The following is a 144179-nucleotide window of genomic DNA, read 5'->3' as shown; positions in this document are numbered from 1 at the left end:
CTTTATATTGAGACAAGGAAAGTGTGAGGAATTTTTCTGGACTGGAGAAGACTGAAAAGACAACTATATGCAGTATGTGATCCTGGACAGAATCAGGAACCAGAAAGGAAAGGAGGTGGCACTAGGAAGGTTAGCAATATTTGAATGGGATCTGTGAGTTGGATGCCAATGAATTGAAGTTAATATCTTGATTAAGAAGGTTGTACAGTGTTTACCTAGAAGAGTGTCTTTGGAGGAAAACACACAGTAATATTTAAGGGTATCAGCAGCTGCCTCACCAATGATTCTAAAAAAAGACTAATGATATAATGATCACAGATAGATAGGAGATATGATGGGGAAAAGGTGGTAAAATTTAAACTATTGTAGGAGATATGGAAAATTTTTATACTGTTAGAACTAGTTTTCTGTATTTCAAAATGGACCATTGAAAAGAAAGTGGAGAGAGGCTGGAAGAGAGTATCCTGATAAAAATAGTATTCCTAGTAATGAGCTTTCTATCAGAATCAGTCGAAAATTTAATTAGCCCTTAGCATGCTCTATTCTGCCAGGTTAATTATAGTGGAAATATCCAACAAATGGAAATTATTAATATAGTTATTCACTTTTAAATCAGGGCTATAAGGACACAGAATTCTATTACCCACAGCAAAGCAGTGTCTATAGTCCAAAAAATTTCCAGGGAGAACTAAAGATTCCCTTTCCTTTTTTATTTTAGTTCTTTATAGGTTTTAAAATAAGATTCTTTCATTTTGAAGATCCCTAAAGAAAATTTCAAAAATATTGAGAATTGGGGGAAAAAGAACAAAGAAAATTTATCGCTTGTGTTAACATTCTGGTTCATTTTCTTCCCCATTTTCTGAAGCAGTCTTTTGTCTTGTTTGAGACAAGTCTAATCATATTTATGCACTCTTTTATCCTCTGGGTCTTTCTCCTAGTATCTCTACTGTTTTTCCATGCTGCCACATGGTCTTTCTCAATTACAACTTTAATGGCTAATAATACTCCATCATGTAGAATTACTGCTGTGGGCTACTTGCCCATCCCTGTGGATGACAGAGCAGGGAAGCAAACAGGGCTTGAACCTTGATGTCCAAACACACTGCTGCTGCACTTCTGGGTCCAGGATGATTCATTTTCAAATGAAATTGACTTTACCTGGAGAACCCCAGGGACGGGGGAGCCTGGTGGGCTGCCGTCTGTGGGGTCGCACAGAGTCGGACACGACTGAAGCGACTTAGCAGCAGTAGTAGCAGCAGCAGCAGGATTTTTCTATTACTATAATCAAAAGTTGATAAGAGAGCTCACAGTTTAGAAGTTTGGAAACAGTTGTCAGTGATGAAGGGACCAATGCCTTGAAGACAAGGAAGTTTATTGTCAGAGACTAGTCTTGTTATAACCTCAGATATGCAGATGACACCACCCTTATGGCAGAAATCGAAGAGCAATTAAAGAGCCTCTGGATGAAGGTGAAAGATGAGAGTGTGAAGAAGCTGGCTTAAAACTCAACATTCAGAAAACTAAGATCATGGCATCTGGTCCCATCATTTCATGGCAACAGATGGGGAAACAATGGAAACAGTGACAGACTTTATTTTCTTGGGTTCCAAGATCACTGTGGATGGTGACTGCAGCCATGAAATTAGAAGACTTCTGCTGTGACAAACCTAGGCAGCATACTGAAAAGCTGAGACATCAGTTTGCTGACAAAGGTCCATATAGTCAAAGCTATGGTTTTTCCAGTAGTCATGTATGAATGTGAGAGCTGAACTATTAAAGAAGACCAAGTGCTGAATAATTGATGCTTTTGAACTATTGTGCTGGAGAAGACTCTTGCAAGTTCCTTGGACTGCAAGGAGATCAAACCAGTCAATCCTAAAGGAAATCAGTCCTGAGTATTCATTGGAAGACTGATGCTGAAGCTGAAGCTCCAAAATTTTGGCTACCTCATGAGAGGAACCGATTCATTGGAAAAGACCCTGATGCTGGCAAAGACTGAAGGCAGGAGGAGAAGAGGATGACAGAAAATGAGATGGTTGGATGGTATCACCTACTCAATGGATATGAGTTTAAGCAAACTCTGGGAGAGAGTGAAGGACAGGGAAGCCTCGCATGCTTCAGTCCATAGGGTTGCAAAGAGTTGGACAGGAGTGAGTGACTGAACAACAATAGAATGTTTTCCCTTCCCCACATTTTACCATCACAATAATGGCTCCAATATAATAGGAGTTCAGTTCAGTTCAGTCGCTCAGTCGTGTCTGACTCTTTGCGACCCCATGAATCACAGCACGCCAGGCCTCCCTGTCCATCACCAACTCCCGGAGTTCACTGAGACTCACGTCCATTGAGTCAGTGATGCCATCCAGCCACCTCATCTTCTGCCGTCCCCTTCTCCTCCTGCCCCCAATCCCTCCCAGCATCAGAGTCTTTTCCAATGAGTCAACTCTTCGCGTGAGGTGGCCAAAGTACTGGAATTTCAGCTTTAGCATCATTCCTTCCAAAGAAATCCCAGGGCTGATCTCCTTCACAATGGACTGGTTGGATCTCCTTGCAGTCCAAGGGACTCTCAAGAGTCTTCTCCAACACCACAGTTCAAAAGCATCAATTCTTAGGCACTCAGCTTTCTTCACAGTCCAACTCTCACATCCATACATGACCACAGGAAAAACCATAGCCTTGACTAGACGGACCTTTGTTGGCAAAGTAATGTCTCTGCTTTTGAATATGCTATCTAGGTTGGTCATAACTTTCCTTCCAAGGAGTAAGCGTCTTTTAATTTCATGGCTGCAATCACCATCTGCAGTGATTTTGGAGCCCAAAAAAATAAAGTCTGACACTGTTTCCACTGTTTCCCCATCTATTTCCCATGAAGTGATGGGACCAGATGCCATGATCTTCATTTTCTGAATGTTGAGTTTTAAGCCAACTTTTTCACTCTCCTCTTTCACTTTCATCAAGAGGCTTTTTAGTTCTTCACTTTCTGCCATAAGGGTGGAGTCATCTGCATATCTGAGGTTATTGATATTCTCCTGGCAATCTTGATTCCAGCTTGTGCTTCTTCCAGCCCAGCGTTTCTCATGATGTACTCTGCATATAAGTTAAATAAGCAGGGTGACAATATACAGCCTTGACGTACTCCTTTTCCTGTTTGGAACCAGTCTGTTGTTCCATGTCCTGTTCTAAATGTTGCTTCCTGACCTGCATACAAATTTCTCAAGAGGCAGGTCAGGTGGTCTGGTATTCCCGTCTCTTTCAGAATTTTCCACAGTTTATTGTGATCCACACAGTCAAAGGCTTTGGCATAGTCAATAAAACAGAAATAGATGCTTTTCTGGAACTCTCTTGCTTTTTCCATGATCCAGCAGATGTTGGCAATTTGATCTCTGGTTCCTCTGCCTTTTCTAAAACCAGCTTGAACATCTGGAATTTCATGGTTCACATATTGCTGAATCCTGACTTGGAGAATTTTGAACATTACTTTACTAGTATGTGAGGTGAGTGCAATTGTGCGATAGTTTGAGCATTCTTTGGCATTGCCTTTCTTTGGGATTGGAATGAAAACTGACCTTTTCCAGTCCTGTGGCCACTGCTGAGTTTTCCAAATTTGCTGGCATATTGAGTGCAGCACTTTCACAGCATCATCTTTCAGGATTTGAAATAGCTCAACTGGAATTCCATCACCTCCACTAGCTTTGTTCGTAGTGATGCTTTCTAAGGCCCACTTGACTTCACATGCCAAGATGTCTGGCTTGAGGTCAGTGATTGCACCATCACGATTATCTGGGTCATGAAGATCTTTCTTGTACAGTTCTGTGTATTCTTGCCATCTCTTCTTAATATCTTCTGCTTCTGTTAGGTCCATACCATTTCTGTCCTTTATCGAGCCCATCTTTGCATGAAATGTTCCCTTGGTATCTCCAATTTTCTTGAAGAGATCTCTAGTCTTTCCCATTCTGTTGTTTTCCTCTATTTCTTTGCATTGATCGCTGAAGAAGGCTTTCTTATCTCTTCTTGCTATTCTTTGGAACTCTGCATTCAGATGCTTATATCTTTCCTTTTCTCCTTTGCTTTTCACTTTTTTTCTTTTCACAGCTATTTGTAAGGCCTCCCCAGACAGCCATTTTGCTTTTTTGCATTTCTTTTCCACGGGAATGGTCTTGATCCCTATCTACTGTACAATATCACAAACTTCAGTCCATAGTTCATCAGGCACTCTATCTATCAGATCTAGTCTTTTAAATCTATTTCTCACTTCCTCTGTATAATCATAAGGAATTTGACTTAGGTCATACCTGAATGGTCTAGTGGTTTTCCCTACTTTCTTCAATTTAAGTCTGAATTTGGCAATAAAGAGTTCATGATCTGAGCCACAGTCAGCTCCTGATCTTGTTTTGTTGACTGTATAGAGCTTGTCCATCTTTGGCTGCAAGGAGTGGGTCACAGTAAAAAGGGCTAAAATCCTGAGACTCTGAGAAGCAGGACTTAGGGAAGCCCAAAGTCAAGAACTAAAATGAAGGCAAGGACATGACAGGAGCTGACTCCTATGGTACCTACAGCTATAAATACTAATCAAAGTTCAACACCTAGCCAGAGTCACATAAATTCTCAAACAGAAGGACTATTTACTTTAGTTCCTTTTACCCAGTAAGGGCATCCCTGATAGCTCAGTTGGTAAAGAATCTGCCTTTAATGCAGGAGACCCTGGTTCGACTCCTGGGTCAGGAAGATCCACTGGAGAAGGGATAGGCTACCCATTCCAGTATGCTTGGGCTTCCCTTGTGATTCAGCTGGTAAAGAATCTGCCTGCAATGTGGGTGGACTCGATCCCTGGGTTGGGAAGATCCCCTAGAGAAAAGAAAGGCTACCTGCTCCAGTTTTCTGGCCTGGAGAATTCTGTGGAGAATTCATAGTCCATGGGGTTGCAAAGAGTCAGACACAACTGAGTGACTTTCACTTTCACCCAGTAAAGCATGTTCATCTTTCACCGTGGAGTGCTAAAAGGCAAAAAGAGCAAGCAAATAATCCCCCAAACTCACAGTCTGTGAAGGCAAAGCAAACATCAGAACTAGACTCATATGACACAGATGTTGGAATTATCAGATAATTTAAAATAAGTGAGATTAATTTGTTAAGCACTCTTATGGAAATAGTTGACAACTTGCAAGCACAGAACAGCATTGAAAGCAGAGAGAGAGAAATTCTAAGAAAGAATCAAAGAAAATGTTAGAAAGCATTAGAAGTTAGAAGCACTGTGATCAGAAATAAAAGTGAAGAATGGTTTTGATCCATATATTAGTGCCTTGAACAGCCAAGGGAAGGACAAGTGAGCCTGAAGATATATACACATCACACACACACACACACACACACACACACATTTACTATACTTAGGGATATTATGTTCAAATTACACAAAATTAACAACAAAGATTGAACTTTGAAATCAAAGTGAGGGATAGGAGGGATGGAAATACCACAACCTATAGAAAATAAGAATGAGAATTTCAGCAGACTTCACATTGGAAATTATGCAAACAAGAGTGGAATGTAATGCTTAAAGCATAAATGAAAAAAATCTACCAACCTAGAATTTTATGTAAAGCAAAATTGATTTTTCAAAAGTGAAGGAGAAATAAAGATTTCCACAAACTAAACCAAGGAAATTATGAGAATTAAGTAAAGTAAAACATTTATTAATCTCATTAATCTGAAATATAACTTTTTTCTTTTCTCTTTTTTTAATTGAAGGAAAATTGCTTTACAGAATTTTGTTGTTTTCTGTCAAACCTCAACATGAATCAGCCATAGGTATACACACATCCTTTCCCTTGTATACCTCCCTCCCATCTCCCCCTACATCCCACCCCTCTAGATTGATACAGAGCCCCTGTTTGAGTTTCCTGAACCATAGAGCAAATTCCCTTTGGCTATCTACTTTACATATGGTAATGCAAGTTTCCCTGTTACTCCTTCTATACATCTCACCCTCTTCTCCCTTTTCCCCATGTCCATGAGTCTATTCTCTATGTCTATTTCTCCATTGCTGCCCTAAAAATAAAATTTTTGGTACCATTTTTCTAGATTCCTTATATATGCATTAGAATACAATATCTATCTTTCTCATTCTGACTCACTTCACTCTGTATAATAGGTTCTAGGTTCATCCACCTCATCAGAACTGACTCAAATGCATTCCTTTTTATGGATGAGTAATATTCCATTGTGTATACATACCACAGCTTCTTTATCCATTCATCTGTGAATGGACATCTAGGTTGCTTCCACGTTCTAGCTATTGTAAATAGTGCTGCAATGAACAATGGGATACATGTGTGTTTTTAAATTTTCGTTTCCTAATGGTATATGCCTGGGAGTACGATTGCTGGGTCATATGGTGATTTTATTCCTAGTTTTTTGAGGAATTTCCATATGGTCTTCTATAGTGGCTGTATCAATTTGCATTCCCACCAACAGTGCAAGAGTGTTCCCCTTTCTCCACATTCTCTGCAGCATTTATTGTTTGTAGACTTTTTATTGATGGCCATTCTGACTGGTGTGAGGTGATATCTCATTGTAATTTTGATTTGGATTTCTCTAATAATGAGTGATGTTGAGCATCTTTTCATGTGTTTGTTAGCCATCTGTATGTCTTCTTTGGAGAAATGTATGTTTAGGTCTTTTTCCCACTTTTTGACTGGGTTGTTTTTCTCACATTGAGTTTGTATGGGTTGCTTGTATACTTTGGAAATTAATCCTTTGTCAGATGTTTCATTTGCTATTATTTTCTCCTACTCTGAGGGTTGTCTTTTCACCTTGCTTATAGCTTCCTTTGCTGTGCAAAAGCTTCTCGGTTAATGAGGTCCCACTTGCTTACTTTTGTTTTCATTTCCATTTCTCTAAGAGGCGGGTCAGAGGATCTTGCTTTGATTTATGTAATCGAGTATTCTGCCTATGTTTTCCTCTAAGAGTTTTATAGTTTCTAGTCTTACATCTAGGTATTTAATCCATTTTGAATTTATCTTTGTGTATGATGTTAGAAAGTGTTCTAATTTCATTCTTTTACACGTAGCTGTCCAGTTTTCCCAGCAACATTTATTGAAGAAGCTGTCTTTGCCACATTGTATATTCTTGCCTCCTTTGTAAAAAATAAGGTACCCATAGGTGCATGGGTTTATTTCTGGGCTTTCTATCTTGTTCCATTGGTCTATATTTCTGTTTTTGTGCTAGTACCACACTGTCTTGATGACCATAGCTTTGTAGTATAATCTGAAGCCAGGAAGGTTGATTCCTCCAGCTCCATTCTTTTTTCTCAAGACTGCTTTGGCTCTTCAGGGTCTTTTGTGTTTCCATATGAATTGTGAAAATTTTTTTCTAGTTCTGTGGAAAATGCCATTGGTAATTTGATAGGAGTCACACTGAATTTGTAGACTGCATTTGGTAGTATAGTCATTTTCACAATATTGATTCTTCCAAGCCAGGAACATGGAATAACTCTCCATCTGTTTATATTGTCTTTGATTTCTTTCATTAGTGTGTTATAATTTTCTGTGTGCAGTTCTTTTGTCTCCTTATATAAGTTTATTCCTAGATACCTAATTCTTTTCATTGCAATGGTGAATGGGATTGATTCCTTAATTTCTCTCTCTGATTTTTCATTGTTAGTATATAGAAATGCAAGTGATTTCTGTGTGTTGATTTTGTATCCTGCAACTTTGTTAAATTCACTAAATTCATTAGCTCTAGTAATTTTCTGATACTATCCTTAGGGTTTTCTATGCACAGTATCATGTCATCTGCCATCTGTCATCTGTAAAGTGAGAGCTTTACTTTCTTTTCCAATTTGGATTCCTTTTATTTCTTTTTATTCCTTAATTGCTGCAACTAGGACTTCCAGAACTATGTTAAATAATAGTGGGGAAAGTGGACACCCTTGTCTTGTTCCTGATCTTAGGGGAATGCTTTCAGTTTTTCACCATTGAGAATAATGTTTGCTGTAGGCTTATCATCTATGGCCTTTACTATGTTGAGGTAGGTTCCTTCTATGCCCATTTTTTGAAGAGATTTAATAATAAATGGGTGCTGAATTTTTGCAAAGGCTTTTTCTGCACCTATTGAGATTATCATATGGTTTTTATCCTTCAATTTGTTAATATAGTGTATCACATTGATTGCCAATTTGCATATATTGAAAAATCCTTGCATCCCTGGAATAAACCCAACTTGATCATGGAGTATGAGCTTTTTGATGTGTTGTTGAAATCTGTTTGCTAAAATTTTGTTAAGGATTTTTGAATCTATGTTCATCAGTGATATTGGCCTGTAGTTTTCTTTTTTTGTGTTGTCTCCTCTGGTTTTGATATCAGGGTTATGGTGACCTCATAGAATGAAGTTGGAAGTGTTTATTCCTCTGCAATTTTTCGAAAGAGTTTTAGAAAGATAGGCATTACCTCTTCTCTAAATGTTTGATAGAATTCTCCTGTGAAGCCATCTGGTCCTGGGCTTTTGTTTTTGGGGAGATTTTTGATCATAGGTTCAATTTCAGTGCTCATAATTAGGTTATTCATAATTTCTATTTCTTCCTGATTCAGTCTTGGAAGATCAAGCTTTTCTAAGAATCTGTCCATTTCTTCCAGATTATACATTTTATTGCCATAGAGCTGTTCGTAATAGTCTCTTATAATCCTTTGCATTTCTACACTGTCTGTTGTAACCTCTCCTTTTTCATTTCTAATTTTGTTGATTTGATTCTTCTCTTTTTTTTTCTTGATGAGTCTGGCTAAAGGCTTGTCAATTTTGTTTATCTTCTCAAAGAACCAGCTTTTAGTTTCATTAATCTTTACTTTTGTTTCTTTCATTTCTTTTTCATTTATTTCTGCTCAGATCTTTATGACTTCTTTCTTTCTACTATTTTGAGGGTTTTTTGGCTCTTCTTTTTCCAGTTGCTTTAGGTGTAAAGTTAGGTTGTCTATTCAATGCTTTTCTTGTTTCTTGAGGTAGGATTGTGTTGCTATAAACTTCTCTCTTAGAACTGCTTTTGCTGCATCCCATAGGCTTTGAGTTGTCACGTTTTCATTGTCATTTGTTTCTAGAAGTTTTTTTTATTTCTTCAGTAACCTGTTGATTATTTAGAAACACGTTGTTTAATCTCCACGTGTTTCTGTTTCTTACAGACTGAAAAAGTTGGCCTAAAAGCTCAACATTCAGAAAACAAAGATCATGGCATCTAGTCCCATCACTTCATGGGAAATAGATGGGGAAACAGTGGAAACAGTGTCAGACTTTATTTTTCTGGGCTCCAAAATCACTGCAGATGGTGACTGCAGCCATGAAATTAAAAGACGCTTGCTCCTTGGAAGGAAAGTTATGACCAACCTAGATAGCATATTGAAAAGCAGAGACATTACTTTGCCAACAAAGGTCCGTCTAGTCAAGGCTATGGTTTTTCCTGTGGTCATGTATGGATGTGAGAGTTGGACTGTGAAGAAGGCTGAGCGCTGAAGAATTGATGCTTTTGAACTGTGGTGTTGGAGAAGACTCTTGAGAGTCCCTTGGACTGCAAGGAGATCCAACCAGTCCATTGTGAAGGAGATCAGCCCTGGGATTTCTTTGGAAGGAATGATGCTAAAGCTAAAACTCCAGTTCTCTGGCCACCTCATGTGAAGAGTTGACTCATTGGAAAAGACTCTGATGTTGGGAGGGATTGGGGGCAGGAGGAGAAGGGGCCGACAGAGGATGAGATGGTTGGATGGCATCACTGACTCGATGGACATGAGTTTGAGTGAACTCTGGGAGTTGGTGATGGACAGGGAGGCCTGGTGTGCTGTGATTCATGGGGTCGCAAAGAGTCGGACACTACTGAGCGACTGAACTGAACTGAACTGACGATTAGTTCTCTGGTTGTCTAGGGTCTTGGGGGTCAGTGTTCACACTCCAAAGGCTTAGGGATTGATCTTTCTCCAAAGACTAGCCTAGGTCCAATCTATCAAGAGGAATTTCAGCCAAAATGAAAAGACCTTTACTTGAGTTCCAAAAGCCAGTGCACAAGAACACAGAGGAGATCTCTGACTCATCAGAAATTCATTGTGTCATCTCAAGGGCCCTCCACCCCTAATTGTTTTTTGTTTACTCTGTCTTCCATTTTTCTGTTCTTTTTTTCCTGCTTTTTTCTTTTTTTGTTTTCTTGGTAACAAAATTCTTGAATAATTTTAGGATTGCAATTTGTATTTTTGAATGTTTTATGCTGCACTGGATATTACAATGACATATGATGTCACATTTACATATCATCATTTTTCCCATACATAAGTTTTTTTCTATATAAATGTTTATTGTAGCTGAATTGTACTCTATAAAATTGTTTTCCTGATTTTTCACCTATCATCATTCTCAGCTTGTAACTGTGTTACATTTTTCATAAAACTTTTTGAACATTATCTCTGATACGTGAGTCTTTCCCTGGGGCCAATGCTGTATCTACATCCCACCTCCCTTGCCTGCCAGTATTTCCAGACTTCTGTTTCTTTATGAGTTCATTTCTGTTGCCTGTGTATGTGTGTGTGTGTGTGTGTGTTTCCTTTTTTTTTTTTTAAACTTTACAATATTGTATTGGTTTTGTCAAATATTGAAATGAATCCGCCACAGGTATACATGTGTTTCCCATCCTGAACCCTCCTCCCTCCTCCCTCCCCATACCATCCCTCTGGGTCGTCCCAGTGCACCAGCCCCAAGCATCCAGTATCGTGCATCGAACCTGGACTGGCGACTCATTCCATATATGATATTATACGTATTTCAATGCCATTCTCCCAAATCATCCCACCCTCTCCCTCTCCTACAGAGTCCAAAAGACTGTTCTATACATCAGTGCCTCTTTTGCTGTCTCATATACAGGGTTATTGTTACCATCTTTCTAAATTCCATATATATGCATTAGTATACTGTATTGGTGTTTTCTTTCTGGTATGTGTGTGTGTGTGTGTGTGTGTGTGTGTATATGTGTGTGAGCATGCTTAGTTGCTCATTTTTGTCTGACTTCTTGTGACTCTTTGCATTGTAGCCTGCCAGGCTCCTCTGTCCATGGGGTTTCCCAGGCAAGTATACTGGAATGGGTTGCCATCTTCTTCCTCCAGGGGATCTTCCTGACCCTTGCTCCTGGTGACCAGTAAAGCACTATAATGTGTTTCTGTCCTCTGGAGTCACAATTGACAAGATGCACTTTGTCCCAAGGGAGTCCTACTCTTCTTGTGGACACCATACACTTATTTAGTGATGTTGAGCCATTCTACTTTGGATTCATCTTGCCAACTATTTTTTCCAGGACCAGATGAAACTAACAACATTATTTTATCATCACACACTGCTTTCTTTTAAAAGTTGAGGTATAGTTGATTTATACTGCTGCTCTGCAAATAAGATTATCAGTACCATCTAAATAGATTCCATATATATGCATTAATATATGGTATTTGTCTTTATGTTTCTGACTTACTTATGTATAATAGGCTCTAAGTTCAAACAGTGCAAGAGAGTTCTCTTTTATCCACATACTCTCTAGCATTTGTCGTTTGCAGACTTTGATGATGGCCGTTCTGATTGGTGTGAGATGATACCTCATTGTAGTTTTGATTTGCATGTCTTTGTTAATGAATGGTGTTGAGCATCTTTTCATGTTTTTATTCACCATCTTTATGTCTTCTAGGGAGAAATGGCTGTTTAGTTTTTCTGCTCACTTTTAGATGGGGTGACCATTGTCTTAAGTATCAGTGTTTTAATTTTTACTTCAATTATCACATATGATTCAGATTACTCAGGAAGCGAAGAATAGTTTATTGTATTTATTCAATTCCCACACTTTATAATGTTCACTTTTCATGATGTTCTAAGATTCCTTCTTTTATCATTGCTTTTCTGTTGGAGAAATACCTTTAATTATTCTCTAAGTGTAACCTCCTAGCAACACATTATTTTAATTTTTCTTTTTCTAAGAATGTCCTTTACTAAATAATCCCTTTGTCTCTGGGAGACATTTTTATGATATACAGAATTCATGATTGATATTCTTTTTTTCAGCACTTAAATAATATTATACCATTTCATTTTGCTCTACAGTTTCAAATGAGAAATCCCCTGTCATTTGACTTGGCATTCCCTTGTGGATAATGTGTCTTTCCTCTGTAGTTATTTTGAAGGTTTTTTTGCTTGTGTCTAGTTTCAGGTGATGCTAGTGGTAAAACCCACCTGCCAACACAGGAGCTGTAAGAGACCCGGGTTCTATATCTGGGTCAGGAAGATCCCCTGGAGAAGGAAATGGCAGCACACTCCAGTATTCTTGCTTGGAAAATCTCAAGGATGGAGGAGCCTGATAGGTTACAGTCATAGGGTCACAAAGAGTCAGACATGACTGAAGTGAGTTAGCACTTTCAGAAGTTAAATTACAATGTGTATTGGGAGTAATTTCTTTGGATTTACCCTATTTGTCGGAGAAGGCGATGGTACCCCACTCCAGTAGTCTTGCCTGGAAAATCCCATGGATGGAGGAGTCTGGTAAGATTTCACTTTTCACTTTCATGCGTTGGAGGAGGAAATGGCAACCCTCTCCAGTGTTCTTGCCTGGAGAATCCCAGGGAAGGGCGAGCCTGGTGGGCTGCCGTCTCTGGGGTCACACAGAGTTGGACACGACTGAAGCAACTTAGCATCCTATTTGTGGTTTGCTCATCTTCTTAAAGCTGTGGATTTCCCAATGTCACCAAATTTAGGAAATTTTTATCTATTATTCCCTCTCTCTTTCCCTTTTCACTCTGCAATTCCCATGACACAAATGTTGGATCTTTTGTTATTATCCCAAATGTTGCTGAGTCTCTGGTTTCTTTTCCTTTTCTTTTAAGTCTATTGTCTCTCAGTTGTTCAGATTAGGTAAATTCTATTGATCTGTCCTCAAATTCACAGTTTCTATCTTAATTTTCATTCTACTATTTGAGCCCATTCAGAAAGTTTTCTATTTGTTACTGTATTTTTCAGTTCTATAATTTCCATTTGGTTTCTTTTTATTCCTACTCTCTTTGATGAGAATTTCTTTTAATTTGTCCAAGAAAATTTTAATTATTTGTCAATCACTATTATGATGATTGCTTTAAAATCCTTGACAGATAATTCATATATCTGATTCTTCTCATTGTTGGCACCAGCTGATGGTCTTTACACATTTAAGTTGCTATTGTCTTGGTTTTGGGCATGCTAGACAATTTTTTAATTATAAGTTGGATATTTAAGCTAAATATCCCACCAAAGGTTTAAATTTCATTAAATGTATTTATTTTTATTTTAACTTATTTAGGTTAATCATACAGGTCCTGTCCTGCTTTTGTGGCAACCTAAATGTCAGAGCCTTGGTGGTGCTGTTTTGGGATGGTGGTATGTCCTGTGTCACTGGGCTCTCACTGGTTGCTGTTAGTGCCCAGGCTGGGCTCTCTGTGGAGAAAGCATACCTCTATCCTGTGGGGCAATGAGGCTCCCCAGTCCAGGTCCTTGTGTGATGGAACCCCTAGCTCATGCCCACAGCTGAGTGGCGAGGAGAGTCTCAATTCAAGTGTCAAAAGAGAGAAGTGTCCCATTGATTGCCTCTTGTCAGCAGCCCCAGTAAATCTCTTGGCAGTTGCTGAGATTTTCTGTTGTTTTTGCAGAACTCATGCTTGATTTGGGGGAAGATGGAACACGCCTGGGCTACAGTGAACTGGAAATCAGGAATTGCTAGCTCAGGGCTTCCTTCTATGAGTAAGACATAAGACAGACTGTCACTGTGCTGTTCCTCCAATTCTGGGCTCACAAACCAGGTAGCCTCCCTCTATCCACCATTTAGAACTCAGCTTCAGTCACATATTACACTACTCTCAGGCTTTATTGTTGTGCTTAGTGAGAAGAAGAGATAAGTCCAGGAAGTTCAGTGGACTTATTTTAAATAATAAATTCTGTAATAATTTTATTCATCTTGAAATTTTTCAAAAATATGTGCTTATAGTACTTTGTGCTATAAATTGGTGGTCTCATTTATCAATTTTCCAAACTTTTCAAGACCCAGAAATTTAAGAAAATTCACCAATCACAGTTTAAATTGATAATCTTCAATGTGTTCAACAAAAAGCAATTAAGATCTATTCACAATCTGTGGTTTGCTTCCATCTGATGAAGTACTACTATGTGAGAAAACTTTTTTCCAAAATAGATAACACTGAGCAACACTGCTGCTGCTGCTGCTGCTAAGTCGCTTCAGTCGTGTCCGACTCTGTGTGACCTCATAGACGGCAGCCCACCAGGCTCCGCCGTCCCTGGGATTCTCCAGGCAAGAACACTGGAGTGGGTTGCCATTTCCTTCTCCAGAGCAACACTGGAGTCCTCCAATGAATATTTCTAAAATTTGGGGGAAAAAATTGGGGGCAGCCTTAATAGGTTTTAGTCTAAGTTTAAAAAGAGGAGTGTCCTTGAATTTTCAAAACTTCTACACTATTCTGGAATTCAAGTTCTTTCATACATGTATCTGTTCTTAGGCTGCTTCCTTCTGGAGGCTTTGCAACGAACCATCACTTTATCCTGGTGATGAAGGAGCTTAGTGCTCACTCCTACCCATTGTGAATCTCCATCACAGGTAACAAAGTCTCCCCACCTTTCCAGGCAGGAGAACCCTATCTTTGAAGCTGTGAGTTAATTCAAAGGGCTGACAGAAGATTCAGTGGTCTTTCTGACTTCTGATTCTTTTTCACAGAAACATCCCCACTATAAAGAGGGTAAATAAATACGTGGTGAGACAGAGAAGTGCTATTTTTTCCTGCTGTGATATGTCTATTCCTTCTAGCTTTAAGCTTTTAAAAGTAAGCAGTATTCTCTTTTTTCATTTTTACAATGCCACTTGTTTACTTTTTATTCCACTTTATTCTAGTTTGGTGATGCAGTTACTCAAGGGATAGAACAGAAGAGGATCAGACGAGGCACTGTGTCTAATGGGAAAAAGGAATGAGCTAATTGATGTACATGGGTACCACCCTACTCCACCCCAGGTAGGGACTTGTCTGCTAGGTCATTATAGAACATGACTTTGTCATATAGACTATCTGTAATAAAAGTGAAAATGATTACATGTGAAAAAAATTATGAATATATAGTCTTTCACTTTTCACCTTCCTGCATTGGAGAAGGAAATGGCAACCCACTCCAGCGTTCTTGCCTGGAGAATCCCAGGGACAGGGGAGCCTGGTGGGCTGCCGTCTATGGGGTCGCACAGAGTCGGACACGACTGAAGCGACTTAGCGGCAGCAGTCTTTGCAAAACTGAAATGCTGTAAATCAAGGGATGAGGAGTGCATATGGTGAGACAGTTAAAAGGGAAAGAGGGAAGGAAGTGGGAGCCTCAGGGAACCCCAATTAATGCATTGGGGATGCTGAGGAGCAGAGGGCATCCTCTCCATAAGCTACTGTCTGAGTAGAAAGATAAGAAGAGTAGCAGGAGCTATTATTATCCAGTAAAGCTCTTAAAATCCTGGGATGAGGGAGGCCTGGGGAATCAGGCAAAGATTAAACAGTAACATAAAAAAGAATTAGATATATGCTCACCAAGAGAAGCATTTAAACAAATTATGTTGGATTTATAGAATGAATTATATGCAATTATAAAAAAACACTTTTGAAAAATATTTTATAAGAAGAGGAAATAGCATACATCAATAAAAACTACAGTTTTTATTATAAAAATAATTGTGAACCTCTAGGGCAGGCAACAAGGTGAACTATATAACCACCACCTAGAAATACAAAATAACAATTATAGTTTTGAATGTGTAATTGAACAGAAAAATGGTGTAAAGCAAGTGTTCAGAAAGAGAGCCATTATGTTTAGAAATGTAATATGTGACAAGTATGGTGTTTCCATGTTGGGAAATGAGAAATCATTAAGGAAACAAACTGGTCCCTTTGGACCATGAGCTAAAAATCACGAAATCCATTTTGAGTACTCCACATGCAGAAAAATAATAGTGTAAAGACCTACAAGTAAATGATGAAGACTATATTATGAACTCAGTGTAGGATCCCCTGGAGAAGGGAATGGCTACCTATTCCAGTATTCTTTCCTGGAGAATCCCATGGACAGAAGAACCTGGTGGGCTACAGTCCATGGGCTCATAAAGAGTTGGACACAACTGAGTGATGAACACAACAGGGTAGGAAAGTATTTCTTGGGTAAGCATCAAAATCAGAAACCATAAAAGGAAAAAGAAAGTAATACATTCGATTAAGTTCAGACTTGTAAATAACAAAGGATAAGAGTTCCACTAGATAGACCTGGGTTTAGGAAAGCTATTGGTAACACTATTACTGATTAGATTACTGGAAAATGAATATTTTCTACCATTAATTAGAAGAAGATAAAGAAATCATATTGGGGCAAAGATTGCCCAGTCATATCCAAACCTCTCCCTATTCACCAGTCTCCCTTCTTAGTCTGGCTACATGACCAAATTTGGCCAATGACATTTGAACAAAGAGATGTCTGTCATTTGTGGCTCTGGCCTCTAAGCTAGCTCATGTGATCTTCTGTATGCTCTGTGTTCTCCATCTCCATGGCTGAGTGTGAAGCCCTCCCCGATGGAGAGCCACATGATGGAACCCTTGAACAACATGGATGTACATTGTTTTGATCCACATACGCATGGATTTTTTTCAATAAATACAGTACCTGTAAATAAATATGAGTTTCTTTTTTTACATTATCTTTTCATTTTTGACATCAGTGTTAGTATTATGAATAGCATCTACAGTGTTTTATATCATATATGAATACTGATACAGGTACAGACAACTCATCTTGTAAACAATGAAAACTTTGGTATCAATAAATACAGTATAGTACTATAAATGTATTTTCTCTTTCTTATGATTTTCTTACCATTATCTTTTCTCTAGTTTACTTTAAGAATACAGTATATAATACACATAATATACAAAATATGTGTTAATTGATTGTTTAGGTTATTCGTAAGACTGCCAGTCAGTGGTAGGCTGTAAAGTGTTAGCTGCCCAGTTGTGTCAGACTCTTTTGACCCCATAGACTGTAGCCTGACAAGCTCCTCTGTTCATGGAATTCTCCAAGCAAGAATACTGGAGTGGGTAGCCATTCCCTTCTCCAGGGGATCTTCCCCACCCAGGGATCGAACCCTGGTCTCCTGCATTGCAGGCAGTTTCTTTACCACTTGAGCCACCAGGGAAGCCCCCAACAGTAAGCTGCTGCTGCTGCTGCTGCTAAGTTGCTTCAGTCGTGTCCGATTCTGTGCGATCCCATAGACGGCAGCCCATCAGGCTCCGCTGACCCTGGGATTCTCCCGGCAAGAGTACTGGAGTGGGTTGCCATTTCCTTCTCCAAGGCATGAAAGTGAAAAGTGAAAGTGAAGTCACTCAGTCGTGTCCGACTCTCAGCAACCCCATGGACCGCAGCCTACCAGGCTCCTCCATCCATGGGATTTTCCAGGCAAGAGTACTGGAGTGGGTTGCCATTGCCTTCTCCCAACAGTAAGCTGCTGCTGCTGCTAAGTCACTTCAGTCGTGTCGGACTCTGTGCGACCCCATAGACGGCAGCCCGCCAGGCTCCACCATCCCTGGGATTCTCTAGAGAGTCTGAGTTATACCTGGATTTTTGACTGCATAGATTGTTGGGGTCCATATTGTCCAATGTCAACTGTACTAGATCCTTGGATCCACTGAAGAAGAGCCATCATCTAGCTTAGATCTACATCAGACAAGGATGTGAGCAGAAAATAAATGTTTATGGTTTTAAACCACCCATATATTTGAGTTGTTTGTTAGAACAGGGCTGATTATCTTTATCCATTTAGAAATCAGTGCCAGGAGTGGGGCACTTTCATATGAAAACGTGGTATCTATGACACTGCCTTAGTTTGGGGTGGCAATTGATAAGAAAACTAACATTTGAGCCTGGAAATATGGAAATTCATGTTATGATTTGGTCAGTATTTGGTAAAACTGTTGCCTACAATAATTGGGAGGCAGGCTGTGTGCCTAATTAAGCTGACAGCTCATGGAGGAAAAGTAAATTGAAAAAGTTCAAAGTGGTATGGGCCACATTTGGAAAAATGTTCCAAGAATGAGATGAGCTCAGTAGGGCAGTTTACAAGGAGAATGAGAGGAAACAGTGCAAGTTCAGAAATTCCAGTCACTTAGAATTGGAAAAGCCAAGGCCTTCTAGGTCACAGGGAATAAGAGATGAGATGTTTTTGTAAATGCGGCCAACAACTATACAATAAAACTTCTGCAGTGAATAAAGAGAAAGATGAGGCTGTATGTGTGGCCTTCCCACAAAGCCTGAGAGCCCTAAGATAATCTCCAGAAAGTTGAGAGAAAGAGGCACGAGGGTAAGGAAACAGAGTAATAAAGAAGAATTGAAACTACGTTCAGGGAAGAAAAATAAGTACGGGTATAATTATTGGAGTCTGGACCTGAATGGAAGCAAGTAGACCAGAAATCTATCAAATTTTTGAGGAAATTGTGTTGCTAACAAAGCCATTAATGGGAACAGTGGAAACAATGTCACAGTGATGACAATGAGGGCTTCCCTGGTGGCTCAGTGGTAAAGAATCCACCTGCCAATGCAGGAGCTATGGGTTCCGTCTTTGATGCGAGAAGATCTCCCATGCCATGGAGCAACTAAGCCTGTGCACCACAGGTAGTGAGCCTGGACTCTAGAGCCTCGGAGCCAAAATACTGAGTCCATGTGCTGCAGCAACTGAAGCCTGCATACCCTAGAGTCCATGTTTTGCAACAAGAGAAGCCACAGCAGTGAGAAGCCTATGCACAGCAACTAGAGAGTAGCCCCCACTTGCTGCAACTAGAGAAAAGCCCATGCAGCAGTGAGCACTCAGAACAGCCATAAATAAATAAGTAAATAAAATTATATACAAAATGTGGTGACAATGAAATATTCAAAGACTATACTTGGTTCTCTGTAGCAGATTGCATTTTCTAAAGTGGCCACAAACAATGTCCCATTCCACATGGGGTTTTACAGCGTGACCAACACACCTGCCACCAAGGGACAAGGGTCTGTGTGCTCTCTTTTGGACTCTGGGTATGCTCAGAACTATGAGGGAACTGCCGTTACGGGATGTCCATGATTAGGTCATCATGGGTGGTGCATCTTCTAACATCACATATAGTTTTTACGTGATATGTGCTCTTGGAACCCAGTCACCGTGATATGAGAAAGTTCACTGTTTCTGAAGAGGGCCACCTGGGAGAAACCAGCCCCTTAACTCAGGATAAACTTCCAGCCAACCTCCAGCAACAACTTGCCAGTCATGTGAGTGAGCTCTTTGGAAGTGGGTCCTTCAACTCCAGTTGAGTGACCCTAATCAACACCACTGAACCCTGGTCAAATTGAAGATTTGTGAGCTAAATAAAAATTTTTCTTTTTAATCTACTAACCTTTGAGGTGTTTCTTACATAGCAACAGATGACCAAAACAGCCCCAAGAGCAAGATGCAGGCTTCACAGTCTGTACATCCCCAAGGATAAATGTATATTTTCTTCCCCAAGACTTACAACATGTGTGGCCAATAAAGTGGATGAAGAGGAGCTTCCTAGATATTATTATCATAAAAAAGTAATGGAACAGAGAGCTCCTCCTAGATAATTTAATTAAGGCCTAGTCAAGGAATCTACACTTCAAGAGCAAGGTGTCTTCCCAGGGACTGTCTTATAGGAATCCATTACCATTTTGAATCAATAACTGTGGTATGTCTTCTTTTCTCCCTTTTTGTGAACAGCTTTTACTGCAGGTTTCCTGCCCCACTCTCCTGCTGCCATGAGATCTAGCACTGAAACATGTACATTACCATGTGTAAAATAGATGACCAGGACGAGTTCAATGCTTGAAGAAGGGCACCCAAAGCCAGTGCTCTGGGACAACTCAGAGGGATAGAGTGGGGAAGGAGATGGGAGGGGATTCAGGATGGGAGGACACATGTATACCTGTGGTAGATTCATGATGATGTATGCAAAAACCATAACAATATTGTAAAGCAATGATCATCCAATTAAAATAAATAAATTAAATTTAAAAGATATGTAGATGACACCACCCTTGTGGCAAAAAAAGAAAAAAAAATTATAGGGAGGATTGGGATGACTTGATTTTTCAGTCCATAAATAGATTTCCTGGTTGGTCCTAATGGAGAGAGATATTCATCACCTGGTCTCTGGGCTGGATGCAGGGACTTGATGACATTTCGTATGGTTTCCTTGGGGAGGGATATGAGAATGTTCAATGTACGGGCAGAGAGGAGTCACCTGATGGTTTGTGACCATCACAGCAGAATTCACAGAGAGTATTAACACTCACCTGAATCCATATATACCCTAACACTTCCCTGGCTCTGAAGTTAGGTTATATGACTGAGTTCTGGCCAATGGAATGTGGGCAGCCCCTCCCAGGCCTGGTTTCTAAAATGTTTCATATCACTATCCATGTTTTCTCTCTTCTATCCTCATGACTGAAGGCAAGGATCCTAAGATGGTTGAGTCACTCAGTAGAACAAACCCAGACTCCCAAAAGAGCTGATTCACATCAACATGCAGTGAGCAAAATTAACTTTCTTTTGATGTTAAGCTACTAAAATTTGGGGGTTATTTATTATAGTATGTAGGGATAATTAGCTTATCTAACATAATAAGCAGAGAATATGAATAGGTATATTAGAAAGGAAAAGACCCAAATGAATTATAAAAATGAAAAGATAGCAGATAAAACTCAAAACAGCACTTAAATACCATCTTTCCACTTATCAGATAGGCAGAAAGCAGTCCACTAATACTGAAGAAAAAAAAAATTTCAACATTGATGGTGGGAGTGTGTGGGGGTCAGAGTTCAGGGTAAGAAACAGAAATAAATCTAAATATTTTAGGCAGAAAGATTTCCTGTGGATAACAGTGTGCTGACAGAATCAGGGAAAGGATGGGAGTAATGGTGAGCAGAGGATTGACAGGCTCCAGGCTGTGTCTCTAGGAGCGTTCCCTCAGCAGGCAGAACTCCATCCTGGAACAGGGCAATGGGAGATCAGAAAGCTACTCTTGAAGCCACAAGATTTAAGAACAAATTCCTTTACGTGTGTCCCAGATAAAAGACAGCTGGGGTGGGGGATGGCCATAACTGCTACTGTAGAAAAACCCTATTTGACCTGGGGAGGCAGCCGAAGGCAGCAGGAAATGTGTGTCCTCTAACTCTACAACCTCCTTAGAAAGCATCTTACCAGTACAATTATACTATGCTTGTGCTCAGTCATTCAGTCCCAACTCTTTGGGACCCTATGGACTGTAGCCTGCCAGGTTACTCTGTCCATGGGATTTTTCATGCAAGAATACCATTTCCACACGATGGTGTGATCACTCACCTAGAGCCAGATATCCTGGAATGTGAAGTCATGTGGGCCTTAGAAAGCATCACTACAAACAAAGCTAGTGGAGGTGATGGAATTCCAGTTGAACTATTTCAAATCCTGAAAGATGACGCTGTGAAAGTGCTGCACTCAATATGCCAGCAAATTTGGAAAACTCAGCAGTGGCCACGAGACTGGAAAAGGTCAGTTTTCATTCCAATCCCAAAGAAAGGCAATGCCAAAGAATGCTCCAACTACCACACAATTGCACTCATCTCACACGCTAGTAAAGTAATGCTCAAAATTCTCCAAGCCAGGCTTCGGCAATACGTGAACCGTGAACTTCCAGATGTTCAAGCTGGTTTTAGAAAAGGCAGAGGAACCAGAGACCAAATTGCCAACATCCGCTGATTATTGAAAAAACAAGAGAGTTCCAGAAAAACATCTATTTCTACTTTATTGATTATACCAAAGCCTTTGACTGTGTGGATCACAATAAACTGTGGAAAATTCTGAAAGAGGTGGGAATACCAGACCACCTGACCTGCTTCTTGAGAAACCTGTATGCAGGTCAGGAAGCAACAGTTAGAACTGGACATGGAACAACAGACTGGTTCCAAATAGGAAAAGGAGTACGTTAAGGCTGTATATTGTCACCCTGCTTATTTAACTTATATGCAGAGTACATCATATTTAACTTATATGCAGAGAAACGCTGGGCTGGAAGAAGCACAAGCTGGAATCAAGATTGCTGGGAGAAATATCAATCACCTCAGATATGCAGATGATACCACCCTTATGGCAGAAAGTGAAGAGGAACTAAAAGCCTCTTAATGAAAGTGAAAGAGGAGAGTGAAAAAGTTGGCTTAAAGCTCAACATTCAGAAAACGAAGATCATGGCATCTGGTCCCATCACTTTATGGGAAATAGATGGGGAAACAGTGGAAACAGTGTCAGACTTTATTTTTTTGGGCTCCACAATCACTGCAGATGGTGATTGCAGCCATGAAATTAAAAGACACTTACTCCTTAGCAGAAAAGTTATGACCAACCTAGAAAGCATATTGAAAAGCAGAGACATTACTTTGCCAACAAAGGTTCGTCTAGTCAAGGCTATGGTTTTTCCTGTGGTCATGTATGGATGTGAGAGTTGGACTGTGAAGAAGGCTGAGTGCTGAAGAATTGATGCTTTTGAACTGTGGTGTTGGAGAAGACTCTTGAGAGTCCCTTGGACTGCAAGGAGATCCAACCAGTCCATTCTGAAGGAGATCAGCCCTGGGATTTCTTTGGAAGGAATGATGCTAAAGCTGAAACTCCAGTACTTTGGCCACCTCATGAGAAGAGTTGACTCCTTGGAAAAGACTCTGATGCTGGGAGGGATTGGGGGCAGGAGGAGAAGGGGACGACAGAGGATGAGATGGCTGGATGGCATCACTGACTTGATGGACGTGAGTCTGAGTGAACTCCGGGAGTTGGTGATGGACAGGGAGGCCTGGCGTGCTGCGATTCATGGGGTCGCAAAGAGTTGGACACAACTGAGCGACTGAACTGAACCATTTCTTTCACCAGGGAATCTTCCCAACCCAGGGATTGAACCCATATCTCTTGTGTCTCCTGCACTGTCAGGTGGATTCTTTACCACTGAGCCACCTGGGAAGCCCACAGTGACACTGAAGAGAAATAAAACCTCTGACCCAGAAATCCTACTTCCTAGTGAACACAGGGCCACATAGTAAGGGAATTTTTCAGTACTATTTGTAATAGTGAAAACTGTAAACAATTAACTGTCTCTCAGCATAGGAATGGTTGAATGCTGTATCCATACAATGGACTATTACAGTGTGTGTGTGTGCGTGTGTGTGTATACAAATGCAGTCAATTGTGTACAACTCTTTACAATCCCATGGACTGTAACCCGCCAGGCTCCTCCGTCCATGGAATTCTCCAGGCAAGAATACTGGAGTGGGTTACCATTTACTTCTCCAGGGAATTTTCCCCACCCAGGGACTGAACCCACATCTCTTGCGTCTCTTGCATTAGCAGGTGGGTTCTTTACCAGCTGAGCCACCAGGGAAGCTCATATTATAGCACAGTTAAACAAAATGACAAAAGGACAAAATAGCAAAAAATAATAATTAAAGGAAAAGGTATGCTACAAAATGGTATATGAAGAGTGACATCAGTACTTCACATGTTTTGAAAAGTATTCAAAGCAATAATCTATCTTATTTGGGAATACAGAATCCATTGGGGCTGTTCACAGCACATATGAATTTCATTCAATCCAGAAGTTCTCTCTGCAGCAAGAGGGAGGCCAAGCAGATGATAAAGGGATTTTAACTTTATTTCTAATATTTTATTACTTCCTGTTTTTCTTAGGATCTGAAGCATGATGATAAAATGTTTACGAGTATTGATGTTTACTAGTATCTTGATGGTAGTAGGTATGTAAATGTCTGGTATATACTTACCTGTACTGGTTGGGTTTAAAATGTTTCCTAATTAAAATGAATATTGTGAAGTGTATTCAGCAGAGTCATACAAATATAAAGAAAACTGAAAGTAACTGGAAAAAAGATGAAATATGGTGATAATTTTGTGTTTTCCATATGTACATTATAATAGCTGTAATTGACATCAATATCAGCTAACAACCAGCAGGAACAAACCTGTAGTGGACAATGCTAGATTTCTTATTTGCTGCAGTGAGGGAGACCACACAGCATGGAAACTCTGGGTGATGGCATGGGGCAGATGCCATGTAGATGTGGTTTAGAGGGTACAAGGGCTGGAGGCAGTCACAGGATGGTCTTGGCAGGGATTGACTAGATCCTGAAAATGAGGACATTGCCAGAAGATTCAGTAATCTTATTTGAGAACATCTGTTTCCATACAAAGTTCCAATTAGATTCGTTTGTGTGCAGTCTTATCTTTGGCAATTAAGGAACCTTTAAGAGAAGAGTCATTGATTACGGGGTGGTTGATGATAAAATGAATTCAGCTCCATTTCCATGAGTAAGATCTTTGAGAACAGGAACACTTAATTGTATCTAGTTTCTTTAATGTGAAATATGGGGTCATGCTGAATGGCTTCTAATAAACTGAGTCATAGTAAGTCTTTCTTCTTATACCTGAATGACTGTACTTTTTTGCAACTTGCCAAGTTGGGTATTTTTTTTTAATAGTGATTAGTCATCCCAACTTTTGCTTAGAGCTCTAGATCTGATTTTTCTTTTTGAAGAAAATAGTAGTTTAGTGGGAAAGAGTGCTAAATTTCTTCTTACTTCATCTTTCTTAGGAAAAGGGATAGATGACTATATGGTGGTCATATGTCCTTATGATCAACGTAGCATTTGAGACAAAATAAATAGCTTTGTCATACCTGGCCTGAAAAACACAAATCTACAGTGACAGGAACAGAACACAACCAGAGTCTTGTGTGTTACAGAAGTTGGGTTTCTTAGCCAAACCGGTGCCTGAGAATATATGTAATTATGTCTACAAACTTATATCACCAGTCCTTTCTCCTTTCCACTTTTAGCTCTGCCACTCTTAAAAATTATCTATTGGAGATACCCAGCTCTGTGGTGACTTTGTTTTGTTTTCTTTATTTATTTGTTTTATTTAGTTATTTTATGGCATCAGAATAGGGCTTTGGAGAGATTGTACCTCATCAGATCATTTTAGGAACATTTTTTTAAAAAACCCAACTTCTTTGACATCTCTCTTGTGCAGAATAATTGCCCCCAGCATACCACAAGTTGTTTTTCAAGAGAAGCAGTGTCATCAACAGAGGATGGGAGAGAGTCTGAATGTTTGGAGGGAACATGGCTGCTGTGAGGAGGAACACACTGATGGAGGAAGCAGAGTACACCTACTTTGTGGTCCGGATTTCAGAGGTCATCTGCAAAGCTTCCAACCAATGCCACTGGGTTCTCTTGGATAAATTCCATTATGTCATAAATCTCTGGGGACTGAATATTACTAATTAGGAATACTTCCTAACCCAGTATGTACTGAGGCCAGATTAGGGCATCTCAGTTTCAGGAATAAGACACTGAAAGCTTCCTCTTACTGTCTCTGCCAAAGCCTCCTCTTCTGGGCTTGTGGTCTGGAAGGAATCACCATAACCTCCCATCCAGCCTCCAAGAGCAAGCCATGATGGCTTTTGGTCAATCAGGATATAAAACTCCCCATGATTGATTCAGAGATGGTCATATGGCCTGAGCTTGTCGAATCAGGTTCAACAACATTCAAGAGCAAGGCGTTATGTTGTTAGGGAAGCAAATTCCTCCCCTGCTTCCCTGGTGGAACCTGGCAGTAGGAAGAGGAAGCTGCTGGCACTCTTTTGAGACGATGAAGGGAAAGTCAGTACTGACGGAGTACCTCTGAGAATCGGAGGGAGGAAAATAGGTCCCCCTCAGACATTTGAGCCTCTGGGTCAGTTATTCCCTGAAGCCAGCCCTGCCTTTGGGTCTTTGAGTTGTAAAAGTCAATTGATTTCCTTTATGTTTTAGTTCTAAGATACCTAAGATAGTTCTAAGATATGAGTGTGGCTCAGTGGGTCCTGCATCCTGAACATAACACTTCAGATTAGAGCTCCTCGCTGCTATCGCTGTGACAGAATCACCAGGAAAGTAGTTCTTGACTCAGTATCAGGAATATTGAGCTTGCATCTCATTTAGACTAAAACTGTTAGCTCTCTGTGACTCTACTCCTCTTGTGTGCCAGGGATCGTCACTGTTGGTCCGTTTAATACGTGAATTGCTTTGAAGTCAGGTGAGAGATTGTGGTCTTGGAGCCCCTAGTTGGACAAGGAGGATGCTTGCACTTCCACTTCTTAGAGCAGAAAAATAGCTACTGTCACCACAAAGACTGCAGAATCCCTGGGAAGTGCCTATGTGTGGTGTGAACAGGTCATGAACAAGGTTTATTATAAATAACTTTGCGGAACTTGTCAGAAGTCGTACAGTCTTACTGAATGGAGGATATCACCTGTCCAAATTGTAACAGACTAGATGTTCCTGCCACTGGACTCCAAAAGGCCCTGGGTTGGTTATTGCCTGAAGCCAGCCCAACCTTTGCTCGTGGTGCAGGGTAACATATCACTATTCACCCCACCACTGACTTCCTGGGAGAGGCTGGACTCAGCCCAGGGCACCCAGGAACCAAGCAGGTACAAAGGCACAAGGTATGGGCCCATGAAGAGGTGAAAGCCTCTGGAAGAGAAATATGCTTTGTCTGTGGGAATCCCTGGGGCAGAAGACCCTGCTCTCATATCCTATCCACAGAGTGTGCATTTAAACTTACTATACAAAGGAGTCTTGGAGAGTTTGAGGCAGAAGCTTTGACCTTGTTACTCTGAGTATAACAGGGAAGAGAGTTGGCCTGACAGACCTTAATCAAGAACTCAAGAGTGTGACTCCATAGACACTGGGTACGACTTCTTTTGCATGAATGTCCCTCAAAGTTTTGCCCTTTCATTCACATCTCCAGGAAAAAAATTATTTTCTGTATTTAAAAAGGAGTTAAAAGACCTGAAAAGGTCAGCAGTTAGTGGGAAGCACAACTTCTATTAGAAACTCATGTGCTCCTCCACCGTGCAGGCCAGGGTGGTGCTGCCTGATATCAGGTTAACTGCTTCACTAGAGGCCCAGCCTGCCTCTGGAGTGCTCACTGGCAAATGCCTTTGTAGAAACTCCCCAGGATCTTCTGCCTCCCAGAGCCTGGGGCTTATACTGCAGGAGAAGCACCTGCCATTTATCCCTCTTCTAGACTTGCAGACACTGTGCCTGTCCTCCATACCTTCTCCAATATACACAGCTCTGCAAGATGCTTTTCCTGCCTCACCACCCTGAGCTGGGTTATGTTATCCATGTCTTTTCAGCATTCTGAAGTTTTGACATCTGATCCTGGAGGGACTGCCCCTCCCAGATTTAGCCAATACAAAAGAGAGTAAACAAGCATATTCCATGTTCTTCCAGGAACATGCTTTTAAAATGCAACTGATCAATCCAGATCCCAAATCCAACCCACCCACCTCTTCTATCAGGCTCTCATACTGTAGTGCACTAACCATCCACCCTAGTCACCCCAGGATCTGGTACCAGACAGCCAGAGAGAGCTCCTGTGCCCCAGAGCCCACTGAAATTATTCAAACTAGGCAAACTGCATATTCCCTCCATTGGAAGTCACAATAAAGTCTTTCTGGCCCATAATTACCCCCTCTTCATTTGCCTCTGACTGACCTTGATTCCTCCCCATGTGGCCCTGTAGGGTACAGCATGTCCCTCCCTCTTGGGAACTGTGAGTAACAAGCTCTCTTTTCAATGGCAGTCATATCTTGATCTGTTGGCATCACTATACCTCCAATTTTCTATTTAATATACATTATTTTTGAAACATGGGTGCAGTGATCATGATCCTCACACAGATGTCAGATTTTAGCCTTATTTCCTGGGAGGGGCTCACCATTATATACTTTGTTTCACAAACATCAACTCATTGTTTGAAGCTTTAAGTGGCAGAATTTCTCAATTGAGTGGGAGGCCATCTTTGTTGTTGTTCTTTCCGTATCTCCACAACCCAGTGTTGGATTGTGATACACATCAGCCCAGAGTTTGGATATGGAGTTGTTTATTATTCTTGGAAGAACAGGAGGAGAGGAGGCAAGTCTTGCATCAGTGTGCGTGTCCCTGGAGAGCTGTTATCATAACTCTAGCCTCATGAGGAGGCCGTCTAGTGGATGGGACAGCTTCCCCCAGTGTCCTATGGATGGACCACTTCAGACATGGAGGCAAGGCAGGCAGCCGTGCCTAAACAGGGAGCTCACCAGCGTGGATGCTCCTGCCCTCAGGGACACAACCATCTGGCTCTACACAACTCAAAACTAACTGCCACTCAATCCCCGTGGCATGGGGCTTTGGCTAGACCTGCCCCAGTTTGGAAAGACAAGATTTAAAAGGATAAAGTTCAAATATGAGTCAGCTGGCCCTGTCAACTTCATATCTGCACATTATTTAAGTCAACAAAAATCATGAACTTGTATGAACTGCCAGGAACAGAACTCAAATGACATTCCCCTCCTCAATCATATTTATTTTTCTTTGTTATCAGAGCCACTACATTTTGCATTTTTATTACTTGGGCTTCAAAGAACACCAAAATTCATACGCAGCAAACTTCCAAACTACAATTGAGAAGCTGTTGACTTGGGAGTGACACCCACAATCAACAAATCAAATGGAGAAAAACTGGGCCAGATTTGCTTGCTTGCTGCTGTGTTATGGCCTCAGAGAGATAGGGTGAATTTTATGGATCTTGGAAAATAGTCTTGTGTCATTTTAATTAACTAAAGCATGATGGTGAAATGCAGGCATGCAATGGGGGATTTTTCTACTTCTGGTTTCCCTGGAAACTCTGCTAGGACAGCCACAAGCAGCTCTATGGGGAAAGTGGGTCCTCACCGTCCATCTATACAATCTCTTTGTAAAAGGTTCAGAGAATTAACAATGATCTCTAATTAAAACTCAATCGGAAACTACAATGACATACCATAGCCTTTTCTTTTTATGCTTTCAGAAAAGGAATTTAGTTATGAAGGCATTTGAGGGCAACTTAAAACCTTTGAAACTTTGGGATCCCCTGATAGTTCAGTTGGTAAAGAATTACCCTGCAATGCAGGAGTCCCCAGTTTAATTCCTGGGTCAGAGGATCTGCTGGAGAAGGGACAGGCTACCCACTCCAGTATTCTTGGACTTCCCTTGTGGTTCAGCTGGCAAAGAATCTGCCCACAATGTGGGATACCTGGGTTCAATCCCTGAGTTCAGAAGATACCCTGGAGAGGGGAAAAGTTACCCACTCCAGTATTCTGGCCTGGAGAATTCCATGTATAGTCCATGGGGTCACAAAGATTCGGACATGACTGAGTGACTTTCACTTTCACTAGAAACTTGACATGTAATGTCTCCACTATGTATGCCTCTCCCCACGTGGTCTCCTGGTAAAGATGAGAGGAGAGCTTGCTCTCAGAACCCTCCTGCGTCCTTTGTGGATTCAATCTCTTTAGTCTCTCGGCCAGATACCCCAATTGTTTCTTGTGGAGAAATGGTCGGTTGTCTATGTAGCATCCGTTGTTTCTTTCTGCCTTAGCAAGAATCTAATTTTTTACTGGGTGTTAGTTCCCAGAGTACAAAATGAGACTTCTAATTCTGTATTGGGGATGGAGGCTGTGTCCCATGATGAGGAGACCCTGAGGTTGGAGTCCATGTCCTGGTACCAGGGGATCCAAAGGGTGGAGACCAGGTCCCAGGATGAGGGGACCCTGAGGTTGGAGGCCATGTCCCAAGACAGGGGAACTCAGAGTCAGTTCTCAGTATGGCAGAGGATAAAGTCAGCCAGAAACTGGGACTCTGAGACATCATGGCATCCTTGTACCACAACTGGATGCCTTTCTTAAGAGTTTCAAGTTATTTGGGTGAACTGAAGCCCATAGTAAATAAGTCAAGCCCAAATTTTATATAAACCAGTGACCTCATGGGCACTTTCCAATCTGCCCACCCACATACATACAAAGACACTGGTTCCTGGATAAAACCTGTGCTTCAGACTTTTGTTCACTCAATGTTTTCTTCCTCTTATTATGAGAAGTGTCCCTTTTGCTTCTGTGACAACTTATTCTTAAGAAAGAACTGTTTTCAATAGTGAAGTTCTTCCTGATATCTCCTAAAAAGACAAGTTTTTGTATCCACCACTGTCTTCCCTTTCATCCTCTGTTCCCATGGATGTCACTTCTCACAGTATCTCTCTGACAACACTAGACACATCTTTCAAGAATCAGCATGGATGCACACTCTTCTGAAAAGCTCCCTGACCTGCCCAGGCAGCATCGGGGGCTACTTTTACATGCTTTGTCTCCAGCCAAGTGTGATGCTGGGATAATTGACTGTTATCTGTTTCCCTTATATGTGCTCAGAAAGGTCAGGAATGGTGGCCATCCAACCAGCTTCTCCTCAGTTCCTGGCTCCCTGACAAATCTTTGTTGCATGAATGAGTGATTGGAGAATGCACTTCAAATTTAGCTGTATGGATGACTGAATCAGTTTGCTGAACATCTGAAACTAACACAACATTGCATATCAGTTATACTTCATTAAAATAAAAAAAAATTTAGCTGGATGGATTTGTTGAGACATTACAGGGTATTTGAGAAGGAAGCCTGCCCTGGCCCAACGCCTCCATCCTCCCAATGAGATGGGACCACTGAAAATGGCAACACTATCTTCAGCTGAACATGAGTTACCAGATTGGGACTAGCAGTCAACCCACAGAACCGTGAGAAACAGCACTGTTGTCTCAGGCCACTAAATTCTGGCATGGTTTGTTACAGAGGGCAGATACTTGATACAAGAATTGTTTTTGTTGTTTAGTCTCTAAGTCATGGCAGTTCTTTGAGACCCTCATGAACTGTGTGCAGCCTCCCAGGCTCCTCTCTCCATGGGATTTCCCAGGCAAGAATATTGGAGTTGCCATTTCCTTCTCCAAGGGATCTTCCCGACCCAGGGATCGGACCTGTGTGTCCTGCAATGCAGGCAGATTCTTTACCACTGAGCCACCCAGGATTTCCCCTTGATACAAAAGTCTTTCTCCCTAATTCCTTATCCCCCATTTATGAAGCAACCTGAGCACTTCCCAGCACTTCTACAGAACGCGGAGACCAAAGACCTGAAGGAGACATCAGCATTGGCCTTGAAACAGTATCTGCAGAATGATTCCAGGGTACAGGCTCAGTCTTCCTCTGGAGGCGGGCAGAAAGACCAGCTTTTCTGGCCTTAGTCTCCTCTCTGCCCATGAGCAGCCTGAGTTGGCATAGTGGATTTTCCAAGTGAATTTTGAGGAATACTGGGGTTTCCAGCCAGGTGTACCTTGCTGGAGCATCTCTGTAACCTGGACCAGGAGACCCTCCCTTTCTATCAGAGAGACTACTCTTATATGGGTTTCTTATATTAGGCTTTTGTATATAATGTTAGGGTTGCCCAAGCGGTGCTAGTGGTAAAGAACCCACCTTCCAATGTAGGAGACATAGGAGACCCTGGTTGATTCCTGGATCAGGAAGATTCCCCTGCAGGAGGGCATGGCAACCCACTCCAGCATTCTTGCCTGGAGAATCCCACAGACAGAGGAGCCTGGCAGGCTACAGTCCATAAGGTCAGAAAGAGTTGGACATGACTGAAGCAACTTGGCATCCACGCACATGCAATGTTATCTGAAGAAAGCATTCAATTGCTTTACATGTGAGAATCACTGAACCAGATATTTTTCAGGGCCTGTGGGGAACCTAGTCTTGAGTAAGCAGGAAATCTGTGGCTCCAGGAGGAGCCTGCTTCTCATTTGGTGTCTTGCCGCAAACTTCCTGGAGAGGCTCCTGTCCAAAGCGCCCGCGGTTTCACATGAAGCTGGACAATGTGCAGGCGTGAGATGGGTACTCAGCATGAAGAGTGGTGGAGGCTTCGTGCAGGGCCGCCTTCATAGCGACTCACTTGGACATCGTCATTTATGTATCCCCAGGACAGGATTTCCATTTCATCCTCTGTTCCCATGGATGTCACTTTTCACAGTGTCTCTCTAACAACACCAGGCACATCTTTCAAGATTCAGCATGGACATATTCTCTTCTGAAAAGCTTCCTGACCTGCCCAGGAGGCATCTGGGGCTACTTTTCTGTGCCTTCAAAGTGCCTCCAGCAAAGTGTGATGCCAGGATAATTGGCTGTTTGTTACCTGTTTCTCTCATGTGAGCCAGTTCCCTGCATGCAGACTGGGATTCATCCTGCTGGGAAAGGAAGGTCATTTCTGAGCTGCTGCAGTGACCACACTCTGTCTGAAAGAGGAAGCCTGTGGGAAGGGGCAGCCCAGGGACTTCATTTTCAAGGAGATAAACCTGCACATCCATCAGAGGGGGAGGGCTTGAAGTGAGTGTCTGCTGCAGAAGAAAAATATGTGTGTGTGTTGGGGGGCGTGTTTAAACAGCTATTTCAAAGGGCTCTGTATTTCTAATAAGGTGGGTTAATCTGGTCTGCTTCTCACCCAGCCTCTAAGTGTGCAGGTGTCCCACAGACACACTCACTCTACCGGGGGCTGGGGAAACCTGAGAAAGATTGACAGTGAGGCCCAGACAGCCCTTCCCCAGGTGTCCAGCACCAGCCGAGCTCCTTCCCACACGGCCTACTTCCCACACAGGCCTCCTGGTCCCAGGTGGACAGAGGAGGAAGGTTGGTGCCACTGCCAGCTTCCTGTCTCCCTCGGCCTCCTTTCTCCTTGGCTGTATCAGAAAAGGGTACTTGGGAGGGTGAGCAGCTTCAGCTGAGGTCTGAGGACCCAGGGAGACAGGTGCAACCCGTGTTCTGCCTGATGCCTAATAAAGAAGGCTGAATGCTGAAGAATTGATGTTTTCAAATTGTGGTGTTGGAGAAGACACTTGAGAGTCCCTTGGGCAGCAAGGAGTCAATACTAAAGGAGATCAACCCTGAATATTCATTGAAGGACTGATGCTGAAGCTGAAGCTCCAATACTTTGGCCACTTGATGTGAAGAGCCAATTCATTGGAAAAGACCCTGATGCTGGGAAAGATTGAGAGCAGGAGAAAGGGGTGATGGAGGATGATATGGCTGGATAGCATCACCATCTCAATGGACGTGAACTTAAGCAAACTCTAGGAGACAGTGGAGGACACGGAAGCCTGGCACGCTGCAGTCCATGGGGTCACAAGAGTTGGACACCACTTAGAGACTAAACAACAACAATAATATGCAATGCTGCATGGAATTGAAACCACAGCCTTGTGAGATGGAGGCTAATTATCTTCAGGCTATTCACGAGAAATGTACACCTGAAAAATACACTAACCCTGAAGAGTTTAGTGAAGCCAGACCACGTGGCTGCACCATGATCACAAGGCATCCTGTGAGTCCCTGACAGAAGTACAGCCTGGGACTGGTGCCACTGGGTCTCGGAGGTGGGTGCTCACCCACCCTGAATTCCTCCAAAATTTCTACAGCTTCTTCTCCAAAATACTAGAAACTCATTTAGTGAACAACAGCATAAAATGACACTTTTGAGAGCCATCAGCTTCCTCTTTTATTGAAAAGAGGAACTAAAATATCAAGGAGCGACTCAGTCTGCTTTCTGCATCTCTGGTGAAAGCAGCTGCCTCTTCTGTGAGAACAGGCAGGGTTTGCTGGTGGCTTTCAGTGGCTCCAGCATATGAGCCAGCCGCCACTGCCACCCATCTGCTGTCTGGGGGCCACAGCAGACCTGTGCTCTGCCCTCTCCTGCCGAATTTCTCAGAAATGTGGCTTCTGTGAAGCACAAGTACAGCTTGGGAAGCCAATATGACAGGCAGTATTTCAGAGTGACTGTGGACAACGACTTCAGACTGGCAACCAACATGAACGTGGATGCCCACTGCTTCAGCAGGTCAGGAGGACAGAACCGAGAGGACACTAAAGTCCCCAGGTTGGGGGCCTCCTTGTTCTGGAGCTGCTGGCCTCACTGGAAGTCTCTCACTCTAGCAGAATTTTGTCTTCATCTGAAAAAATCGGTCCAAAGGAAAAAAAAAACTTTTTCTTGCTTTCCTTTTTATCTCTGCCTTCAAGGCATTTGTTTTTGTTAACTTGTGGCCGGCAAGTTCTCTGGCTGGACCAGGCTCTTGAGGTGATTTGAAGGATTGCCTGTGGCTGCCTGAGCCATCCCAGGGCAGACTTGTGGCCTGCAGGTCTGTGATCAGTGCCCATGGTGCCTGAGATGAGAGACGTCTGGAGAGCTACACAAAGTCCCCCTGTAAGAGTGGCTCATGCTGCTGGTGTCAGAAAACAGGGATGTTCAGTATGAAAAACACATTGCCTTTTGGAGTTAGATCACTCCAAACCAACTGCTGATCCAAATGAGGCAAAGGATATTCCGAATGGGGAGATAAAGAGAGGAGGGAAAAGGAAGAGGACAGGGATAAGTGCACCCTAAATCTTGGGTCCCAGGGCCCACTCTCTTGGCTCCTTAACCAAGTGGTAACCTGTCCTCTGGACCATAGTTTTGTTGTTTGGTTTTTTCTGGCTCCAGTTGTTAGGTTTTCTGTTTGCATTGTTCACTGAAGTATTTCCAACTCTTCCTAGTGCCAGGTTGTTGCTAACAAGAAATAGAATCCTTCTAAGTGTAATTTATACCATCAGGATACAGCATATTTATAAAATGTCATTCTCTTTGTCTCTTTAAAGGCACAGACGTTTAGAAGGTATCCAGTGGAGATGTGACTTCCCCTGGCCCTGGTTGAAAATTCCAGCAGACCTCATACTTCTTTTAGCCTCCTGACGGAAGTGTTCTGATTATTCTCAAGTTCTTATAGTCTCAGGGTCACTCTGAGTCTGCTGGACCGTCTACAGCCTGTCTCTTGTGCTGACCTCTTCCTGCACTCACTACTGAGGCTCAGGGTCCCCACACTAAGGCTGGGAGGAGGGGCAATGGGTGGAAATCTGCCCAGCGGGCCAGGGAAGTGACTCCATCTGGTTCTCTCAGGGGATTTTGCTTGGCTTCTCTATCCTCATCCCTTCCTGGGGCATCGTTCACCTGCAGTCCTTTCCCCTGCCGTTGGGGAAAAAAAAAAAGTCCTTTCTTCTGTTGGTTGCTTACTCAGGAAACTGGAGGTCAGCCCCATTTCTCCTCACTGAACCAAAGTTGCTCAGCTAGTCCTTACGCTGGGCTGCCTCCTGCATGAGGCCCACATCTGGCCAGAGGCATCCCACCCAGAACAGTGGGCCTCTGACTCTCCCACGACCAGCACAGCCAGCATCAGTGGTTCAACCTCCTGCTCTTACACAAGAACCAGACCCTGTGGGCACATTCTCCAAGGCCTCCTGTGGAGCCCTTTTGTTGACCAGAGGTCCCCACTAGAGGTGGGGGAAATGCCCTCCACCCCTACTAGGGGGCTGGAGTTTATACAACTACCTCCCGCAAATTATCCTCCTTACAAAATGATTTTTCACGTAAGGCTTAGATGTGTTTGAACATGTCCCATATTGGCAAGACCAAGTTTTTACTGACTCCTTGGTACATTTTCACCTTGTTTGAAATGCAGACATTAGGAGGTGGTGACAGCAAGGTGGGGGAATAGGACATTCCGTCCATATCTCCTAATAGAAACACTAAGATGAACAACCATCCACTTGTGAAAACGCCTTCGAGAGAGACCTGGATTCTAGGTGAGAGATTACAGTAGCTGATAGAGCACAGAAATGAGAAAAGACACATCAAAGAGGGTGCAAGGACAGCTTCATTCTCCCTGAGTTACCTCTCCCCCAAGCCTCTGCAGTAGGGCCGAGAGCAATCCCCTCCACTCTGAAGCTCTCCCAGGGGGCAGAGAGAGGGAAATGGTCATCTGACTTCAGCATAGACTCAACTGTAAATATATATGCAACTAACATCAGAAGAGCTAAACATATAAAACAAGTATTAACAGACTGAAGGAAGAAATGATAGTAATGCAATTCTAGTAGGGGACTTCAACATTCTACTTTCAACAATGGGTAGATTTTTCAGACAGAAAGTCAGTAAGGAAATGGTGGACAGGAACAACACTATTAAGCAAACTGACCTAACAATATAAATAGAACATCCCACAGCATCAGAAGACACATTCTTCTCAAGCACACATAGGAGATTCTCCAGGATTGATCATATTTACATCACAAAATTAGTCTAAGCAAATTTTAAAAGACCAAAATCATATCAACTGTCTTTTCCTATGGCAATGGTGTGAAACTAGAAATCAATAACAGGAGAAAAGTTGGTAAATTCACAAGAAAATTAAACAACATGTAATTGAACAGTCAATGGATCAAAGAAGAAATTAAAAGGGAAATAAAAATGTATCTTGAGACAAATGAAAATAGAAACACAACATGCCCAAACTTACGGGATGCAGCAAAAGCAGTTCTAAGAGGGAAGATTATAGTGATAAAAGCATGCAGTAAGAAAAAGAAAGAGCTCAAATAAACAGCTTGACTAAACCTCACTTTGAATAAACTTGATTCAAATGTAAGATTTCACCTCATTCCCCTAGAAGGCCCATATTGGTGGGCTGAACAGTCTGCAGCCTGAGCCTTCTCATGTGTTTGATCTCCTCTCCCACTCCTGAGGTTTAATGTCCCCACAGCATGGCTTAAAGTAGAAACTATGGGAAGGAACCTGCCCAGTGGGCCCCAAAAGTGCCTCCATTTGGTTCTTTCAGGGGTGTTCTCCTGGCCTCTCTAGGCTCACCCCTCCCTGGGACAAATCAATGTGTGGTATAACACATTAAAAGAATGAAGGACTCAAATAATATGATCATCTCAATAGATGCAGAAAAAGTGTTTTTCAAAATCTAATATCTTTTCCTAATAAAAAGTCTCAACAGGATACATATAGAAGAATGTACCTCAATATAATAAAAGCCATCTATGGTAAGATATGCAGATGACACCACCCTTATGGCAGCAAGTGAAGAAGAACTAAAAATCCTCTTGATGAAAGTGAAAGAGGAGAGTGAAAAAGTTGGCTTAAAGCTCAACATTCAGAAAACGAAGATCATGGCATCCGGTCCCATCACTTCATGGGAAATAGATGGGGAAACAGTGTCAGACTTTATTTTTCTGGGTTCCAAAATCACTGCAGATGGTGATTGCAGCCATGAAATTAAAAGACACTTACTCCTTGGAAGGAAAGTTATGACCAACCTAGATAGCATATTGAAAAGCAGAGACATTACTTTGCCAACAAAGGTCCGTCTAGTCAAGGCTATGGTTTTTCCTGTGGTCATGTATGGATGTGAGAGTTGGATTGTGAAGAACGCTGCGTGCCAAAGAATTGATGCTTTTGAACCGTGGTATTGGAGAAGACGCTTGCAAGTCCCTTGGACTGCAAGGAGATCCAACCAGTCCATCCTAAAGGAGATCAGCCCTGGGTGTTCATAGGAAGGACTGATGCTGAAGCTGAAACTCCAGTACTTTGGCCACCTCATGTGAAGAGTTGACTCACTAGAAAAGACTCTGATGCTGGGGGGGCGGATTGGGGGCAGGAGGAAAAGGGGACGACAGAGGATGAGATGGCTGGATGGCATCACCGACTCGATGGACATGAGTTTGGGTGAATTCCAGGAGTTGGTGATGGACAGGGAGGCCTGGCGTGCTGTGATTTATGGGGTCGCAAAGAGTCGGACACAACTGAGCAACTGAACTGAACTGAACTGATGGTAAGCTAATATACTCAGTGGTGAAAAGCTGAAATCTCTTCTTCTAAGATCACAAACAAGATAAGAATCCACACTCTGACCACTTATATTCAACATTGTACTAGAGTCCTAACCAGAGTAATTAGGCAAGAAAAAAGAAATAAAAGGTTTCCAAATGGGAAAGAAGGAAGTAAAATTGTCTCTGAAGATGATATGATCTTATTTAATAGAAATCCCTAGAGATTCCACTGTAAAACTGTTAGAACTAATCAACAAATTCAGTAAAGCTACAGAATACAAAATTTAAAATTAGCTTAAAATGGATTAAAAATAAATATAAGACGTGAAACCACAAAACTGTTAGAAGTAAACACAGGGGAAAATCTTCTGGGCGTTGGTCTTGGTCATGATAGTTTGGATATAACACCAAAAACACAGATAACAAAAGCAGAAGTAAGCAAGTGGGCATATATCAAAGTATAGCTTCTGCATATTAAAGGAAACAATAAACAAAATGTAAAGGCAACCTACAGAACAGGAAAAAATATCTCCAAATTCTATTTCTGTTAAGGAGTTAATACCCAAACTGTAGAAAGATTCCTGTGGCTCAAAAGCAATATAACAAATAATCCAATTTTAAAATGGGCCAAGGACCTAAATAGACACTTTTCCAAAGAAGATATAAAAAAGTACACAAAAAAGATGTTCAACATCACTGATCATCAAGAATATATAAATCCAATCCATCAGAGATATCACTTTGCCAACAAAGGTCCGTAGAGTCAAAGTTATGATTTTTCCAATAGTCATGTTCAAATGTGAGAGGTGGACCATAAAGGAGGCTGAGCACTGAAGAATTGATTATTTTCAGTTGTGGTGCTAGAAAAGACTCTTGAGAGTCCCTTGGACAGCAAGGAGATCAAACCAGTCAACCCTAAAGGAATTCAACCCTGACTATTCATTGGAAGGATTGATACTGAAGCTCCAATATTTTGGCCACCTGATACAAAGAGCTGACTCTTTGGAAAAGACCTGATGCTGGGAAATATTGAGGGCAAGAGGAGAAGGGGACAACAGAGGATGAGATGGTGGATGGCATCACCGACTCAATGGACACAAGTTTGAGAAAACTCCTAGAGATAGTGAAGGACAGGGAAGCTTGGCATGCTGCAGTTCACAAAGTTGCAAAGAGTTGGACGCGACTTAGTAGTTGAACAGTAACAGCAACAATACATCATACCTGTTAGGATGACTAATAAAACATAAATATATTTTACTTATATAAAAAATAACAGGTGTTGGTAAAGATGTGGAGAAAGAGGAACCCTTATACACTGTTGGTGAAAATGAAAGTAGTGCAGTCATTATGGAAGTTTCTCAAGAAATTAAATATAGAACTATCATATGATTCAGAAATCTCACTTCTGAGTATATATCCAAGGGAATTTAAATTGGGATCTTGAAGAGAGATCTGAATTTCCATGCTCATTACAACACTACTCACAATAGCCAAGACAGGAAATTAACATAAATGTCTATCAACTGATTAATGGATAAAGAAAGAATCCCTCAGAAGAAATGGAGTAGCCATCATGGTCAACAAAAGAGTCCAAAATGCAGCACTTGGATGCAATCTCAAAAACGACAGAATGATCTCTGTTCGTTTCCATGGCAAACCATTCAATATCACAGTAATCCAAGTCTATGCCCCAACCAGTAACGCTGAAGAAGCTGAAGTTGAACAGTTCTATGAAGACCTACAAGACCTTTTAGAACTAACACCCAAAAAGATGTCCTTTTCATTAAAGGGGACTGGAATGCAAAAGTAGGAAGTCAAGAAACACCTGGAGTAACAGGCAAATTTGGCCTTGGAATACAGAATGAAGCAGGGCAAAGATTAATAGAGTTTTGCCAAGAAAATGCACTGGTCATAACAAATACCCTCTTTCAACAACACAAGAGAAGACTCTACACATGGACATCACCAGATGGTCAACACGGAAATCAGATTGATTATATTCTTTGCAGCCAAAGATGGAGAAGCTCTATACAGTCAGCAAAAACAAGGCCAGGAGCTGACTGTGGCTCAGATCATGAACTCCTTATTGCCAAATTCAGACTTAAATTGAAGAAAGTAGGGAAAACCACTAGACCATTCAGGTATGACCTAAATCAAATCCCTTATGATTATACAGTGGAAGTGAGAAATAGATTTAAGGGCCTAGATCTGACAGATAGAGTGCCTGATGAACTATGGAATGAGGTTCGTGACATTGTACAGGAGACAGGGATCAAGACCATCCCCATGGAAAAGAAATGCAAAACAGAAAAATGGCTGTCTGCGGAGGCCTTACAAATAGCTGTGAAAAGAAGAGAAGCGAAAAGCAAAGGAGAAAAGGAAACATATAAGCATCTGAATGCAGAGTTCCAAAGAATAGCAAGAAGAGATAAGAAAGCCTTCTTCAGCGATCAATGCAAAGAAATAGAGGAAAAAAACAGAATGGGAAAGACTGGAGGTCTCTTCAAGAAAATTAGAGATACCAAAGGAAAATTTCATGCAAAGATGGGCTCGATAAAGGACAGAAATGGTATGGACCTAACAGAAGCAGAAGATAGTAAGAAGAGATGGCAAGAATACACAGAAGAACTGCACAAAAAAGATCTTCATGACCCAGAAAATCACAATGGTGTGATCATTGACCTAGAGCCAGACATCCTGGAATGTGAAGTCAAGTGGGCCTTAGAAAGCATCACTACGAACAAAGCTAGTGGAGGTGATGGAATTCCAGTTGAGCTATTCCAAATCCTGAAAGATGATGCTGTGAAAGTGCTGCACTCAATATGCCAGCAAATTTGGAAAACTCAGCAGTGGCCACAAGACTGGAAAAGGTCAGTTTTCATTCCAATCCCAAAGAAAGGCAATGCCAAAGAATGCTCAAACTACTGCACAATTGCACTCATCTCACATGCTAGTAAAGTAATGCTCAAAATTCTCCAAGCTAGGCTTCAGTAATACATGGACTGTGAACTTCCTGATGTTCAAGCTGGTTTTAGAAAAGGCAGAGGAACCAGAGATCAAATTGCCAACCTCCACTGGATAATGGAAAAAGCAAGAGAGTTCCAGAAAAGCATCTATTTCTGCTTTATTGACTATGCCAAAGCCTTCCACTGTGTGGATCACAATAAACTGTGGAAAGTTCTGAAAGAGATGGGAATAACAGACCACCTGATCTGCCTCTTGAGAAATTTGTATGCAGGTCAGGAAGCAACAGTTAGAACTGGATATGGAACAACGGACTGGTTCCAAATAGGAAAAGGAGTATGTCAAGGCTGTATATTGTCACCCTGTTTATTTAACTTATATGCAGAGTACATCATGAGAAATGCTGGACTGGAAGAAACACAAACTGGAATCAAGATTGCCGGGAGAAATATCAATAACCTCAGATATGCAGATGACACCACCCTTATGACAGAAAGTGAAGAGGAACTCAAAAGCCTCTTGATGAAGGTGAAAGAGGAGAGTGAAAAAGTTGGCTTAAAGCTCAACATTCAGAAAACGAAGATCATGGCATCCGGTCCCATCACTTCATGGGAAATAGATGGGGAAACAGTGGAAACAGTGTCAGACTTTATTTTGGGGGGCTCCAAAATCACTGCAGATGGTGATTGCAGCCATGAAATTAAAAGACACTTACTCCTTGGAAGAAAAGTTATGATCAACCTAGATAGCATATTGTAAAGCAGAGACATTACTTTGCCAACAAAGGTCCGTCTAGTCAAGGCTATGGTTTTTCCTGTGGTCATGTATGGATGTGAGAGTTGGACTGTGAAGAAGGCTGAGTGCCGAAGAATTGATGCTTTTGAACTGTGGTGTTGGAGAAGACTCTTGAGAGTCCCTTGGACTGCAAGGAGATCCAACCAGTCCATTCTGAAGGAGATCAGCCCTGGGATTTCTTTGGAGGGAATGATACTAAAGCTGAAACTCCAGTACTTTGGCCACCTCATGCGAAGAGTTGACTCATTGGAAAAGACTCTGATGCTGGGAGGGATTGGGGGCAGGAGGAGAAGGGGATGACAGAGGATGAGATGGCTGGATGGCATCACTGACTCAATGGACGTGAGTCTGGGTGAACTCCAGGAGTTGGTGATGGACAGGGAGGCCCGGTGTGCTGCGATTCATGGGGTCGCAAAGAGTCAGACATGACTGAGCGACTGAACTGAACTGAACTGAAAGAAAGTGTGATGCACATGTGTATATATGTAAAATATGAAATATTATCCCTCCATATAAAGGAAGGAAATTATTCCACTTGGGACAACATGGATGGACCTGGATTTCATTAAGTAAGTGAAATAAACCAGACCCTTAAAGACAAATACTGTGTAATCTCATTTATATGTGGAATTTAAAATAGTAAAACTCAACTCATAAAAGCAGAGATTAGAAGGGTGATTGATTGCCAGGGTCTAGAGAGAGGCAAAAAGGCAAGAGGTGATGATCAAACAGTACAAAGTTTCAGTTATACAAGATAAATAATTTCTGGAGATCTACTATACAGCATAATGCCTATAGCTAATTCTATTGCATTATATACTTAAAATTATCTATGAAGGTAGATCTTAAGTGTTACCACTTACACACACAAGTAATAATAAAGGAGACAAGAGGAAACTTGAAGAAGTGATGGATTTTTTATGGCCTCAATGATTGTGATAGGTTCATAGGTATATACTTATTCCCAACTCCTTGTGTTGTATACATTAAATGCTGCTGCTGCTGCTAAGTTGCGTCAGTTGTGTCTGACTCTGTGCGACCCCATAGACAGCAGCCCACCAGGCTCCCCCGTCCCTGGGATTCTCCAGGCAAGAACACTGGAGTGGGTTGCCATTTCCTTCTCCAATGCATGAAAGTGAAAAGTGAAAGTAAAGTCGCTCAGTCGTGTCCGACTCTTAGCAATGCCATGGACTGCAGCCTACCAGCCTCCTCCGTCCATGGAATTTTCCAGGCAAGAATACTGGAGTGGGTCGCCAGTGCCTTCTCCAATACATTAAATATGTACAGCTTTTTACATGTCAATCATACCTCAAAAAAGCTGTTCAAAAGAAAAAGAAATGTAGCCCTTAGCATCTTTTCTTTTTGGATTGCAACTTTTTGTTAGCATCTGTTATTTTCCTCTCTTCATGTCTGGAAAGGAATTATTTCAAATGAAAATATTGAATATACAAAGCAAATGGGACTAATGCTGCAGCTCCAAAACTTTGACCACCTGATGCAAAAAACTGACTTATTGGAAAAGACCCTGATGCTGGGAAAGATAGAAGACAGGAGGAGAGGGGGACGACAGAGAATGAGATGGTTGGATGGCATCACTGACTCAAAGGACATGAGTTTGAGCAAAGTCTGGGAGATAGTGAAGGACAGGGAAGCCTGGCATGCTGCTGTCTATGGGGTTGCAAAGAGTAGGACACGACTTAGTGACTGAACAACAACAGACCTCTAGAAACGTGATCAGAGAGGTTTTCCCACTCCAAGTCCAACTTTGAACCAAATGCATCCCCAGGACCCTGATTGTGGTCAGAGCAGCCTCATTTCCTATGTGCTTTCATTGTTCTATTTAAATAATCTCTGATCTAGGACATTTTCTGGTGACCTTATAACCACATTCTCATAAGGAAGGGGTCAGCTTTTAGATTTAGATGAAAAACATAGAATTCTAAATCCATTAGAGCAGCAAAGGAGACACAGACATCAACAGACTTTTGGACTCAGTGGGAGAGGGCAAGAGTGGGATGATTCGAGAGAATAGTTTGAAATAAGTACATTAACATATGTAAAATAGATGACTGGTGCAAGTTCAATGCATGAAGCACACAAAGCCGGTGCTCTGGACAATCTAGAGGGATAGGGTGGGGAGGGGGGATCAGAATGGGGGGACACGTGTCCCTGTGGCTGATTCATGTTGATGTATGGCAAAAGCCATCACAATATTGTAAAGTAATTATCCTCCAATTAAAATAAATAAACTTAATTTTAAAAATTAAAGAAAAAACATTATAAAGGAATCAGCAAATTGTGGTCCCAAACCCTCTTTCTGCAAGCTTGGGGGAAATCTGAACGCACCTCCGTGGTTTGTTCCCTGCAAATGTGGTTTTAATTCAGAGCAGTGTATTCTGCACATTCACGTCTCAGTGCTGCTCCTAATAATAGACTGTTCCCTCCCCCATGCCCGTGTTGGCAGCAGCATGTGGCAGGTCTCAGAATGCTTCATCATGATGCAATTTGCTTGTCAGGCCTCCATCCCAAGCAGCAGCTGCAGCTGATTATTGCTCAGTTCAGGGCTGTGTTTTATGATCCACCTCCTCCCTTTCAAAATCCATCAGCACACACTCATGGAAGTAATATTAGAGACTCCTAGCAAGGCTGGCGCTTGGGAAATGCACTTTCCTCTCCTTTTCAGGACGACGGTGTCCAGGAAGTCCACGCAGAGGGGCCAGTGTGCAGTCAGAAGGCTGGAGAGGCCTCTTGTGTGTGTGTCTGTAAGCTGATGCTGACAAACAACATTCTCTTAGACTTTCAGTGCTTTTCTTCTGTAAATTTATCTTCCTCCTTCTCTGCTTGTCACCATGTTCAATCCTCAAATCTCAGTAGCACTTCAGGTCCAGTGCTTACCTTAAACCATTTCTATTTCTGCTGGGGGTTCCATTCTGAGCTAAGTCGCTTCATCATGTCTGACTCTTTCCAACCCAAGGAACTTCAGCCTGCTAATGTTCCTCTGTCCATGGGATTCTCCAGGCAAGAATACTGGAGTAGCTTGCCATGACCTCCTCCAGGGGATCTTCCCGACCCAGGGGTCAAACCCACATCTTTTACTGCATTGGCAGGCAGGTTCTTTACCACTAGTGCTGTCTGGGAAGCCTCTGCTTGGGGATGAGTGAGTGTGAGTGTGAAAGTTGCTCAGTCATGTCCAACTCTTTGCCACCCTATGGACTGTAGCCCACCAGGCTCCTCTGACTATGGAGTTCTCCAGGCAAGAATACTAGAGTGGTGCTGGTTGGCAAATAACATGCCCTTCAAAGTCACAGAGTGTCACTGCCTCCTTATCATCTATCTCAGTCTCTTCTAACTGGTATCATCCTCAGCCATTCATACCTACCTGACCTGGGTTATTCTTGTCTGTCATCCCTGGTGTGTCATCCATGCCGACTGTCCCTCAGCATGTCTGAACCACAGTTGGCCTGTGTTCAGCCTCTCTGGTTGCTTCTTGGACAAGCCGTCACCTTGACTGCTCCACACGGTATTTCCCTAAGATAGAGAGTTCTTGAACTATCTCTTGAAATCTATAATAATTTTTCAAGAGCTTTTAGTTCCCAATTAAAACAAAGAGAGTCACTTTCTCAAGGACTTTCTGGGAAAGATGTTATCAGCTGGAGAATCTTCTCTTCTCTTGGGTGGCCGAGAAAGCATTTCCCAATGAAGGCTTCATCTCAAACACTGGGGGCTCGCTCATGTAAATGGAAGGTGTGTGCTGGGTGTGCACACGAGGTTGGGAGGAGATCCAGGCAGATCAGAAACAAATTAAAGGAGCATAGAGGGAGGAGGATTAAGAAGAAATGATAGTACTCAGATGGCAGAGACAAAAAGGGAAGAATAGTTTGATGTTCTCCAGCTGACTGGGGGCTTGAACTTGAGAAGGCTCTAGTTGACTAGAATTAAAGATCCTACCTTTTCCTAAACTGTTTATTAGAATCAACTATTAATACATGCAAGGAGATCCAACCAGTCCATCCTAAAGGAGATCAGTCCTGGGTGTTCATTGGGAGGACTGCCGCAGAAGCTGAAACTCCAATACTTTGGCCACCTCATGCGAAGAGTTAACTCATTGGAAAAGACCCTGATGCTGGGAGGGATTAGGGGCAGGAGGAGAAGGGGACGACAGAGGATGAAATGGCTGGATGGCATCACCAACTCGATGGACATGAGTTTGGGTAAACTCCGGGAGTTGGTAATGGACAGGGAGGCCTGGTGTGCTGAGATTCATGGGGTCACAAAGAGTCGGACACAACTGAGTGACTGAACTAAACTGATTAATACATAATTTATGGACCCAGCACAAAATGAGCGAGTGGGCCTCTTATTCCAAATTAGTAAGAATTTCAAGATGGTGACAGAAGAGCATTAAGCCAGATGTGACCCTTCTGTGTGCAAGGCCTGTGTGTCTGCTGGGTGGCTCACCCATGTGGCTGCCCTGCTGCTTGTCTGCTCTCAGTGCAGATTTTTCTCCTATAAGGAAGTTGTTGGCTTTGTTGACTTTATTTCCATCCCAGGAAATGACTTTCACTATTGCAGCTTAAGCAGGAACAGTGTCCACCTGCCCTCTAAGGACCAGAGGCCTGTGGGAGAGAGTGGAGAGGTGCCTCCCACCTCCACCTCATCAACATCTGCCTCACAGTCTGTCTTGAGGCTATTCTGTTTAACCTGGCTCCTGGCCCGAAGAGCTTAATTTCCTGTACTTAGACCTGGAAGGAATCCTAATGAGTCCTCACGGAGGAGCCTTCCGGCAGACCCTTAAACCAAGCTCCCCCCACCCTCGCCCCCCACCCCACCCCGCCTGTGAACGGTATTCTGAGGAAATTGCCAGCACCTGGTTGTCGTTAGCTCTCTCCTTGCAGGAACTCCTGTGGGCTGCCTGCTAGGCTGTGGTTGCATTCTGAGCAGGCTCCCAGGCCAGGTGTTGCCCTCCGTGATTGAGGCACAGGCAGCTCTTCCTTTCTTCATTCTATTTCAATGCTGTCAAGGCAGGAAAGGAAGCACACACCCCAAAGAAAAGGTTGGATATGCCATTTTCACTTGTGATTGGCAGAGTGACAGCTCTGCAGGATGGGGGCAAGTAGGTACAGTCATGGGGTCGCAAAGAGTTGGACATGACTGAGTAATGAACACTTTCACTTTTTTTTCATGCATGAATGTGCAGAGTAGAAGGGTGGTGTTCTGTAAAACAGCTTCCAAGGTCGTTTCTTTTACCTTAAATTTTACCTGGGAGAAAAAAATCCTTGAGAGTAGCTAGTACATTTCATTGAAGTAATGGAAGAAGGGACTACTTAGTACATAGGGGCAGAATCATATTTGAAAACTATAGTAATTTAACACAGTAACAAAGGCTAAGGAATGGATAGATAGACGAATTAAATAGAAAAAATTTCAGGAACAGATCCAAATATATATATATATATATATTTCATGTACATATATGTGTGTGTATGAATTTAGTATAGGAGAAAGAAAGCATTTAAAAAATTATTTTTGTTCAAGAAGGGGAACTGGAAAATTTACTAACCATTTGGAGAAAATGTTGAAGACCTTATACCATGCAGATAAATAAACTGCATGTGGATGAAAGACGTAATTATTTTTAGTACACATAAAAGTAATGAAAGAACAGACAGGTGAGCCTACGGATACCTCTCAGATGAAGGGGCCCTCTAAACAGGATGTCTAAGGCTGCTGCTGCTGCTAAGTCGCTTCAGTTGTGTCTGACTCTGCGCGACCCCGTAGACGGCAGCTCACCAGGCTCCCCTGTCCCTAGGATTCTCCAGGCAAGAACACTGGAGTGGGTTGCCATTTCCTTCTCCAGAGGATCTTCCTGACCCAGGGATCAAACCTGGGTCTCCTGCCTTGTAGGCAGATCTTTTACCATCTGAGTCACCAGGAAAGCCCCCAAATATCACATGTTGCCCTTTCATAACCACACCCAATTTCCTCCCACTCCCATCCCTAACTCCTGGCACCACCGATCTGTCCTCTATATAATTCTGTCCTTCAAGAATGTTATACGAGTGGAATTACAGAGTCTGTCACTTTCCGTATTTCTGCTCTCTCCAATGTTCTTCCTTCTTTCCTCGTGCCACAGGATTCCTTCTTGATTATAATTTTTCTGTCTAAAGAACTGATTTGGGGTCATTCTTTAAAAGGTAGCCTTCTCCAAACAGACATGAGAGCCTGTGGAAGGCCTGCATGCAGCCACCTGTATGCCAGGGATTGACTTTTTCACTCACTGTAATTTCCTTATGATCCATCCAAGTTGTTTGAATTTTTATTACTGAGTTATGCTTCATTTATTATTTTGTTTCTTATTATTGCCAAGTGATGCTCTATTGTAAAGAGATATCAGTTTATTCACCCATTAAAGGATATTTTGGTTCTTCCCATATTTTGGCTCTTTATTACAAATAAAGCTGCTATGAAAATCTGTGTATAGGTTTTTTGTGAGTACATGTCTTCATTTTATTAAACAAATGTTTAAGAAGGCAGCTGCTTGATCATCTGATAATGCAGGTTTACTTTTATAAGAAAATGCCAATCTGTTTTCTGGGGGGTGGGCTGTCTCATTTTCCATTCCCACCAGATACTTCTAAGTAACTCACCCTCTATGCATCCTAAGAATTTGGAATTGTCACATTTTATTTTCACCATTGTGATAGGTGTGTGGTATTTATGTCCCACTGTGGTTTCCTTTTGCATTTCCTTGATGGCTAATGATATTGCTCATCTCATGGGCTTATTTGCCATCTGTGTATCTTACTCAGTAAAATATTTATTCAGCTCTCTTGCCCATTTCTGAATTATACAGCTTGTTCTTTTCACTGTGGAGTCCTGAGAGTTCTATATATTTCCTATATTTAGTCCTTTGATGGCTTTGTGTCTTCTCCCAGTCTGTGTAGTTAATGCTTAGGCTCACTTTTTGCTCTGTGGGTATCCAATTGCTTCAGACCACTGTTGGACAGTTTATCTTTGCTCAACTGAATCCCTTCTGCACATTTGTCAACAATCATTTGGGCTTTTGTATCAATCTGGGTCCAAACAAGAGATAGAAACCAAGCAGTAGGTTAAACGGGAGAAGTTTAATACAAGAATTATTAACTATAATAAAATAATAACTATAGGACATAATGGAGAAGGCAATGGCACCCCACTCCAGTACTCTTGCCTGGAAAATCCCATGGATGGAGGAGCCTGGTGAGCTGCAGTCCATGGGGTCGCTAGGAGTCGGACACGACTGAGCAACTTCACTTTCCGTTTTCACTTTCATGCATTGGAGAAGGAAATGGCAACCCAGTCCAGTGTTCTTGCCTGAAGAATCCCAGGGACGGGGGAGCCTGGTGGGCTGCAGTCTCTGGGGTCGCACAGAGTTGGACACGACTGAAGCGACTTAGCAGCAGCAGCATAGGACATAAGTGTAGGGTTTCTCCTAAAAGGCTGAAGGAGAAATCAAAAGGACAAAATTGGGAGGAGTTCAGACTTCCTTGAAGAAGACGTGGTTTGGCCACCAAACTGCAGAGAAGCTTGTTGGTTTAGCCAGACTGGAGTTGCTGGTTAACTCTGCATGCCCCAACTTGGACTGTGATGGATGGGGATCAGGCAGTCAGCACTGAGTGGGGTGGGCATGGTTGGGGGAAGAAGACTTTAGGGCAGGCAGACTGCACATGCAGGGCTTCCCTGGCGGCTCAGATGGTAAAAAATCTCCCCATGATGAGGGAGACCCAGGTTCGATCCCTGGGTCAGGAAGACCCCCTGAAGAAGAAAATGGTAACCCACTCCAGTATTCTTGCCTGGAGAATTCCATGGATGGAGAAGCCTGATGGGCTACAGTCCATGAGGTCGCAAAGAGTTGGATACGACTGAATTACTAACAGAGACTGCACATACAGAGGGGGCAATCACCTTTGTGTGGATCTTCCAGACCCCTATGGGGCTCCTGGCACACAGGAGGCTGTACGTGGTCTGCCTCACGTCTGTGTGGAGAAGGTGTCCTTTTAAAGAACGACCCCAAATCAGTTCTTTAGACAGAAAAACAATAACCAAGAAAGAATCCTGAAGCACAAAGAAGGAAGAAAAAACTCTGGAGAGAACAGAAATATGGATAAATATAACAGATTAAACTTCTCATCCGTTTATTAAGTCATATTTGAAAATCAGAGCAAAAATGATAATATACTAACCCAAACTCTATGCCAAGCCATGCCCACCACTTCTTGGGCCCCCACAGGGCTCCTGCTCCGTCTGAAAGAAGAAGGGCTCTGAAGCCTCCTTGTGTCCCCATGTGTGTGGTAGGATATTGCATCTGCAGCGCTTTAAGGGGGTAAGGTGACTGAGGGTCTCTCTGAAGGGGGTCACCTTGGAGAGAGGCCCTGAGTGTAGGAATGGCAGGGAGACCATCTGAGTAGAGACTGGTAAGGCCAGGGTGGCCTCCAGGGAGCAAGGACCACTGGGGGTCAGACCTCAGATCCTGGCTGGTGCAGAGGGAGATGAGAGGACATAACTCCAGTCTCTAGGCATGACCCCCCACCACTTTGGCCACTAGGAGAGGGAGATCAGAGCAGCACACAATGGTGGGGGCTACAGGGCCAGGAAACCTAAGGAATCCTTCCCCACCTCTTCCTCTGAGCTGTTGAGAGCAGAGGCAGGGAGAGGGATCATCAGATTCAGGGTGCTGGACCCCCAGTGCTCTTCACAGCATGGGGCCCAGCTCTTAGGGACACTTCTCTGTGTACATTAGTGGAAATTCTCCAGGAAGACCCCACTCTTTGGAAACAGGGACTGTGGGTTGAACATTAAAGGCGCAGTGGTAAAGAATTCACCTGCCATTGAAAGAGACATTAGTGATGTGGGTTTGATCCCTGGTTAGGAAAGATCCCTGAAAAAGGAAATGGCAACCCCCTCCAGTATTCTTGCCTGGGAAATCCCATGGACAGAGGAGTCTGGAGGGCTACAGTCTGTGGGGTCGCAAAAGAGTCGACACGACGGAGAGACAGCATGCACACACACTGAACATTAAAATTATATTATTCAGACCATTAAAATCATACAATTGCAAAAAAGAAAACAACAGAACAAACCAGGCATTTTTCAAGGACACAGGGAAGTCTCTGGGTGGAAAGCTGTGAACTGAAACAGGCTAGCATTCTCACCTGCTGACCTACTAAACAACGGGCATCATCTCCAGCGAAAGTTCCAGCTGGGGCTCCAATAAATCCCTTGCACTCTTTGTCTGTGTCCTGTTAGACAAACAGCAAGAGCAGGAAGACTCATACAAGCACTGGCTAGGTTATATGCTGTGGCTATTTTTGGTTGTTTTTCAGAAAAGTGTATGTTGGCAAAATAAGGATTGGGAGCTGAAATCTCAGAAGGAAATAACTGGTTCCCCCACTGCCAAGGGCTGCCGGAGAAGGGCGTGGACCTTGGTGTGTGGGGCCTGAGGGTGGGGCTGGGGGGAGTGGCGAGATGCCCAGAGGGGGTCGTCAGGAACAACCAGCTTGGAATATCCAAGGCACTTCAGAGTGCAGAGCCTGATCTGAAGACTCCACTTATTTCTCTTTCTGAGGAAGGACCTTCTGAAAGGCACAGGAGGGCTGGAAAGAAAAACAAACCAATGTTTCAGGAGCATAATTATAAAAATGCACTTCCTCTTCATTTGCCCAGGAAACACTTCCCTCTGGTTGCAGGCTTCATGGAGACCTGAGAACAGGGGCACAGTCAGCCCGAGACTGCGATGGGCGGGCGCAGAGAAAGCGTAGTCGGACAAGTGAAACTTCCAGGATCTCAGAGCAGCCTCTAGGGCTGTGACCAGGACGTCCAGGTAGCTGTGGGGAGTGCAGGAAACGGGACCCGAATGTCCTGGGAGCAAGGAGGAGGCCGTGGGTGACTCGAGTCTTTGGCAGTGCCAGGAAGGGGGATTCTCAATGTCCATGGACTGCTGGGGTGCCGCCTGAGGGTGGTGCCGATGCTGGGTGGCATAACCAAGCCCAGGTGTATGCACATGGTGTCCATAGACAGGCTCTGAGGTGAGGGGACAGCAGCAGCGCACATGGAGTCCTTCCCAAGTGCTCCTTTCCAGCAAGTGGGTGCCTGCCTTTCCTTTGGGAGAAGCTGGACGAGCGTCGAGAGAGGAGTGTGTACAGGGCCTCGAGGCTGTGGGAGAAGCAATAGGTCAGTGGTCCTGGAATAGAAGAGAGGAGTCAGAGTTGTGCTGATTCCTCTTCACAAGACTGTGGGCATGGGCTTGGAGTGGTAAGAGGTGCTGGGGGTGTGAGGAGGATGAGTGCTTAGCAGCTCATGTGGGTCCTGCCTCTGGCAGAGGAGGGGCAGGAGGGGCAGCTGTGGCCCCATCCTGAGCAATGGGAGTCCCATGCAAGTGATGCTTGCCAGGGAGGGTGAAGGGAGAAGAGCAAGGCTCAAGGGTGGGACCCCAGCCACATCCTGTCCAGGTATAGTAGAGAGGGTCTGGGATGCAGAGAAAGCAGTGGCTCGGGGAGAGGGTGGAGGTGGGGAGATAGGATGTGGAAAGGGATGAGCAAGTGCAGGCTTCCTGGAAAAGGGAAGCGCAGCTGTGCTTAGTAAGGGGGCTTGAGTGGCTGGACCACAAATGGAATTGAGGTCCCCAAATGAATGAGTTGTAGGTAGAGGGCCAAAGGAAGAGGTAGCATGGTTTTAGAGAAATAGGAAGGGAGCTGGGAGAGGAGAGGATTCACAGCTCAGTAGAAAGGCATCAGGAACAAGAGAAACAGAGCAGGACTATATGGTCCTTGCCACCCCCCCACCCCGCATGTCTTCTGCCTGCTTTTTGCCTGTGGAAAACTTTAATCAAAGAATCAGTTTAATCAAAAAAGCGAAAAATGCTAAAACAAAGGAAAACAGTCAAAGGAGACTAAATAATAATAGCATAGTCATTAAGCATCAGATCAGATCAGTCGCTCAGTCATGTCCGACTCTTTGCGACCCCATGAATTGCAGCATGCCAGGCCTCCCTGTCCACCACCAACTCCCGGAGTTCATTCAGACTCACGTCCATCGAGTCAGTGATGCCATCCAGCCATCTCATCCTCTGTCGTCCCCTTCTCCTACTGCCCCCAATCCCTCCCAGCATCAGAGTCTTTTCCAATGAGTCAACTCTTTGCATGAGGTGGCCAAAGTACTGGAGTTTCAGCTTTAGCATCATTCTTTCCAAAGAAATCCCAGGACTGATCTCCTTCAGAGTGGACTGGTTGGATCTCCTTGCAGTCCAAGGGACTCTCAAGAGTCTTCTCCAACACCACAGTTCAAAAGCATCAATTCTTCAGCACTCAGCCTTCTTCACAGTCCAACTCTCACATCCATACATGACCACAGGAAGAACCATAGCCTTGACTAGACGGACCTTTGTTGGCAAAGTAATGTCTCTGCTTTTCAATATGCTATCTAGGTTGGTCATAACTTTTCTTCCAAGGAGTAAGAGTCTTTTAATTTCATGGCTGCAGTCACCATCTGTAGTGATTTTGGAGCCCAGAAAAATAAAGTCTGACACTGTTTCCACTGTTTCCCCATCTATTTCCCATGAAGTGGTAGGACCAGATGCCATGATCTTCGTTTTCTGAATGTTGAGCTTTAAGCCAAGTTTTTCACTCTCCACTTTCACTTTCATCAAGAGACTTTTTAGTTCCTCTTCACTTTCTGCCATATGGGTGGTGTCATCTGCATATCACTAAGCATAGTCAAGGACTATTAGTTCTTTCTCGGGGCTATAGATAATATTCTGAGCCATATCCTGTGAGCTGTCTTATAGATACTAAAACCCGAGGTGGAGAAGTTAACTACATGATGAACAGACTGTACCCAGGACTTGAGCTGCCACAATTCTGAGAATTGATGCACAGAAATTGGAACAAGTGCACCCCAGAACTGAAGATTAACTGTACCTAAAAGAACCAACATATGCTGGATCATCGAAAAAGCAAGAGAGTTCCAGAAAAACATCTATTTCTGCTTTATTGACTATGCCAAAGCCTTTGACTGTGTGGATCACAATAAACTGTGGAAAATTCTGAAAGAGATGGGAATAACAGACCACCTGACCTGCCTCTTGAGAAACCTATATGCAGGTCAGGAAGCAACAGTTAGAACTGGACATGGAACAACAGACTGGTTCCAAATAGGAAAAGGAGTATGTCAAGGCTGTATATTGTCACCCTGCTTATTTAACTTCTATGTGGAGTACATCATGAGAAATGCTGGAGTGGAAGAAACACAAGCTGGAATCAAGATTGCTGGGAGAAATACCAATCACCTCAGATATGCCGATGACACCACCCTTATGGCAGAAAGTGAAGAGGAACTAAAAAACCTCTTAATGAAAGTGAAAGAGGAGAGTGAAAAAGTTGGCTTAAAGCTCAACATTCAGAAAACAAAGATCATGGCATCTGGTCCCATCACTTCATGGGAAATAGATGGGGAAACAGTGGAAATAGTGTCAGACTATTTCTTTGGGCTCCACAATCACTGCAGATGGTGACTGCAGCCATGAAATTAAAAGACACTTACTCCTTGGAAGAAAAGTTATGACCAACCTAGATAGCATATTCAAAATCAGAGACATTACTTTGCCAACAAGGTCTGTCTAGTCAAGGCTATGGTTTTTCCTGTGGTCATGTATGGATGTGAGAGTTGGACTGTGAAGAAGGCTGAGTGCCGAAGAATTGATGCTTTTGAACTGTGGTGTTGGAGAAGACTCTTGAGAGTCCCTTGGACTGCAAAGAGATCCAACCAGTCCATTCTGAAGGAGATCAGTCCTGGGATTTCTTTGGAAAGAATGATGCTAAAGCTGAAACTCCAGTACTTTGGCCACCTCATGCAAAGAGTTGACTCATTGGAAAAGACTCTGATGCTGGGAGGGATTGGGGGCAGGAGGAGAAGGGGACAACAGAGGATGAGATGGCTGGATGGCATCACTGACTCGATGGATGTGAGTCTCAGTGAACTCTGGGAGATGGTGATGGACAGGGAGGCCTGGCATGCTGCGATTCATGGGGTTACAAAGAGTCAGACACGACTTAGCAACTGAACTGAACTGAAAAGAACCAAGGTGATGCTAGTCAGACCACTGATGACCAATTGAAGGTGACTGTTCGAGATGACTGTGCTGTTTCTACATGTAATCCCCCTCCCCCGATCCTGTCTATGAAAGTTCTCACTCCCTACTTGTCAGGCCAGGTGGGGAATTGGCTTTTAGACAGATGTCCGTCACCCTCCCCACCAGTTGCCAGCATCTGAAATAAAGCAAACTTTACTTTCTACCAACCTGACCTGTATACTGGCTTTTGAGTGGTGAACAGCCAGATCCCCCATGCATATGTTTTGGTAGCACAAGGGCACATTCTCCAGAGGCAGAGGGGACATCATTCTGAAAGTCAGGTATTGTGTCTAGTTGTACAGGTTGCGAGGTGCACAAGGTGCTTCATCGTGGCAAAAATCCATCATTCTGGCAGCACATGATCTGGATCTACAACATTTTATGATACAGAGAACTCTCCCTAATCTGTATATGGTCATTAACTGGCCAGGAAGGTAGAATGTCTGCTGAGTGGAAGAAAAGGGGCAGATGGAGATTTGAAGGAAGAGGTAAAATGTGGAACTAACAGGAAAGAGATGGAGAAAGGAAAAACCTGCAGCAAAGAAATGAACATTTTCTTCCCTTTCTCTTTGACCAGGTGGTTTCAGGGACTGCCCATGACTGTTATCATTCTAGAATATCACCCCAGAAGCTGTGTTCAAGGACTGCTTCTCCAGGGTCAGAAAGTAACAAACAAGAAACCTTGCGTCTAGACCTCTGCAGTCATAAAGGTGCTATTTTAATCAAACCTGACAGGCCTGCCTAATTTTTTATGAAGTATTTAATTCCCTCAGTATTTCGAAATAGTAAGCAAAATAATTTCCTTTTGCCCACGTCAGATTTTTTTTAAAGTACTGATAAAACACAGATCCTGGCAACTTCTATTTAATCCAAGTCCAGAAGGACTCACTGCCAGCCCTCAGTCACCAGCATATGCAGGAATGCAGAGCTGTTTAACAGCATGTTCACCAGGTAGACTCAATGCCAGCCACCTTCCCCTCACAAAATGATATGCAGAGCCTCCCTCGGGCTCTGAGGAAATAGGGAGCTTATAGGAACAAATTTTGAGCTGATATGGGTGAAAGAACAGCCGACACTCACACTGCTGGCTTCCACTGAAATCCATGGCTGATCAGGGAATTATGTCCTCAGAGGTGCCTGTGTACCAGCTCAAATCCAGGCTTCTTAGGATAGTGATAATAGATCACTCCTGAAGCCCATTCAATTGAGGTAATGCTTTTTGAGTCTGACACTGAGGTCAATAAATATTAACAATTATCACTACTTATTTTTCTTTGGCATTCTCTATTGTGTTTTATAATTATTACTAAAGAGAGAGAAAAAAAAAAAAAGCTTTACAAAACCTGAATCACTGCTGGGACATGATATTGGGATCTACTGACCTGAAATCTAGCTCCAGTCCTGGTTCCCAGGCAGATACTTAATCTCTTTGCACCGATGAGAGGGTCTCATAGCATCTGGTCTCCACCATTCAAGAGGTTGACAGGAGGATGAAGCCAGACAAATACAAAGGCCCTTGTACTCCATTAGGTCACACAAGTGCATAGAGTAGGGGTACAAAGCCCATCTGGAGTGTAGAATCAGAATTATCCCAGGAAGATTAGCTTACCTTCCTCTAGTTCAAATAAAGATGTCAGGAAATGAGAAACAAGGGGCTTCCCAGGTGGCCCAGTGGTAAAGAACCCACCTGCCAATATAGGAGACATGAGTTCGATCCTTGGGTGAGGAAGATCCCCTAGAGAAGGAAATGACAACCCACTCCAGTATTCTTGTCTGGAAAATCACATGGACAGAGGAACCTGGGGAGCTACAGTCCATGGGGGTCCCAAAAGAGTCAGACACAACTGAGCAACTAAATAGCAACATCAGTAAATGAGACATGAGAGCACTAGGAGGACAGGGGCATTGTAAGCACTGGGCAATCCTGGACCTGCAGGGGCCCCTCTAGGTACATGCAGGATCTCCTCCAAGCAGAAGTCCTTCCTCTATGACTCTGCAGACAGGGACTTGTTATAACCTCTCTCTATTGCACTCAGAACGTTGTGTTGAACTCACCATGGGATTGGCCGCTAGGAGCCCCGATTGTGCTCCTCTGTTATCACTGATGTCCTGGGTCATTCCCTTCCATCACTAATGGATAACTACAGGAGGACTTATGGGTCCTGAGTCACGTCTCTGCCTGAGTCTCTTCCCCTGAGTCAGGAAATAAGCAACATTAAACATTTATTCCCCTTGTGGAAATAAATGGCACAATATGAGGAATTTTTAACACAGCAATTCAAGCTTGACACCCCAATTCTGCATTAACCAGCTGTAGAGGGCACCCTGGGAGCTCACACTCTGGCCTGGCCTTCAGAGCAGGCAAACACTGTCCCCATGCCTTTGTTCTCTCCACATGCTAGCCAAACCTCATTTCCATTTTTACTCCCTATAACTTCTTCTCCCTTGGCTTCTGACTGGCCTGGCCGTGCAAATGCCTCCTCCAGGCTCTTTTCTTCCACTGTCCTGTAGAGGACACACCACCTGCCTTCTTGCTACAAGTCTTCTCTACCTGCCCCTCCCTCTGAAACCTCTCCTGAGAAATCTGCAGCATCATTACTGTGCTCATTCATTCCCTGTGCAGCCAAGTAGTATGGCATCCAACTTGAGGGCCCTGGGGCTGGTGCAAGGACCCTGGGATGGGAGGTCAAAGCTGGGCTGTGAATCTTAAACCACTTGGCAGTTATATACCTTGATGATGGTCTAAAACTCTCATCTGTTGAGAGTTACTTACAATTTTGAGGAGATGTTTTTGTCTTCATGTCACTGAGGCTCAGAAAGGGAGTATGCAGGCTCACAGACCCTGGGAATGGCATGACAAAGTTCACACCTAGACCTTCAGGTCAGAACCAAGTCACCTCCAGACACACTGGGTGACTTCTGTCTTGGCTCTTCCTGTATGCAGTGGGGTGCCTGCCACTACTTGGAATCGTCATGAAGAGCAAGTGTACACCTATGCCCACTGGATCACGGGGTAGTTGGGAAATGCATGTTCTGTCTGGTGCAGAATAAGATATCTCCCTGGCACCCAGAACCTGGCCTGATACCTAAAATAGGTGTCAACCAATATATTTTTTTGGCTGATAATATAAGCAGAGCCCTAGCACAGTACCTGGCAGAAGATGGACATTCCAGAAACTATAGTCAGAGTCATAGGAGGTGGCATTTATACACATGCTCAATCAAGTTGTTTACCGCCTCTCTGTGAATGATAGATGTTGCCTGCCATTCCTGTAAACAATGAACTACGCCTGTTTTCAAGCCCTCAGCCGTGTAGTTAAGATGCATGTCAAAGGAATCATTTCAACGAGCCCAGACTCTTGCATCTTCCCAAATAGAAATGCACTAAAACCATTAACATAAGATCTTTACTTTTGTGATAGCAGCAACCTTTTGATGTTTGACTACATGTTTGTTTGTTTGTTTGTTTGTTTCAGCAAAAACTCCTGTATATCCTGGCTCCTTATTTTCCTCTTTGGTACAGTCCCTTGGAACTAGTGAGAGGCTGCTTACCCAAGCTATAGTCCTCAGTAATGTCCTCAAATGAAACAAAATGATCAAATTTTAGGTTGTGCATTTTTTTTTTTTTGGTGGACATATGTTCACCTCATTGCCACAGTCTATGGTCAAGGACCCCCAGCGCCCAATACAGAGTTTGGCTTCCACTTGTCATTCAAACTTATCTGTGCTGCTGAGAAAGGTGGTGGCCACACAGAAGGCAAAAAAGGCGTGCCAACCCTCACCACAAAAAAAAAGGGCTTGGTTCTCTTGCTATGCCCATCACACAGATAAGAAAACTGGGGCCCTGCGTGGCTAAGTTGCCCACAGGAATGAGAATTAGATGAATCATAGAATAAGCTTCTGTTGTCTAACACACACCAAGCACTAAATAAAAGTTTTGATCTTGTTTATTTGAAAGGCTTGTTTATCTTTATTCACTGGTCCATATAGCTACCAAGGAGGTGAAGTTACAGGATGCTCTGCCCTTAGTACACAGGAGGCCCTGTCCCCACAGTGTCATTCTGGGGATTTTCTCTTCCATGCTAAGCAGTGCCCCCCAAACAGCTTGATAATGGCTGTCCTTGCATCAAAACAGAAATCAAAAAAATATCTGAGGTTCTTCCTCCTTTCCAAGCACAACACAGGCTGCAATTCCTTTCTTTCTTTTTAAATTTAAGAAGAGAAAAAATATCTCCCCTAAATTCCTAGGGAAAATCCAGAGACAGTTATTCCCATCATATTTTGAGGAAGTCTTGAATCCTTCACTGGCAGATAGTGGATTCTCAGAAGGGAACTGACCTTCTGCAAAAGCCATTAGAGCAATGTCATCTGAATGAGGTTTCCAGAACGAAATACTGCAGCCCCACCGGGCAGAAAAACAAACCCAGCCATCAGATCCCACAAACAGGGCCTCACCAAGCATGGACATACAGAGATATCACACACATGCAGCTGAGGCTTCTCTGAGCTTCTCAGGACAGTCCATGGGTCCAGAACATCATGCATTTCCACTCCAGCAGGCCAAGGTGAAGCTCAAAGGGATGTTTCATTTCCTTCTAAAAAGGGTCACCTCCTTTTTAGAAGGAGGGGAGGACCACACTGGATTATGTTCCCAGGCCACCTGTAGTGACTACACTACATGTTATGTCCCTGTCTGGACACTGGAGATACCACGGTGTAGAACAAACACTTATATCTGGAGATCACACTTAGTGGGAGCAGATGGTAAAACACCAGCCATCTGTACATGTGTGAGCACAATATCCCATGCTGTCCAGGAATTTAAATTACAGTCATATAAAGTAAGATACAGAAACTTCTTTGTCCTGGGAGACCAGGAAGTGAAGGCGACATCTACACGGAGCCCAAAATACTAAGCAGGATACAGTCACATGCACAGGAAAGAGGTTCAGAGGCAGAAGGAGGGGCCAGCAGTAAGTGCTGGTGATAAGGGCTCAGCATCTCCAAACAAATCCACCTGTGAGGTTGAAACTTAAAGAGAACAAGGGGAGCAGGGAAGAGAGGAACTTAAGGAAGAGGGCAGGGCCAGCCTCTGCTGGTATTAAAGTGGGTAAAGAGATTGTACCTTATTCTACATCTGACCAGAGCTGGCACAGGCATCAAGTGGGGAAGCGATAGCCAGTGAGACAGGTTTCTGAATGATCACTGTGGCTGCCACATAGACAATGAACTGTCAGACATCAAATATCCATTACCAGGTGGCACTAGTGGTAAAGAATCTGTCTGCCAATGCAGGAGATGCAAGAGACCCAGGTTTGATCCCTGGGTTGGGAAGATCCCCTGGAGTAGGAAATGGCAACCCACTATGATATTCTTGCCTGGAAAATTCCATAGGCAGAGGAGCCTGGTGGGCTACAGTCCATGGGGTCCCAAAGAATTGGACATGACGGAGTGACTGAGAACACAAACACACACAGTGGTTCAGGGACTTGCCCAGGATGAAGATACTGAGACAGACAGAATTGGACAAGGTTTTAAGAGTCTCATCAACAGGACTTAGTGATGGATCTTAAAGAAGGGGTGAGGGAAAAGGCATCAAAAGTTAACATGCAGTTGTCTGATTTGACCACCTACCAAACAGCTGAGATGAGCCAGTGCATGTAGGATCCAGTTCCTGGAAGGCTGAATTGAGAAAAAGCAGGATAACCAGGCCAGGATTGGAGGCAAAACTGCACTTTTTGAAGTCTCATTTGTACAGCTGTCATTTAGAACCCCAAACTCATCTTTCTATTGACATGGTAAAAGCTAGCGAGGCTCCAAGCTTGCCCGTAAATGCCAATTTAATCCCAATGTGCTGACCACAGGACTGAAGAGCCCACTACTATGGGAACCTGTGCTTTCGGGGAAGCACATCTGGAGTTCCAGTGTGAGGTATTGGGATCATAGTGTTAAGGAAATCCAGAGACAGACAGATGTGAAAGCAGATTTTATTTAGGAATAACAGCAACACATGAAAAGAGAACTCAGTTTAGAACTGGGCTCTATTCCAAGTACATGATGGACAAATGGGAATATACAGTCAAGGAGAAGGGGGGTGGACAGTGGATGGAAAATTACTAAGAGGAAGCATCACAGGTAAGGGGAGATTCTGCCAAACCAACTTGCCAGGAATGCTGAAGGCAGCCAGGGTAATCAGATATCACCTGGAAGATGGAGTAAGAGGAGGGCATTTGATCAGATACTGAGAGTGATCAGATATTGAGGGTGAGGGGTTCTGCCTCAACTAACTTAGCAGGAATTTTGCTAAATGTGGGAAATTAAAAGGCAGACACAGGAGTCCAAAGCCAAGAGCTACTTGGGAAGGGTGTTCAGAGGAACGTGGCTGAAGTTTGGTCAAGGAGAGTCTTCTGTTAATAGCACATCCCTGAACAGAAACCCCTTGCCCTCTGAGGCCTGGTTATAGCAGGAGGGTGAGGCTGGGACTCCAGAAGACTGATGGGGATAGACTGCTGCAAGGACCTGGCAAGAGGAAGTGACTGATTTGGCCAGGAGTATGCAGGTGATGTGCTCAGAGCTGGGAGGGTAGGGAGGGAAAGTACAGAGGTGATTTTTCTTTTTACCCCCTGTAAAATGATATGCCCCTTTGCAGACATGAAACACGAAAAGGTGAAAATTGCACAGAGATTTTTTTTAATGGTGTCAGTATAAAGTGACCTAATTTTTTTTTTGGGGGGGGAGTAATTTTTTCAATATTCACCCAAATTGCCCAGTTCTAGAAAATTCACAGTTATTCTACACCAAAGAGATAGTATAAGGAAAAGAAAGGTTTTGTTTTTCTCTTTAGAAAGTTTTTTCATTGAGGTATACTTGACATTCAGAAAATGAAGGTCATGGCATCTGGTCCCATCACTTCATGGCAAATAGATGGGGAAACAGTGTCAGACTTTATTTTTTGGGGCTCCAAAATCACTGCAGATGGTGATTGCAGCCATGAAATTAAAAGATGCTTACTCCTTGGAAGGAAAGTTATGACCAACCTAGATAGCATATTCAAAAGCAGAAACATTACTTTGCCAACAAAGGTCCATCTAGTCAAGGCTATGGTTTTTCCAGTGGTCATGTATGGATGTGAGAGTTGGACTGTGAAGAAAGCTGAGCACTGAAGAATTGATGCTTTTGAACTATGGTTCAAAAAATTGATGCTTTTGAACTGTGAAGAAGACTCTTGAGAGTCCCTTGGACTGCAAGGACATCCAACCAGTCCACTCTAAAGGAGATCAGTCCTGGGTGTTCTTTGGAAGGAATGATGCTAAAGCTGAAACTCCAGTACTTTGGCCACTTCATGTGAAGAGTTGCCTCATTGGAAAAGACTCTGATGCTGGGAGGGATTGGGGGCAGGAGGAGAAGGGGACGACAGAGGATGAGATGACTGGATGGCAGCATCACCAACTCGATGGACATGAGTTTGAGTGAACTCCAGGAGTTGTTGATGGACAGGGAGGCCTGATGTGCTGCAATTCATGGGGTCACAAAGAGTTGGACACAATTGAGCAACTGAACTGAACTGAACTGATAATTGATAAATGATCTCATAAAGGTTTTAGGTGTACAAACTAATGATTTGATGTTTGTGTGCATATTAAATGATTGCCACAGTAAGTGTAGCTACAGTTTGTCAAGACACAAGTTAAATTTTAGGGTTTACTCTCTTGGCAACTTTCATATATGCTCTGAAATATTATTGATTATATCAACAAGCTGTAAATTACATCATCCTGACTTGTTTATTTTATAATTGGGAGTTTGTATCTGTTGACCTCCCTTTCTTCCCTGTCCCCAAACCTCTTTCCCTCTGGCAACCAACTGCTCACTTCATCATTCTTTAAATAGTGCTGTCCTGTTTTTAAATTAATTTATTTTAATTGGAGGATAATTACAATTTTATGATGGTTTTGTCATACATCAACATGAATTGGCCACAAGTACTGGAGTATAACCAATTAACAATGTTGTGACAGTTTCAGGTGGGCAGCAAAGTGAAAGTTGTTCAGTCGTGTCCAACTCTTTGTGACTCCATGGACTATACAGTCCATGGAATTCTCCAGGCGAGAATACTGGAGTAGGTAGCCATTCCCTTCTCCAGGGGATCTTCCCAACTCAGGAATCAAACCCAGGTTTCCTGCATGGCAGGTCAATTCTTTACCAGCTGAGCCACCAGCACAGCAAAGGGACTGCATATACATGATTCTTTCTCCCCAAACCCCTTTCATTCAGGCTACCACATAACATGCAGAATTTCCTGTGCTATACAGTAGGTCTTTGTTGATTATCCATTTGATATAGCAGTATGTACATGTCCATCTCAAACTCCCTAGCCATCCCTCCCCTCTCATTGTTCTACCCAGCAACCATAGGTCCATCCTCTAAGTCTGTGAGTCTATTTTGCAAACATGTTTATTTGTATCATTTCTTTTCATATTTCACATATAAGAGATGTCATAAATGATATTTCTCCTTTTCTGTCTGACTTACTTCACTCATATGACACTTTCTAAGTTCATCCATGTTGCTATAAACGGCATTATTCAAGAGATTTTTATTAAACCAGGCTCTTTTCTATGCTCCGGAGAGACGACAGAGAACAACAATTTCCTGATTTATAGACACTCTGTTCTCATCAGGGATAAGCAAATAAGTAAATAAATATCCGGTATGCTGTTCGGTGGTGGAAAGATTTTGGAGAAAGTAAAGGAAGACGTCCTATCCAGTAGCATTGAATAGCCACATTCATTCTCCTTCTTAACACTAAAAACCCTGGACATAACACAATATTCCACAGATATTGGAAGATACTGAAAGGTAGAAAAAAGAAAGTAGACTGCCAAGGGACCACAGGGCTTAAGGCGAGTCATGACAGCAAGTTCCCTGAGCTTTCTTGTTGCAGACTTTATATCCCACTCAGAGAACTGAAGAAGCTTCCAATCTGAAACTGCCAACAGACGTACACAAAATATTCCAAGAAAAACTTATTCTTCTGAAACATGTATCTGCCATTTAACCCAGCAATTATACTCTTGGGCATTTGTCCCAGAGAAATGAAAACTCAAGTTCACATAAAAACCTCACACAAGTGGTCAGTGTGGCTTTATTGTTAATAGTAAAAAAGAAAACCAAAAACAATCTAGATGTCTGTCAGTGGGTTAAATAAACTGTACTACTCCATAAGATGGGAGATAACTCAGCACTGAAAAGAACAAACTATTGATACAATTTGGATAAATGTCCAAGGAAATATGCTGAAATAAAGAGCTAATTCCAAAAATAACCTACTATATGATTCCTTTTTAAAAAGTTTCCCTTTTTTATTGAAGTGTAGTTTTTTTCATGGAAAGACAGTTTATTTTAAATATAGGAGTGTTTATATGTCAATTTCAAACTATCCCTCCTCCCCACCCTTACCCCGGGCAATCATAAGTTCGTTCTCTAAGTCCATGAGTCTGTTTCTGTTTTGTAAATAAGTTCATTTGTATCTTTATATATTCCACATATAAGTGATATATATGATTCCATTTATGCAGCATTCTTGAAATGATACAATTGTAGAAATGGAGAATAGATTAGTGGTTTTCAGGGGTCAGAGATGGGGGTGGAATGACATGGGGAAATGAGTGTGGCCATTAAAGTGTGACAAAAGGGATCCTTGGTATGATGGAAACGTTCTGTATCTTGACTGTGTTAATGTCAGTATTCTGGTTGTGACACTGTTTTGCAGTCTTGCAACTTATTACCGTTGGGGAAACCTGGGTAAATGGTACATGAGATTTCTTGATATTATTTATTATAACTTATTGTGAGTTTACAATTACCTCAGAATAAGAAGTTAAAAAAAATTAAGCAAAAGGGGAGATAGGATCCTAGGACAAAGTAGAGACAAAAAGTCCTATATTTCCCGGAGTTTGCTCTAATTCATGTGCATTGAGTCGGTGATGCTATTTAACCATCTCATCCTCTACCACTCTTTTCTTTTGCCCTCAATCTTTCCCAACATTATGGTCTTTTCCAATGAGTTGGCTCTTCGCATCTGGTGATCAAAATATTGGAGTATCATCTTCAGCATCAATCCTTCCAATGAATATTCAGGGACGATTTCCCTTAAGACTGACTGGTTTGATCTCCTTGCAGTCCCTGTTACTATTCCTTTTCTTTTTAAGCAAAGAAGGTTTCTAATTGTGTTTGGCATTCCTGGAATCTTCCTACTGATGATTTTGCAAGTGTATAGTCAAATCAACCCTGCAAACTGAACAATCTCCAGAATTTCAAATTTTACATGCAGGAAATGTAATGATTCATTTTAAAATTTACATAGGAAATGGCAACCCACTCCAGTATCCTTGACTGGAAAACCCCATGGATGGAGGAGCTTGGCAGGCTACAGTCCATGGGGTCACAAAGAGTCGGGCACGACTGAGAGACTTCACTTCACTTCACTTGAAACCTTGGGAAGAATGACCTAAAAAAACAAAGCACAGCAGTAGATGTTTGGGTCTATAATATTTACAATTTGAGCAATTACAACCACATATTACATGGTTTCTGTCAGTAAACATCAACACAGGCAATGCCCCTCACTTCTTAAGGAAACAGGCAGAGTTACAGACCAAGGGCACCACTGCCCTGTTCAAGGGAAAAGAATGTGGCAAAATTAGGTAACATATTCTGCAGAAAGTTTCCTAATACACTTTTTGTCATCACCATCCTTTGAACATATTATCTACAGAAAAAGAATTCTAGCCAACCCATGATATTTTGGGTGAAACCACAGCATTCAGCATGCCATTCATTCCAGAGGAGTTTCTCCATGCCAGCCTATGTTTTCAATGAGTCTTTAAGAAGCTAAATAAGAAAGACAAAGATCACATCTTATCTTTTACACTTGAAAGGATTTTCCATGGTGTAGAGTGTGTTGTGATTATGAAGAGCAGGGAAGCAGAGAGTAAACATCCCAGATTCCTTTTCTTTCAGTTACTTATTCATTAAAGAAAATAATTATCAAATTCATTATACGTGCCAGGTCAGTGCTCAGAGCTGGTGAACAATGCACAGTTGGAGTCTCATGCTGTTTCCCGTCTAGGACTCTTCCCAATCACTTACTTATGCTTCTTGATCTGCAAAAGGTGAAAGTATACCAGTGAGCAAATGGCAACTACTAAGGAAATGTTCTAAGCAGTGGTCCTTGTGAATTACATTTTAAAAGGAAGACAGCTCAAGTTCAAGCGTTCCAAGCACCAGACCTTCAATTCATTGTTTCTCTAAAACCTTAAGATCTTTTCAAAAGCAAATGGCTTATTAGAAAGTTAGAATATATCTTTACATTTCTTATTTAGTTGGAAAGTCATAGAAGGGGAGAATAAGGATTCTAGAATTTACCATCTGTTTTTGTTGACTTACAGGTAATTCATAATCTCAACTCCTGAGAAACCGACCTCATACAAAATGATAGGAACACAGGGACTCCTAAGACTGCCAGTGTAGAGTCTTATGGGGGAAATATTTAAAACATGGAGCACCAACTTTGAATAGAATTGTCTTCTTAGAACACTTAGGAAGATGGGTGCTCCTCAGAATGATGAAAAATAATGACCTGCTGAGTAGGAAAGAAACCAACTTTATTTAGACCAACAACTAACTTTCTTTTTTCTAGAGAAGTTTGAGTTGTCAAAGCTGGAAACAGTAAACTCTTCAAGGACAGAAATTGTGTTTTATTCAAACCTCCCCAACCCTGGCAACCCCTATGGTGTAGCAAGTGCTCAAGAAATTAAAGGAAGACAGGAAACTCTTTACTCTTTGACAGGGAAAAAGTTAAAATAATTGTATGTATAACCTTTTCCTTTCTGCACCCTCTATGGGACAATGTGTTTCTCCTCATTGGCCAGTCTCTGTTTGGCAGAGAAAAGAAGTGAGTGAATGAGCAGAATTAATGAAGGTGAGAGAGAACAGGGGCTCCTGCATGTGAAATGTAGAGAGCCATCTGAGGGAGAATGAGATGCGGTGGGTAGAAGGAGGAAACTGAGAAGGAACAGTCATTAGTCCTATGCAAGTGAAGGCCAAAGGGAAGGGATAAACAAATAGGGCTGTGAAATGAAAATATCTCCTGCCATACTGATAAACAAGAAATGTCACAGCCATCAGCGATTTCTGGCCTCCAAATGTAAATGAGGTCTCCCAAAACTTCCATCCAGGGGATGCTGCCATGCCCCACGGTGATTGCTGAGGAGCTGGGGAATGCAAGAAGCAAGGTGAACGAGGAAACAGGCTTGGCCGCAGATAGTCGAGGTGAATAGGAAAGGAATGAATTCAGTGAGCCCAGAGGCTTGCAATGGCAACCCACTCCAGTACTCTTGCCTTGAAAATCCCATGGATGGAGGAGCCTGGTAGGCTGCAGTCCAGAGTGTTGCAAAGAGTCGGACACGACTGAGCGACTTCACTTTCACTTTTCAGTTTCATGCATTGGAGAAGGAAATGGCAACCCACTCCAGTGTTCTTGCCTGGAGAATCCTAGGGATGGAGGAACCTGGTGGGCTGCCGTCTATGGGGTGGCACAGAGTCGGACACGACTGAAGCAACTTAGCAGCAGTAGCAGCAGAGGCTTGCGTCTTCCCATACATAGCATGCTACATTCCTTAACTTGATACTGCCTGCTCCCTTTTGTCACAAACTTGAATATAGCCTGACTCCAGGTCCTGCCTCCTTGGAGCAGTTTTCTCAGAGCTATTGAGATGCTATCTCCTGGGCTTAGAGTCCTAAACATTCCCACCAAATAAAATAACTCTCTACTTTCAGGCTGTGCCTATATTTTTAGTCGACAAGGCCTTGAGATGAAAGAGGATTTCTGGGTGCTTCTCTCTCTTCTGTGCATTTTCTGCCCTCTCAGGAAAAGCCCAGGTTGAAGACTCACAATATGCAGCAGGGCTCCGGAGTTAGGTGACTGGGTGCTTGGCAGGGGGTTTGGATGCCCCTGGAGACTGTCCTAAAAATAAGAATAGGATGGTCCAGGTTTGTGCAGGTTACAGATGGCGTCTTACAGCACCTCACATTTGCCATTCCCAGGTGTGTGGCTCTGTGATAGCCAAAACTTACACATTGTCAGCAAATAACTACTGTCCAAGAAAAAAAATCTAGAGTCCAATAGTAATGTCTGTTTACCTCCACGAGTCTACTTTAGAGGAGCTTGTCCTCTACGAGCTTGTTTAGATATGTGAGAAAATGACACCTCATGCATAGAATATGATGATGACATTTTATTCAGAATTGACTTACTCTTAGTAAATAATCTACGAAGTCCAGCTGTTGCTCTGCCTTAACAGAAAGGGCCACCTAAGACAGCTCATTATATCCAGGAATTCACTTTGCAAAAACTGTGTTAAGATCATTTTAAATGCCAGATCCCTACTTTGACCAGTACATCAATCCTGAGCTGTTTCTCCATTAATATTGATTATTATTTATTCAACGTCTAAACAAGATCCAATTCCAGAAAATTCAACAAGTCATTCTAAATTTAACAATCTCTTCTAAAGACCGTGTCTGACTCTCTGCAACCCTTTTGACTGCAGCCTGCCAGGCTCCTCTGTGCATGGGATTTTCCAGACAAGGATAGTGGAATGGGTTGCCATTTCCTCCTCCAGGGGGTCTTCCCAACCCAGGGATAGAACCTGTGTCTCCTGTGTCTCCTGCATTGCAGGTAGATTCTTTACCACTGAGCCATCAGGGAAGCCTCTAAAGACCATAGGTATGGCATTTCACAATTCATTTTTTCACATTGAAAACCAAAGGGAAAACATATTTTAACTTCTGTAAATACGTAAAGAGTTCTCTTCTTTGACTACACACTTGGGGACCTGTTCCTCTGGCCCTGAGTCAGGTCTCTCAGATTGTGTTGCTAATGAACCCAGGCTGCAGTAGTTCTCTTCCCAGAAGAAGCTCGGCTTTGCTGCTGAGCAACAGTCCATTACTAATGCACTTCCTTATCTCAAAGAGATTTACCCTGCCTCAGAGCAAGTTTTCATTCCCAGGCAGTGGGACCACACAGCTGCTGCCGGATATCCACCGAGTGTTTCACAAAAGCATTCCTGTGTCTGCGGTCCCGGAGCAAGTAGTTATAAAATGCTGTGTCTTTCTTTTCCCAGAAGTAAATTAGAGTTCTCTGCCTGGCCAGGAAGCGCTGGTGGCTTTCTCAGTTTGCACAAAAGAAAACGTCAGTCCCCAGCCTCCACTGAAGTCATCAACAGGTTGGATGCAAATAAAGAATTATTTTCAAGCACACAATACCTTTCTTTAGAGATATGGAGACAGCTTGCATGCAATTTAATTTCCGAATGCTACTGAAAAGTTCATACCTAACAAAAACAGTAAAAGCTTAACATTAATAGCTCCTGAAAGCAATGAATTTATTACAATGGTGTGTGTGTGTGTGTCTGGGTCTGGGCCTGTGTTTGTACAATTATGCCAATACTGTTGCAGGAAGGCGGATCCCTTCCAGGGCCCGAAACTGGGCTCTTGTCTAATGGTCGGAAATGAATTGTCCGAGGAGACACATGTGCTGACAAAGCAAGAGACTTTATTGGGAAAAGGCACCCGGGTGAAGAGCAGTAGGGTAAGGGAACCCAGGAGAACTGCTCTGCCGCGGGGCCCGCAATGTCGGGTTTTATGGTGATGGGATTAGTTTCTGGGTGGTCTTTGACCAATCATTCTAATTCCGAGTCTTTCCTGTGGCACACGCATCGCTCAGCCAAGATGGATGCTAGCAAGAGGGATTCTGGGAAGTGGACGGACACGCGGTGTCTTCTTTAGACCTTTCCCGAACTCTTCCGGTTGGTGGTGGCTTATTAGTTCCCTATTCCTTATCAGGATCTCCTGTCATAAAACAACTCATGCAAATGGTTACTATGGTACCTCCCCAGGGTCGGTGGTTTCAATCAGTGTGCTTCCCCTAACAATACTGCATTTCTGCAGGATAAATTCCTAAGAAATTGAGTTGCTGGATCAAAGGCCATTCATATTTAACGTTTTGAAAATGATTGCCAAATGACTGTCCAAAGAAGTTGATACCAACTTACACTCCCTTTGAAAAAGTTGCCCAGGTCCTTGCCAACACTAGATAATGCCAAGCTTTTAACCTCATGCATATGAAATAGTATCTCATCATTGTTTAGATTGGCATCTGTTAAATTAGTGTAAAAAAAATTAGTGGTGAAGTTGAGCCTCTATTCATAAGTTTCCTATAATTGCTATTTTCTTTTTCTTTAAATCACTTATTCAAATCCTTTGCAGGCCATGTTCTAAAGTATTGTTCATCTTTTTCTTGTTGATTTGCATGAGCCTTTTATATATTAAGGTATTTTCTCTTTGTTATATGTAATGCAAGTAATTTTTCTTCATGGTGGCATTATATTTGTCTATTTCTTTTGTTGCTCCATGCAAAATTTTTTAATTAATTAATTTTTTATTGAAGGATAATTGTTTTACAGAATTTTGTTGTTTTCTGTCAGACCTCAACATGAATCAGCCATAGGTATACATATATCCCCTCCCTTCTGAACCTCCCTCCCATCTCCCTCCCCATCCCACCCCTCTAGGTTGATACAGAGCCCTTATTTGAGTCTCCTGAGCCATATAGCAAATTCCCTTTGGCTATCTATTTTACATATGGTAATTTAAGTTTACACGCTACTCTTTTCATATATCTTTCCATTCATCTCACCCTCTCCTCCCCTCTCCTCATGTCCATAAGTCTATTTTCTATGTCTGTTTCTCCATTGCTGCCCTATAAATAATTTCTTCTAGATTCCATATATATGCATTAGAATACGATATTTATCTTTCTCTTTCTGATTCACTTCATGCTGTATAATAGGCTCTAGGTTCATTCACCTCATTAAAACCGACTCAAATGCATTCCTTTTTATGGCTGAGTAATATTCCATTATGTATATGTATTACAACTTCTTTATCCATTCATCTGTGAATAGACATCTAGGCTGCTTCCATGTTCTAGCTATTGCAAATAGTGCTGCAATGAACAATGGGATACATGTGTCGTTTTCAATTTTGGTTTCCTCAGGGAATATGTCTAGGAGTGGGATTGCTGGGTCATAAGGCGGTTTTATTCCTAGTTTTTAAAGGAATCTCCATACCGTCTTCCATAGTGGCTGTGTCAATTTACACTCCCACCAACAGTTACTCTGCAAAATTTTTATGGAGCCAAATGTATCAGTCTTTTCTTTTGTGATGTCTGGAATTTACAATATATTTAGAAAATATTTTCATAATTTGGGAAGTTCTATAAAACTTAACTATTTGGTTTACAATACTTTTGTGGCTTAATTTTTTGCACTTACTTTAATCATGTTTCACTTTCTAATTTAATTGCTTTGGCCAAGTGTTTAGAATATTAAACAACAGAGGGCTAAGTGAGTATCCTTGTCTTCTCCTGAATTTAAAGGAAATGCTTTTGGTTTTTATAGCTAAATAGCAGTTGGTAATTTAGGTTTGAATATTGCCTTTGTTGTTGTGGTTTAGTCACTAAATCATATTCAGCTCTGTGACCCCATGGATTCAGTTCAGTTCAGTTCAGTCCCTTAGTCGTGTCTGACTCTCTGTGACTCCATGAATTGCAGCATGCCAGGCCTTCCTGTCCATCACCAACTCCCGGAGTTCACTCAGACTCACATCCATCGAGTCAGATATGCCATCCAGCCATCTCATCCTCTGTTGTCCCCTTCTCCTCCTGCCCCCAATCCCTCCCAGCATCAGAGTCTTTTCCAATGAGTCAACTCTTCGCATGAGGTGGCCAAAGTACTGGAGTTTCAGCTTTAGCATCATTCCTTCCAAAGAAATCCCAGGGCTGATCTCCTTCACAATGGACTGGTTGGATCTCCTTGCAGTCTAAGGGACTCTCAAGAGTCTTCTCCAACACCACAGTTCAAAAGCATAATGGATTACTAGGATTCAAATGCCAATTCTATTTCTGACCTAATACATGGCTCAGGACAAATTTCCTGACATTTCAAAACCTAAAGATTTATATCTGTTAAATGGGGATATCCATACTTCCAAAATCTGGGTTTTCACTTTTCTCTGTTCTCTTTGTCAAGTATTAAAATTACTGTTATGTCAGTTTCATTGTATAAATTTGGAAGCCACTAGACTTCAATTGATGCTTTTGAACTGTGATGTTGGAGAAGACTCTTGAGAGTCCCTTGGACTGCAAGGAGATCCCACCAGTCCATCCTAAAGGAAATCAGTCCTGAATATTCATTGGAAGGACTGATGTTGAAGCTGAAGCTCCAATACTTTGGCCATCTGATGCCAAGAACTGACTCATTCGAAAAGACCCTGATGCTGGGAAAGATTGAAGGCGGGAGGAGAAGGGGATGACAGAGGATGAGATGGTTGGATGGCATCACTGAATCAATGGACTTGAGTTTGAGTAAACTCCAGGAGTTGGTGGTGATGGACAGGGAGGCCTGGTGTGCTGCAGTCCACGGGGTCGAAAAGAACTGGACATGACTAGCGACTGAACTGAACTGACTGAGGATTCAAAGGCTTCCCTGATAGCTCAGTTGGTAAAGAATCTGCCTGCAATACAGGAGACCTTGGAAGAGTGAGGGAGCTGGCCTCTGCTGTGTGCCTTCATGTTCCTCATCTCCCTGAGCTACTACCTCTGAGATGTAGGCACCATCCTTTCCCTTTGGGAAAATAAACTAAGATAAAATGAATTCCCTGGTAGCTCAGCTGGTAAAGAATCCACATGCAATACAAGAGACCCTGGTTCAATTCCTATGTCTGGAAGATCTGCTGGAGAAGGGCTAGGCTACCCACTCCAGTATTCTTGGTCTTTCCTTGTGGCTCAGCTGGTAAAGAATCTGTCTGCAGTGTGGGAGACCTGGGTTCAGTCCCTGGGTTGGAATGATCTCCTGAAGAAGGGAAAGGCTCCCCACTCCAATATTCTGGCCTGGAGAATTCCATGAACTGTATAGTCTTTGGGATCACAAAGAGTCAGACACAACTGAGCGACTTTCATTTTCTTTTCTTTTTCTAGGCTTCAAACAGTATAAATATAATCAGAATCATATTTTCTCTGAAATCTGAAAAGTATTTTGGGTTTGACAATGTAGGCAATAGCCCTTTAAGAAGTTTCACCATTTATTTTACTTTTGTTGATCTCTTTAAATTTTGTTTTGTATCCAATGTAATTTCTCTTCTTTAATTTCAGCTTTTGTCTGAGGCTTCTCTTTTTTTCTTGGTAAATATAACTAAAAGCTTGTCAATTTTATCCATCTTTTATCCAAGCAAGTTTTATTATCTATATTTTTCTAGAAAATCAACTTAATCAAGGTTTCAAATTCATTAGCACAAATCAATAAATATATCCTATTAAACATCTTTTTTTTTTTTTTTCCTGGCCCTGTAACTGAATTACTATCAGTTCAGTTCAGTCACTCAGTTGTGTCCGACTCTTTGTGACCCCATGAATTACAGCATGCCAGGTCTCCCTGTCCATCACCAACTCCCGGAGTTCACTAAAACTCACATCCATCGAGTCGGTGATGCCATCCAGCCATCTCATCCTCTGTCGTCCCCTTCTCCTCCTGCCCCCAATCCCTCCCAGCATCAGAATCTTTTCCAATGAGTCAACTCTTTGCATGAGGTGGCCAAAGTACTGGAATTTCAGCTTTAGCATCATTCCTTCCAAAGAAATCCCAGGACTGATCTCCTTTAGAATGGACTGGTTGGATCTCCTTGCAGTCTAAGGGACTCTCATGAGTCTTCTCCAACACCACAGTTCAAAAGCATCAATTCTTCAGCGCTCAGCTTTCTTCACAGTCCAACTCTCACATCCATACATGACCACAGGAAAAACCATAGCCTTGACTAGACAGACCTTTGTTGCAAAGTAATATCTCTACTTTTCAATATGTTATCTAGGTTGGTCATAACTTTCCTTCCAAGGAGTAAGCGTCTTTTAATCTCATGGCTGCAATCACCATCTGCAGTGATTTTGGAGCCCCCCAAAATAAAGTCTGACACTGTTTCCACTGTTTCCCCATCTATTTCCCATGAAGTGATGGGACCAGATGCCATGATCTTTGTTTTCTGAATGTTGAGCTTTAAGCCAACTTTTTCACTCTCCGCTTTCACTTTCATCATGAGGCTTTTTAGTTCCTCTTCACTTTCGGCCATATATACAGTGCTAATTTTCTGTGTTTATGTGTTCCCTCCCTTTTTATTAATAAGCTTAGGTAGTTGCAGCAGACTTTCCGTGGAATTTACAGTGAACAAGTTCTGAAATTTGTCTGTTCTATCTTTTTCTTTTTTCTGTATTTATTTTTTGTTATGGATTTTATTTTTATTTTTGGTTATTATTTTTTCTTATTTCTGGAGGTTAATTTTTGACTAATTTATGTCATTATTTCTCATTTAGCAATGTAAAGTTTACACCTATGAATTTTAACTTGGGAAACAATTCTGTTAGTGCCGCATAGATTTTTTAAAATTATTTATTTATTTATGGCTGTGCTCAGTCTCTGTTGCTGCTCAGGCATTTCTCTAGTTGCGGCAAGTGGGGGCCACTTTATAAGTGCACGGGCTTCTCAATGCAGTGGCTTCTTTTGTCACGAAGCATGGGCTCTAGAGCATGCAGGCTTTAGTATTTGCGGCTCCCAGAATCTAAAGCACAGGTTCAATAGTTGTGGTATAGTGACTGAGTTGCTCTCTGGCACATGCGATCTTTGACCAGGGATAAAACCCTTGTCTCCTGCATTGGCAGGCAGATTCTTTACCACCAAACCACCAGGGAAGCCCTCATAGCCTTTTAAAAACAGCTTTTTTGAGATATAGTACTGACAAACAATATAAAAACTGTATATATTTAAAGTATACAGTTTAAGTTTTGACATATACACTTATGGAGCCATCACCACAATTAAGACAATGAAGAAAAAAAATTTTTTTTTTAAGTAGTGCTACACGTACTGCTTGACCAAGATAATCACGATGGGTGTGATCACTCACCTAGAGCCAGACATCCTGGAATGTGAAGTCAAGTGGGCCTTAGAAAGCATCACTACGAACAAAGCTAGTGGAGGTGATGGAATTCCAGTTGAGCTATTTCAAATTCTGAAAAATGATGCTGTGAAAGTGCTGCACTCAATATGCCAACAAATTTGGAAAGCTCAGCAGTGGCCACAGGACTGGAAAAGGTCAGTTTGCATTCCAATCCCAAAGAAAGGCAATGCCAAAGAATGCACAAACTACCACACAACTGCACTTATCTCACATGCTAGTAAAATAATGCTCAAAATTCTCCAAGCCAGGCTTGAGCAATATGTGAACCGTGAACTTCCAGATGTTCAAGCTGGTTTTAGAAAAGGCAGAGGAACCAGAGATCAAATTGCCAACATCCACTGGATCATGGAAAAAGCAAGAGAGTTCCAGAAAACCATCTATTTCTGCTTTATTGACTATGCCAAAGCCTTTGACTGTGTGGATCACAATAAACTGTGGGAAATTCTGAAAGAGAAGGGAATACCAGACCACCTGACCTGTCTCTTGAGAAACCTATATGCAGGTCAGGAAGCAACAGTTAGAACTGGACATGGAACAACAGACTGGTTCCAAATAGGAAAAGGAGTACCTCAAGGCTGTATATTGTCACCCTGCTTATTTAACTTCTATGCAGAGGACATCATGAGAAACGCTGGGCTGGAAGAAGCACAAGCTGGAATCAAGATTGCTGGGAGAAATATCAATAACCTCAGATATGCAGATGACACCACCCTTATGGCAGAAAGTGAAGAGGAACTAAAAAGCCTCTTGATGAAAGTGAAAGAGGAGAGTGAAAAAGTTGGCTTAAAGCTCAACATTCAGAAAACGAAGATCATGGCATCTGGTCCCATCACTTCATGGGAAATAGATGGGGAAATACTGGAAACAGTGTCAGACTTTATTTTTGGGGGCTCCAAAATCACTGCAGATGGTGACCGCAGCCATGAGATTAAAAGACGCTTACTCCTTGGAAGGAAAGTTATGACCAACCTAGATAGCATATTCAAAAGCAGAGACATTACTTTGCCAACAAAGGTCTGTCTAGTCAAGGCTATGGTTTTTCCTGTGGTCATGTATGGATGTGAGAGTTGGACTGTGAAGAAGGCTGAGTGCCAAAGAATTGATGCTTTTGAACTGTAGTGTTGGAGAAGACTCATGAGAGTCCCTTAGACTGCAAGGAGATCCAACCAGTCCATTCTAAAGGAGATCAGCCCTGGGATTTCTTTGGAAGGAATGATGCTAAAGCTGAAACTCCAGTACTTTGGCCACCTCATGCGAAGAGTTGACTCATTGGAAAAGACTCTGATGCTGGGAGGGATTGGGGGCAGGAGGAGAAGGGGACGACAGAGGATGAGATGGCTGGATGGCATCACCAACTTGCTGGATGTGAATTCGGGTGAACTCCTGGAGTTGGTGATGGACAGGGAGGCCTTGCATACTGCGATTCATGGGGTCGCAAAGTGTCGGACACGACTGAGCAACTGAACTGAACTGAAACATACTGCAAAAAGAAACCTTGCTTACAGTACGAGAGCTGAAATGAGACAAGAGAGCAGTTCTTTGCTGAATCTCAACTGAGAATGTGTATATTAGGAGATTCGACTCTCTCTGTTTCTCCTATTGATTAGGGAATTGCTAGCAAATTTTAGCAAGTAGACAAATTCACAAAAATGGCATTCACAAATTATGAGATCATGTGTATTGCTGGATTGATTTTCTAAAATTTTATTTAGAATTTTTGTACTCATAATCATGAGATATATTGATCTGTAGTTTCCATAGAATATCTCAGATTTTGGTACTGGGAAATTATAACACCATAATGAGTTAAGTGTACATTCTTCTTCTTCAATTTTCTGGAAGAAAATGTATATGTTTTGCATTATTTCTTTCTTAAATATTTGGTAGAATTCACCATTGAAGTCATTCTGACATAAAGCTATCTTTGTGGGAGGGATTTATGTATATACATGTGTATGAAGGAGCACCATATTATTTGTTACTTCTTTAAAAAAATAGACATTTTATCTTTCAACAGTTTTAAATTTACAGAAATCTTGCAAAGATAGTACCAGGAGTTCCCATAAAACTCACGCCCAGTTTTCTCTAATATTACATCTTACAGTGTATATTTGTTGTAATTAATGAACAAATATTGATGCTAATAATAAGCACACACTTTAGTCATATTTCCTTAGTTTTTACCTAATGTCCTTATTTTTCTATTCCAGAATCTCATCCAGGATATGAAAGTAAGGAGGGAAAGATTTTAATTACAAAATAAATTTGTATAGTAGACACTGGGCTATTCAGATTATCTGTTTCCTCTTGTGTGATTTTAAGTAGTTTGTGCCTATCAATAAATTTGTGCATCTCATCTGAGTTGCTGAATTTGCTGACAGAAAGTTTTTCATAGCATTCCGTTACAATAAATTTATTACATTTTGATTCTGTGCTAACATGAGATCTCTCATTCCTAACATTGATAATTTGTGTCTTTTCTCTTTTTCTCTTATTAAATGTGATTCAAGATTTATCCATTTTATTGACTTTTCTCCAAGAAAGAGCTTTTAGTTTCACTGATTTTTCTCTTTTTTTTTCCCATTTAGTTGATTTCTGGTCTGTTCTCTATTGTGCTTATTTTTTTGTTTCCTTCGCTATTTTATTTAATTTCTTAAAGTGGAATCTCAGATAATTTATTTGAGACCTTTTTTTTTCTAATATAAATATTTAGTACTATAAATGTCTTACTAACTACTGTTTTAGTATCATTTCACAAATTTTAATATGTTGTTTTTTAAAATTTTCATTCAGTTTAAAACACTGTCTACATTCTATTTTGCTCTTTTCTATGAATCAGGGGTTATTTAAAAGTGCAGTAGGTAGTTCCTAAGTGTTTGGTGATTTTCCAGGTGTTTTCCTTTCCTTGATTTAATTTAATTCTATTGTGATTTGTGAATATAAAATATGCATGACTCGCATCTTTTAAAACTTATTCAGACTTGTTTATAGTCCACAATGTCATTATCATGGTAAATATTTTGTGTGCACTTAAAGAATATGCTTTCAGCTGTGTGTGTGTAAAATATTCTATGAATTTCTATTGGGTTCAGTTAGTTGACTGTGCTGCCTTCTGTGTACCACTGATTTTTAGCCTCCTTCTTCCATCAGTTATTGAGAGAGGGTATTGAAACCCTAACTAAAGCTATGAATTGGTCTATTTCTCTTTGCAGTTTTGTCTTTGCTCTCATGTTTTGAAGTTCTGCTATTTGGGGGCATATATGTATAACATTATTATGTCCTCCTAGTGAAGTTGCCTCTTTATCATTCTGAAATGACCTTTTTGTTCTTGATACCGTTCTTTGCTCTGAAATCTACTTTTTCTGATATTAATATAGCTAATTCAGATTCCTTTGATTAGGGTTCATGTGATATCTTTTCGTTACTTTTATTTTTAATATATTTGCATCATATTTAAAGTGTGTTTCTAGAGGCTAGATGCAGCACCCAATAAATTGTAGGATTTTTAGATAGAAGAAATGTTATCTGAGATAATCTTATCTGTATCCCATGTGATAATATAAAAAAATCTTTATATTATAAATTATATGTTTATATTTATATTATAAATTATATATATAATATAATATATATTTTATATTATATTATATATGTTTTTATATATAAATATATATATAATATAACATATTTTATATTATAAATTATAAATTTATATTTATATTATAAATTATATATATAATATAAATATTATAAGTTCTAGCCTCTAGAACTTAAAAACATGTGAAAGAACATCCTCTAATAAGTAACGAAGAATAAAAAATAGGGGAAAAAAAAAACAGCCATCAAAAGGCTATGGAGAGATTATGCTAGATCTCTGGGGAGTCTTGAGTATCAGAAATATATAGGAAAAAACCCAAGTAACCAAAAAATAAATGCATAGCTTCAAAATGTAAGTTTCATAACATAAATATCAAAATACTTAGAAATTTTTTGTTATATAAAAAATGAAATATTTGAAAAAAATCTTTCATTAAAATTCAGTGACATGTTAAAAAAAAAAAGTGTGTTTCTTGGAAGCATCATATACATGTATTTGAGTACATTGTATAAGGTGCATTGCTCTTTTTAACCCATTCTAAATTTTTGTCTTTTAATTGGAGTGGTTAGGTCAAGTATATTTAATGGAAATGGTACAGTTAGATTTAAACACTTTATGTTGTTATTTGCTCTGTTAAATTTGTCTTCTTTCCCTTCTTCTCTTTTTTCTACCTTCATTTGCATTAATGAATACTTTTGGTGATTCTATTTATTTCCTTTGTTGGTTTGTTAACCATAATGCTTTGTTTCACTATTTTAATGGTTGCTTTAGGCTTTATAATGTGCAGATTTAATTTATTACCAACTGCCTTAAAGTGATATTATTCTACCTCACAAACAGTATGAGAATTTGCAGTGATATACTTCTATTTCTCTTCTCTTTCATGATATTATAACACATTTTATACAAACCCTATACTGCATTGTTATTATTTTCATTCAAACGGACAATTATATTTATAAACATTTAGATAAGAAAAATATATTGTAGGGACTTCCCTGGTGGTTCAGCGGTTAAGACTCTGGGCTTCCACTGCAGTGGGTGCAGATTTGACCCCTGGTCAGGGAACTAAGCTCTCTCACATGTCAGGCGGTATGGCCAAAAAGTGAAAAAAATAAAAATGTTTTAAGTTTACTCATATAGTTTTCATTTTTGGTGCTTTCATTCCTTTTTGTAGATCAGTACTTCAGTCTAAGTTGTACAAGTTCTTTGTATATTCTTTATGTGCTCTGGATACTGGACTCTTCACAGATATATTATTTGCCATTATTTTCTCCCATTCTGTATGTTGTCTTTTCACTTTCTTGATAATGTTCTTTATTGCACAAAAGTTTTTAATTTTGATGAAGCTCAGTTTATCTATTTTTCTTTTGTTCCATTTGTCTTTAGTCTTATATCTAAGAATCTGTGGCCAAATCCACAGATTTGGATTTGCAGACTTATCCTTATATTTTCTTCTAAGATTTCTATGAATTTAGCCCTTACATTTAAGTTGATGGTCCACACTGAGTTCATTTTTATGTATGGTGTGAATTAGTGGTCTAAGTTTATTATTTTGTGTGAAAGAATTCCGGTTGTCCCAGAACCATTTGTCAAAAAGATTATTCTTCCTCCAAGGGAATCATATTGGCACCTCTCTGTTTCATATTATTAACCTCTTGTTTCTTTCTAAGTGCAGAATGTGATCTTTACCAGTTTTATTTTTGTGATCTATTTAAAATTCTTTGTGGCCTCTTTGTGGTCAGTTTTTATAAATGTTTCATGAGTTCAGTGTTGAATAGATGCTTAAAAGTAGACATACTAGATCTCTTCCTTGAGTTCATTTTTTCTCTCAGTATCCCATGTTTGCTTTAATTTCTTTGACATTTTAGATTAAAATCATTTGATTTTTTTTTTCTTTTGCTTGGAACAGTTTTTATCTTGAAATGTATTTTTAACATATTAAAAAGCAACTAGCTTTTATTCATAATGTTAGATTTATACTTTTTCCAGCATTATTGGAGCATAATTGCAATTGAAGTGTACTCTTTATTATTATATTTATTTACTTTATTATTAAATATTTGTCTATAAGAAACAGAAGTTTATGTATATATAATACACAAACTTAAGTCACATTTAATACAAATTATTAATAGTGTTGCTTAAATTTTCTGTATTTCTTATTTTGGTAGGTATTTGTACTTTGTGATATACTGAAAGAAATGGGTTATCTCCTATTATACTTTAATTTTATGTACTTCTTTTTTTGTATCTTGAGTAGATCTTTTCTTTTGTGTTTTGTTGATACATATTATTTGGTCCATAAAGTCCCCTGACATTTTAACCTTTATTGTGACTATACCCTGCATTATTGAAAAGTGAGTTAATTTATAAACGTAATGTCTTTTGTTTTAAATTCAAATATTACTGCCATTGATATAATAGCATGATTCATCTTATTTAACCTTTAATTTCAAGCTTGTATATTTTAATATATCTCTTACTTTGGCGTGCAATTGTATTAGCTTTTGGATCTAACTAAGGAGTTAGGTCCTTTAACAAATTTGATATCTATAGTTGTAATACATATATGTGATATATATGTAAAATTTAATGTTTTATTTACTTTGATTGTGTATGTGTTAGTGTGTATGTGCTTAGGTGAATAATGTGTTTGGAGAGGGGTGTACTTATTTTCCTTTTGGTAATTTAGAAGTTTTATTGTTTCTTTTTATTTCTTCTAGTGGTTACTTTGTGTGTATACACACACAGTCACACACACACACACACACACACGTGTGTGTGTGTGTATATATATATATATGCCAACATCTTTATTAATGCACAAATTTCAGAATCAACTGTTCTCATACCATGAAAGATTAGATATTTAATCTTAATAGACGCAGCATTTTCCAATATGGCTTCAGTTTTGGAATTCTGCATTAAATTCAGCAGTTGGATTTGATTTATCAACCATGTTTTTTTTTAAGGACACAGAGATGCTATATGCACTAAGAATATAAGCTTAAGAAAGTATTTCTCTTATCTTTTAAGTGAAGGATAATTTGAATACATAACATCTGGAGTCAGGTTTTTTCTCCTCAAGTCATCAGTATGTGTCTCCACTGTATTCTGCCACTGAAAATAATTATTTTCAAAAATACACTGAAGTCAGTCCATTTTCTTTCTTCTAAGCAACTTGAGTTTTTTTCCTCACACTTTTATCCTTGAAGTCCCAGCACCACCAGAACTTCAATATGTTTTTCAGAAATCCCAATTACACACGTGTTGACTTTTCTTAATCTCTCCATTTAAAAATAAACATTTTTATTCTCTCCAAAACTTTTTCTAGTTTTCCATGTTGTTTATGTGATCTTTTTAAAGCTGTTTTTGCCTTGAGTCTGTTTCCAACAGTCTCTATTTTTACTCTTGCAGCTTCTAATGTGGTTTTCATTACTGTAATGGTTCTATGTTATCTTAAATTTCCTTTCTCATCAAACCTTCCAACTCAATTTTAAGTTTTTCTTATTAACCTTTATTTAAAAAATTTCTTCCTTGAGCTCTTTTTTTTTTCTCTCAGTGTCCGATGTTTAATTTCGTTGATATTTTAGGTTACAATCATTTGAATTTTTTCTTATGCTTGGAACAATTCTTATCATGAAATGTATTTTTGACATATATTAAAAAGTAAATAGCCTTTATTCATGGAGAAGGCAATGGCACCGTACTCCAGTACTCTTGCCTGGAAAATCCCATGGACGGAGGAGCCTGGTAGGCTGCAGTCCATGGGGTCGCCAAGAGTCGGACACGACTGAGCAACTTCACTTTGACTTTTCGCTTTCATGCATTGGAGAAGGAAATGGCAACCCACTCCAGTGTTCTTGCCTGGAGAATCCCAGGGATGGGGAAGCCTGGTGGGCTGCCGTCTATGGGGTCGCACAGAGTCAGACACAACTGAAGCGACTTAGCAGCAGCAGCAGCAGCAACCTTTATTCATGATATTAGATTTATATTTTTTGCAGCATTATTAAAGTATAGTTGCAATTGAAATATACTCCTTATTATTGCATTTATTTACATCACTAGCCCCCAGGGGACTGACAGCAACAGATGAGAGGGTAGTATTTACATACAGATCTGATGTTATATATTTATGCTCATAAATCATCTTTGAAAGAGGGAAATTCCATTTAGGCTTATAATATTTTCCATGGATAGAGTTGCCAGATGCTGGAGACTAAGCCAGATCAGATTGAGACTTCAATTCAGGTGTGCTTCATTGAAATACTTTTTAGCTTGTCTGTTGAGTCATCTGCCCTTGAAGGTATGTTCAAGAGGTCTGGTGGAGCTGCGCCCCTAGGGAGGGGAGTCCACACACCTTATAGAATCCTTTCTTGCTTGTGTTTTCTCAGACAGCTGTGGTCCTCATCTGTATAGGCTGAAAGCTTCTTGCCTCAAAAGTTTGTTCCCTATCTTTAATGGTTGTTGTTGTTTAGTCACTAAATCGTGTCCAACTCTTTTGCAATCTGCCAGGCTTCTCTGCCCATGGGATTTCCCAGGCAAGAATACTGGAGTGGGTAGTTATTTCCTTCTACAAGGTATCTTCTCAAACTAGGAATCAAACCCTCATCTCCTGCATTGGCAGGGGGATTCTTTAGCAGTGTACCACATGGGAAGCTCATCTTTAATGGTAAGTCAACATAAATACATTTATTCTAACCCTCTTCTACTTTCTCTCTCTTTTGCTAAATTTTCTTTTTAGTCCCTTTTCTCCCGCATCTCTGTCCATTGTTTTGCCATCTGGCTTATTTCTTTGAGTGCATAACACAGAGATAATTACTCCTGTGACAGTTATTTTGAGTCCAAATACCAAAGTACAAGTCATAAATACCCTCAATTTTTCATACACACTTCCTTTTAAAGACTGGCAGGCTACAATCCATGGGGTCCAAAGAGTTGGACATGACTGAGTGACTAAACAAGAACTGAGTTTTCTGCTTTATACTGTTTTCCTGGACTCTGCACCACCTTTCCCACCAAATCTCCAGAAAAATCTTAATATATGTCTTGAAATAAACAGGTGTTCCTGTGTCTCATCTTCATTTCCACATAATGCCTTAGGTTATGAAATTTTATTTGTTCTCCCTAAGTTCACAGTGTATTACTAAGAATCCTCAAGTTGTCAAAAATCTTTTCATAAAACAATTGCTTCCATATAGTCAGTGGTAGAAGGAGGGAGAGAAAAGAGTATTTCAGACTTAAGTCTTTAGATATTTTCCCTAGAAGAATTTTTATGGATATTTTATTTTTTAAACTATTTATTTTTATTTTTGGCTGTGCTGGGTCTTGGTTGCTGCATGTGGGCTTTCTCCAGTTGTGGAGAGTGGGAGGCCCTCTCTAGTTGCGGGCTTCCCATTGCAGTGGCTTCTCTTGTTGTAGAGCAAGGTCTCTAGGGCTCACAGGATCAGTAGTTGCAGCTCATGGGCTCTAGAGCGTGGGCTCTGTGGTTGTGGCACACGGGCTTAGTTGCCCTGTGGGATGTGGAATCTCCCCAGACTAGGGATTGAACCCACATGCCTTGCATTAGCTGGTGGATTCTTGACCACTGGATCGCTAGGGAAGTGCTCTATGGATATTTTAAATAAAGCTAATTTATAGGTGTAAATATTATCAAAGGATGACTTGCAAAATGATAACATAATCCTCCTTCAAGTATATAGTCAGCACATGCCTAACCTATTAATGAGGGAATCAGCAAGATGACAAATGTGATTCAGAGAATTTGAGAGTCTCGAGTACATATAGTCAGTGAAAGAAAGGTTACTTGAAAGAAATTAGAATTCTAAGTTGGATGAAGAGACTCTTATATGGCAATAGATTCATAACCTTTGGGGTTATCCTTTTTTAAAAGCATTAACGGTTTAATGTCAGATAGCATAATTAGCATAAAATTCATATTTAAAATGTATATTTAGAGTGCTATTGACATTTGCATACACTTATGAACCATCACCATAGTGAAGATAGTGATACACATCATCCCCGAAGTGTTTATAGAAAGTTGCTCCCAGCCCCCAGTCCTCCCAGGTAACTGCCCCCAGGTGACGTCAGAGAAGCCTGAGTACAGAGCCAAGACCCTCCTTCCTACTCAGCAACAAGGAGCTTTCATCACCATGCTGCCAATGGAGACCATGTGAGGAGCCTAGATTTCTATCCTCACTAACAAAGCAAGAGAATGGAAATCCTACCAGAAAGAAGAAAGATATCAGAGCTCAAATAAATAATGGCCGAAAATAACTCAAACTTGACAAAAGACCTAAACTTAGAGATTCCAGAGGCTAAGCAAATCTCAAAAAAGATCAACCAAGGAAAGCTACACCAAGACATGTCAAAGAACTGTCAACACAGAATCATATATCCTTCAATAGAGAGGAGGTATGCATGACATTTTCAAATGAAGGAAGACGAAGACATTTGTCACCAGCATACCTATCCTACAAGAATAGCTGAAGAAAGCTCTTTAACCTGAAGGAAATAATAAAACAAGGAATCTGAGAACATCAGAATGAAAGAAAGAGCATTGCAAAAATATGAGTACATATAGCAGACTTTCTATCTCTTCTTTAGTTTTTAAAATTATGTTTGATAGCTGAGGACAAAAAGTTATGTACTGTCTGATGTGGTTACAAATATATGTAGAAAATATTTAATGGGGGAAGGTAAAGAGATGCAAAGGCAGAGAGGTTTTCTACATTTCTATGACACTGAAATGGAGCAAGACCCTATGGTCCTTCCCCTCTCCATGTCCTGTGCCTACCTTTAGTCTATGGAAAACTTCAGTCAAGGAATAAGTTTAAATAAAGAAATGAGAACATGCAGAAACAAAGGAAAACAGTCAAAGGAGACCAAATAATAACAATATACTCGCTAAGTACAGTCAAGGATCTTTAGTTCCTTCTCAAAGACTGTAGGTAGTATTCTGAGCCATATCCTGTGAGCTGTCTTATAGATAATGAAACTCCCACCAGGTGGAAGAAGTTAACTACATCATTATGATTAGACTACACTCATGAAATAAGCTGCCACAATTCCAATAATTGGCCTCAAAGAAATGAAAACAAACTGACCCTGGAACTGAAGATTAACTGTACCTAAAATAACCAAGGTGATGCTGGTCAGACCACCGATGACCGATTTGAAGATGACAGACACAGTGGACTGTGCTGTTTCTGAATGTAGCACTCGCCCTCTGCCTATAAAAGCTCTTGCCCCTTGATTTTTATGATCGCATGTCAGTCAATAAAGAGAAGGTATTCACCAGTTTAATACCTATTCATGATCAAACTTATAGAAAAATAGAATAAAAGAGAACTTCCTCAATTTGGTAAAGAACACCTACAAAATCCTACAGCATACTTAGTGTTGAAAAACTGAATGTTTCCCTCTATAGTCAGGAACAAGGCAAGGATGTTTACTCTCACCACTAAACAATATGGTACTGGGAATTCTAGCTACTGCAAGTGAAGCAGGGGGGAAGGGGTCAGGGCATAGCCTTTAAAAGAAAGACATGGCCACAGAATACGATGAGAACCAACTAGGTCCAAGATGGTGAAATATTCATCTTCCTCTAGACCTTTGGCTTCAGTGTACACTCATGGTAACATATCAGCAAGCTAAATGATACACTACTAGCAACATGACTGCTCTGAGGCTGGCCTTCAAAGACCAAAAAGTGGATGGTGGCTCAATTCCTGGAAATCTCCTCTCCACCCTCCAAATAGTTGGAATAATCCTCGTATTCATTAGCTTATGAAATCACCCAGCCCATAAAAATTAACCACACTATATTCTGAAGCCCTCTCACTCTCCTTCACCTTTTGAGATGGCCCACACTGTCTGTGGAGTGTTTTTACCAAGGCCTCTCATCTTCTGAAACGGCCCACACATTCTGGTCGTGGAGTTTTTCTCTGCATAAATCCACTTCTTACTATCAATTCATCTCTGGATTGTTTCCTGACAAAGCAAGATCCTCAAATTCATGCAACACAAGGAAGAAAGAAGAGGAAATAAAAGGCATGCAGATCAGAAAGAAAGAGAAACAACTGTCTCTATTTTCAAATAACATGGTTTGGCTGTCTCTGTGGAAAATCCCAAGGAATCTACAAAAAAAAAAAAAAAAAAAAAAACCTCTTTATGTAACTAATAAGTTTAATAAGATCTTGTGATACAAAATTGACACTCAAAAATTAATTATATTTCTATATATAGCAATGAACCTGTGGACACCAAAATTAAAATTACAGTACCATTTACAATTGCTCAAAAACTGAACTACTTAAGTGTAAATCTAACATGTACAGGACTTATATGCTAGAAAGTACAAACTGATGATGAAGGGAAACAAAGAAGTTCTAAATAAATGGAGAAGCAGATCACATTCATGAATTGGAAGACTCAACATATTATTGATGTCAGTTCTCCTCAAATTGATATTCAATTTTTAAAACTTGAGTTAGAGTTGACACATGTTAGTTTCAGATGTGCAACATAATGATTTGATATTCATATATGTTGTGAAATGATTACCACCATAAGTTTACTTGAGGAGCAACCCCATGCCCAAGGCCAGGGGCGGTGGCCGGGAGGACCAATCCCACGTCCAAGGAGCCATGGCTGCGCGGGTGCAGGAGGGCCTAAAAGAGCTATCCCATGTTGAAGGTCAGGAAGGGTGGCGGTGAGGCGATACCCCTCATCCAAGGTAAGGAGCAATGGCTGCGCTTTGCTGGAGCAGCCGTGAAGAGATACCCCACACCCAGGGTAAGAGAAACCCAAGTAAGACGGTAGGTGTTGCAAGAGGGCATCAGAAGGCAAACACACTGAAACCATACTCACAGAAAACTAGTCAATCTAATCACACTAGGACCACAGCCTTGTCTAACTCAATGAAACTAAGCCATGCCCATGGGGCAACCCAAGATGGGCAGGTCATGGTGGAGAGATCTGACAGAATGTGGTCCACTGGAGAAGGGAATGGCAAACCACTTCAGTATTCTTGCCTTGAGAACACCATGAACAGTATGAAAAGGCAAAATAATAGGATACTGAAAGAGAAACTTCCCAGGTCAGTAGGTGCCCAATATGCTACTGGAGATCAGTGGAGAAATAACTCCAGAAAGAATGAAGGGATGGAGCCAAAGCAAAAATACCCAGCTGTGGATGTGACTGGTGATAGAAGCAAGGTCTGATGCTGTAAAGAGCAATATTGCATAGGAACCCGGAATGTCAGGTCCATGAATCAAGGCAAATTGGAAGTGGTCAAACAAGAGACGGCAAGAGTGAACATTGACATTCTAGGAATCAGCGAACTGAAATGAACTGGAATGGGTGAATTTTTCTCAGATGACCATTATATCTGCTACTGTGGGCAGGAATCCCTCAGAAGAAATGGAGTAGCCATCATGGTCAACAAAAGAGTCCGAAATGCAGTACTTGGATGCAATCTCAAAAATGACAGAATGCTCTCTGTTCGTTTCCAGGGCAAACCATTCAATATTACAGTAATCCAAGTCTATGCCCCAACCAGTAACACTGAAGAAGCTGAAGTTAAACGGTTCTATGAAGACCTACAAGACCTTTTAAAACTAACACCCAAACAAGATGTCCTTTTCATTATAGGGGACTGGAATGCAAAAGTAGGAAGTCAAGAAACACCTGGAGTAACAGGCAAATTTCGCCTTGGAATACGCAATGAAGCAGGGCAAAGACTAAAAGAGTTTTGCCAAGAAAATGCATCGGTCATAACAAACACCCTCTTCCAACAACACAAGAGAAGACTCTGTACATGGACATCACCAGATGGTCAACACCAAAATCAGATTGATTATATTCTTTGCAGCCAAAGATGGAGAAGCTCTATACAGTCAGCAAAAACAAGACGAGGAGCTGACTGTGGCTCAGACCATGAACTCCTTATTGCCAAATTCAGACTGAAATTGAAGAAAGTAGGGAAAACCACTAGACCATTCAGGTATGACCTAAATCAAATCCCTTATGATTATACAGTGGAAGTGAGAAATGGATTTAAGGACCTAGATCTGATAGATAGAGTGCCTGATGAACTATGGAATGAGGTTCGTGACGTTGTACAGGAGACAGGGATCAAGATCATCCCCACGTTAAAGAAATGCAAAAAAGCAAAATGGCTGTCTGGGGAGGCCTTACAAATAGCTGTGAAAAGAAGAGAAGTGAAAGGCAAAGGAGAAAAGGAAAGATATGAACATCTGAATGCAGAGTTCCAAAGAATAGCAAGAAGAGATAAGAAAGCCTTCTTCAGCGATCAATGCAAAGAAATAGAGGAAAACAACAGAACGGGAAAGACTAGATATCTCTTCAAGAAAATCAGAGATATCAAAGGAACATTTCATACAAAGATGGGCTCGATAAAGGACAGAAATGGTATGCACCTAACAGAAGCAGAAGATAGTAAGAAGAGATGGCAAGAATACACAGAAGAACTGCACAAAAAAGATCTTCACGACCAAGATAATCACGATGGTGTGATCACTGACCTGAGCCAGACATCCTGGAATGTGAAGTCAAGTGGGCCTTAGAAAGCATCACTATGAACAAAGCTAGTGGAGGTGATAGAATTCCAGTTGAGCTATTCCAAATCCTGAAAGATGATGCTGTGAAAGTGCTGCACTCAATATGCCAGCAAATTTGGAAAACTCAGCAGTGGCCACAGGACTGGAAAAGGTAAGTTTGCATTCCAATCCCAAAGAAAGGCAATGCCAACGAATGCTCAAACTACCGCACAATTTCACTCATCTCACACGCTAGTAAAGTAATGCTCAAAATTCTCCAAGCCAGGCTTCAGCAATATGTGAACCATGAACTTCCTGATGTTCAAGCTGGTTTTAGAAAAGGCAGAGGAACCAGAGATCAAATTGCCAACATCCACTGGATCATCAAAAAAGCAAGAGAGTTCCAGAAAAACATCTATTTCTGCTTTATTGACTATGCCAAAGCCTTTGACTGTGTGGATCACAATAAACTGTGGAAAATTCTGAAAGAGATGGGAATACCAGACCACCTGATCTGCCTCTTGAGAAATTTGTATGCAGGTCAGGAAGCAACAGTTAGAACTGGACATGGAACAACAGACTGGTTCCAAATAGGGAAAGGAGTACGTCAAGGCTGTATATTGTCACCCTGCAGAGGACATCATGAGAAACGCTGGACTGGAAGAAACACAAGCTGGAATCAAGATTGCCAAGAGAAATATCAATCACCTCAGATATGCAGATGACACCACCCTTATGGCAGAAAGTGAAGAGGAACTAAAAAGCCTCTTGATGAAAGTGAAAGAGGAGAGTGAAAAAGTTGGCTTAAAGCTCAACATTCAGAAAATGAAGACCATGGCATCCGGTCCCATCACTTCATGGCAAATAGATGGGGAAACAGTGGAAACAGTGTCAGACTTTATTTTTTGGAGCTCCAAAATCACTTCAGATGGTGACTGCAGCCATGAAATTAAAAGACTCTTACTCCTTGGAAGGAAAGTTATGACCAACCTAGATAGCATATTCAAAAGCAGAGACAGTACTTTGCCAACAAAGGTCCGTCTAGTCAAGGCTATGGTTTTTCCTGTGGTCATGTATGGTTGTGAGAGTTGGACTGTGAAGAAGGCTGAGGGCTGAAGAATCGATGCTTTTGAACTGTGGTGTTGGAGAAGACTCTTGAGAGTCCCTTGGACTGCAAGGAGATCCAACCAGTCCATTGTGAAGGAGATCAGCCCTGGGATTTCTTTGGAAGGAATGATGCTAAAGCTGAAACTCCAGTACTTTGGCCACCTCATGGGAAGAGTTGACTCATTGGAAAAGACTCTGATGCTGGGAAGGATTGGGGGCAGAAGGAGAAGGGGACGACAGAGGATGAGATGGCTGGATGGCATCACTGACTCGATGGACGTGAGTTTGAGTGAACTCCGGGAGTTGGTGATGGACAGGGAGGCCTGGCGTGCTGCGATTCATGGGGTCACAAAAAGTCGGACACGACTGAGCGACTAATCTGATCTGATCTGATCTGATAAGTTTACTTAACATCCTACACCACATTTACTATTTTTTTTTTTATATTCGGTTTTAATTATTAGCTTCCCTGGTGGCTCAGATGATAAAGAATCTACCAGCAATGCAGGAGACCTGGGATCTATACCTGGATTGGGAAGATCCCCTGGAGGAGGAAATGGCAATCCACTCCAGTATTCTTGCCTGGAGAATTCCATGGACAGAGGAACCTGGTAGGTCACAAGGAGTCAGACACAACTGAGCGAATAACACTTTCAATAAAAATCTCAGCAGAATTTTTATAGATGTAGACAACATATACTAAGATTCATATGGGAAAGGCAAAACAACTAGAATAGCTAAAACAAATTTTAAAATTAAAGTAAAAACAATAATTCTACTGGATTTGAAGATTTATTTTATTAACAGAAGTACAGTAATCAAGAATGTGTGGTATTGGAAGAGGTGGGTAGACAAATCAGTGCAACAGAAAACCTAAAAATAGGTAAGAAAAGCGTGAGTAGCTACAAAAAGCAACAAGAGGAGTCCTTCAGGTGAGAAGTATTCTAAATCTGGATTGTATCAATGTCAATATTCTGGTGGTGATAGTGTACTGAGTTTGGGGGGATGTTACCAGGGGGGAAGCAGTGAGTAAAGGGTACTCAGGATCCATCTCATGGTTCCTAAAACCTCAGGTGAATCTACAAGAATCTCAAAGTAAAAAGTTTAATGAAATATGATTATCTCAATAGACACTGAAAAAAGCATTTAGCAAAATACGTTATTCATTCAGGATAAAATCTCTCAACAAAATAGGAAGAGAAGGGAACTTCCTAAACTTGATAAATGATGTCTGAAAAATAATAGTGAATGAAAATTCTTCTCACCAAGAGCAAGAAGTTCTTTTCCTGGCATGATCAGCATTGCGTTTAACAAGGGGTTTCTGACACATTCCTGCCAAGATTTTGGCCATTGTTCTGATAAACGAAGCACAGAGCCATTTGAATACAGGACCTCTGTTCTCATTTTCTTTCCCCTCCAAATTCAAGCAGTAGATCCTATTAATGATGTATTATAACCATCCATTTAGTGCAAATTATTTCCTTAATGAACTGATCGTGTTACCCAAACAAGAACAGTGGGAGAAATGCCTTTATAACGTTCTTAGATTCAGGAGAACAACTGGTTTTGTTTTACAGTAAATCAAAGGGTTTGGAAAAGATTAAATATGATAACCATTTTATTAATGGTAAATCTTAAAATTGGACTAGGATAATGAGTCATTTTATTTTGTTATGCATAAGGTTATCCTTCTTCAACATTCTAAGAGTCAGGGTATATCCTATATGCTTTGATTATTAAGAAAAAACATCAGAAAAGAGGAAAAATGACAAAAGGAGTAAATGCCATAGTTCAGTCTTGTCCAACAAACCTACCTAAGAATCTTTTGATGTTCTAGGAAGTAATAACTATTGGACTTACAGTTTACTTCCAGACTTTGTAAAATTAGATGTTAGTTTGATGCAAGATTGATAAATTGCCAATGATCTCTGTCTATTAGAGATGGAAATACTTTCTATATGGTAAATATGATACGGCCCAAGCAGTTACTTCTTTCCCATTGAATGTGTTTATATGTATATGTTTATACTTCCTCATATGCTCCTTTGAACCAGCTTTGCCATCCTTTGCCTATGATTTTTCTCTATACTGAGTTAAATAAACAAACCTTGGATACTCCCCCAGTCTATGAGAATACGAGCATCTGATGTTTAGTTATTTGAAAATTATACTTTGACCTGAAGGGAAAGGATGACCGTGGTCCATCTGGGGTGTGGAGACTTCCCTTCCAGCCAGCATGGAAAGGATGGGATTCAGATCAACCATCCTGCGACTTTGCATTGTGGACAACATTAACCCATGTGTTCACTAACTCTCTCATCCATACTAATTATGAACCATTATGTGTGCAGCATGTGCTGGCAGTTGTCATGGTGGTGGTGGTCTAGTCACTAAGTTGTGTCTGACTCTTGCCACCCCATGAACTGAAGCCTGCCAGGCTCCCCTGACCGTGGGATTCTCCAGGCAAGAATACTGGGGTGGGTAGCCATTTCCTTCTGCAGAGGATTTTCCCCAACCAGAGACTGAACCTGCATCTCCTGCATTAGCAGGCAGATTCTTTACCACTATCGCCAACTGGGAAGCCCATGCTTCTCCAGTTGTCATGGTAATTTTGGTTATTTCAGTGGGAATGTCTTGTGTTGGAATTTCTCTTTCCTTTGTCACTCTGAAATACCACTGCATGGCAATCAATGAATAGCTGACTCATGAACTTGAATTATCTTACTTTGCTAATTATCTTGGAGAATATAAGACACTGTGCCATTCCAGGAATTTGCCTGTGTCCAGGACCAATGAAAATGGCACATTACTTGTATACAGAAGAAATACTGAATCTGGAGGAGGGTCCTTTTTTCTGCTTGACTGAAAATAAATTTACAGAACAGACGCCTGCTAAAGAATTAGAACCTCTAAGCCCCAATCTAGGAACTAGAGGATTAAAAAAAAAAAAATGTGTGAGCTTAAAAAGAAATTCCTGTTGATCTGAATAAAATTAAGCTGAGATAAGGAACAGTCTCTGAGCATTAGAAACTCATGGCTTTGTTTCCAGTGTGCAAGTTAGACACGAAAATACAGCCTACATAATCTTCTATTGTAGGAGCAATATTTTTAATATTGATAAGTTCTAAAATTCTGCACAGCCTCTATTTCCTGATTAGTCATTTGCTAACAGAATTATATCAGCAGCCAGAGACTACGTTTACTGTTAGTAAATCAATCTGTAGCCCTCCAAGCTCCTCTGTCAATGGAGTTTTCCAGGCAAGAATACTAGAGTGGGTTGCCATTTCCTTCTCCAATGCATGAAAGTGAAAAGTGAAAGTGAAGTTGCTCAGTTGTGTCCAACTCTTTGCGACCCCATGGACTATAGCCCACCAGGCTCCTCCGCCCATGGCATTTTCCAGGCAAGAGTACTGGAGTGGGTTGCCATTGCCTTCTTGAGTGGGTGCCATTCCCACACAGGGATCTAACTGGATTTCTTGCATCTCCTGCATTGGTAAACAGATTCCTCACCACTAGGGCCACCTGGAAAGCCCTCTTAAAAAATAGTTTTACTAATGAAATAGTGGACTATATGAACTTCTGATCAGTGTATTATGGGAGAAGAACTGGTCAGATAAAGCTCAAAGGCAGGAACTGGTGAGACAAAATAAACCTTACCCATTTGTGACGGAGCTGGGTAGACATCTATATCCTAGTCTCATAAGCATCCTGTCCAGCACTTGAAATGCGTGGAAATTTCCTTCCTAGATTTTGCTTTAAGTCCACATTAAAAAATACAGGCTTTAAAAGATGAAGACCATTTTTTTAAGACATATATAGCCATTGTGTAGTAAGAAATATCTGTCAGTGGAAATTAAAACACACAACGTGAAAATTGTGGTCAGATTTTACTCAAGAGCTTACTGAGGACTAGACCCCAGGACAGCCTCTCAGTAGCTCTGGGAAACTGCTCCAAAGAAGTAAGGAGAACAAAAGGTTTAAAAAAAAAAAAAAAGTAAGAGGGAAGGCTAGTTTATACAGGATTTTTGTTAGGAAATACATCCAATTAATCATGGGCTTCCCAGTTGGGGATAGTGGGAAAGAATCTGCCTGCTAATGCAGGAGATGCAGGTTCAGTCTCTGTTTGGGGAAGATCCCCTGGAGAAGGAAATGGCTACCCGCCCCAATATTCTTGCCTGGAGAATCCCAGGGACAGAGGAGTCTGGCAGGCTACAGTCCATGGGGTCGCAGAGTTGGACACAATTGAAGTGACTTAGAATGCATATCCAATCAGGCATACGTCTTGCTTGTTACAAAAACAACAAGCAAACAGATATTTCAAGTTAATGATTATAGTGCTTTTCCATGTATCAGAAGCTGCAAGAAGCAGGGTTCATTAAAAAAAGTGAAAGTCATTCATGTCATGTCCAGCTGTTTGCAACCCCATGGACTATACAGTCCATGGAATTCCCCAGGCCAGAATACTAGAGTGGGCAGCTGTTCCCTTCTTCTTCCTAACCAGGGATCGAACTCAGACCTCCCACATTGCAGGTGGATTCTTTACCATCTGAGTCACCAGGGAAGCCCTCATTAAAAAAAATTCTTCCTGAAATGCACTTACCTATCTAAGGGCCACTTGGTCCAAAGCACAGAGCATCCTGTTATTGCCTTCCTCTGTCTGAAAGACTGAGTGCACTGTAGGTCAGGCAGTGCAGCAGGTTAATCTTCTTAGACTTGGATGGTGAGAAAAATGTCTTTGCTCTTTTCTTGTTTGCATACAACTGGCACAAGCAATTGTGCCTGACACTCTGTAGAAAGAGTTTTGCTTGGCAAGAAACTGTCAAATTAGGTAAGAGACCCCTTCCTCCATGCCAATAAAAATATTACAAAAAAGGTGAATGAGATGAATTTACTTTTCCACCTGTCAGGGAGCCAGCAGTCCCCACTTGGCGGCCAGCATGACGGCCTCCTCTCCTTCCACCACAGGTGGTCCAGCAGCCAGAGCTTCAGCCACCTGTCCTGTCACGCTGCAGATGATGTGCTCTCTCCTCATAATGGGGGAGGCCCCGGACCTGTATTTACCCCAATGACCAATTCAGTTTTTCCAAAGTTCTTTTGTTTTCCTGAGTCCAGAATTTTAGAAATTAGTAAAACGTATACTGTGAAAGAACTCATTTAAAAAGCCGAGTCAATACACTGAGAAAAGACTTTCAACTTTACTATCTGTGTGAAATTCTGTTAGCTGTATCCTTGGGTTTTGTATTTGAAGATTCAACCTACGTGGATAGAAAATATTTAGAAAAAAATTTCAGAAATTTCTAAAACGTACAACTTGACTTTGCCATCATGGGCAATTATTTACATAGCATTTCCATTGTATTAAGTATTACAAGTAATCTAGAGGTGATTTATAGTATGCAGGAGTATGTGTGTAGGGTATATGCAAATCATATGACATTTTATGGGCTTCCCCAGTGGCTCAGCTGTAAAAGAATCTGCTTGCAACGCAGGAGTTGAAGAAGACACAGGTTCGATCCCTGGGTCTGAAGATCCCCTGGAAGAGGGCATGGCAACCCATTCCAGTATTCTTGTCTGGAAAATCCCATGGACAGAGGAGACTGAAGGGCTACAGTCCACAGGGTTGCAGAGTTTGACACAACTGAAATGACTTAGCAAGCACATGACGTTTTGTATGAGATTCGAGCATCCGTGAATTTTGGTCTGGGGATGACAGGGGTTCTGGAACCAAAAAGAAGAATATACTTATATTTATATATAAAACTGCAAAGTATGTCAGTATACACACACATATCTAATAAGAGGAGGTTGGGGTGCTGGCTGTATGTGACAGCCCTGGTTTCATCCTTTTTAAGAGCACATGCCCCTCTCTAACCACATGTTGGGCAGCCCAAGGCAGGGGCCATGTGTTGCCCTTACTCACTTTCACAGAGCATGACACAGACCAGGAGCTGTGTATGAATGTTCACCAATAATCATGATGATGGATTAGACGTGTGTCTCGCCACTTTTTTAAAAAAATGTATTCCTCTACTATGAGTTGGAATCCCGTATCTCAGTGGTCACCTCCATGTGGAAAAGCTGGAACTGCTGGAAGCTGCATGGGTTCTAAGCAACAGAGGCCACGGAGAACCAAACCAGTTCCTGCAGCCCAGGACCCCAGCCACCAGCAGGGGCAGTCTGGAGAGATGTTTCAGGTAGTAACAGGGTTGTCACAGGTAGTAACAGGGCTGTCACAGGTAGTGAACACCAGGCAGCACCGGTTTCATCCTTGCTCAGCTGTGAAGTGTTAGTTGCTCTGTCGGGTCTGACTTTTTGCTACCCATGGACAGGCTCCTCAGTTCATGGAACTCTCCAGGCAAGAATAGCGGAGTGGGTTGCCATTTCCTTCTTCAGGGGATCTTCCTCACCCAGGGATCAAACCCTGGTCTCCTGCATTGCATTGCAGGCAGATTCTTTACCATCTGAGCCACCAGCAAAGCCTCAAACACACATCCTTTCCTGAATGCAGAGGTGGTTCTCAGCTCATGGCTACAGCTTCCTCAGGAAACAAGAGGCAAGTTTCACCCACTCTTGCTCTGGAAACAACCTCCACAGGGTCTGTTTGGCCCCATTCCTTCAGCCTCGGCCAAGTCACTAAAAGATGCCTGTTTGGATAAAGAGCCTGTTCCACTTAACCCCCAGCCTGTCCCTGATCCCTGCTTTTGACAAAAGGGCAGTCATGCTCATGAAACTAGGAATTTTCTTTTTTTCCAACTGCAGTGAGATACAAAGGCTACTTCTCTTTGTCAACCAATCTCCCCACTGCTGACATTTGCATCTGCTCAGAGGTATTTCCAGCCAGAAGATTCAGGGGGCCAAATGAGAGATGGGGAAATTCCTCTCAGGGCTCCTGAATTGAATGTAAATTCTACTCTGATGTGGAAAACGAAATTGCTGCTCAGTCATTCCCCTTGTCAGCATTCCAGAGCCTGTCCTTGTCATTAGGGCTGGCTTTCTCTGTCTCCTCTTTGTGCACACCCTTTTCAGAAGAAAGTTAGTTACTGGTATAACATCTAAGCTTTTTTTTAATTTTAGTCTTTCTTTAAAGGGTGGTGGTGGTCAACTTTGGGGTCAAGCAAAAAGTTCTACACATTTTCTTTTTCCCCTTCCCGCCCGCCCGCCCGCCCCCCCATTAATGTCAGCCCCAACTTCTCGTTCCTAACCTTGATCTGACACTAGTGACATTCTCAGGGCCTGGAATTTGGTCTTTCAGAGCTGGTTCTGCTCCAAGTCCTCAGTGACCTTTCATTCCTTTCCCCCATACCCCTCCCTGAGCTGCCCATGACAAGGGATACTACAGTTCCCAGAGCCAGAGAGAGACAGACAGACAGAGGGATGGAGAAAGAGAGGGGTAGGGTAGCTTACAGGCATTGGCAAATGGGAGAGGAAAAAGCAGAAGCAGAGCCACATCAGAATCCAGGAAAGTCACAGAACTTGGAACCAATGTATCTGGATCTACTGTTCTTTCCTAATCAATAATTCTCTTTCACTTATTAATTGGAAAATATTGAGATTGAGGACCAAGTATTTCTTTTTTTAAGTCAGTTTTTTTTCAATTTTTATTTTTTATTTGATTGATTTGACATGTTACAGTTTGTGCTGGTGAGCACAGCACTGCTGGGCTGTTCTGGGCTCTGGATAGGTTTCCATTAAGAACCACTGCTGCTGGGATGGGTCCATGCTGCCTTCTCTGGGGCCAGAGCAGCTGGTGGTTGAATCTCAGGTGTTCACTACAGGCTCATCCTGTCAGAGCTGAGGTGCCCCTAGCCCCCGGAGTCCTCACTGTGCCCTAGATGTGAGCACACTTCCTAGAAGGGTTGTAACTCTCAGGACTGCTTCCTCAGCCTCAGGCGGGAGGATAGTGTAAATGGGTTTCCCACATGGTGCTAGTGGTAAAGAATCTGCTTGTCAATGCAGGAGAAGTCAGAGATGTGGGATTGATCGGATTGATTCCTGGGCTGGGAAGATGCCCTGGAAGAGGGCATGGCAACCCACTGCAGTATTCTTGCCTGAAGAATTCCATGGACAGAGGAGCCTGGTGGGCTATAGTCCATGGGGTTGCAAAGAGTCAGACATGACTGAGCACACAGGGATGCACCAAGGTGGGAGGGGCCAGCCAGGCTCCACAGCCTCCACCAGAACAGAACCCATTCTGCAGGTCCTTAGCTGTTTGGGATGCCTGCTTCACAGCTCAAGAGTTCTTTTTTCTCTTTCTCTCCTTTATATTTTTTTGATAAGGATTTCTGGGATGCTTTTTATGATTTTCATTCCTTAACACACATTCATACATGAATATCATGGATAAATATGTATTGCTACTTCCACCTAACAGGTGACAAAAGAACTTAGAAATTAAGTAAGAGATATGGACCCCAAACTAATCCTTTTACTTTATTATTAATGGAATATCAGCAAGTACTTTCCCCATTAATTTGCTATTTGTTTTTAGGCATAGAACCATGAGCAATTAAGGACCCATCAAGGTGAGCTGCCGGAGAAGGCAATGGCACCCCACTCCAGTACTCTTGCCTGGAAAATCCCATGGACGGAGGAGCCTGGTAGGCTGAAGTCCATGGGGTCGCTAAGAGTCAGATATGACTGAGCGACTTCACTTTCACTTTTCACTTTCCTGCATTGGAGAAGGAAATGGCAACCCACTCCAGTGTTCTTGCCTGGAGAATCCCAGGGACGGGGGAGCTTGGTGGGCTGCCATCTATGGGGTCTCATAGAGTTGGACACGACTGAAGGGACTTAGCAGCAGCAATGTGGGCTGCAGCCATCTGCCCACCTGAGCCTGGCCTGGCCTCTGAGTTGGGCCAAGTGGACTCTGTTGGACACCATGCTGACATCCTGGGGCAGGTGGATGAACAGCTACAGTCACCCTGTTCTTCTGCCACACAGACCTGCCCCAGGCCCAGGCTGTCACAACAAAGGGCCGTACCAGAGTAGGTGAGCGAATTAATCCCTTAGAGACAAATCTTTCTCCCAGGCAGTAGAAACTGGATGTGCAAGTTGGCATCTTTGAGTGTCAGTGTGAGGTCATCGCTGGGGACAGAATGGAGAAGTTGCCATGACAACTGAATGCTTAGATGTCCAGGCGGGTGCTTCTTGTGAGAGCGGCCAGTCTCCTTGGAGATGATAATGTTTCTTCAAGGCACTGCTCTCTTTTTTGAGGGGAAGAGTCTTACTTTTTACAGTAAACTTGGTCTTGAAAAGAAGCTAAAGTCTGTTCACGACCTACTGTTCTGTTTGCTGCATACAAATACTGGGCAGATTTTCTCTCTGCAGCCCGAGGGTATCTTGGAAATGAGGTTGCCTGTTCCAAGTGTTCACAAATCAGTAGCTCAAGAAGACTTGATTCATGTTGATGTATAGCAAGACCAATACAATATTGTAAAGTTAAAAAATAAAATAAAAATAAAAACAAAAGAGACTCTCATGTCCAGTCTCACATGAAAAATAACAGATCCCCTACTGCTTTTACTCTTTTTCACTAAGCAGGAGCTTGGAACAATTTTAAAAATCAGCTTTATGGAGGGAAATATACAATATACACCTGACATAATGCACATATTAAGGTCTACAGTGCAGTGAGTTTTGACAGCTGTACACACCAAAAGGAGACAGAACACTTCCATCACCCCCAAAAGCTTTTTCCTTTTTATTTGCTTCTTATTCTTCCCTCTGCTCCTGCCCTGCCAAGCTGTGCTAAGTCGCTTCAGTCCTGTCTGACTCTTTGCGACCTTATGGACTGTAGCCCACCAGACTCCTCTGTCAGTGGGATTCTCCAGGCAAGAATACTGGAGTGCATAGACATTCCCTCCCCCAGGGGATCTTTCCAACCCAGGTATCAAACCCAGGTCTCCTGTATTGCAGATGGATTCTTTACCATCTGAGCCATGAGGGAAGCCCAAGATAGGCAAACTCTAATCTGCTTTTTGTAACTAAAGCCCAATTTGCACTTCCTAACACTTTACATCTAAAGTTATATAGTACGTGGTCTTTTGTGACCAGCTGCTTTCATTTGGCATAATGATTTTGAAATTCACCCATACTTATCCCAGGAGCTAGTCCTTTCATGTTGCTCACTAACGATTAAGCAGATATACCTCACTTTGGTTACCCATTCTCCTGGTGATGGACATTTGGGTGGCCCCTGTGTTTAGGATACTGTGAATAAGGCTGCTGTGAACATTCATCTTCCTATTGTGGGAAGTGGGATCCCTTCCAGACCCCAAGAATGGGCTCTTGTCTAATACTTGGAAATGAATTGTCTGAGGAGACACACAGGCTAACAAAGCAAGAGACTTTATTGGGAAGAAGTGCCCAGGTGGAGAGTAGGAGGGTAAGGGAACCCAGGAGGACTACTCTGCCATGTGGCTCTCAGTCTCAGATTTAATGGTGATGGAGTTAGTTTCTGGCAAATCACCCTAACCAAGGGTCCTTCCTGGTGGCACACGCATCTCTCAGCCAAGATGGATCCCAATAAGAAGGATGATGGAGGTTGGTAGGGCATATGGATTGGCGTCTCTTCTCTGCCGACCTTTCCTGAGTTCTTTCGGTTTGTTAGCTCCACATTCCTTACCAGGACCTCCTATTTAAGATAACTCATGCAAGTAGTTACTATGGTGCCTGGTCCCGGCAGCCAGTTTCAGTCAGTGTTTCCCCAAACATACACATAATTGTGTGGACAATTTTGGTAAATAATTAATAATGAAATGGCTAAGTTATGTAACTAGGTAAAATTTTAAGACACTGCCAGTTTTCTAGAGTGACACGCCATTCTAATTGGTCAAATTCTAGTACTTGGAATGAACAGTGTTTTTCCTTTATTCATCCCAGTGGATGTGGAGAGGAGTGCATCCTGACTTTGATCTGCATATCCTTAGTGCAAATTACTAATGATCTTGAGCAGCTCTTCGTGTGCTAATTGGTCACCATAACTTTGCTTTTGAAAAATGTCTGTTCAATTTTTTAAAAAAAAAGACTGTCTTCTAATGCCCCCCTCTGTCACACACCTCTTGCAGTTGTTTTTTATATTTGATACAAAATCTACAGTTTATATCAAAAGCAAAAGGCAAAGGAGAAAAGGAAAAAAAATCCATCTGAATGCAGAATTCCAAAGAATAGCAAGGAGAGGTAACAAAACCTTCCTAAGTGATCAATGCAAAGAAAGAGGAAAACAATAGAAAGGAAAAAGCTAGAGATCTCTTCAAGGACATTAGAGACACCAAGGGTACATTTCATGCAAAGATGGGCCCAATAAAGGACAGAAATGGTATGGACTTAACAGAAGCAGAAGATATTAAGAAAAGGTGTTAAGATATTAAGATAACAAAAAGATATTAAGAAAACAGAATATACAAAAAAGATTTTCATGACGGTGTGATCACTCACCTAGAGCCAGACATCTTGGAGTGTGAAGTTGAGTGGCCTTAGGAAGCATCACTACAAACAAAGCTAGTGGAAGTGATGGAATTCCAGCTGAGCTATTTCAAATCCTGAAAGATGATGCTGTGAAACTGCTGCACTCAATATGCCAGCAAATTTGGAAAACTCAGCTGTGGCCACAGGACTGGAAAAGGTCAGTTTTCATTCCAATCCCAAAGAAAGGCAATGTCAAAGAATGCTCAGACTGCCACACAATTTCACTTATCTCACATGCTAGCAAAGTAATGCTCAAAATTCTCCAAGCTGGGCTTCAAAAGCATGTGAATTGAGAACTTCCACATGCTCAAGCTGGATTTAGAAAAGGCAGAGGAACCAGAGGGCAAACTGCAAACATATTTTGGATCATAGAAAAGGAAGAGAGTTCCAGAAAAGCATCTACTTCTGTTTCACTGACTACACTAAAGCTTTTGACTGTGTGGATCACAGCAAACTATGGAAAATTCTTCAAGAGATGGGAATACCAGGATGCTTTACCTGCCTCCTGAGAACTCTGCATGCAGATCAAGAAGCAACAGTTAGAACTGGACATGGAATAACAGACTGGTTCCAAATTGGGAAAGCAGTATGTCAAGGCTGTATATTGCCACCCTGCTTACTTAACTTATAAAGAGAGTACATCATGAGAAATGCTGGGCTGGAGGAAGCACAAGCTGGAATCAAGATTGCCAGGAGAAATACCAATAATCTCAGATATGCAGATGATACCACCCTTATAGCAGAAAGTGAAGAACTAAAGAGCCTCTTGATGAAAGTGAAAGAGGAGAGTGAAAAAGTTGCCTTAAAATTCAACATTCAAAAAACTAAGATCATGGCACCTGGTCCCATCCCTTCATGACAAATAGATGGGGAAACAATGGAAACAGTGATCAACTTTATTTTGGGGGGTTCCAAAATCACTACAGATGGTGACTGCAGCCATGAAGAAAGACACTTGCTCCTTGGAAGAAAAGCTATGATCAACCTAGACAGTATATTAAAAAGCAGAGACATTACTTTGCCAACAAAGGTCCATCTAGTCAAAGCTATGGTTTTTCCAGTAGTCATATATGGATGTGAGAGTTGGACTATAGAGAGAGCTGAGCACTGAAGAATTGATGCTTTTGAACTGTGGTGTTGGAGAAGACTCTTGAGTGTCCCTTGGACTGCAAGGAATCCATCCAGTCCATCCTAAAGGAGATCAGTCCTGAGTGTTCATTGGAAGCACTAATGCTGAAGCTGATAAAGTCCAATACTTTGGCCACCTGATGTGAAGAACTGACTCATTTGAAAATACCCTGATGCTGGGGAAGATTGAAGGCAGGAGGTGAAGGGGACGACAGAGGATGACATGGTTGAATGGCATCACCAACTCAACTGACATGACGTTGAGTAAGCTCCAGGATTTGGTGATGGACAGGGAAGCCTGGCATGCTGCAGTCCATGAGCTCACAAAGAGTCAAACACAACTGAGCAACTGAACTGACTGATAGTATCTGCAAGAGTTACAGTTTGCTAGGTGTTTTCACTGTAGTATATTATATTGCAGGCAGTTCAGTTCAGTCACTCAGTCGTGTCCGACTCTTTGCGACCCCACAAATCGCAGCACGCCAGGCCTCCCTGTCCATCACCATCTCCGGGAGTTCACTCAAACTCATGTCCATCGAGTCAGTGATGCCATCCGGCCATCTCATCCTCTGTCGTCCCCTTCTCCTTCTGCCCTCAATCCCTCCCAGCATCAGAGTCTTTTCCAATGAGTCAACTTTTCACATCAGGTGGCCAAAGTACTGGAGTTTCAACTTTAGCATCATTCCTTCCAAAGAACACCCAGAACTGATCTCCTTTAGAATGGACTGGTTGGATCTCCTTGCAGTCCAAGGGACTCTCAAGAGTCTTCTCCAACACCACAGTTCAAATGCATCAATTCTTCGGCACTCAGCCTTCTTCACAGTCCAACTCTAGCATCCATACATGACTACTGGAAAAACCATAGCCTTGACTAGATGGACCTTTGTTGGCAAAGTAATGTCTCTGCTTTTGAATATGCTATCTAGGTTGGTCATAACATTTCTTCCAAGGAATAAGTGTCTTTTAATTTCATGGCTGCAGTCACCATCTGCAGTGATTTTGGAGCCCAGAAAAATAAAGTCTGACACTGTTTCCACTGTTTCCCCATCTATTTGCCATGAAGTGATGGGACCAGATGCCATGATCTTCGTTTTCTGAATGTTGAGCTTTAAGCCAACTTTTTCACTCTCCTCTTTCACTTTCATCAAGAGGCTTTTTAGCTGTGGTACATATACACAATGGAGTATTACTCAGCCATTAAAAAGAATACATTTGAATCAGTTCAGTGAGGTGGATGAAACTGGAGCCTATTATACAGAGTGAAGTAAGCCAGAAAGAAAAACCCAATACAGTATACTAATGCATATATATGGAATTTAGAAAGATGGCAACGATAAACCTATATGTGAGTCAGCAAAAGAGACACAGATGTATAGAACAGTCTTTTGGACTCTGTGAGAGAGGGACAGGGTGGGATTATTTGGGAGAATGGCATTGAAATAGGTATAATATCATGTAAGAAACTAATCGCCAGTCCAGGTTCGATGCAGGATACAGGATTCTTGGGGCTGGTGCACTGCGATGACCCAGAGGGATGGTACAGGGAGGGAGGTGGGAGGGGGGTTCAGGATGGGGAACACGTGTACACCCGTCGAGGATTCATGTTGATTGATGTATGGCAAAACCAATACAATATTGTAAAGTAATTAGCCTCCAATTAAAATAAATAAATTTAAATTAAAAAAAGAGGATTTTTAGTTCTTCTTCACTTTCTGCCATAAAGGTGGTGTCATCTGCATATCTGAGGTTATTGATATTTCTCCCAGCAATCTGGATTCCAGCTTGTGCTTCCTCCAGTCCAGCATTTCTCATGATATACTCTGCATATAAGTTAAATAAGCAGGGTGACAATATATGGCCTTGAAGTACTCTTTTTCCTATTTGGAACCAGTCTGTTGTTCCATGTCCAGTTCTAACTGTTGCTTCCTGACCTGCATATAGGTTTCTCAAGAGGCAGATCAGGTGGTCTGTTATTCCCATCTCTTTCAGAATTTTCCACAGTTTATTGTGATCCACACAGTCAAAGGCTTTGGCATAGTCAATAAAGCAGAAATAGATGTTTTTCTGGAACTCTCTTGCTTTTTCGATGATCCAGTGGATGTTGGCAATTTGGTCTCTGGTTCCTCTGCCTTTTCTAAATCCAGCTTGAACATCTGGAAGTTCATGATTCATGTATTGCTGAAGACTGACTTGGAGAATTTTGAGCATTGCAGGCAGAATACCTGGTAAATTTTGGAAACAGAACCCTCACTCCCTGGCCTATGTAGGGAGTGTTTTAATCAATGGGTGCATTCAAGATGTACATCCTTTTATGATAGGAAAAAAAGATTTAATTTTTTAGTAAGAAAAATTTCAAACAGGACTTTCTTTCCTTTTGTTCAATTACATCATCAAGGTAATTTGTTTCCAGTAAAATACTAGAACATAATATTTTCCTTTCTCTGTGTTCTTTCATTTAAATGTTTTTTTAATTTATTATTTTCTTTTATATGTATTTTTTTTTTTTTTTGGCTGTGCTGGGTCTTTGCTGCTGCTTGGATTTTTCTCTAGTTGTGGCGAGCAGGGGCTACTCTCTGGTTGCCGTGCATGATCTTTGCGTGGTGGCTTCTCTTGTTGCGGAGTACAGGCTCTAGGGGACGTAGGTTTAGTTGCCCTGTGGCATGTGAAATCTAATTTCCAGACTAGGGATCGAACCTGTGTCCCCTGCATTGGCAGGCTGATTTTTTACTGCTGAGCCATCAGGGAAGCCCCAAGTGCTTTCATATATTTTGAATTTTATTTATATTCTTATAATTGGTTAATAATTGGTTAATAATTTTTAAAACAACACGTTGCTTGAATTCAAGCACTAACGTAAAAATATTCTAATAATTGGTTAATAATTGGTTAATAATTTTTAAAACAACACGTTGCTTGAATTCAAGCACTGACATAAAAATAATGCATGTTTCAGTTCAGTTCAGTCAGTTCAGTCTCTCAGTCATGTCCAACTCTTTGTGACCCCATGAATCGCAGCACGAGATATCCAAACTTATTGAAATAGATTCCTTCTTGTAGGATCTGCATTAACATATAATTATTAATATTATATACTAATAAACATTATCTTTGTTGGGAAATTTATTTCATTTGTTTACAGCCTATTTTAAGTATTTGAATTGCTTGGTTCACAAGGCTAAATATATTTTCACAACTCTGGATACAACATTAATTTGTGTAATAAACCCTTTCTTTATGTATGCTATCATTTTTAAGTCTATCACAAGTGAAATTCAAATTATTTACAAGCTCTGAATGAAAGGAATTCAAATTTAAGAGTTTGGCAGATTTTAGATCCAAAGAGCAGCTGTCTTCACCTACTACTGATCTGGGATAGATTGGGATAGTGTTACATCATGTGTTTTAACTGATGGTACATCAATTTACATCTCAATTTTTGAGTATTCCTCTTTCTATACCCTACTTTTAAATAAAAGCTGCTAAAAATTTTTTAGAAAATCAAATTTGTCTATTTATAAAGTTTATCCTTTCCAAAGGTGTGTGTTAACTCACTGAAGGTTAACTTTGATTTCAGCGCTGATCCAGGTATTAAATAGGAGGAAAATGGGAAAGACTAGAGATCTCTTTAAAAAAATTAGAGATACCAAGGGAACATCTCACAGGCTAGCAAACTAATACTCAAAATTCTCCAAGCCAGGCTTCAGCAATATATGAACTGTGAACTTCCAGATGTTCAAGCTGGTTTTAGAAAAGGCAGAGGAACCAGAGATCAAATTGCCAACATCTGCTGGATCATTGAAAAAGCAAGAGAGTTCCAGAAAAACATCTATTTCTGCTTTATTGACTATGCCAAAGCCTTTGACTGTGTGGATCACAATAAACTGGAAAATTCTGAAAGAGATGGGAATACCAGACCACCTGACCTGCCTCTTGAGAAATCTGTATGCAGGTCAGGAAGCAATAGTTAAAACTGGATATGAAACAACACACTGGTTCCAAATAGGAAAAGGAGTATGTCAAGGCTGTATATTGTCACCCTGCTTATTTCACTTATATGCAGAGTAAATCATGAGAAATGCTTGGCTGGATGGAGCACTAGGTAGAATCCAGATTGCTGGGAGAAATATCAATAACCTCAGATATGCAGATGATACCACCCTTATGGCAGAAAGTGAAGAACTAAAGAGCCTCTTGATGAAAGTGAAAGAGGAGAGTGAAAAAGTTGGCTTAAAGCTTAACATTCAGAAAACTAAGATCGTGGCATCCAGTCCCATCACTTCATGGAAAATAGATGGGGAAACCAGAAACAGTGACAGACTTTATTTTTGAGGGGTTCCAAAATCACTGCAGATAGTGACTGCAGCCATGAAATTAAAAGACGCTTGCTCCTTGGAAGGAAAGTTATGACCAATCTAGACAACATATTAAAAAGCAGAGACATTACTTTGTCAACAAAGGTCCATATAGTCAAGGCTATGGTTTTCCCAGTAGTCATGTATGGATGTGAGAAGTTGAACTATAATGAAAGCTGAGCACTGAAGAATTGATGCTTTTGAACTGTGGAATTGGAGAAGACACTTGCAAATCCCTTGGAATGCAAGGAGATCCATCCAGTCCATCCTAAAGGAGATCAACCCTGAGTCTTCATTGGAAGGACTGATATTGAAGCTGAAACTCCAATACTTTGGCCACCTGATGCAAAGAGCTGACTCATTTGAAAAGACCCTGAAGCTGGGAACGATTGAAGGCAGGAGGACGACAGAGGATGAGATGGTTGGATGGCATCACTGACTCAATGGACATGAGTTTCGGTAAATTCCAGGAGTTAGTGATGGACAGGGAGGCCTGGCGTGCTGCAGTCCATCAGGTCACAAAAAGTCGGACATGACTGAGTGACTGAACTGAACTGAACTTGGATGAAAAAGTTTGTTTGGGTTTTTTTCCGTAACATGTTATGCACTTTTTGGCCAGCACAATATATTCTTAACTCGAGGTTTCAAATGTATACGCTTACAGATGTGCCAAGATCTGAAACATACAAACCCACCAGAGAGAAAAATTCTACATTCTTTGGCCTCTGATTTAGCCTGAGTAAGAAATTGAGGACTCTTCCATCCCGGAGTCCAGCCCCAGTTGGATCCAGGGATTCCCTCAGGATGACGGCGTTGGCGATTAAGGGATAGCAAAGGCTGAGAGATTTATTAGATGCTCAATGATAACTGGTTTACTTGGGAAATAAATAAAGTTCGTGACACCAAACTTGCTCTGACCACGGAGGCCGCAGGCACCCTCTCGAATAGCGGAAGGTGCCCCACCTTAGGCACCTTCTCGAGTGGGTCTTAGAAGCCCAGGCAAATAAGTGGTCCCAGAGGACCCCCACACTCCAAATTATTTTGGCATGAAGGAAGAACAGAAGAGAAAAGGAGGAAAAGGAAACAAGAAAGAATGACACGGGGAGACCAAGCTTCGGTGAGCAAGGCCTGTAGCTTTATTTTCAACAGGGGCTTTTATACCCTAAGTTGCACATAGAGGATAATAGGGGGTGTGAAATCATGTAAAGTCAGCAGTCTTTGATCCCTATTGAGACCAGGCTTTCCTTTCTGTAAATTTATCATATACAAATGGTTTAGGTGATTTACATCATCTTCTGGCCAGAAGGCCTGTTAACATTTTATGACTCTGATAAAGGTTTGTCAACCATAAGACTTATTTTCTCTAAGAGTAATTATTTTAAAGTTTGGCGCCATCCTCCGAAGGTGTTAGATAAAGTTGCATTCCTATAGGGCAGAGGTGCAGTGGGTTTACAACAAAGGAAAGAATTTATTACCTTAAGGGTCTAAAGTTGCTAGCACCAAGGCCACTACTTATTTTTTTTACATACCAAGTATGTTAATTAATACACATTCAAGGATACAAAACAGGGGATGTGGAAACTTGGCAGCAAGCATTGGCTCATCAGTGAAATCTTTTACTAGTTTTATTCTGACAGTTTTTAACTCTCCGAGAGGCTCTAAGCTATTTGAATATCTTAAGCTTCCCGTGCCTCTCGAGGCTGGGAGACTGTAAACAATTGTATGCATAGCTGTAGGAGTCTGGGTAAACTTGTCAGGGGAGTTAGAGAGCTATCTGTGGGGTTTGGATTTAAACACTCCTTTTATGCCCAGGACCTTTATTAACTGGAGCTGTAAGTTAACTCCTTTTCAGAGAGAGCGAGATGGTGGTGGGGGACAGCCCCCGTAAAGTCAGAGGTGAGAGCACAAGCAGTAAAGTAGGCAGACTCTGGTTTTGGGGGGTAGATGCTTGAGAATATCCAGGGGGACTCCTGAGGCTCGATCCTGCCTTTGCATATGCTGAGCCTCCTTCCTCATGACCTTTGCCACGGGTGGAGTTCCTCACGCTGGCACTTACATATATCTACCTAAGTTGTAAATGTTTCTGTAGCTAATGGAAGGACTTTCTATTATTAAGTGATTTTTAATTAATTATAGTAGGGTTGACATCCCTGTAATAACAAGCTGCGTTTCCATCCTCTGATTATTTATCATATTAATGGGGTTTTATTATCAATAAACAATATCTTCTACTGTATTTTCTCTGCCAATCAATCAGTTTTCCCCTAACTCTGTACCTGCTCTGTCATTGGGATCAAGGGAATAAGGTTTATCTTCCAGGAGAAGGGACAGGACAGGAAAGGGAAATGTCATAGAGGCAAGGAAGTGAGAGTATATGATGGAGTAGACATTCCCAACCAGATAGGAATGGATGTCCTTTTAGAACAGGGGAGGAAGAGCAGGAAAGCTGGGGATATTCCCCATGTCTTTGAAAAGTGGCCCAGCACCCTTATCCTCTGTGCTTGGGCAATAGTGGGTTGTGAGACACTGAGAAGTCCAGGTGGGCTGAGACAGCTTCCCTGCCCTTCTCAGGATGTGTGCAGGTGGTGGAGCAGCAGGAGAAGAGAAGGGGTCTAGAAAGATGGACCAGAGATAATTACCTGGCCTCTTGAAGACACACCTGTGCAATGCAGGTGACTTCGAGTTCCTGAATCCCCTGGACAAGCTGTGGGAGGTAATGAAGGGACCACTGAACAGTCAGAGGCTTGAGGTTGCTTTCAGGTATGAGGACCCTAGTGAGTAGGGGTCAGAGACCTTACACTTCAGCATCAGGTGACTGCTGAAAACCATCATCAGAAATTCATGGACAAGACCAAAAACCCCTAGTGGAGGCCGTTCAGTCCCTGCAGCCAGACACAAACCAAACTTCCCCTTTACCCACCAAGTGGATATGACCATGGCCACCCACGTGGATCATGTAAAAAAAAAAAAAAGTGGATCTCCCATTCCATCCTCCATGGCTCCTGGCAACACCCTGGTCATTGGTGAACAGTGTGCAATCCATTGACCCTGGACCCAAGCTGTTACTGAAGAGTCCAGCCACACAGTGGTACTCAGGGCTACTGTCATGGACATGAAGCCCATGCAAGGATTGGTAGGAAGCAGGCAATAGGACCTGGGGCAATGTGGTGTGGCAACGAGCAGAACTGCAGCAAAGGTCCCTTTGCTGTCCCAACTGCCCTTTGGTCCCCAGTCCTCTCTCCTTCAGTTCCCTGTCTGGGAGCTGTAGGGCCACAAAATCAAGCTTGTCCTCAATGATGGACTGAATTGTGTCCCTCAAAAGCTGTATGTTGGAATTCCAGCCCCCTCAGTACCTCAGAATGGACACTATTTGGAAAGAATCTTTACAGTAGTGATGAAGTTTAAAATGAGGTCATTAGAGTGGGCTCTAATCCAATCTGACTTATGTCCTTCTAAGAAGAGGAGATTAAGACACAGATATGCACAGAAGGGAAAACTTGTGAGGACATAGGTAGAAGATGGTCTTCTACAAGCCAAGAAGAGAGGCCTCAGGAGAAACTAACCCAGCTGACACCTTGATCTTGGATTTCCAATCTCCAAGACTGTGAGACAATAAACGTCTGTTGCCTAAGACAACCCATCCTGGGTGCTTTGTTAAGCAGTCAGAGATGACTGATACAACCTCCCACATGGGGGCTCAGCCACTGGCCCTTGGTCCAGGCTCTGCTCCCAGGTCCACCTCAGTGCCAGCCTCCTATCCCGGTCATTCCCCTGCCTCTCAGCTCTTGGAGCCCTGTGTCCTTCACTGAGATGACCTTTCAAGAATGCTGCCAGTGCTCCAAACATCACAACCCAAGTCACCTTCTTTGAACCAACTCAGCAGTGAGCAATCTAACCTTAAGGGTGATCTGATTTTTAGAAACAAGATCACTGCTTTATGGAGACAGGAGTTGTGATGGGAAGAGTCCCCAGGGTTGGGGAGGATGTTGTTAGAATCAGAAGTTCCTCTGACAGGACCTGAAAAACCCTTTATCCAGGATCTTTCTAATTCCATAAAATAGAGACACCAGGGGAGACCCCAGTAAGTCTTTGTCATAGAAGAAGGTGTGGTGGTATAAAATGATGGGCTATTTTGGTGTCCAGACAACCCACTTGCAATAGTTTCAATTGTTACTCCTGTCTTACAGTTGAGAAAACCACAGTTTCAAAAGTTTAAATGATTGATTATAAACTGTAATCTGTAACTATCACTAACAGGTTGGTCATTTAAACTTTAATAGGCTGCAAACCAGGGAGGATCCCGGCCCCTTCATCTGTGAGGCCCATCTGCCAACACTGCTTTCCTAACATCTTCCAAACAATACAGCTCTGTGGAGCCTGGTCCTACTTGGAGCACGAATCCATTTCCTCCATTTCCCAGCCAGGTCCCGCCCCACAAAACATTTTGTGGTTTGCAAATGCTCTTGAGAAACAGAGATCTTGTCTGCTATTTAAGTTCTGGTGCTTCTCAATATGAAACTGTGTTCTGCATCCTCACCTAGGTGTATAATCTGGATCAACCTGGAGGGGCGAACCACATTTGTGTCATTATAGCACAGCATTGGACTAGGAACAGGAGAGAAAACAGGCAGATCCTATCTGGGAAGGAACTCCTAGGTGAGCATGGACTTTCTAGTCTTCATAGAGGCCCACATGATCCATATTAGGAGTGAACCACTTCAAGACAGTCTTGCTTAAGACATCTGAAGAGCTTTGAGAAGCCATAAGCTTGAACATTCAGTTTAGAAATGTTTTTAAATGTTTCCAAGAAGTATGACCAAACCCATCAAAGATTTGAATATGTCAATGTTCCCATTACAAAATATGTGTCCACATAGCTTAGTTTTTGCAGAATGAGTGGAACTTGTACTAAACCTGGCATCTCAGGGCTTCACTATGCAACATTGCATCACGGAACATTCTGTGGTTTGCAAATGCTCTTGAGAAACAGAGGTCTTGTCTGCTATTTAAGTTCTGGTGCTTCTCAATATGAAACTGTGTTCTGCTTCCTCACCTAGGTGTATAATCTGGGTCAACCTGGAGGGGCGAACTGCATTTGTGTCATTACAGCACAGCATTGGACTATGAACAGAAAGAAAAAAGCTACAGTGCGATCATCAAAAACAACTCACTGTAAAATGCCTGGAGATGCATTCCATGTTATAAAATAGATGTAAAATATCCAATAAAATAAAAGGTACTCTTCAGGTGCTCATCCTTCTTTTGAGACCTGGGTGAGACAGCCTTTCTAGGGTTGGTCCAAATCTGCAGGCAAGTGAGCCTAGTCTGGTGCCCAAGGCATTTGAGACAGGTCTAAAGAACCAGTGCCTTGTAGGAAAGTGAAGTTGCTCAGTCATGTCTGACTCTTTGCAACCCCATGGACTGCAGCCTACCAGGCTCCTCCGTCCATGGAATTCTCCAGGCAAGAGTACTGGAGTGGGTTGCCATTTCCTTCTCCAGGGGATCTTCCCAACCCAGGGAGTGAACCTGGATCTCCCATACTGCAGGCAGATGCTTTACAGCCTTGTAGGTGTGGTGGCCAATTAGAGGAGAGGGTGGATGTCTCTCCCAGTGAACTCAAGCACGCAATGGGGCAGGAAGATGAGGCCCTTTAATTATGTCCCCCAGTGTAATGTGCAAATACGCAGTGACATGCTAGTTTCCTAGCTTGTGTGAATTTTCTGGAGAAATGTCTGTATCATCCATTATTAAGAATGTGCCTGCATGCTTAGTCATGTCCATCCAACTCTTTGCAACCCTTTGGACTATAGCCCACCAGGCTCCTCTGTCCATGGAATTCTCCAGGAAAGAAAACTGGAGCTGGTTGCCATTTCCCTGTCCAGGGGATCTTCTGACTCAGGGATGAGGATCTGAGTGGTCACATGTCTGAGCTTACTGGGAAGCCCTTCAAAAGCTGGTTTGGTTGCTCTAAGATACCTTGTCGTTCTCACGGTGTTTGAGTGCCCAGCCTAGTTGGGAGTCAGTGTGCTAAGTCCGCTTCATTTGTGTCTGACTCTTTGCAACTCTATGGACCTTAGTCCACCAGGCTTCTCTGTCCTTGGGATCCTCTAGGCAAGAATACTGTGGTGTGTTGCTTTGCCCGTCTATAGGAGATCTTTCCAACCCAAGGATTGAACCTGTGTCTTCTATGTTCCCTACATTGGCAGGCAGGTTCTTTGCCACTAGTGCCACAGGAAGTCTCGGGATTTTGCTAGAATACCCCAGAAGACACTCAGGAGGAGATCTGCTGACTGCTATATTGCTACCATAATACACATTGTGAGTCATGAAGCCAAAAGCCACAGTTCATCTGGGCCTTCATTTGGTGTCAGAGTATAGCTTGAAGCATCTTCATACAGCTGTGCCCTCAACAGTCCCCAGTGGTGATGGGGAACCTCTTCCACCACTAGGAGGAACTACAGAGCAGAACCTTTATTAATCTGAGGCATGCTGAACTGGAGGAATGGTCTGTGATGCCTGAGCAGGATGTGTGGGAGCCCATCTTCTGATTCATTTCATCCCTCCAATGGCCCATAGGATAGCAGGCACTTCCTTACATGGGAGTGTCCTTCAGAACCGTAAGATACTTCCAGCTTGGAAATAGTAAAACTCCCAGTGAGTCAGTCATTCTCTGCAAGTGGGTACACTGTCCTCACACACACAAGAGGCCATCATACAATCTGTGGTCACTCCCCTAAGCTTACGTAATTACCCAGGAAAACTCAGAGGTTCTACAGGAAACATGTCTCCACATCTTGGGATTCTGGCAAATCATCCAACTTATCTAAGCTTCCAGTTTTCTTGTCTGTAAAATGGAAATAGGAAAATCCAGATGGTACAGACTCTTGTGAAGATTAAGTGAATAGCATACGCAAAGCCTATGTCAGAAACACTTACCACATGGACCCACTGGTAATCATAGAAAAGAGGGTGGTGTGGAAAGATGAAGAAACCCTCTGTGTCTAAGGGACAGGGATGGTGTGGTAGTGCATTTAGGGTTCCCACGCCCACACTGCCCCAGCGACAACAAAGAGAAGAGCACCCCTTCACCCTAAAAATCCTCTCTAAGGCCTTCCCTGTCTTGCACATGAGACCTTGCTTTGCCATCAGAAGGCATCTTGATTCATTTTAGGTAATTTCTGCTGTGAAAGAAAGTAGTGTCGACTAAAAAAGATGCACAATGTGACAGTTGGGAGATAAGTTTTATTTGGGGCAAAATAGAATGAGGACCACAGCCCAGGAGACAGCACTTCAGATAGCTCTGAGAAATGACTCCAAAGAGGCTTTGGGGGAAGGTCAATACAGAAGATTCAGTGAAGGGGGAATTCAATGAGATCAGGTACTTACTTTACAAAAGATTTTCTGCTAGTCACAAGAAACTGCTGTCACCATGAAGGGATTTAGTGCTATTCTGATACAAGGAGATGCCAGGGTTGGGATCATGAAATTAGTTCCTGAAAATATCTAACTATCTAAAGGCCTGTTCCATCAGTTTCCCTGGAACACAAAGTGCCTCATTCTCCACCTTGATCTCCCTTTAGGGTGTGCCAAAGGTCAACAGCTGCAGCAGCACAGGATTCGATCTCTGCAGAGGCAGATGGCAAATGTCCTTAGCAAGCACCAGTTTGTAGTTCACAGTAGGGATGAAAAAGAAAGTCCCTTTTTGTGAATTCCCATGGACTGCTGCAGAACACCAGGCAGTGTCCAGCACTGAACCACTCAGACTGTGTTGGGTATCCAGGCTTCCAGGAGACTATCTTGCCAATTTTCAAGACTGACCTTCAGGAAGAAAGAAATTGTCTTCAAGTTCTTCTGATTGATCTAAGAATGAAATTGGTTAACGGGAAAAAATTAAACAAACATTTAACATGTATGGACTTCCCTGGTGGCTCAGACAGTAGAGCATCTGCCTACAATGAGGGAGACCCAGGTTCAATCCCTGGGTCAGGAAGATCTCCTGGAGAAGGAAATGGCAACCCACTTCAGTATTCTTGCCTGGAAAATCCCATAGACAGAGGAGCCTGGTAGGCTACAGTCCATGGGGTCGCAAAGAGTCAGACACGACTGAGCAACTTCATTTTTTTTCTTTCTTTAACATGTGTACATGGGAGAGGTCCAGGAAAACAGTAATTTGCAAGAATGGCGGAAACTCTCACCTTAAGTACCATCTTCAGCTAGAGACAAACTAAGATACTAGGGGTAGCGGTTTGGGACTTCAAAGGGGAGGAGATGGACAAAGCAAATGTTTGGTAAACAAATGTTTGCTGGGCCCTGCGGAGACAATGGGACACAGAGTGGACTCTGATCTCCAGGCTCTGCCAGCTGTCCCCCACCACAACTAGCCCATATTCTTTGCAGATACCTCTGGTGACAGCACTACTGCAATAACAGCCATTTTATCTAAATTCTTTCAGGAAATGAGAGGGAAAGTCAAAGTTTCTTTCTGAGTCTTTTGGGTTTTGATTGTTTTCAGCTCAAAATAATCCATATGCTAAAGAGACATTTTGGAGTGACAGGTTTTGCTTCCCTACAGTCCCAAACCAGCTGAATATGAAACAGAAGGGAAGGGGACAGGGCACAACCTTTAAAAGAATGATACAGCCATAGGACATGACAAAGACTGGTTAGAACTGACTGGGTCCAAGATGGCAGATGATTTGACTTCCAGTGTACCTTGAGCATCATTATATGCTTATTGTAGGCTTAATGGTAAAGAATCCACCTGCCAAATGAGAGACACAAGGTTGATCCCTGGACGAGAAGACCTCCTAGAGAAGGAAATGGCAATCTATTCCGTATTCTTGCCTAGGAAATCTCATGGACACAGGAGCCTGGCAGGGCACAGTCCGTGGGGTTGCAAAAGAATCCAACATGACTTCAAGACCAAACAACAGCAAAACAACAAAGCATAAGCTAAATGATATACCTAGCAGCACCATGACAATTCTTTTTTTTATTATTTTATTTTATTTTTAAACTTTACAATATTGTATTAGTTTTGCCAAACATTGAAATGAATCCGCCACAGGTATACCCGTGCTCCCCATCCTGAACTCTCCTCCCTCCTCCCTCCCCATACCCTCCCTCTGGGTTGTCCCAGTGCACCAGCCCCAAGCATCCAGTATCGTGCATCGAACCTGGACTGGCAACTCATTTCATACATGATATTATACATGTTTCAATGCCATTCTCCCAAATCTCCCCACCCTCTCCCTCTACCACAGAGTCCATAAGACTGATCTATACATCAGTGTCTCTTTTGCTGTCTCGTACACAGGGTTATTGTTACCATCTTTCTAAATTCCATATATATGCGTTAGTATACTGTATTGGTGTTTTTCTTTCTGGCTTACTTCACTCTCTATAATAGGCTCCAGTTTCATCCACCTCATTAGAACTGATTCAAATGTATTCTTTTTAATGGCTGAGTAATACTCCATTGTGTATATGTACCACAACTTTCTTATCCAGTTCTGAGGCCGACCATAGAAGGCCAAAAAGTATGCGGTGGCCCAATTTCTGGAAATCCTTGCCCTTTTCCAAAATGATTGGAATAATCTTCCCACTAGAGTATAAAATTACCCAGCCCATAAAAATCTAACCATGCTGTATTTCAAGGATTTCTTGCCTTCTGAGATGGCCCTCACTCTGTCTGTGAAGCATTATTCTCTCTAAATAAACCCACTTCTTACTATCACTTCATCTCTAAATTCTTTAACAACAAAGCAAGAACTTCAAATTCACTGGGAACAAACAGACGTTTTATAAACTTCTTTTCCTGACTTCTTGGTGGGGGTTCTAACAGGATTGCATATACAACAGGAAACTTCTGAAATGTAAACTTTTCACCAACTATCCCACCAAAATTTTTCTTTTTTTTTAATTGTAATTTAAAATGTTGGTTGTAGAGAGTTTCAATGCCGAGAGATATAGAAAAGGAATACTGTAATTAACTTCAATCTCAGTGCTGTTGACTGAAAAATGCACAACTTCAAATTTGAGATCTATGTTTTATTTGGCAGATTTACTGAGGACTATAGGCTAGGGCATCCCACTCCAGCACTCTTGCCTGGAAAATCCCACAGACGGAGGAGGCTGGTAGGCTGTAGTCCATGGGGTCGCTAAGATTGGACTCGACTGGGCGACTTCATTTTCACTTTTCAGTTTCATGCATTGGAGAAGGAAATGGCAACCCACTCCAGTGTTCTTGCCTGGAGAATCCCAGGGACGGGGGAGCCTGGTGGGAGGCCGTCTGTGGGGTCACACAGAGTTGGACACGACTGAAGCAACTTAGCAGCAGCAGCAGCAGCAGCAGCAGCATAGGCTAGGATAGAGCTTCTCAGATAGCCCTGAGGGACTGCTCCAAAGAGGTAAGTGAGGAGCCAGGATATATAAGAGCTTTAGTTGGGGTTAGAGGGGGAATCTGGTCAGAACATTAAAAGATTACCAGTAATCATGAAACAGACATCGCAAATTAATGATTTTATTTTATTTTATTTTTGTGTATGAGAAAATGTGAGAGTTTGAATGTATTGCAATTATTCCTTTGGTATGCATCTTAACTATCTAGGACCACTATTCTATTTTTCTCCACTCTGAATTCCCTCAGAGTGGGGGAGGGGGAAAAATTGAGTAATTCCTGACACAAATCCTTGATAGCAGCAATTCTTAGGCCTTTTTATTTTATCATTCACCTCTTTGAAAATCTGTTGAATCATGAAATCCTCCAAAAAAAGGCAGATCAGTTGTACACATGTAGAATTGTGTGTACAATTTCAGAGGATGCCCATTAAAAAAAAACCATGTCAAGAATACATAGTCTAAAGTGAAATGTTCTTTAGTATACTCATCATGGCTCCCAGGGCCACAGGGGCTGATTAAACCTAATTTGACCTTCTCATCTCTCCTGCTGGGTCTAGGTTCACAGTCTTCCTGTCTGCTCCCCTGCCATCTTTCTGGTGACTTGAACAGCATCCTCTGCCTGAGCCATCCATCCTCTGGCAATCCAGTCTCAGCTCCTCCTGTGCCTTCCCCTCTCCCTCCACACAGTAGGATGGGCCATAAGTTACACCCCTCTAGCTCTCAGAGAAATACCTAAGTCATAAAGTGAATACCCCATTTCCAAACCACAGCCTCTGTACACAGCTTTCTTCTGTCTTCTCATATACCTCCTTATTCGATAACAGCTTTATTGAGCTTTAATTAACATATCATAAAATCCACTCCTATAAAGTATACCATTCAGTGGTTTTTAGTGTATTCATAGGGTTATGCCACCACCACCATCAGGAAACTTTATCAAAAGAAACCCCATACCCAGGAGCAGTTATTCCCTGTTCCTCACTAGCATGCTTTCTGTTTCCATGAATTTCCTATTCTGAATATTTCATGTAAATTTGGAGTATTTCATACAATATGTGGTCTTTTGTGCCTGGCTTATTTTGCTTAGCATAAAATTTTCAAACTTTATCCACATTGTAACAAGTATCAGAACTTAATTTCTTTTCATGGTCATATAATATTCCATTGCATGAATGTATCACATTTTGTGTGACTATTCATCCACAGAAAGACATTTGGGTTGTTTCCATTTGGGGGATATTATGAATGATGCTGCTGTGAAAATGTGTATGCAAATTTTTGTGTGGCATATATTTCTATTCCCTTGAGCATAGACCTAAGAATGGGTTTCCATCCTGCCTTGCATGCAAATAATTACCATATTTATACAATCATTCTTCTATTGAATTTTTTTTTTTCTTCTTCTATTGAATTTAACCATGGGCTTCCGTCTATGGGGTTGCACAGAGTCAGACATGACTGACGCAACTTAGCAGCAGCAGCAGCAGCTGTTACTGGATATTTAGGGTCTTATCAGAAATGAGGGAGTGGGTCACCCAATTTATCTCTAAGGTCTATCCCAGTTCTAAAAATTCATCATATTTGGAAACCAATGGTCTACCTGTGCCTTGGTGTTCAACTTGTAACTCTCCTGCTCATCTCTGGTGTATCCATCTTCGACCTCACTGACTATCCCACAGAGTGAAAGCTGATGGCTATTATGTGTAAAGGCTACAATTTGTGTGTTTTGTTAGTTGCTCAGTCACGTCCAACTCTTTGCAACCCAATGGACTGTAGCCCACCAGGCTCCTCTGTCCATGGGATTCTCCAGGCAAGGATACTGGAGTGGGTTGCCATTCCCTTCTCCAGTACTACCTTCCCAGACCCTGGATTGAACCTGGGTCTGCTATGTTGTAGCAGATTCTTTACCACTTGAGCCACAAGAGGAGCTTTACAATGTGTACAATAGATACAGAGAAGCTCTACAAGAGGCTACAATGGGTACCAGCTATTACGTTTTGTGCTCAATGCTTTTGACAATGTGGAATAAGATCTGGAGACAATAATTTCTTCCAATAGATTTAAGATCTGCTATCACAAAAGTCCTTTCAGTTTGAAGGATTTTTCCACCTCTGGGAAGCAAAAGCCACTTAAAGTCAGTCTCTATGGGAAGCTCACCTATGTCCAGCAAATAAAATTCAAGATACCATAACACAGTCCCAGAGCCTTGATTACACTGTTGGTTAAAAAGGACATAATAAACCAGGTGCCAGGGAAGGGGAATGAGGACAAGGGGGACAAATTGACCATGAAGGATTAGTATAACTCTCATAAAGTAAGTTGACAAACATGAGAACCACAAATACGAGTGTCACTTTTGTGGGTAGAATTGTGTTGTCCAAAATTTTTTTTTTATTATTATTATTTTTTTAAATTTTATTTTATTTTTAAACTTTACAATATTGTATTAGTTTTGCCAAATATCCAAAATTCTTGTGTTGTAAGTCCTAAACTCCAGTACCTTAGAATGTGGCTATATTTGGAAATAGGGTCTTTAAAAGAGTTGAATAAGTTAAAGTGAGTTTTTCAAGTTTGACTTCACATATGACTGGTGTCCTTATAAAAAGGGGAAATTTGGACACAGAAACAGGCATAGAAGAAAGACCACGTGAACATACAGGGGAGGGAAATGACCATTTACAAGCCAAGGAGAGAGTCCTGGAGCAGATCCTTCTCCCACAGTCCTCAGAAGGAACCAATCCTGCTGACATCTTGATCTTGGTCTTCTAGCCTCAAGAACTGTGAACAGTAAGTTTCTGTTGTTTAAGTCATGCAGTCTGTTACAGCAGCCATAACAAGTGATTACAGGTCCATCAGCCATTCTAAGCATAAAAGAGTACTGGGGAAAAAGTAGTTTTGCTTTTATTTTTAGAACTAAGTTTAAAACAGCACAAGACCTTCTATTGTTCTAATGCATCTTTTTTATTTAAAAAATCCATTCTTATGAGATGTTAGTGAAATAACTTCTGTCCAAGAAATGTGAGCCCTACTCTAGTGTGAAGGAGCAATTTAAAGCTCAAATGGTCTTGACATAAGACAACTGTGACTTGTTCTCATCCTCCACCAGTGATCAGCCACCTCCAGTGATGTTGCTCTGGCTCTTACCACATTCATCATAAACTGTTCCCTGTTGATGGTCTTCCAAATTATTATATACTTCCATTATAGAAACAATATTACTGAAAGTTGGAAAAAATTACAAGAGAAGATAAAAATCTTCAAACAACCCTAACCTCCCAACAAAAGTATAATTTATCTTTTATTTTATATATTGTTTATATTTTGATATGCACATATATGACTTATTTTAAACATGACTTTGTACATTTTTATTGTAGGCAATTATTTTAAAACAGTGAAAGCAGAAATGAGAAAATTATTTTTCTCAGCCATGACTACTGTTGACAAATCTGGAAATTCCCCTAATACAGTCTGACTATATACATCTATAATTATTGATAAATAAAATGAGATTGTTAGTTGTATAGCCTGTTTTGTCACTTATTCTATCATGAACATTTTTCTCCCTTAACTAATTTTATGGTATCATCCTGAATGTCTCTATATAATTTCATCCTACTACCATAATGAAATTAACCCAGGACATGTAGTTGAATGTTTAAGCTATCTCTCTAAGATTTTGCTTTGATGAAAGATGATACAATGAATATCCTTTTAGATGAAACTTTGAACATATTTGAAATTACTTTTAAGTTAAATTCTTTGAAGTGCAAGTGCTGAGTCAAATGCTATGCAGATTTTCAAGTGCAAATATGCTTACACGCATGCACCTATTTTATGTTACTGTAATTAAGCTCTGCATACATTTTTTCACACTACTGATGTCACTATTATAGTCTTCAAAACCCTCATTTTATTCTAGGAAACAGAATCCAGCAACATATTAAAAAGATCATACATCATGGCCATGTGGGTTTTATCCCAGGGATGCAAGGATTCTTCAATATTCACAAATCAATCAATGTGATACACCACATTAACAGATTGAAAAATAAAAACCATATGACTATCTCAATAGATGCAGAGAAAGCCTTTGACAAAATTCAACACCCATTTATGATAAATACTCTCCAGAAAGCAGGCATGGAAGGAAAATACCTCAACATAATAAAAGCCATATATGATAAACCCACAGCAAACATTATCCTCAATGGCAAAAAATTGAAAGCATTTCCCCTAAAGTCAGGAACAAGACAAGGGTGCCCACTCTCACCACTACTATTCAACATAGTTCTGGAAGTTTTAGCCACAGCAATCAGAGAAGAAAAAGAAATAAAAGGCATCCAGATTGGAAAAAAAGAAGTAAAACTCTCACTGTTTGCAGATGACAGGATCCTATACATAGAAAACCCTAAAGACACCACCAAAAAATTACAAGAGCTAATCAATGAATATAGTAAAGTTGCAGGATATAAAATTAATACACAGAAATCCCTCACATTTCTATACACTAAAAATGAGAAAACAGAAAGAGAAATTAAGGAAATCATCTCATTCACCATTGTGATGAAAAGAATAAAATACTTAGGAATAAATCCACCTAAAGAAACAAAAGACCTATACATAGAAAACTATAAAACACTGATTAAAGAAGTCAAAGATGACACAAATAGATGGAGATATATACCATGTTCATGGATTGGAAGACTCAATATAGTGAAAATGAGTATACTACCCAAAGCAATCTACAGATTCAATGCAATCCCTATCAAGCTACCAACAGTATTTTTCACAGAACTAGAACAAATAATTTCTCAATTTGTATGGAAATATGAAAAAAACTTCAAATAGCCAAAGGAATCTTGAGAAAGAATGGAACTGGAGGAATCAATCTGCCTGACTTTAGACTATACTATAGTTTGAAGCTTTGTATATTATACTATACAAAGCTACAGTCATCAAGACAGTATGGTACTGGCACAAAGACAGAAATATAGATCAATGGAACAAAATAGAAAGCCCAGAGACAAATCCACACACCTATGGGCACCTCATTTTTGACAAAGGAGGCAAAAGCATAAAATGGAGAAAAGACAATCTCTTTAACAAGTGGTGCTGGGAAAACTGGTCAACTACCTGTAAAAGAAACTGGAACACTTTCTAACACCGTACATGAAAATAAACTCAAAATGGATTAAAGATCTAAATGTAAGACCAGAAACTATAAAACTTCTAGAGAAAAACATAGGCAAAACACTCTGTCATAAATCACAGCAAGATCCTCTGTGACCCACCTCCCAGAGTAATGGAAATAAAAGCAAAAATAAACAAATGGGACCTTATTAAACTTAAAAGCTTTTGCACAATGAAGGAAACTATAAGCAAGGGGAAAAGAGAGCCTTCAGAATGGGAGAAAATAATAGTAAAGCAACTGACAAAGAATTACTCTCAAAATATACAATCAGCTCATGCAGCTCAATACCAGAAAAATAAACAGCCCAATCAAAAAATGGGCCAAAGAACTAAACAGATATTTCTCCAAAGAAGATGTACAGATGGATACTCAACATCATTCATCAGAGAACTGCAAATAAAAAACCACAATGAGGTACCATTTCACACTAGTCAGAATGGCTGCTATCAAAAATGTTTACAAACAATAAATGCTGGAGAGAGTGTGGAGAAAAGGGAACCCTCTTACACTGTTGGTGGGAATGCAAACTAGTACAGCCACTATGGAGAACAGTGTGGAGATTCCTTAAAAATCTGGAAATAGAACTGCCATATGACCCAGGAAACTAGAATTGAAAGAGACACACGTACCCCAATGTTCATCACAGCACTGTTTGCAATACACACGTAGGAAACTAGAATTGAAAGAGACATGTGTACCCCAATGTTCATCGCAGCACTGTTTACATTAACTAGGACATGGAAGCAATGAGATGTCCATCAGCAGATGAATGGATAAGAAAGTTGTGGTACATACACACAATGGAATATTACTCAGCTGTTAAAAAGAAAGCATTTGAATCAGTTCTAATGAGGTGGATGAAACTGGAGCCTATTATACAGAGTGAAGTAAGCCAGAAAGAAAAACACCAATACAGTATATTAATGCATATTATATGGAATTCAGAAAGATGGTAACAATGACCCTATACATGAGACAGAAAAACAGACACAGATATAGAGAACAGACTTTTGGACTCTGTCAGAGAAGGCGAGGGTGGAATGATTTGGGACAATATCATTGAAACATGTATATTACCATATGTGAAATAGATGACCAGTCCAAGTTCAATGCATGAAACAGGGCATGCAAAGCTGGTGCACTGGGACAAGCCATGAGGGATGGGATGGGGAGGGAGGTGGGAGGGGTGTTTGGGATGGGGGACATGTGTATACCCATGGCTGATTCATATCAATGTATGGTAAAAACCACCACCATATTGTAAAGTAATTAGCCTCCAATTAAAATAAATAAATTAAGTAAAAAAAAAAACTCATTTTATTGACCAAGACATCCATGAAGTCATTGATCTCCTTCCCAGTTTCATTCCATTAAAAAGCAATGAAGTTGAAAATAGTTACTAAATTAGCAGCCATCTCATCACTGAAGTCAAGATGTAAAATATGCATGAAAACCCAACCAAAAAATTGAATTGTGATTATTCAGAAGATCATACTAATACTCAGTCCATCTACAGATGATATTGGAATAATAAGTGAAGTTAACAAAGTCACTAGATAAAAAGTCAGTGTACAATAATCAATGGTATTTTTATATATTAACCACAAATGATAAGAAAATAAATTTTTAATAATAATGCCATGCATAAAAGAATCAGAAAAATATCAAATACCTGTTATTTTTATAGTAAATAGTAATATTTACCAGGAACATAAAGGCCCTATTTACTATAAAACACTACCAATTAAAGAAGACCAAAATATATGAAAGCAAAGATTGTGTTTGGGGATGGAAGTCAAGATACTGCTAAGACAGATCTACAGATTCAGTGCAATCTCAATAAAAATTCCAGCGGGTGGTTTTGGGAAATTTGACAAGAAGAGTCAAAATTAATATAAAATGTATAGAACTAATAAAAACAAAGACAGTCTTGAAGAATGCAATTAGAGATGTTACACTACAGATCTCAAGACTCAAAACTATAGAAATAAAGATTGTGGCATTGACAAAAAGAATGTTCATAGACAATCAGGATGAAACAGAGAAGCAAGACATGACCACACTTACATGGTTGTTTTGGCTTGTGAGAAGGTATCACTGCCGGGAATGGAAAAAGAAGAGTCTTTCAATAAGTAGTGTGCTATCAATTAAATATCCAAATAAAAATATGAGTAGTGATTCATATCTCTCTGCATACACAAAAATCCATTTTTAATAGAATGAAGACCTAAATATAAAAAGGAACACAATAAAGCTTTTATGAGATAAGTAACAAGCAAATATTTTCATGACCTTCAGGCAGGCAAATATTTCTTAAACAGGGCACAAGTTACTAATATAAAATAAAAGATTGATATTTTGGACTATAATAAAATTAAGAGCTTTTCTTCATCAAAAACAGGTAGGAATCTCATTTCATCAAACATTGTTATCTAACAAATGTATATATACACACCATCAAATAGTAGGTTTCCAGACTATATAAAAGCTTTTAAAAACCAATAGAAAAAAAAGATAACCCCATTTAAAAATGTGCAGTTTACCTGAACAAGCACTTTAACAAAAATATCCAAATGTCTAATAAATATATCAAAGTTATCCAAATCTATTGATTGGTGGTAGAAATGCACATTGGTGGTAGCACAGCCACTTTGGAAGAAAATTTCTTATAAAACTAAATATACTTTTACCATATGACCCAGCAATCATGTTTCTTGCTATTTACTGAAATGAACTGAAACCTTGACATTCACACAAAAGCCTGCACATGGATGCTTATATCAGCTGTGTTCATAATTGCCAAAACTTGGAAGCAACTAAGATGTCCTTTAGAGATGAATGGATCAACAATGGTACATCTAAATGATGGAATATTATTCAGTGATTAAAAAAAGTGAGCCTTCAAACATGAAAATAGATGGAAGAACCTACATTTTTTTTAAGACTGAAGGAAATCATTTTATCTTTAGTTTCTCAGAAGCAAGGGTGTGTGTATTTGTGTCACATTTTTCAATTAAGAAGCCACATGGGGGAATCCCATTTTTAAGACAAGGAGACAGAGGGGGTCAAATGTAGAAGGGATATTTTTCTTAGTGAAAAACAACATCTCTGTCTTAAAAGCTGGAATCCTGGTATTTTGTCATGTTCATCGAGTTATTCCCTAGAAGCAAATCACATTATTTCTGAAAAGTTTGGGAACCACTTTTTGTCACGAATGAATAATGTTACTCTGGAAAGCCCCAAATCAATTCCTAGCCCTGTTTTCAGTGGGTCTGACAAGAGCAGATAACATGCCCAAACACATTTCTGCTACAGATTTACTGAAAGAAACTTCAGGGCAGCTTTAGAGTTCATTGAGCAGGAGTACTGGGATATATTAAAAATAAATAAATAAAAACCTTGTATAAATCAGATTTCTATTTTCACTGCATAAATATTTCAGAGGCCCCTAGGTAGATCTCCACTGAGGAATTACTGCTGCTATGTGGCATGCCTCCCTCATCCTCAGGCAAGAAGGCATACCTGCGAAGCATAAGACTCCATGTCCTGCACACTGAGGCTGCCTGTGTGTCAAGAAACAGTAACCTTTATGGGGGAAAAATGCGTGTGTATCCCAGGTATAAAAAACAAATTTAAGGTTACCAAGGGAGAAGTGGGGGTAAATTGGGAGATTGGGATTGACATAAACATACTGCTATACATAAAACAGATAACTAATAAGAACCTACTGGAAACTCAATTCAATATTCTGTAATGACCTATATGGGAATAGAATCACATCGTATACATAGATATATGTATACATATAACTGACTCACTTTGCTATACACTTAAAACTAACACAACATTGTAAATCAACTATAATCAAGAAAAAAACCCAGAAAGCTTGTATGAAAAGAAAAAATGAGTGTGTTCTCTTTGAAGAAACTCAGCATACTGACCCCAAGCAAATGAAGACAACCTTCATAAGTAAAATGAAGGAAGTGCAGCACCATGGAAATCATTAGAAAGGAAAAGCCTTTTTCACAGAAACTTAGAAGAAATGTGCCACCAAATTTGAAAGTTGACAAGATATTTACTTCTGAACATGAATTCTGATGCACTTGTTACTGCTGCTGTTGTTCAGTTGCTAAGTTGTGTCCGATTCTATGTGACCTTATGGACTACAGCACTCTAGGCTCCTCTGTCCTCCACTATATGCTGGAGTATGCTCAAATTTATGACCCCTGAGTTGGTGATGCTCTCTAATCATCTCATCTTCTGTCAACCCCTTCTTCTTTTTGCCTTCAATCTTTCCCAGCAGCAGAGTCTTTTACAGTGAGTCAGGTCTTTGCATCAGGCAGCCAAAGGATTGGAGCTTCAGCTTCAGGCCTTCCAATAATTATTCAGTGTTGATTTCCTTTAAAACTGACTGGTTTGATCTCTTTGCTGTCCAGGGGACTCTCAAGAGTCTTCTTCAGCACTACAATTCAAAAGCATCAATTCTTCAATTCTCAACCTTCTTTATGGTTCAGCTCTCCCATCCATACATGACAGCTGGAAAAACCATAGCTTTGACTATATGGACCTTTGTTGGCAAAGTGATGTCTCTATTTTTTAGTATGCTGTGTAGGTTTGTCATAGCTTTTCTTCCAAGGAGAAGCATCTTAATTTTGTGGCTGCTGTCACCATTTGAAGTGATTTGGGAGTACAAGAAAATAAAATCTGTCACTGTTTCCATTGTTTCTCCATAGAGTGATGGGACCAGTTGCCACGATCTTCGTTCTTTGAATGTTGAGTTTTAAGCCAGCTTTTTCACTCTCCTCTTTTACCTTGATCAAGAGTCTCTTTAGTTCCTCTTTGCTTTCTGTCATTAAGGGTGGTATATCATCTGCACATCTGAGGTTGTTGATATTTCTCCCAGCAATTTTGATTCCAGCTTGTGATTCACCCAGCCTGGCATTTCATATGATTTACTCTGCATAGAACTTAAATAAGCGCAGTGATAATAACCAGCCTTGTCATCCTCTTTTCCCAATTCTGAACCAGTCAGTTGTTCCATGTCAGGTTCTGTTGCTTGTGATTCACTAATAGGTGCCAAGTAATATTATTTTATTTTCCTTTTCAAATGATCTTAAACTTCAATATCTCTAGTTTGATATCTTATAGCTCCTGTTTGTGAAAATTATAAATTTCAATAAATACTCAGGGTTGATTTCCTTTGGGATTGACTGGTTTGATCTCCTTACAGTCTAAGGGAGTCTCAAGAGTTTTCTTTAGCACCACATTTCAAAAGCATCAGTTCTTCATTGGATTAAACCACTACTGATATTAGAACATTAAAAACTAATTATTTTAACTTAAATAATTATTATTAATTAATTAAGTTAATTTTTTAACTTAAGAAAGATGATGTTATATTGATCAAAACAAGTGGTTCCAGACAAATTTTTTAAGTAATTCAATTAAAAAACTGCAATAAAAAGTATGGCCCGATCCACACAGAGCATCAATAAGAGGCAAGGTTCAGCATCATGTGAAATAGAGATCAGAATCATGTAAAAGCTACCTGACATGTCCTTCAAAACTAGGTAACAAAAACAGGAAGGTGGTGGTCTTGCACTATAGGTGGGCCAGAAGAATGTGGATCAAAAAGTAGGAGGGGCTGGGTAGAAAGTACAAAGATTTCCCATGCACTCCCTGCATACTCCTGCCTGCTCCCACCCACCGCCTCCACCCCCCGCCCCAACACACACGCAGCCTCCTGTGCTCTCAACATCTCTACCAGGTGTTGTAAGTGTTAGTCTCTCAGATGTGTCTGACTCTGTGTGACCCCATCCACGGTGGCCCTCCAGGCACCTCTGTCCCTCCAGGCACCTCTGTCCATAGAATTCTCTAGGTAAGAATACTGGAGTGGGTAGCCATTCCCTTTTCCAGGGGATCTTCCCGACCCAGGGATCAAACCCAGGTTTCCTGCTTCGAAGGCACATTCTTAACTGTCTGAGCCACCAGATGGTATACTTGTTATTATAGACTGACATTGATAAATAATCACTCCAAGTTCATATACATTAGGATTCACACTTGGTGTTGTATATTCTATGGGTTTGGACAAATGTAATCTACCTTTATCTGCATGTTATCTACTGTTGTGGTATCATACATTCACTGCCTTAAAGATTCTCTTTGTTCTGACCATTCCTCCATTCTTCCTAAATGCCAGTCTCTGGCAACCACTGATCTTTTTAATGTCTTCATGGTTTTACTTTTTCTAGAATCTCATATAGTTGAAATCATGTAGTATGTAGACTTTTCAGAATAGCTTCTTTCACTGAGTAATGTGCATTTAAGTATCCTCCGTGACTCTTCATAACTTGATAACTCACTTTTTAGTGATGGATGACCCACATGTGCCATCATCTGTTTATTCATTCACCTGCTGAAGGAAATCTTGGTGGCTTTCAAGTTTTGGTAATCATGAATAAAGCTGCTATAAATATTTGTGTTCAGGATTTTATTTTGTGGACATAAGTTTTCAACTTATTTTACTACACATCAAAGAGCATGATTACTGGGTCATATACTAAACTGGTTTCTAAAGTAGTTCTACTATTTTGCACTCCCATCTGCAATGAATGAAGATTCCTATGCTGTATATTTAGTGCTGTCAGTGTTCCGGATTTTAGCCAGCCCAATAGGTATGCAGTAGTATCATAGCATTGCTTTAATTTGTAATTCCCCAATGATATATGACATTGAGATTATTTGCCATCTGTATATCTTTATTAGTGGGGTATCTGTTTACATTTTTGACAATTTTTAACTGAATTTTTCATTTTTCCATTATTGAATTTTAGAGTTTTTTGTGTATTTTAGATAACAGACCTTTATCAGATATATGTTTCACAAAGATTTTCTCCCAGTCTTCTGGTCTTATTCTCTCAGCAGTGTCTTTTGCAAAGCAGAAGCTTCTAATGTTAATGAAGTTAAAATTCAAACTTAGGAATTTTTTCTTTCCTGAATTGTGTTGTTGGTGTTTTGTCTAAAACATCATCACAAAATCAAATTTACCTCAATTTTCTCCTATGCTATAATTCTAGGAATTATATGGTTTTGTATTTCACATTTATTTCTGTGGCCCATTTCGAGTTAATTTTTGTGAAAAGCATAGAATTGTGTCTAGAATTGTTTTTTATATATCTGTGGCCAATTGTTCTAAGATCCTTTGATTAAAAGCCTATCATTTTGCCATTAGCTTACCTTTGCTCCTCCATCAGTGATCAGTTGACTATACTTGTGTGGGTATTTCTGGGCTCTCTACTCTGTTCCACAGAGTAGTACTCTGTCCTACTCTATCCTTTCACCAATACCACTCTGTCTTGACTATTATGGCTCTATACCAAGAATTAAAAGTCAGGTATTCTGTCAGTCCTCCAACTTTGTTCTTCTCCTTCAATCAGATCAGATCAGTCACTCAGTCGTGTCTGACTCTTTACGACCCCATGAATCGCAGCACGCCAGGCCTCCCTGTCCAACACCAACTCCCGGAGTTCACTGAGACTCATGTCCACCGAGTCAGTGATCTCATCCTCTGTCGTCCCCTTCTCCTCCTGCCCCCAATCCCTCCCAGCATCAGAGTCTTTTCCAATGAGTCAACTCTTCGCATGAGGTGGCCAAAGTACTGGAGTTTCAGCTTTAGCATCATTCCCTCCAAAGAAATCCCAGGGCTGATCTCCTTCAGAATGGACTGGTTGGATCTCCTTGAAGTCCAAGGGACTCTCAAGAGTCTTCTCCAACACCACACTTCAAAAGCATCAATTCTTCAGCACTCAGCCTTCTTCACAGTCCAACTCTCACATCCATACATGACCACAGGAAAAACCATAGCCTTGACGAGATGGACCTTTGTTGGCAAAGTAATGTCTCCGCTTTTGAATATGCTATCTAGGTTGGTCATAACTTTCCTTCCAAGGAGTAAGCGTCTTTTAATTTCATGGCTGCAATCACCATCTGCAGTGATTTTGGAGCCCAGAAAAATAAAGTCTGACACTGTTTCCAGTATTTCCCCATCTATTTCCCATGAAGTGATGGGACCAGATGCCATGATCTTCGTTTTCTGAATGTTGAGCTTTAAGCCAACTTTTTCACTCTCCTCTTTCACTTTCATCAAGAGGCTTTTTAGTTCCTCTTCACTTTCTGCCATAAGGGTGGTGTCATCTGCAATCTGAGGTTATTGATATTTCTCCCAGCAATCTTGATTCCAGCTTGTGCTTCTTCCAGCCCAGCGTTTCTCATGATGTCCTCTGCATAGAAGTTAAATAAACAGGGTGACAATATACAGCCTTGACATACTCCTTTCCCTATTTGGAACCAGTCTGTTGTTCCATGTCCAGTTCTAACTGTTGCTTCCTGACCTGCATACAGATTTCTCAAGAGGCAGGTCAGGCGGTCTGGTATTCCCATCTCTTTCAGAATTTTCCACAGTTTATTGTGATCCACACAGTCAAAGGCTTTGGCATAGTCAATAAAACAGAAATAGATGTTTTTGTGGAACTCTCTTGCTTTTTCCATGACCCAGCAGATGTTGGCCATTTGATCTCTGGTTCCTCTGCCTTTTCTAAAACCAGCTTGAACATCAGGAAGTCCACGGTTCACATACTGCTGAAGCCTGGCTTGGAGAATTTTGAGCATTACTTTAGTAGCGTGTGAGATGACTGCAATTGTGTGGTAGTTTGAGCATTCTTTGGCATTGCCTTTCTTTGGGATTGGAATGAAAACTGACCTTTTCCAGTCTTGTGGCCACTGCTGAGTTTCCCAAATTTGTTGGCATATTGAGTACAGCACTTTCACAGCATCATCTTTCAGGATTTGGAATAGCTCAACTGGCATTCCATCACCTCCACTAGCTTTGTTCGTAGTGATGCTTTCTAAGGCCCACTTGACTTCACATTCCACGATGTCTGGCTCTAGATCAGTGATCACACCATCGTGATTTTCTTGGTCGTGAAGATCTTTTTTGTACAGTTCTTCTGTGTATTCTTACCATCTCTTCTTAATATCTTCTGCTTCTGTTGGGTCCATACCATTTCTGTCCTTTATCGAGCCCATCTTTGCATGAAATATTCCTTTGGTATCTCTGATTTTCTTGAAGAGATCTCATCTTTCCCGTTCTGTTGTTTTCCTCTATTTCTTTGCATTGATAGCTGAAGAAGGCTTTCTTATCTCTTCTTGCTATTCTTTGGAACTCTGCATTCAGATGTTCATATCTTTCCTTTTCTCCTTTGCCTTTCACTTCTCTTCTTTTCACAGCTATTTCTAAGGCCTCCCCAGACAGCCATTTTGCTTTTTTGCATTTCTTTAACGTGGGGATGATCTTGATCCCTGTCTCCTGTACAACGTCACGAACCTCATTCCATAGTTCATCAGGCACTCTGTCTATCAGATCTAGGCCCTTAAATCTATTTCTCACTTCCACTGTATAATCATAAGGGATTTGATTTAGGTCATACCTGAATGGTCTAGTGGTTTTCCCTACTTTCTTCAATTTCAGTCTGAATTTGGCAATAAGGAGTTCATGGTCTGAGCCACAGTCAGCTCCTCGTCTTGTTTTTGCTGACTGTATAGAGCTTCTCCATCTTTGGCTGCAAAGAATATAATCAATCTGATTTTGGTGTTGACCATCTGGTGATGTCCATGTACAGAGTCTTCTCTTGTGTTGTTGGAAGAGGGTGTTTGTTATGACCAATGCATTTTCTTGGCAAAACTCTTTTAGTCTTTGCCCTGCTTCATTGTGTATTCCAAGGCCAGATTTGCCTGTTACTCCAGGTGTTTCTTGACTTCCTACTTTTGCATTCCAGTCCCCTATTATGAAAAGGACATCTTGTTTGGGTGTTAGTTCTAAAAGGTCTTGTAGGTCTTCATAGAACCGTTCAACTTCAGCTTCTTCAGCGTTACTGGTTGGGGCATAGACTTGGATTACTGTGATATTGAATGGTTTGCCTTGGAAATGAACAGAGATCATTCTGTTGTTTTTGAGATTGCATCCAAGTGCTGCATTTTGGACTCTCTTGTTGACCATGATGGCTACTCCATTTCTTCTGAGGGATTCCTGCCCACAGTAGTAGATATAATGGTCATCTGAGAAAAATTCACCCATTCCAGTCCATTTCAGTTTGCTGATTCCTAGAATGTCGATGTTCACTCTTGCCATCTCTTGTTTGACCACTTTCAATTTGCCTTGATTCATGGACTTGACATTCCAGGTTCCTATGCAATATTGCTCTTTACAGCATCAGACCTTGCTTCCATCACCAGTCACATCCACAGCTGGGTATTCTTTTTGCTTTGGCTCCATCCCTTCATTCTTTCTGGAGTTATTTCTCCACTGATCTCCAGTAGCATATTGGGCACCTACTGATCTGGGGAGTTTCTCTTTCAGTATCCTATCATTTTGCCTTTTCATACTGTTCATGGGGTTCTTAAGGCAAGAATACTGAAGTGGTTTGCCATTCCCTTCTCCAGTGGACCACATTCTGTCAGATCTCTCCACCATGACCTGCCCATCTTGAATTGCCCCACGGGCATGGGTTAGTTTCATTGAGTTAGACAAGGCTGTGGTCCTAGTGTGATTAGATTGACTAGTTTTCTTTGAGTATGGTTTCAGTGTGTTTGCCCTCTGATGCCCTCTTGCAACACCTACCGTCTTACTTGGGTTTCTCTTAACTTGGGTGTGGGGTATCTCTTCATGGCTGCTCCAGCAAAGCACAGCCATTGCTCCTTACCTTGGGCGAGGGGTATCTCCTCACCGCCGCCCTTCTTGACCTTCAATGTGGGATAGCTCCTCTAGGCCCTCCTGTGTCCACGCAGCCACGGCTCCTTGGAAGTGGAGGTTGCTCCTCCCGGCTGCCGCCCCTGGCCTTGGGCTTAGGGGCGTGGGGTAGCTCCTCCCACCCACCGCCCCTGGCCTCGGGGTTAGGGGGGTAGGGTATCTCCTCCTGGCCGCTGCCCCTGACCTCGGACGCGGGGTAACTCCTCTCGTCGCCACCCCTGACCTCAGACGCGGGGTAGCTCCTCTCGGCTGTCCCTGCGCCCTCACAGTCTGGTACTCTCGGCCTCTGCCCCTGACCTCGGACGTGGGGTGGCTCCTCTCGGCCGCGCTTGGCGCGCCAGTCGTCGCAGCCGCCTGTGGTTGACTAATCCAAGTCTCTCATCTTTCCAAAAATTTTTTTACAGTAACTTTATTGATATCCACAAAGTAATGCACTGGGATTTTCATTAGGGTTGCATTGAATCTATAGATGAAGTTGGGAAGAGGTACATATCTTAATAATATTTAGTTTTCCTATGAATATGTAGTGTCTCCATTTATTTAGTTCTTCTTTGACTTCTTTCATCAGAGTTTTGTAGTTTTAATCATGTAGATCTTGTATATATTTGGTTAGATTTACACCTAAAGTGTTCCATTTTTCATTGCTAATATAAATTGTACTGTGTCTTTTATTTCAGATTCTGATTGTTCATTGCTAATATGTAGAAAAGCAATTGACTTTTGTATATGAACCTTTTATCCAGCAACCTTGCTACACTATATTAGTTTCTGGAGTTTTGTTGTTGTTGTTTATTATGTTGTTGTTTTTGATTCTTTCAAATTTCCTACATAGACAGTCATGTCATCTATGAACAAAGAGAGTTTTATTTGTTCCTTCTCCAAAACTGTATGCGTTTTATTTCCTCTTCTTGTCTTATCTAGGGTTTCCCATACAATCATGAATAGGAATAGTAAGAGGGAACATCCTTGTCTTGCTCCTAATTTTAGAGAAAGGCATTTAGTTTTACATCATTGTATATGATGTTAACAGCTGTTCTTTTATCCAGCTGAGAAAGTTCTTTCTTTCCTAGTTTGAAGAAAATTGTTTATCATAAATTGATGTTCAAGTTTGTCAAATACTTTTCTGTAGTTATTAATATAATCATGATTTTTTTTTCTAGGCCTGATGTGATTTTTTCAAATATCAAAGCAGCTTTTCATACCTGGAATAAATCCCACTTAGTTGTGGTGTATAATTCTTTTTATGCACTGTTGAATTCAACTTGCCTGTATCTTGTTGAGGATTTTTACATCTATGTTCATGAGAAATATTGCTCTGTAGTTTTCTTTTGTTGTAATGTCTTTGTCTGGTTTTGATATTAGGGTAATGTTGGCCTCATATGATGAGTTAGCAAGTGTTCTCTCTGTTTCTAATTTCTGAAACAGATTTCTAAAAATAGACATAATATTTTCATTAAATATTGGTAGAATTCACCAGTGCACCCATCTGGGAATGATGTCCAGATAGAAATCTCTTTTGGAAGTTTTTAATTATTGATTCAATTTTGTTAATAGACATAGACCTATTCAGATTATCTAATTTTTTGGTAGATTATGTCTTCCAAGGAGTTGGTCCATTTCATCTAAGTGATAAAATTTGTAGATGTAGAATGTTTATAATATTCTTTTACTATCATTTTAAGCTCCATGACATCAGTAGTGCTGACCTCTCTTTAATTTATGATATCAGCTACTTGTGTCTTTCTTTTTTTTAGTTTGGTAGAATGTTTATCAACTTATTTTAATGTCATTTCAAGGAACAAACTTTTAATTTTGTTGATTTTTCTCTTAATTTTCTTTTTTATTTCACTAATTTTTGCTATAATTTTATTATTTCTTTTTTTCTGCATATTTTTGATAGAATTTGCTCCTCCTTTCTAGTTTCCTAAAGTGAAAGCTTAGATTTTACTTCAAGATTTGTCTTATTTTCTAATAAAAACATTCAAAGTAATGCTCTCTAAATGCTGCATTTGCTGCATCCCACAAATTATAGGAAGTTGTACTTTTATTTTCATTTACCTCAAATTATTTTTAAATTTCTCTTGAGATGTGTTCTTTGCCCTGTGTGTTATTTAGAAGTCTGGGGCTTTCCAGCTGCCTTTCTATTATTGATTACTGGTTTAATTCCACTGTGATCTGAAAGCAAACACTGTATGATTTTTATCCTTTTAAGTTTTCTAACATGTGTTTTATCATCCAAAATGCAATCTATTTTGGTGAATGTTCTATGTGAACTTTCAGTTGAGTTCAGTTCAGTTCAGTCGCTCAGTTGTGTCCAACTCTTTGTGACCCCATGAGCAGCAGCACACCAGTCCTCCCTGTCCATCACCAACTCCCAGAGTTCACCCAAACTCATGTCCATTGAGTTGGTGATGCCATTCAACCATCTCATCCTCTGTTGTTCCCTTCTCCTCCTGCCCTCAATCTTGCCCAGCGTCAGGGTCTTTTCAAATGAGTCGGCTCTTCACATCAGGTGGCCAAAGTATTGGAGTTTCAGCTTCAACATCAGTCCTTCCAATGAACACCCAGGACTGATCTCCTTTAAGATGGACTGGTTGGGTCTCCTTGCAGTCCAAGGGACTCTCAAGAGTCTTCCCCAACATCACAGTTCAAAAGCATCAATTCTTCGGCGCTCAGCTTTCTTCACAGTCCAACTCTCACATCCATACATGACTACTGGAAAAACCATAGCCTTGACGAGATGGACCTTTGTTGGCAAAGTAATGTCTCCGCTTTTGAATATGCTATCTAGGTTGGTCATAACTTTCCTTCCAAGGAGTAAGCGTCTTTTAATTTCATGGCTGCAATCACCATCTGAAGTGATTTTGGAGCCCCCCAAAATAATGTCTCTCACTATTTCCATTGTTTCCCCATCTATTTGTCATGAAGTGATGGGACCTGATGCCATGATCTTAGTTTTCTGAATGTTGAGGTTTAAGCCAACTTTTTCACTTTCCTCTTTCACTTTCATCAAGAGGCTCTTTAGTTCTTCTTCACTTTCTGCCATAAGGGTGGTGTCATCTGCATATCTGAGGTGATTGATATTTCTCCCAGCAATCTTGATTCCAGCTTGTGAACTTTAGAAGAATATATACTCTGAAGTTGTTGAATGGAGTGGTCTATAACTGTCAACTAGATACTGGTAATTGATTGTGATGTTCAGTTAAGATGTGTTTTCCAACTTTCTGCTTGCTGAAACTATCAGGTACGGGGTGTTAAGTATTTATTTCTTCTTGAAATTCTATTAGTTTTTGTCTCTGTTGTTAGGCACATACACCTTAAGGACTATTATGTCTTCTTGGAGGATTGACCCCTTTCATTATATATTATCCCTGTTTTTACCTGATAATCTTCCATCTTCTAAAATTGCCTTTGTATGAAATTAATATAGCCATTCCAGATTTCTTTTGACTACTGTTCATATGATATGTGACTTCCCTGGTGGCTCAGACGGTAAAGCATCTGTCTACAATGCGGGAGACCCAGGTTCGATCCCTGGGTCAGGAAGTTCCCTGGAGAAGGAACAGGCAACCCACTCCAGTACTCTTGCCTAGAAAATCGCATGGATGGAGGAGCTTGGTGTCCATGGGGTCGCAAAGAGTCGGACACGACTGAGCGACTTCACTTCAGCGTGATATATATTTCCCATTCTCTTTATTATTGCATATGTCATTATATTTAATGAGTTTCCTGTAGATGATATAGGGTTGGATCCTGTTTATTGATCCATTCTGACAGTGTTCGCCTTTTGATTCATGCATTTAGACCATAGAAATTTAAAGTGATTACTGATATGTTTAGATTAACAGCTACCATTTTTGTTATTGTATCCTGTTTGTTGCCCTTTTTGTCTGTTGTTATTTTTGTCTTCCACTCTTTCCATCTTTTGATGAAGCAAATATTTTACATGATTCCATTCTCTCCTTTTCTTGCAACTCAGCTATACTTTCTATCTCTTTTTTTAAGTAGTTGCCCTAGAGTTTACAATATACATTTTCAACTAATCTAGGTTAACTTTCAAAAAGCACTATACCTTCACAGGTAGGCAAGTACCCTATGAATAGTCTTCCCATTCTCTTCCTCGTTTCCATTATATCATTGTTGTCATGCCATAATTACCAAATACACTATTGCTATCACTTTGACCAAAGAGATGTTAACTCAATTAAGACTAAGAAAGACAATATTTATCTACCTTCATTTATTCTTTCTCTAACACTCTTGCTTTTTATGATAATCCAGGTTTCTGACCTATAACATTTTTCTTCTCCCTGAAAAATTTATTTTAATATTTCTTTCAAGGCAGATTTACTGGCAATAAATTTCTTTAATTATTGTTTATCTGAGAATGCCTTGATCTCCTTTTCACTTTTAAAGGATAATTTCACTGGATGCAAAAGTTTAGGTTGGTGAGAGGGTTTTTTGTTGTTGTTCTTCAATAATATAAATATTTCATTCTTTCTTCATGCCTGCATGGTTTTTATAAAGAAGTCTGCTGTAATTCTTATCCTTGCTCCTCTGTAAGTGAAGTTTCCTTTATTTTCCACTCTGACTCCTTTCAAGATTTTTTCCATTCTGATTATTTAATGCAGTTGGAATATGCTATGCCTAAGAGTAGTGTTTGGCACTTATCCTTCTTGATGTTCTCTGAGCTTCCTAGATCTGTGGTTTGGTTTCTTTAATTATTTTTGAAAAATTCTCAGTCATCAGTTAATTAAGATATTCTTCTGTGCATTTCTTTCTTTATTTTCATTCTAGTAAACTTCCCACAGTGCTTGATATTTTTCTCCCCTTTTTTCAGTCACTCCTCCTTGCTTTTCAGTTTGGGAAGTTTTTATTGACGTATTCTCAAATTCAGAGATTTTTTTCCCTTTGTCATGTCCAGTCTACTAATGTCCCCATTAAAAACATTTTTCATTTTTTTCACAGCATTTTTTATTCCCAGCTTTTCTTTTTTATTTTGTTTTAGAACCTACATCTCTCTGTGTACCTTATTCATATGTTTTGCATGTTGTCTGTTTTTTTTATTACAGTCCTCAGAATATTAATTATACTTCTTTTAAATTCCTGACCTGATAGTTCAAACATTCCTGCCATATCTGAATCTTGTTCTGATGCTTATTCTATTTCTTTTCTTTTCTTTTTTTTTTTTTTTTTTTTGCTTTTCACTATGTCTTGTAATTTTTTTGCTGAAAGCAGGATATGATGTACTGAGTGAAATTATCTGTGGTAATTAGGTCTTTAGTAATATGATGATGAGGTGCTGTGGGAAACAGGAAGTGTCCTGTGATTAGCTTTAGTTTTTGGATGAGCCTGTGCCGCTGGCCTGGGACCTCCGGAAGTGCTTCTCAGTATCTTGCCCTCTTCCCCTTTAGGTGAGTCAGGACAGCTAAAGGAGACTTGGTTGGTATTTCCCTTCTCTTACATGAAAGGCTAGAGGCAAGTGAAGTTGGGTATTTCCCTAGATTATTAAGTTCTGGAAAAACCCAAGTTAGTCTCTGCTGAAATATTTTCCTTTGAGGGCAGACTTTGTTAAGAAAAGAATACTCTGGGGATATTTCAAAATGGTTTCTCTTTTTACCAATATCTCCTCCCCTGCCCACCCAACTGGAATCATGAAGAGACTTTTCTCTGATCTTTACAATGAGAACCTTATTGTAGAAATAAACCTTATCCTAGAAATAAAATTCAGGAAATCATAAACCTCTGTTCACAGGGTTGAGCCTCCAGGAGTTTTTGTCTCTGAAGCTAGTTCATGCACAGACTCCTGCAATTAGGCAATTACACTTTAAAAATTCCTACTTGATGCTGGCTCCAGTGATGGTTTCTGAGTGATATCTGCTCCAGGTAAGCTATGACTCTCTGTTGCTTTTTGTTTCTTTAGTTTTTGGAGTGGTAGTGTGTTCTGTGATCTCAATCCTCTGATGGTTCTAAAAAGAATTGCTGATTTTTAGCTTTCAGCTTTTTTCTTAATGTGAGAATGGGAGTGGTGACTTCCAAGCTGGAAGATGGACCATCTTCTCTATTATTTTTAACGATTAAAAAGTATTGAAAATTTTGATCTACCTAGAATTGCAAACTGTGAGATATAGCTAGAGTTTTTTTATTTTTCAAGTAACTTCCTGTTTGTCCAAAAGCCTTTATTGAATAATCCATCTTCTTTTTCACCTATGAAACACTAGTTATATAATATAGCATATTTTCATAAGTCCATAGAGCTATCTCTAGACATTCTAATCTATGGCATTGATCTATAAATTCATGCCCCAATGCCACACCATTTTAATTGTTGAAGCTTCATAATATGTTTGAGCTTCTAATAGGATTATACCTCCACATCATTTAACTGAGATCACACACCTAGTCCCAGGACCTAATGAAGCTCAGATTCTTGATATCTCATTGCAGAAAGAATTCAGTGAGAGGCAAAGTGATAAATAAGCAGTGAATTTATTTAGAAAGAAGCACACTCCACAGATAGAGTAGGGGGGCCATCTCAGAAGGTAAGAGCAGCCCCAGGAAATGGGGTTGTCAGTTTTTATAGGGGTGGGTAATTTCATAGGCTAATGAGTGGGAGGAGCATTCCAACTATTTGGGGGAAGAGATGGGGATTTCCAGGAATTGGGTTATTGCCTGCTTTCTAGCCTTTTATGGTCAGCTTTGGAATGGTCATGGCACTTGTGGGTATGTCATTTAGCTTGCTGATGTACTACAATGAGCTTCTACTGAGGTTCAAGGTCTAGCGGAAGTTGACTTGTCTGCCATCTTGGACCTATTTGATTCTAATCAGTTTACATCATGTCCTTGGGCTATGTAGTTCTTTTAAAGGTTGTACTCTGGCTCCTTCCCTCCTATTCCATTTCACTTGTACAGGTAGGTTTTTTTAAATGATCTTCACAAGAATTTTTCACTTTTTCTCATAGATTCTCAATAATTTTCATGCATTTATTCTTTTTTTCCTTGTATTTCCTTATATTTGGATATTTTCTTCCATTTGGTTCTTGCAACCAATTCTTGCTTTTATACATAAAGGTTGTAGAATTCTGTATATTAATCTTGTAACATAGTGAATTCCATTGTTTGTAATAATTTTTTCAGAGGATACTTTGATTTTCCATATGTAATAAGTTAATACATAAAGTATAATTAATATGTCATGTGTAAAACTAATCATGACCTTATTTCTACTCTTCCAATTTTTATACCTCTAATAATATAACTTTTATGCCTTAGTAGTACATCTAATTGTATTAACTGTTTTGGTACTTGCAAAACAAGTTAAAAGATTAATGACAAAGTGGGCATTCTTGTCTTTTCATTTAATTACTATAAGCAATTTCTAATTAAAAAGATACTGTTGTTTTGAGGCTGAAATAGGTATATTTTATCTCATTCAAGTAGCATACATATATTCCTAAGTTAGTAAGCAGTCTTTATCATTAATGGATATTGAATTTTATTGTATGCCTTTCAGCATCCATGGAAATAAGCACATGCTTTTAAATTTAGTTCTATTAGCACAGTAACCATTTCTTACCATGGAGTACCTCTTATATTCCTAGAATAAGACTTGCTTGGCTATGATGAACTATTATTTTTATTTGCTACAGTAATATCTTACTTACAGATTTTAAATCAATATTCATACATTGTAGTGGTCTGTGGTTTTATTTCATGCCAGATTTATTGAATTTGATTACTACTCTTTTGGCTACCTGATGCAAAGAGCTGACTCATTTGAAAAGACCCTGATGTTGGGAAAGATTGAAGGCAAGGAGGAGAAGGTGATAACAGAGGATGAGATGGTTAGATGGCATCACTGACTCAATGGACATGAGTTTGGGTCAACTGCAGGAGTTGGTGATGGACAGGGACGCCTGGCTTGCTGCAGTTCGTGGGGTCTCAAAGAGTCGGACATGACCGTGCTACTGAACTGAACTGAACTCACTTCATAAAAATGACTTGGTTACTTCCTTTCTTTTTCTAAATTCTAGAACAGAATCACTTAATAACATTGAGATTTTAGTGTATCAAATTTGGTAGGATTTTTTTTGTGTGTGAAAACAACTGAATCTAGTGACTTCTCAAGATTTAACTGGCAACTTTTTCTATATCCTGTCTAGGAAACAGTGCCTTGACATTTTTCAAGTAAGTTTAAGTAAATTATACATTCCTAGGAAATTATGAAGTTTACCCAAGTTTTCAAATAAAAGTATTAAGACTGAAGCTTCTAGCCATGATAAAAATAAGACATCAGACTTACCCCTGCACACATATATAAGTAACAAAAAATTATATAAAACAATTGTTTTTCACAAACATATAAGTAACAAGTCAGATGAAGCAATTGTTTTCCAGTCACTGGATATTGATCAACAAAGGACAGTAATCCCTGAAATATAAGAAACAAATGAAGTGAATACAACAATTGTCTCACTATTATTACTGCTTTAATTGTGTTTTTAGTTTGGGGCACAGATAGGAGTACTCCAGGGGTAACCTGATGAACCTATGAGCTGAGGAGATGGAGCTGAAAGTCTAGGAGACCAAGATGGCTTGAGGTCACAGGACAGAGTACTGGAGAGGAAAAATGCATAGGGAGAGAACCCTGGGTTTCCTTTGAATGTCCTGCCAAGTACTGATCACATATAAGCATGAAGAAACTACCCAAGGCTGGGGAAGAACCCCTAAAAAGGACTGAAAGGAACAGTGTTTGAAGTACACACACATCCAGAATAGCACCCGTCCCGAAAGTGAAAGAGGAGAGTGAAAAAATTGGCTTAAAGTTCAACATTCAGAAAACTAAGATCATGGCATCCAGTCCCATCACTTCATGGGAAATAGATGGGGAAACAGTGGCTGGCTTTATTTTTCTGGGCTCCAAAATCACTGCAGATGGTGATTCCAGCCATGAAATTAAAAGACGCTTACTCCTTGGAAGGAAAGTTATGACCAACCTAGACAGCACATTACAAAGCAGAGACATTACTTTGTCAACAAAGGTCCGTCTAGTCAAGGCTATGGTTTTTCCAATGGTCATGTATGGATGTGAGAGTTGGACTATGAAGAAAGTTGAGCACCAAAGAACTGATGCTTTTGAACTGTGATGTTGGAGAAGACTCTCGAGAGTCCCTTGGACTGCAAGGAGATCCAACCAGTCCATCTTAAAGGAGATCAGTCCTGGGTGTTCATTGGAAGGACTGATGTTGAAGCTGAAACTTCAATACTTTGGTCACCTGATGCGAAGAGCTGACTCATTGGAAAAGACCCTGATGCTGGGAAAGATTGAAGGCAGGAGGAGAAGGGGATGACAGAGGATGAGACGGTTGGATGGCATCACCAACTCAATGGACATGAGTTTGGGTGGGCTCTGGGAGTTGGTGGTGGACAGGGAGGCCTGGTGTGCTGCGGTTCATGGGGTCGCAAAGAGTCGGACACGACTTAGTGACTGAACTGAACTATCAGCTAAACTAGAAAAATCTTACTTTTTATGAAGAATGAAACACAGAGAGAAAAAAGAATTTCTAAAAATAAACATATCATCAGTGAGCTGTCGGACAACTTCAAAATACCTAATATATAGGTAATCCCTGGAAGAGAGAGTAGAAACAGAAGAATATTTGATAACATAATGACAAAAATTTACCACACTTGAGGAAAAGTAAAAATCCACAGATCCAATAAGCTCATTGAACTCCAATTACAAAAACATGAAGCCACATTATATGAAACATCAAAGCACATTATTATGAAATAGCTCAAATCAAGGGAAAATATTAAAATCAAACAGAGGAAAAAAGTCATTATATACAAAGAACTAAAATAAGAATGACAGCAAAATTCTTGCCAGAAATAATGCAAATGGGAAATCGGTGCAGTAACAGCTTTTAAAGTACTGAAAGTACCCGGATCTCCCGCACTGGAGACAGACGCTTTAACCTCTGAGCCACCAGGGAAGCCACTGAAAGGAAAGATTCTGTCAATTCAAAATTCTGTGTCCCATGAAAATGTCTTTCAAAAATTAAGGCAAATAATGCCACTTTAAAAAATGTGAAAGCTTAGACTTCACACACAGCAGACCTGCACTATAAGAAATGGTAAAGAATGTCCTACAGACAGATGGAGCATGATACCACCAGAAACTGTAGCTCTGCATAAAGGAATGAAAAGTATCAGAATTGGTAACTATATTGATCAAAGTATAATATTTTGTTCTTATTATTTAAAATCTTTAAGAGATAACTGACTATTTAAACAAAGAATACTATTATTCTATGGGGTTTGTTGGTTATGTAATTAATTATATAAAAATGTATGACAATAACAGAACAAAATTATGGATGAGAAAAAGTAAAAGGTTAGGTCCTTATACAATATGGGAAGTAATGTAACAGTGCTAAAAACTAGTCTGTGATAATTAAAAACTATATAAAAAATTAAAGCAAGCTCTGGAATAATAAACCAAAAGTTATAGTTAATAAAACCAACAGGACTTCCCTGGTGGTCCAGAAAGAATCCACCTGCCAATTCAAGGGACACAGGTTCAATCCCTGATTCAGAAAAATTCCACATGCTGTGGGACACCAAAGCCCATGCCCCTCTACTACTGGGCCCATGCTCTGGAGCCCACAAGGTGAAAGTGCTGAGCTCATGTGCCTAAAGCCCATGCTCCACAACGAAAGAAGCCCCCACAGTGAGAAGCCCAAGCACCTCGACTAGAGAGTAGCCCCCGCTCGTGGCAACTAGAGAAGCTTGCACATTGTAACGA

The sequence above is a fragment of the Bos indicus x Bos taurus genome, chromosome 8, assembly GCF_003369695.1.
Source record: "Bos indicus x Bos taurus breed Angus x Brahman F1 hybrid chromosome 8, Bos_hybrid_MaternalHap_v2.0, whole genome shotgun sequence".
Lineage (NCBI taxonomy): Eukaryota > Metazoa > Chordata > Mammalia > Artiodactyla > Bovidae > Bos > Bos indicus x Bos taurus.
The sequence above is the reverse complement of the archived record's forward strand: the minus strand, read 5'-3'. Positions refer to the sequence as shown.